The 144,179-nt window shown below is 39.7% G+C and overlaps 2 protein-coding genes and 1 pseudogene across 3 annotated transcripts; all 3 read right to left on the bottom strand.

Moving 5' to 3' along the window:
* Window positions 1–54,575: 54,575 nt before the first annotated feature.
* On the bottom strand, window positions 54,576–60,416 carry HHEX (hematopoietically expressed homeobox). The gene is made up of 4 exons (XM_082407857.1): window positions 59,947–60,416; window positions 57,671–57,849; window positions 57,425–57,475; window positions 54,576–55,699 (listed from the first exon to the last, which is right to left on the bottom strand). Exons 1-4 carry the CDS (start codon window positions 60,308–60,310, stop codon window positions 55,487–55,489), a joined length of 807 nt encoding a protein of 268 aa, XP_082263983.1. The 5' UTR covers window positions 60,311–60,416; the 3' UTR covers window positions 54,576–55,486.
* Window positions 60,417–85,999: 25,583 nt separating this feature from the next.
* On the bottom strand, window positions 86,000–143,272 carry KIF11 (kinesin family member 11). The gene is made up of 22 exons (XM_082339415.1): window positions 142,917–143,272; window positions 138,909–139,041; window positions 138,580–138,677; window positions 138,413–138,491; window positions 137,136–137,321; window positions 136,865–136,989; window positions 134,292–134,382; window positions 133,497–133,739; window positions 132,010–132,105; window positions 128,050–128,138; window positions 124,017–124,104; window positions 123,083–123,271; window positions 122,244–122,451; window positions 120,839–121,011; window positions 119,028–119,153; window positions 112,186–112,344; window positions 107,679–107,785; window positions 94,556–94,835; window positions 91,903–92,125; window positions 90,524–90,675; window positions 89,507–89,623; window positions 86,000–87,458 (listed from the first exon to the last, which is right to left on the bottom strand). Exons 1-22 carry the CDS (start codon window positions 142,988–142,990, stop codon window positions 87,327–87,329), a joined length of 3,168 nt encoding a protein of 1,055 aa, XP_082195541.1. The 5' UTR covers window positions 142,991–143,272; the 3' UTR covers window positions 86,000–87,326.
* LOC309604671 (heterogeneous nuclear ribonucleoprotein A1 pseudogene) lies at window positions 107,794–112,179 on the bottom strand (annotated as a pseudogene). The gene has a single exon. The product of its transcript is annotated as a heterogeneous nuclear ribonucleoprotein A1 pseudogene (transcript).
* Window positions 143,273–144,179: the final 907 nt, after the last annotated feature.

The following is a 144,179-nucleotide window of genomic DNA, read 5'->3' as shown; positions in this document are numbered from 1 at the left end:
TCTCTCTTAAGGATACTTTAGTCCAAACTTGAAATCTCAGGTATCTTCTTGGCCAGGAGAACTTCCCTGCAGTTTAGCAAGAACTCAGATTGAGAGAACTGAGGATACATTAACTGGCTTGATGGTGTTCCCACTGAGTCGTTAAAGAGGCCAATCCAGCTTGAATAGACACACATAGGAACAGTTGCCAACTTAGAAGGGCCAATAGCTAGTTCCACAATGCCAAAACAGGGTCAAAGTGACAGTTTCACTAAGTGTTCTCACAGTGTTGTCTGATACATAAACAACCATAAAGAGCTGACGGTGCTGGGAATTTTCTGTGAATGCATTCATTCATTCACTAATTTAGCAAGTATTTATTGAGTGCCTACTAGGTGCTAGGGAATACAATAGTGAACAACAACAAAAAAATAGTCCCTGCCTTCAAGGACTTTCCAGTCTAGTTAGGGAGGCAGATATTAAAGAAGACACACAGCCATATACAAGTCACAAATTATACTGAATGCTCTAAAGAAAAAAGGATAGGGCAGCCTGATTTCAGTTTAGATGAGGTGGTCAGCAAAGACTTCCCTGATGATGGGGTATTTAGTCCTGAATCATCCAAGCAGACCAAGAGTGAAGGAAGAGAGCTCGGTAGAGAAAACAGCCTATATGATGTTCCTGAGCTGGGAAGGAGGTTGGTGCCTTCAGGGAACACGGGAAAGGCCTGTGTGTCCAGAATAAATCAGATGAGGAGAGACAGAGTGTGAAACAAGGTTGGAAAGTAAAGAGGAGCCAGATAAGGTAGGGCATTGTAGGTCACATGAAGAACTTTGGCTTTATTCTGAGCCCATTGCGGAACATTCCAGTAACACTGCTGACCTCTAATAGTGGTCCACTTCTAGGTTGTTTTATAGGCAAGGATGTCAAAGAGAATGCAGCAGCCCTAACATCCTTTGGGAAAAAATCGTGAGATAAAATTCTTACGAGTAATTTGAGGCATCAAAGGTATTCTCCTAAGTTCATGTTGCTCACCAAGCCACAAACTGGGATGGGAAAAAAAATCAGGACAATAAAAAAATTAACGAGCTATTGAATCACATGTTACTTTTTATGATTTTAATATGATTGTAGAGTCACACGGCTCTTACATATAGATAGGACCTTGGCAGTCTTGTGGACCAATTCTCTTGTTTTAACAAGGGAAGAAGTTAAAGCCTAGAAACTGACTTTGGAGATTCCTTTGCTGAAGTCATTGGGATGGGAATGTGAATGCTGCGTGTTGAGAACCTCGCCAGTCTGTCACTAAGGATGGCGGATCTGGAATCCTGGGCTTCCAAAGTGTAAAACCAGTTTCAAGTTTTCCCTCTTGAAGTCTTCTTAATGTGTGGTTTTATTCCACAATCAAGTGACTTAAAGAGTTTTAAGGCACAGATTAATAAAAGTCCTGTTTCCTCCTCTTGTATTTCCAAGCCCTAATTCCTTGTGTCTCTAAGCCCTACTGGCTACCTGGCCCTCAGCACCAGGGCTTTTGAAGTGCTGGGTATGATTAGAGATTTTCTTTTCATTCTGAGCCTGTTAGTGAGGGATCCTGGCCTCCTTCAGGGGAAGCTGAAGAACTTGCTGATTTTAAGATTTAATTAAGTTATTAAAAAAGGATGACACCTCCAGAGCCAGGCAGACATTGCCTTTGCTCTTCTGACAGCCTTCCAAGTTGGGGATGACTGGACTCCTGCTATGCAGTAGTTTTCTGACCTTGGTAGTATTTCACTTAGTTGACCTCAGATAAAATCCTTTACCTCTCTGGGCCTCTACTTCCCTTCAGATGACCCCTAAGGCCCTTGTATTTTGAATATTCTGCATATCCAAGATAAATCAAAAAGAGTTTGGAATCTTGACAGAAAATGTCCTTAACACTTCACTTTCTATAACAGGATGGAAGGAAGGAAAGAAGGAAGGAAGGGAGGGGGAGGAGGGAGAGAAGAGAGGGAGGGAAGGGGGGGGAGGAGGAAAAAAGGAAGGAACAGAGGGAAGAAATCATTAGTGAACAAAGTAAGGAAGGAAAAGAGGAAAAAAGCTGTGATTTCCCCTCAATTTTCTGTGATAACCTATATGAGAAAAGAATCTAAAAAAGATTGAATATACATATATGTATAACTGAATCACTTTGCTGTACACCTGAAACTATTGGAAATCAACTATACTCAAATAAAATTAAAATTTAAAAAAAATTAAAAAATAAAAAAAGCTGTGCTTTCCAAACCTCTCTGCATCCTTAGTAGAAATATATTGGGCTTGAGTTGTGAATAGCTGTCAAAACATAGCCCAGTGGCATATACCTGGGAGTCTCTGGCAGACTTTGACTTTAGAAGTGGAGAATAGTTTGTGCATCAATAACTTCTGTTTAAGAAAGCAAATGAAGTTTCAAGAAAAAATATCATTAGAGAAGAATGATTTTTTTTCTTTTAAATTTGTAATACTTTACCCTGCAAAGATTCTGTGAATTGTTGACATTTACGAAAAGCACTTAGCCCAGAGCCTAGCACACAGCAAGTGCTCAGTAAATGTTGGCTATAATTCATACCAAAGAGAACTACTGGTCCAGACATCAGAAAGTCCAAGGAAGTGTCTCCACCTCTCTGAGTCTGTTTTCTAATTTGTGAGACAAGTGGATAGGATTGAATTCAATGGTATGTCGGGCTTCTGCACCTGATATTCTCCAATTCCATTTCTAATGCCTCCATGTCTGAATTGAGCATTGATAACATTTTAATGAAAAGAACTTCTCTCTCATATCATATTATAGAGTACTTACATAACTTCACAGAACACTTCTCTTTCCTTCCCTAAGTTGGTATTTTGGAGCATTAAAATTCGAGAAGTAAATGGGATTAACATTTGCCTAAGGGACCAATTTTGGGAGCAAATTTTGAGCAAATAATTAAAATGTAAATCCTCTTAAGAAATGTCAAGTTAGGGAGACTGGTCCTAATACTGCACTGTGATATTTGGAGGACTGTCAGTTTGCCCAAGCTCTGCTGGCTCTTAACCCAATCACAATGTTCATTAAAGACTTAGTACTTCCTAAAACTGGATTCAAACACCTCTGGGAGACTGTCATTTCCCTGAGGGCTTCTCTTCAAGTAAAATTGTTTTTGCCTTCCCAACTTGAGTCAACACATCTGTTCTTACCTATCTTAAAAGCTTCATCAACTCAACAATTGTCCAAGAGGAAGAGGGAAAAAAAAAACCTATTGTGTGATGAAAAATTTTGGCAAATATTATGAAAACACATTGTTAAAACATCTCTCATTTCTGAGAAACAAAGTAAAACATATGAATTTTTTTTTTGTTTCATGACTAACAAAATGATTCATTGCTACAATGAGGTATTTCAACCATCTCTACGTAAGATAAGTGCAAACATTCAATTGAAAAAATAAAAATAACTCAATTAGAAAAATAAACTTTGAGTACCTCCTCTCTAAAAGGCACTGAACTTGGCCTCCCAAAACTAGGCAAGTTGGTCACGTGCAATTTTAAGCTATTTGAGTGTTAGTTGTAGATGCCGCACGCTGGGAAGTGTCTTTACAACACTTACCTGTACTGTCTGATACAATAGTCACTAGCCATATGTGGCTAGTGAACTTAAAATGTGGCTAGTCAATTGAGATGTGCTGTAAGTGTAAAATACACACTGGATTCAAAAGACTTAAACAAAAAAAAAAGAATGTAAAATACCTCAATAATCTTATATTGATTACATATTGAAATAATACTATTTGCATACATTGGGTGAAAAAGATTATTGAATTAGTTTCATCTATTTCTTTTTACTTTTTAATGTGCCTATAAGAAAAATCTAAAGTTATGTATAGAGTATGCATTTTTGGTTTACATTTTATTTCTTTAGGGTGCTGCTGGCTTAGACTCTTGGCTTGTTGTTTATTCTAAGGCTTAGAATCCACTTAAGAATTCTTAGTCATCAACATTTTATTCTTATTCCAAGAAAGATTCTGTCTAGTGTGGTCTTATGGGTTTGAAACTAGAAGCTAAATGCCCAAAAGTACATCTGGAGTGATGAATATTTATTTAAATGAAAATATATTCATGTTAAATTAAGTAGGGGGGGGAAGGTTAAAAATAGTATATAATTTAAAAATTAATCATAATTAATGAAAAATTTACTGAAAAATTATATTACAATGAAAAATTAAATAATAATTAAAGAAATATATTATGACAAATACAGCAAATATTTTAAAGTTTTGTAATACCCATTACTGGGGCTGAGGAGGGGAAACGGGCATTTTCATATGCTATTTGTGGAAGTATAAACTGGCACAAGCTCTTTGGAGGGCAACCTAGCAACAGCTATCAAAATTTACATGTACATAACCTTCAATCAAGGGTTTCCACCTCAAGAAATTTACCCTGCACTTATATTGGCACATGTATGAAAAGATGTGTCACAAAGATTTTGTAATAGCAAAAGACTGCAAATGATCTAAAGGTTCATAAATAGGGAACTGGCTAAAATTTTAGTACATTCATATATTGGAATACTATGCGGCCAAAAAAATGATGTCAGTCTCAATAGTAGTAGTAGCAGTTGTAGTTGCAGTAAAACTTATAATATTAAGAAATAGTAAATGAAAAAGCACAGTGCAGGAATTACTTATTTACTCAGAATTATCTGAGATTATGTTTTCAGCCATCAGACAAAAATGAAAGTTTAAAATAATCATTAAGTTGAATTATAAGAAAAAAGTTATATTTTTCTTGATCATCTGAATTTGGGGGACTAAGCACTTATACCTGCTACATGTGTGTTTATAGCAGTCTTTCTGGAATCAGGATAGACTGAAAAGGGGTAAGACATAGAAGGCATCTTATGAAAGGGCCTGGCACATAGTAAGCACACAATAAATGCTTGTTATTGTCATCATTAGTCATAATAATTCAAGTTAGAAGAGATGCACACTGAACCAAGGAAGTGATAGCAGGGGGAAAAAAGAGAAAATGAGCCATGCAATGAGCTACTGAAGAAGTAGAATTGGCAGGACTTGGAGACTGAAAGTCTGTAAGCTAGAGCTAGCCTACCGGATACTTCCTAGGGTGGGCTGGAGGAGTCAGATGGATGATGGAACCCATCTCTGAGACAGGAAACTCAGGAGAAGGAGAAGCTTTGAGAAAAAGATACATTCAGTTTGGGACATTATAAATTTAAAGAGACTCGTAAACCTCCAAACATGTCCACTGTCCCTCCAGAACTCAGTGGGAGAGGATTATTTAAGAGAAATGCCTTTGGGTATCTATCCTCACTGTAAAGGTAGTGCAGTAGTTAAAGCCATGGGTTTGGATGAAGCTTTTCAGAGGGGAGCTAAGGATGAGACCAAGGGAAAACAATGCTTAGAAGGTGTGATGGGTTGAACTGTGTCCACTGCCCCCAAATTCATATATTGAAGTCCTAACCCCCAGTACCTCAGAATATGACTTTATTTGGAACTAGGATCATTATAAATGTAATTAGTTAAGATGAGGTCATTGGGGAGGAGAAGGCTAATCCAATATGACTGGTGTCCTTATAAAAAGGAGAGATTTGAAAACAGTGGCATGCACATAGGGAGAATGCCACAAGACAATGAAGGCAGAGATCAGGGTGATGTTTTCACAAACCAAGGAACCAACCTTGCCAACATATTGATCTATGACTGCAAGCCACCAGAACCCTGAGACGATAATTTTCTGTTCTTTAAGCCAGGGGTCCCCAACCCCTGGGCCACGGACAAATAGCGGTCCGCCGCCCGTTAGGAACCGGGGCGCACAGCAGGAGGTGAGCGACGGGCAAGTGAGTGAAGCTTCATCTGCCCATCCCCATTGCTCGCATTACCGCCTGAACCATACCCCCCAGTCAGTGGAAAAATTGTCTACCACGAAACCGGTCCCTGGTGCCAAAAAGGTCGGGGACCGCTGGCTTAAGCCACCTAGTTTGTGATACTTTGTTTGACAGCCCTAGAGAATAAATACAGAGGTAAACAGAGAATGAAAAGCCTACAAAGGATACCAAGATGGTGAAGTCCAAGTAAGGAGGAAATCCAGGAAAGTATGGCATCACCAAGCCAAGAACAGGAAAGAATTTCAAAGGGAGGTCATGGTCAACAAAATCACATGTTCCCAAGAAGTCAAGCAGGGGGACAGAAAAGGTGGCCCCCGGCAAGATAACACAGAGGTCATTGGCAACCTTGGAAAGAGAAGTTCCAGTGAAGTAAAAGAGATGGAAGCCAGATTGTAGCAGAGTGAATAAGAAGTGAGGAAGAAATACAGACTTGTTCAAAGTTTGGGAAAGCAAAGAAGAGGATAGAAAGGAAGTTAAAGAGAGATCATTGGGTCACATTTTTTCAAATAGATTTGGTACAGCTATTTGACAAGGACAATGAGCCAGTGGAGAGGGAAGAAATAGAAGGAGAGATAGAGATAGAGGTGATAGAGATGAGAGAGAGAGAGAGAGAAAATGAGAGAGAAGAAGAAGGAGGGGGAGGGGAGGGGGAGGAGGAAAAGGAAGGGGGATGGAGAGAAAGAGATGATGCAGTTGGAGATAAACATGAGAGAGAGACAGAGACACAGAAGTAAGAGGAGGAAGAGAAAAAGTTGGGGGGGCAAGGGAGAAGGAGAAGTAGAAAGGAAGAGAGAAGGAGAGGGGGGAAAGGAGAAAAGATCTTGAGGACCACATAGAGACCATTGTGATGGCTGGGCTGGTGCGGTTAGGGACAGCTACATCACATTTCCAGACAACAGTGGCAGCAAGGCCAGGGGGAAGGGTCTGGGGTCCACAACTGGGAATGGCAATGGCGGAGACAGTGGGACATGCCTTGGCATCCAGTGAGCACGAGTGGCAGCAGCAGTGTCCTTGTCAGGCTGATTTTGTAGCATGATTTTGACTACAGCCCTGGCTGCTGCCTTTGTTTCTGTTTTTCCGAGCTCCTTCCCCAGCCTCTCTGGGAATTCTGAGAGCTGCCCACTGTCTTTGGGATCAATTCTTTTCCTATTTCCATCAGCCTGAGTCAGCTTCTGTTGCTTACAACTAAGACCTCTGCCTGACTCAATCATGAATGATGCTGAGCACTTTATAAGAATGAACCTATTTAATCCTCCCAGCAAATCTCAGCGGTAGATTCATATTATCCTCTCCATCTGCCCAAAGGGGAAACTGAGAGATAAAGAGTTTGAGTTACTCGTCCAATATCACAAAGCTAGTAGATACCACAGCCAGGCTCAAACCCAGACCTGTTTGCCTCCAAAGCACTTAAACCACTGCACTCTGCTGTCCTTTACTTAAGCAAGCTCCATAATTACCATGACCACATGCCCGCTACGCCATCCCTACGGTGTCCATTCGGGTCCTCCAGGATGCTGAGAAGGAGTTACAAGTGCAAGAGGTTACTGGGGAGAGGGAGGCGCCTGTGGAAGATAAAGGAGGAGGCTGCGGAATTGGGCAGGGAGAGCCTCAGATCACAATGCACATCTGACGAAGTCTCAGCCACCTCCGTGAGGAGCTTTGGAGCACATTACACAGAAAGAGCTAGGCCTGCCCTCACCATGCTCTGTCATTGGCTGGGGGCCGCCGGAAGAGTGCAGCCTCAGCTCGAAACTACAAAACTAGGGTGGACGCCAGAGGTGCTGTACTAATCGCACTCTCCCCAGATGAAAGCCAGGCTCTTTCTTGAAGAGAGAGCTGAGCGGCACACCTCCATCACTGGTGCACCTACCACTCACCTCTTTTTCTCTTGGAAATTCTCAGGGATTTAAAAACCTGTATTAAAGAACCTCATTCTGCTCTCCCTCTGCTATGGTTTGTGTGGGGTCTGGGCTCCCGTAGCACCCACTCTGACCTCTACTTGATCTTTTTTTTTTTTTTTTTTTTTTTTTTTTTTTTTTTTTGGCTGTATTGGGTCTTTGTTGCTGTGCACGGGCTTTCTCTAGTTGTGGTGAGCGGGGGCTACTCTTTGTTGCGGTGTGCAGGCTTCCCATTGCGGTGGCCTCTCTTGTTGCGGAGCACGGGCTCTAGAGCGCAGGCTCAGTAGTTGTGGCACACAGGCTTAGTTGCTCCGCAGCATGTGGGATCCTCCCGGACCAGGGCTCGAACCCATGTCCCCCGCATTGGCAGGCGGATTCTTAACCACTGCGCCACCAGGGAAGCTCTGTACTTGATCTTAAGTATATCAGAGATCCCAAGTCTTTAAAGAAATATAAAGTAGCTGCTCCTCAAATAATAATAATAATTAATAATAATAATAATGGTCCCTATTATAAACATTCATTTACAATTCTAGTTCACTAACAAAACTTAACTTGCATGTACCTCTGAGACCTCATACTTCTTTTTCCAGTTTTGTACCAATTCTGGAAGGAATCCTAGCAGCTCACATGTTGTGTGAATGGCCAGACAACTTCTCAAAATGGCCCTTTGGCTGATGGGATAACATAGCAGAATACATTGATGCTGAATGAAGCCTCAAATGGCCATTCCTCAGTGTGACTGCCTGCCTTAGTGCTACTACTGTCTCAGTGCTGGTGACTCTAAGTTTAAAAGAGAGAATAATCATTCCTTTTACAAATCTTTATTAATCACCTATTATGTGTCAGGCACTGTACCAGGTGCTGAAGTTATAGTGGTTCCGGTGACTTCAAAATGTGTCTAAAATTTTTTTTACAATTCTCCCTTCTAATGATAGGGCTTAACTCTCCTTTCCTTGAGTGTGAGCCAGACTTAGTGACTCACTTCTAAGAAACATAACGCGGTAAAAGTGACAGTATGACTTCTGAGACTAGGCCATAAAAGGCAGTGGCTTCTCCTTGCTCTCCCTTGGATCACTCACTCTGGGGAAAACCAGCGGCTGTGTTGTGAGAACACTCAAGTAGCCCTATGGAAAGGTCCACGTGGTAAGGAACTGAGGCCTCCTGCCAACAGCCATGTGAGGGAGCCATCCGGCAAGTGGATCCTCCAGCTTCAGTCAAGTCTCAGATGATGCAGCCAAGCAACATCTTGACTGCAACTTCATGAGAGACCCCAAGCCACAGCCACCCAGTCAAGCTACTCTCAAATTCCTGACCCACAGAAAGTGTGAAATAATAAATATCTATTATTGTTCTAAGCCATCAAATTTTGGGGTGAATTGCTATATAGCAATAGACACAGTGGTGGACAAGACTAACATGGTCTCTGTTCCCACTCTGGGAGCAGTTGATAACCTACTATTACACAAATGTGGAAACACTGGGAGTCAAATCATGCCCAGCAAACCTGTACAGATGCTATGATTTCCCACCAACATGCAACATGGGAAGAAGATTTGTTATATTATTGTATTGATGGTGACTGGGATATCAATTTGGAGTCTACTTTGTCACCCAAAGGTATAGAATGTCTTCATGCCATGATCATTGTAGACACTGTAGCAAAAACTGGAGGGCTCTGGAGCTGTAAGATATACTGTGGATTCAGGTCAGAGTGAGTGCCATGGCAACCCAAACCCCACGCAAACCATGGTGCAGGGAGAGCAGAAGCCAAGAGCCTCACAGAGAAACCTTGTCGGAAAAGACTACGAGTTCTGAGAGAAGCAAAGAGAAACAAAAGACCACATGTCTCCAGGGAGAGGGAGGTACAGAAAGAGCCTGACAACTGTCCATCTCCTGGGAGCCAACTGGACTTCTGGATTGCCTTCCGTGAGATTTTCATATTTTTTTCAATAAATCTCCTTTAAAGCTAACTAGCTCTGTAGGTTCAGTCATTGCATTCAAACAATCTCCACACCAGCCTCCTATCTGGTGTCCCCTTTTCCAGTATCTGTCTTCTCCAGTGCACCCCACATGGAAAACCAGAGGCGTGATTACTGTTTCAGCACGTCACCCTCTCCTCCACATACACACAAACCTTAGCCAGGTCCCCACTCCTACAGTAAATCAGCCTGGCATTTACCACCCTCCTCAATCTGGCTCCAACTCACCTTTTCATGACTCCCCTACTTATACCCCATCTCTAGATAAACTGAAAACCCTGGAATTCCCTCCATGTGTCTTGCTTTTCAGCCTCCGAACTTTTGTTCAGTCTCCACCTGGAAGGAAGCCTATTCCTCCTCTCATCTACCTCCCTTTATGCTAGCTAGCTAGCAAAGATGTTCTTAAATGCTTCTCCGTGAAACAGTCTCATCCCTTCAGCTGATATAGTGTTTCCCTCCCTCCCCTGAATGCCTCATTTATGCCATTGGCAGGATACAAATCCTTTTCTATCTAAAATTATACATGCATGTAACTCAACACCTCTACCAAGTCATAAGCTTCCTGAGGATGAGAACAAGGTTATTCATCTATATATCAAATTGGTCCTGAGCCCCCTTCTCTTTTCACTCTGTCCTCTCTCTTCCAATGATCTCATGATCTATAACGTCATCCACCATCTACATGCCGATGCCTCCAGCCCAGACCTCTCCTCACACCTGCCTATGTGACATACCCACATGGGTGTCTCAAGGGCCCTCACACTCAACGTGTTTGGGGAAAACTCATGATAATGCACCCCTCCCAACTCAAGCCTCCTCCAGCTTTCCTTTCTCAGCAAATGCCACCTGCCCCCCACCCCGCACACCGCCGCCGCCACCCCGCAACCAGCCATCCAATTCTGCAAGTCAGAATCTAGGAGTCTTCCTTGGAAGACTCTCCCACCTGTCAACCTCTGTGTCTAATCCATCACCAGGTCTTATTGACTTTACTTTCTCAATGGTATTTAAATCCCACAACTCTCCTTCATCTCCACTGCCACCCCCTAAATCCAAGCTATCTCTTACCTTGCCCACCATCTTCCATCTGGTAACCTAACCAGACTCCCCACATTAACTACAGCCTCATATCACCAATCAGTTCTAGGTCATATGGATAGAACAGCATTTGGGTTTTTAAACTTGAATCTTGCCAGGTCATCCTTAAAGGCTTAGGATCTTCAATGACTTTCCATTGTTCTTAGGATAAAGACCCAAGTCTGTAATATAAATGACCACAGGGCCCTGCATTATCTGGCCCGTTTACCTCTCCAGCCAAATGTTGTGCTATTTTCTTCCTTCTTCTCAATATTTCAGTCACAGGGTACTACTTTCAGTTCCTCAAAAGTGCCTTGCTCTCTACAGCCCTGGGGCCTTTACACTTGCTGTTTCTTCTTTTCACTCTGTCTACCACCTTTGCCTAATAAACCCCTGTTCATCCTTCTCCCTCAGCTCAGGCCTCAGCTCCTCAGAGAAGCCTCCCCAGACCAGATGTAGTCTCTCATTTACATGTTCTCATTGTTCCCTGTATTTCCTTTCATTGTATTTATATTGTTTTACAATTATATATTTGCATGATTATTTGAGGGCAGAAATCATGCCTGTTCTGCTCACTGTGACATCTCCAGCACATAAATCATAGAGAAGCTAGTCAACAAAATTTGTTTAAAAAGGAAAGAAGGAAGGAAAAGATTCAAGTAATCACTGACAAAATCTGGATAGACCAAAGCTTGGCAAAATATATTTATGATCTGGTACATTTGATTGCCAATATCTTCAAGATATGTTAAGCTTTTCTTGAAGCCTAAAAACTTCATATTTTCCTCTATTTTATATTTGCATCAGTTAGGATTTCACGTAGCTGAAAATAACTGACCATAGTGCTTAACCAAACAGAGGTTTTCTCTTTCTCTCATAATAGACATTTTGAGGTAAGGCTGAGGCAGCTGTTTAAGGAAGTCAGCAAGGTCTCAGACTCCTTCTAGCTTCTTTCTCTGCCACTCTTAGTGCCTGACTTTATTCCTCAGAACTGAAAGCTGGGCTGTTTCCCCTCCAACATAGTATCCATACTCTATGCAGAAAGAAGGAGAAGAGTAAAAGGCAAAATGCCTCTGCCAATTGGACTCATCTCTTTTTATCAGGAAAACAATGGTTTCCTGAAAGCTCCACACAGGAAACTGCTACCTGCATCTCTTTGGCCAGACCTGGGTTGTGGCCACTCTAGCTTCAAAGTAGTCTTAAAGAAGGTGCATGTTCCTGAACGAGTGCATTGCTGCCCTAAACACAACAGGAGATCTGTTAGTGAAGAATCCAATTGGAGACTGGAGATCGTGAGGTCAGCCAGGAGTGTCTGCCACACTACTGCCACAGACAGCCAGATCACCTGGATTCCAAGGCTCTGACTCAATCTCAGAATCTTACATGAAAGCCATCTTTTTCAATTTAGAATTTTGAGCTGAGAGATTCAGGCTCTGCATATATGCTGCAAAGCCCTGTGGATGAAAGTGAAAAATGCCATTAAATACATGTTGTTTTATCTCTATAATCCTAAATATGGAATAATCTTTCCTCCTTGAAATGTTATTCCTATCACTGTATACATTTAATTTCAAAACTCAAATTTCAAGTTAATTCAGTCAAAATTTGAGCCTGCAATTAAAGCGTGCTACCACTAGGTGTTGTTCCTTCAATCATATGGTTTCGTTCACACCCTTCACGCAGATACTTGTTCAGCTACAGCAGGAGCAAATGAGACTCTCCACACGTCTATTTTTTTTTTTTTTTTTTTGGCTGCGTTGGGTCTTCGTTGCTGTGCACGGGCTTTCTCTAGTTGCGGCGAGCGGGGGTTACTCTTCGTTGCAGTGCGCGAGCTTCTCATTGCAGTGGCTTCTCTTGTTGCGGAGCACCGGCTCTAGGTGCATGGGCTTCAGTATTTGTGGCTCGCAGGCTCTAGAGCTCAGGCTCAGTAGTTGTGGCGCACGGGCTTAGTTGCTCCACAGCATGTGGGATCTTCCCAGTCCAGGGCTCGAACCCGTGTCCCCTGCATTGGTAGGCGGATTCTTAACCGCTGCACCACCAGGGAAGCCCTTCACACGTCTATTAAATGAAAAATGCAGAATATGCACAAAGCCAATTTAGCTATAGTTAAGAACTAGGAGATCAGAAGGCTACGTAAACAGAATTAAGAATACAAGGAATTCACAGAGTGATTGAGCCCATCCTAGACAGAGTTCAGAATGAAGGAACCAGAGTGATTTGTGGGTAGAGGTTTCCTCAACAAGGAAGTGACAAGTTTGATGACTCAGAGGCAAGAAGAGATGAAGTATGGAACATAGGCAACAAGAATATAGCAAACAAGACATGCCTACTATGTGGGGGAATGTGTTTTTCAATTAGTATCATTGCCTTTAATTAGTTAAATTCAACAAACATTTATTAACCATCATCTATGTGTCAGAAACTCTGGGAAAGGCTAATACTCTGCTCTGCAAGGGAACAGAAAGAATATTATTGCTCAATGGAAATTTGGAGGGCACATATTCTACTTCCCCATTTCAGAGATAAAGATATTAAGGTCTAGAAATGTTAAATGACTCCCTATTGTCACCAGTTAGTTAACAGAAAGCCATGGAAAGATCCGGGTCTTTAGAGCCTCACCGAAACAAAATTCTCAAGACCTGGAGGGAAGCCATCTCCTTGCCAGGGCTCTTCCTTACTTTCAGAGAGGATGGGGTTTTGTTATTGCTGCTGGGTTGTTTGGTTTCTTTTTTACAACTAACTTACCATGTACAAAGGCAGGCGATTCAAAAATTTTCCCTGATTCTCAAACTTATCATGTTATTTTTCTTCACCATCATCAAGCATGTATCAGCTGAAACCTAGCTGAAAAGTCCTCTCCATGAAGTCTGGGTGAACCTACCCAATGTCGATCCCTCTGCTCTGCCCTAACTTTCTCCCACATACCTCTTCCTCTGGCTTCCCTCCCTGCCCTTCAGCACCTCCATGCACATCCACCAGGTTGGTCTGCATTTGTTAATTAGTGATTTCAAGATGCTCTGGTGTCATTTCAGAGGCTATGTCTCCCATTTACCTTTGTAAGCTCCAGAAAAACTAAAGGCAGTTCTTCACGGGAGCTAAAGGTTTGGCACAAGAAGAACCTGGCTTACAGTTGGAGCTCTGCCATTCACTGTGTAGCCTTTGGAAAATTATTTAACATCACTGAACCTCAGGGTCCCTGTGTGTACAGTGAGGAAGTTGACACCTACTTTATAAGGATGATGCAAGAATTTAATGAGATAATGCACCACAAAGCACTGAGTGGTATAAAGCTACACACTGGTATAAAACCAGGGCTCAATATGTGTTTATTATCATTTTAAAAATGCGTTCCCACTCTCTCTTCTCTTCAAGGAATGCCTAACCTGTGTCACTGGTCAGATGTGGGTTCAAATCCTACCTCTTCCACTGACTAGCTATATAGCCTTGAGCAATTCCCATTACCTCTCTGAGACTCCTGGAACAAAGCCTGGCCTATGGGTCACACCCAATATTTATTGACTGAATAAGATACAGTTTCCTTATTGATAACACAGGGATAATAAATCTCACCTCACAAGATTGTTACAGGAGTTAAATGAGATCATGTAAGAAAAGTACCTGCTATGTTCCCCTTCTTTAGTTTAATTGATGAACTGGTTACCTTGGAAGGGGATGGATTCATTGGATGTTAGATCAAGAGTCTTTAGTTCATGTGATGTTTTATTACTTATCTATATTCTTAAATTTATTTCCCTCAATAGGTCTTGCGGGAGGGTGTAGTGATGATACATAATACCTCTCTTATCCATCTGAGTTCTAGACCAACTGAGAAAGAAGACAAAGGAATAATCAAATAGGGTTCCAAGTATCCTCTTTATTAAGCTGATATGGAGACTGATTATATGGAACAAGGGGCTTCCTCACACTGAAACCCAAAGTTAGGCAGACTTCCATACACTGGAGCACTGGACCACTGCAGGCCTCCCCACCCCACCCACAGGGAGCAGAGCAAAATGTGCAGTCTCCATAGGCAGATTGCACCCCAAGGAAGGAATGAGAGAAAGAAGATAGGCCATGCAGGTCCCTTCTCCCTCCTACTCACGTAACTCACTCCATCTCCCCAGGGGAGGAGTGAAGATGGAACAGATGCCAAGAGTATTTTGGGAAAACCCCTCACCTTGGAAACAAAAAGTAGGCCAGAAGCATTCTAAGCATTTGCTACCAACAATCTCTATATGCAAAATGGATTGTATCAGCATCCTTAATTCCCCAGAAAGAATTTACACGGTACATGAACAGTGGTTAAGAGCCCAGCCTGGAGGCAGGCTGCCTGGTTCTGAATCCAGGCTCTGCTGCTTACTAGCCCTGTGATCTTGAGCAAGTTATTTACCCTCCTGGACCTCTGTCTTGTCATCTATGAAATGCCAGCGATGATGGTACCTCCCTCACAGGATGGTTGTGAGGATTAAATGACAGAAAGTCTATAAAGTGCCTATAACAGTCAAGGGTAAATGCAAAATAAATGTGAGTTATTATTACTGGTGAGGTTGTCTTATGAAAACTATGGGCCCCTTAGATTAAAAGGTGAAATGAAATACCATGCTAGCCAATTGCAAACCAATTATCTTACTTGAACCCAAAGCAAAAAATAATTACAGTCAACTCCTGATCATACTTGTGATCTTAGGACCATGAAAACCATCTCTCAGTGCCACCACCTCCTGCCCCAACTTCCCACAGAAGTACATTCTTCATCCTTTTAAACTGAAGTTTCTTTGATCCCCCCAAATCCCATTACATACAACTTACTCCTTATAAATTACTGTCCTCTCTTATGAACAGCTATGAGGAGATTGTCAAAGAGAAAAATCCTTCTGAGATTTTGTACACTCTTATGTCAGTAGTTCTGCTAAGCAGTGAGGCTGGCAGAGATAAAAGGCCAGGGTCGATTCAGGGCTTGTGACATAAGTGTGAATTGTGGTTATAACAACTAAGGAGAGTAGTCATTGTGCTGCACTACCCAGGAAGGATTCCTGGTCATCAGTTATGCATTATGAGGGTAGCAAGTATAACGAAAGCTGAGAAAGATTCCAACTTGGAGGAGACTGGAAATATTCTATGAAGGTCTGAAATTTGTGCCGCGGGTACCCAGGTCAGGATAGAGACCTCAAAGCGGACTAAATAGATCTCTCCTTCCACAACAAAGGAGTATAAAAGATCGTAGTTATATGTGTATGTTTCGGAGTCAAATAGACCAGGGTTCAAGCCCCACTTTTACCACTTCTTTGTTATGTAACCTTGGGTAACTCAAGTGTCAGTATCCCTATGTATAAAACTGAGATAGTAACATCTACTTTCACCACTTCTTTGTTATGTAACCTTGGGTAACTCAAATGTCAGTGTCCCTATGTATAAAACTGAGATAGTAATACCTACCTTATGGAGCTATGAATAGAATTCAATAAAGCAACATATGTGAAATTCTCGGCACGATGCCCTGCAAATATCTGTGCTCACTAAATTTAAGTTTTTAATACTATTATACACAATAATAAACACAGATGGGGGTTAATATCCAACATATATAAAGAACTCATACAACTCAATAACAACAACAACAAAAACAACCCACAATTCGATTAAAAAAATTGGCAGAGGAACTAAATAGACATTTTTCGAAAGAAGACATCCAAATGGCCAACAGGTACATGAAAAATGTTCAACATCACTAATCATCAGGGAAATGCAAATTAAAACCACAATGAGATATCACCTCACACCTGTTAGAATGGTTATCATCAAGAAGACAAAAGATAAATGCCGATGAGGATGTAGAGAAAAGGAAACACTTGTGCACTGTTCGTGTGAATGTAAATAGGTGTAGCAAGTGAGGAAAACAGTGCTGGGAAAACTGGAGAGCTACATGTAAAAGAATGAAATTAGAACACTCCCTAACACCATACACAAAAATAAACTCAAAATGGATTAGAGACCTAAATGTAAGACCGGACACTGTAAAACTCTTAGAGGAAAACATAGGAAGAACACTCTTTGACATAAATCACAGCAAGATCTTTTTTGATCCACCTCCTAGAGTAATGGAAATAAAAACAAAAATAAACAAATGGGACCTAATGAAACTTAAAAGCTTTTGCACAGCAAAGAAAACCATAAACAAGACGAAAAGACAACCCTCAAAATGGGAGACGATATTTGCAAACGAATCAACGGACAAAGGATTAATCTCCAAAATATATAAACTGCTCATGCAGCTCAATACTAAAGAAACAAACAACCCAATCCAAAAATGGGCAGAAGACCTAAATAGACATTTCTCCAAAGAAGACATACAGATGGCCAAGAAGCACATGAAAAGCTGCTCAACATCACTAATTATTAGAGAAATGCAAATCAAAACTACAATGAGGTATCACCTCACACCAGTGACAATGGGCATCATCAGAAAATCTACAAACAACAAATGCTGGAGAGGGTGTGGAGAAAAGGGAACCCTCTTGCACTGTTGGTGGGAATGTAAATTGATACAGCCACTATGGAGAACAGTATGGAGGTTCCTTAAAAAACTAAAAATAGAATTACCATATGATCCAGCAATTCCACTACTGGACATATACCCAGAGAAAACCATAATTCAAAAAGACACATGCACCCCAATGTTCATTGCAGCACTATTTACAATAGCCAGGTCATAGAAGCAACCTAACTGCCCATCGACAGACAAATGGATAAAGAAGATGTGGTACATATATACAATGGAATATTACTCAGCCATAAAAAGGAACAAAATTGGGTCATTTGTTGAGACGTGGATGGATCTAGAGACTGTCATACAGAGTGAAGTAAGTCAGAAAGAGAAAAACAAATATCGCATATTAACGCATATGTGTGGAACCTGGAAAAATGGTACAGATGAACCGGTTTGCAGGACAGAAATTGAGACACAGATGTAGAGAACAAACATATGGACACCAAGGGGGGAAAGCAGAGTGGGGTGGGGGGGGTGGTGTGATGAACTGGGAGATTGGGATTGACATGTATACACTGATGTGTATAAAACGGATGACTAATAAGAACCTGCTGTATAAAAAAAATAAATAAAATTAAATTCAATTAAAAAAAGACAAAAGATAAATGCTGATGAGGATGTGGAGAAAAGGGAACACTTGTGCACTGTTCGTGTGAATGTAAATTGGTGTAGCAACTGAGGCAAACAGTACTGAGGTTCCTCAAAACATTGCAAATGGAATTACCATATTATCCAGCATTTCCTCTTCTGGGTATGTATCCAGAGGAAATGAAAACAGGATAGCGAAGAGAAATATGCACTCCTATGTGTACTGCAGCATTAATCACAGTAGTCAAGGTATGGAAACAACCCAAGTGTCTGTCAACAGATGAATGGATAAAGAAGATGTGATATATATACAATGTAATATTATTCAGCCATGAGAAAGAAGGAAATCCTGCTATCTGTGACAACTTGGATGGATCTTGAGGACATTATGCTAAGTGAGATAAGTCAGACAGAGAAAGACAAATACTGTAGAATATCACTTACATGTGGAATCTAAACAAGCCAAACTTATAGAAACAGAGAGTAACTGGTAGCTACCAGGGATTGGGGAGTGGGGGGATAGGAGAGATGTTGTTTAAGGGTAAAAACTTACAACTAGTAGATAAATAAGTCCTGCAGGTCTAATGTACAGTATAGTGATTATAGACAACAATACTGTATTATAAACATCAAACTTACTAAGGGACTAGATTTTAACTATTCCCACCACAAAAAAGGAATGATAATTATGTGATGTGATCAAGGTGTTTACTAACACTACAATGGCAATCATATTGCAATATATAGAGGTATCAAATCAACATGTTGTATTCCTTAACTTATATAATGTTACAGGTCAATTATACCTCAGTAAAAAAAAAAAAAGAAAACCAGGGTGAATGTGTTCCAAATGGGAAACCTCTGGGTTTATTCATAGAGGTCTATACAGTTGTTATTATTTTCTTCATCATTATGATGAGATGATCAACTTAACTGTAGAAATTAAGTATAAGGAATAAACCACCTAGGGAATTCCCTGGCGGTCCAGTGGTTAGGGCTCAGCAGTTTCATTGCGGTGGCCCAGGTTCAATCCCTGGTTGGGGATAAGGTCCCACAAGCCCTGCAGGGCACAGTCAAAAAAGAAGGAAGGAAAGAAGGAAGGAAGGAAGGAAGGAAGGAAGGGAGGGAGGGAGGAAGGAAGGAAGAGAGAGAGAGAGGGAGAGAGAAAGAAAGAAAGAAAGAAAGAAAGAAAGAAAGAAAGAAAGAAAGAAAGAAAGAAAGAAAGAAAGAAAGAGAGAGAGAGAGAGAGAGAGAGAAAGAAAGAAAGAAAGGAAGGAAGGAAGGAAGGAAGGAAGGAAGAAAGAGAAAGAAAGAAAGAAAAGAAGAAAGAAAGAGAAAGAAAGAGAGAGAGAAAGAAAGGGAGAGAGAGAGAAAGAAGGAAAGAAAAAGAAAGAAAGAAAGGAAGGGAGAGAGAGAGAGAAAGAAAGAAAGGGAGAGAGAGAGAGAAAGAAAGAAAGAGAGAGGGAGGGAGGGAGGGAAGGCAGGAGGGAGGGGGAGGGAGGAAGGAAGGAAGGAAGGAAGAAACCAGCTAAAAAGTATTACCAATTCTTCTCATTATTCCCAGTTACATGTTGGCAGGAAGTTTCTTAAGTCACAGTATGTACCCTGCTAAGCTTATGCTTTTAACCACCATGCATTTTTCCTATGTTGAACCAATACTTGCATTCTTACTGCCATCAAAACCTAAGGACTGTAAAATGGATGGCTAGTGGGAGGCTGCTGCATAGCACAGGGAGATCACCTCGATGCTTTGTGATGACGTAGAGGGGTGGGATAGGGAGGGTGGGAGGGAGGCTCATGAGGGGGGGATATGGGGATATATGTATACGTATAGCTGATTCACTTTGCTGTACAGCAGAAACTAACACAACATTGTAAAGCAATTATACTCCAATAAAGATGTGGAAAAACAAACAAACAAAAAAGATGTGGAAAAAAAAAACCCTAAGGACTTTGGGTGACAATGACACGGTCAATATAGGTTCATCACTTGCACCCCTCTGGTGGAGGATATTGACAATTCGGGAAGCTAGGCATGTGTGGGGTCAAAGGGTACACGGGAAATCTCTGTACCTTCTGCTCAATTTTGCTGTGAACCTGAAATTGCTCTGAAAAATAAAGGAAAAAAAAACTAAAAGCACTTTGAATTACATCAACTGAGTCAACAGAGACATGGAGAACACAAATGGTAAATTTCACACAACATGAATCTGACACAGCAGTTTCAACCATATCACTTTCCATTCTTTTTCCAGCTCTACCAAGAGAACCAACTCAAACTTATGTGATGCCTTTGTGTATCACAAAGCCTGGGGCAAGTCTGGGGGAAGAAGAAGACATCTCTTTCTCAGGGCTGTGCAGCCTCAGGCCAGGGCCACAGCTTGGCAAGTAGGGCTCAGGCTGGATGCAGCTCCAACTGGCCTCCTCAACCAGGCACCTAAACTGCGGTGCACCAACTGTGCAACCGTCCACAGCATCCCTGATAAGCTATCAGAGTCACTGTGAACTACGTATCTTTTCCCTTCCTCTGTCCAGTCAGAGTTGAAAGCAGTATTGCTTCAGGTAGTCATGGAGCAGAAGGAAAGACAAAAAGTAGCAGAGGATCCCAGAGCAGGAGCCTCTGAATAATGGAGTTGACTCTTTCGAACTCTCGGCATCGGCTGTTCCATCTTACTTCTCTCATTCTAAACCCACAGCCTCAGCTGAAAAACCAAGAGTATATTTACATAGGATGGATTTAACCACAAACTATCTGAATTAATGTTGAAGGACCTGACTTGGCTCTGCTCCATGAGACCAGGGACGGTATTTATTTTTTCTCACTACTGTTTTCCCAGCTTTTTTTTTTTTTGTTTTTGTTTTTGTTTTTTTGTTTTGTTTTGTTTTTTAAACATCTTTATTGAAGTATAATTGCCTTACAATGGTGTGTTAGCTTCTGCTTTATAACAAAGTGAATCAGCTATACATATACAATATGTTCCCATATCTCTTCCCTCCCGCATCTCCCTCCCTCCCACCCTCCCTCTCCCACCCCTCTAGGTGGTCACAAAGCACCGAGCTGATCTCCCTGTGCTATGCGGCTGCTTCCCACTAGCTAGCTATTTTACATTTGGTAGTGTATATATGTCCATGACACTCTCTCACCCTGTCACATCTCACCCCACCCCCTCCCCATATCCTCAAGTCCATTCTCCAGTAGGTCTGTGTCTTTATTCCCGTCTTGCCACTAGGTTCTTCATGGCTTTTTTTTCCCTTAGATTCCGTATATATGTGTTAGCATACTGTATTTGTTTTTCTCTTTCTGACTTACTTCACTCTGTATGACAGACTCTAACTCCATCCACCTCATTACAAATACCTCCATTTCATTTCTTTTTATGGCTGAGTAATATTCCATTGTATATATGTGCCACATCTTCTTTATCCATTCATCTGTCGATGGACATTTAGGTTGCTTCCATGTCCTGGCTATTGTAAATAGAGCTGCAATGAACATTTTGGTACATGACTCTTTTTGACCTATGGTTTTCTCAGGGTATATGCCCAGTAGTGGGATTGTTGGATCGTATGGTAGTTCTATTTGTAGTTTTTTAAGGAACCTCCATACTGTTCTCCATAGTGGCTGTATCAATTTACATTCCCACCAACAGTGCAAGAGAGTTCCCTTTCCTCCACACCCTCTCCAGCATTTATTGTTTCTAGATTTTTTGATGATGGCCATTCTGACCGGTGTGAGATGATATCTCATTGTAGTTTTGATTTGCATTTCTCTAATGATTAATGATGTTGAGCATTCTTTCATGTGTCTGTTGGCCATCTGTATATCTTCTTTGGAGAAATGTCTATTTAGGTCTTCTGCCCATTTTTGGATTGGGTTGTTCGTTTTTTTGTTATTGAGCTGCATGAGCTGCTTGTAAATCTTGGAGATTAATCCTTTGTCAGTTGCTTCATTTGCAAATATTTTCTCCCATTCTGATGGTTGTCTTTTGGTCTTGTTTATGGTTTCCTTTGCTGTGCAAAAGCTTTTAAGTTTCATTAGGTCCCATTTGTTTATTTGTGTTCTTATTTCCATTTCTCTGGGAGCTGGGTCAAAAAGAATCTTGCTGTGATGTATGTCATAGAATGTTTCCCAGCTTTTAACATGGTGCTTGGTAAATAAAAAGGGCTCAATAAATATTTATTGGCTGAATTGCTGTTTTTTTATAGAGGAATAATAAAGCCAATTGCTGCACTCCTTTCACATGCATGAGAGCATTTCCCTTACAGCTTAAGCACAATAAAAATGCTTTGAACATTTTTAAAGTCTATAGGTATGAAGAAGAATGGCAGGTGGGAGAGAAGTGCATTGATGAAGTCTGCATCAAGCAGTTTGGGAGTTGAGAACCTGGGCTTTGGAGTCAGGGAGACCTGGGTTTGAATCCCAGCTTTTCCACCTACTAAATGGGGGACCCTGCACAAAATGACTTAAACTGTCTCAGCTTCCTCATTTCTAAAATAATGGGGATAATGATGCCCACTAGCAGGGTTGTTGAGTGGATTAAATGTTGATGTATGTAAGAAACATCTAACACAGTTACTGGCACATAGTAAATACTCAATAAATGCCAGCTATCATTAATTTTTCTGTGCCTTCAAAAGGCTAGGGGAAAAAAGAAAGTAAAAGAGGGAAAAATTGTGCAAATGTGGCAAAAATCTTGACAGCTGGTGAATCTAGGTGATGTGTACATAGGGGTTCAATGTATCCGTCTTCCTACTTTTATGCATATTTGAAATTTTCCATAAAATTTTTTTAAGTTAAAAAGCAGAAAATAGGGAATTCCCTGGTGGTCCAGTGGTTAGGACACAGCACTTTCACTTCCGGGACCCGGGTTCAATCTCTGGTCAGGGAACTAAGACCCCGCAAGCTGCGCGGTGGGGCCCAAAAAATAAACAAATAAATAAAAAGGCAGAAAACACACAAAAGCACAATTGCCTCCAAACCAACCAAATATTTAGTCAGGACTTCATGCATTCCCTCAGTAACTGGAGCACTGTTGTGCGGGACATCGTGTGCCCTCGCTGTGCAGGACACTGGGGTCCCTGCCCTCAGGGAGCTCATGGTCTAGCAGGAGAGGGACATTAAACACATAGTCACACAAACAGATATATAAGCACAAGTTAAGAAAATGCTCCAAGGTGATCTGGCTGTGCTGAGAGGACAGTGAAGGACTCAGTTTAGAGACAGAGGTCAGGAAGGCCTCTCTGAGGAAGTGGTATGTAAATGAAGACCTGAAGGAGCTTGGTTGCTCAAAACAAGGGGAGAGAGCACCCAGGTGGAGTGGCCAGGTCCCAAAACCATGGGCAAGGGTCCCGAGGCAGGAACGGAGGGCAGGCCAGTGTGGCTGGAGCACAAAGGTCTCGGTCCTCTGTGTCCTGGGAAGACTCGAAAGGGAATGACAGACTCAGCTGTCCATTAAAAATATTCACTCTGACCACATGGAAAAGATCGAAGGGGCCACGTTTGCACATGCATGGAATCTCTCCAGACGAATACACAAGAAATTAGTTGTAGTGGTTGCTTCTGGGGAAGGGAACTGAGAGATTAGGTAAAAGAGGCTGGGGGAGACAATTTTCACTGTATGTGCCCTTTTGTACTATTGATGGATTTTCCATTCAAAGCAAATCACACTAGTCAGAATGGCCATCATCAAAAGGTCTACAAATAATAAATGTTGGAGGGGGTGTGGAGAAAAAGGAACCCTCCTCCACTGTTGGTGGGAATGTAAATTAGTGTAGACACTATGGAGAACAGTGTGGAGGTTCCTTAAAAAACTAAAAGTAGAGAGTTGCCATATGATCCTGCAATCCCACTCCTGGGCATATGTCCGGAGAAAACCATAATTCGAAAAGATACATGCACCCTAATGTTCACAGCAGCACTATTTACAATAGCCAAGACATGGAAGCAACCTAAATGTCCATCGACAGATGAATGGATAAAGAAAATGTAGTACATATATACAATGGACTATTCCTCAGCCATAAAAAAGAATGATATAATGCCATTTGCAGCAACATGGATGGACCTAGAGATTATCATACTAAGTGAAGTAAGTCAGATGGAGAAAGACAAATATCAAATGATATCACTTATACGTGGAATCTAAAAAAATGATACAAATGAGCTTATTTACAAAATAGACTCACAGACATAGAAAACAAGCTTATGGTTACCAAAGGGCAAAGGGGCAAGAGAGGGATAAATTAGGAGTTTGGGATTAACAGATACACACTACTATATATAAAATACATAAACAACAAGGACCTACTGTATAGCACAGGGAACTATATTCAGTATCTTGTAATAACCTATAATGGAAAAGAATCTGGATAAGAATATATGTATCTATGGGCTTCCCTGGTGGCGCAGTGGTTGAGGGTCTGCCTGCCAATGCAGGGGACACAGGTTCGAGCCCTGGTCTGGGAGGATCCCACATGCTGCAGAGCGACTGGGCCCGTGAGCCACAATTGCTGAGCCTGCGCGTCTGGAGCCTGTGCTCCGCAACAGGAGAGGCCACGATAGTGAGAGGCCCGTGCACCGCGATGAAGGGTGGCCCCCGCTTGCCACAACTAGAGAAGGCCCTCGCACAGAGACAAAGACCCAATGCAGCCAAAAATAAATAAATAAATTGGTTAATCAAAAAAAAAAAAAAAAGGAGGTAGGACCTTCAGATCTTAAAAAAAAAAAAAAAGAATATATGTATCTATAACTGAATCACTTTGCTGTACACCTGAAACTAACACAACATTGTATATCAACTATACTTCCATAAAAAAGTAATAATAATAAATAAAATGTTATGGGTTTAAAAAAAGCAAATCAAACAATCATTTTAGGAGAAAAACATCTCCCATCCTCAAAGGCAAAAAACATCTAAATCACATGTCATGGCACACAGACACACAACATTGGGTTACATAGCAATGGAGCAGAAGACAGGCTGACAGCAGATTTCAGCACAAAGAAGAGCTTTCCCAATGATGGTGTGACTTTATCTTTCCTCATGCCTTCCAGTGGTGCAGCCCTCCAGAAGGCCCAGGAGGGGTAGTTTCTAGAGAGAACCCTAGAGTTTAGAGAGTCTTTTAGGGCTGTGGTTCTTGAAGCACTACTCAGGAGAGATGGCCAGGAGAGCGTGTTCAGGAACGCATGCACGGATGGCTGGCTCCTGGAGGGTCCTCTAGGGGGGATGCAGGGTTATCAAAGGCCCTTGAGCGGCCTTGCTCCAGGCTTAAGGAGGGGGTTTAGAGCGAGGCAGAGATGATGCCTACGGTCAGTGGTAAAGGAGGGTCCCATCTTTACGAATTGACATTCTGCTCCCTGCAAAACGCGTAAGGCTTATTAAAGCAGGCCGAGAGCAGCTGATACAAGAGGGTTGATTTTGTTCACTCTGGCCTTTACCATGGCCTCCCTTTTCCTCCCTCCCTCCCATCTTGTTCATCCGATCATTTGATTACAACTCACTTGAAGACTTTCTTTGCGACCTGCAAGAGTATGGTTCGCAATATGTAAACAGTGGATTCTGCTATGTGATGGGATTGTTGGTTATTTTTAAATTTTTCTTTCTTGTTTCTAATTTTTCTCCAGTAAACACGTTTACTTCTGTAACATAGAAGGGAGTGGGGAAATCTTTTTCAGTGTTTGCATACAATTTTGCCACCAAGACATTGGAAACAACTACTTCTTTGTGCTTTTGTGTCAGAACTACAAAATGAGCAGAAACGGGCTTTTTAGGACAGGTCCAGGGATAGGTACTGCCAAGGCTCTGGACTTATGCCCATACTTTTTTTTTTCTTTTTTCTCACATTCTTCAAGGGTCAAAGGTTCAATTTATTTCTCGATTCTCCAGCCCTGCATTCCCTGCCCCCACCCTATTCCCCTAACACCTGCCAGCTGGGCACCCTCTTGAACCATATTCTTCACTTCAGCTGCATTTTTAAATTAACTTTCTAAACTGGGAAAGCAATACTCCACACCGCTAAGCAGAGACAGTTTCACTAAGACAGATGGAAACAAAGAAATGGGACCACTTTCACTTCAAGATTTGCATCAGCCGAGACACTGAAAGCTGGGGCCTCTAGAATTCAGCTGAGTTGTTCTTACAACTCCTGAAAAGTCACTCCTCCTGGTCCCCAGCCTCGTTCAGTGATCCTCCACCTGTTTAGGGCTGCAGCTGTATGACTAGGGGCTGACTGCCCACCCCTGAGGCACTCCTGTCTGCCGGTTCAGCTCCGGTTCAAGTAATTGAACAAATTACTTCACTTCACTAAACCTCTATTTCCTCATCTGTAAAATGGGGATAACATCTAGTTAAATAAGGTAGTGCGTGTGGTACCTAGTAAGTACTTAATAGTGGTGAAGTATGTTTAATTTCAGCAATTCTACCACTTCTTCCTGCTGCCTCTCACCCCATTTAAATTGCTATCATTTAGACATCTATTTTTAATTAAAGAATATTCATTTTAATCTCTGAATAATTGAGGGGATTTTTATCTAGACTGCCTCCGAGGTGTCTCAAACCTAAGGGAGAAAGAATCCTCCGGTTAATTGGCAAGCTGGTATTGAACAGTTGCTCAGTACAGGCTTCTGTGTATGAAAGAAGGAGGAGGAAGAAGAGAAAAAGGAACAGGAGGGGGAGACAGTGTAGACTGAAGGTCTTGATGTAGAGAGAACAGATGAAGGAACAGTCCGGGTGACAAAGGACCCCTGGAAGAATTAAATGTTCAGTTGTGTCTTAAATAATATGAAATGGGGTCAGCAGAGTCATAATAGGTTATTTGAAATTTTAGAACTGTACATCTAGGACAATGGCTCTTAACTGAGGGCAATTTTGTCCCCCAGGGGACATTGGGTGATGTCTAAAGATATTTTTGGTTGCCACAAAGGAATGAAGGGAGAGCTACTGGCATCTACTAGGTAGAGGCTAACCATCCCACAATACACAAGACAGCTCCCTACAACAAAGAATTACTCAACCCAAAGTGTCAGCAGTACCAAGGTGGGAAAACCCCGATCTAGATTTCCACTTCATGAGAGAAATGTAGACTTGCCTTCTTTTGCCTTTAAAAGATGAGTGCTCGTTGCAGTTCTTACTAGCGTTTTCAAATATTTTTATTCCTGACAATAAGACTATGTTTTCACGTTCAGCTCTTCACAGCATCCTCCTTTCCTTTCACTGCTTCTGGAGCTCATCCTTGCTTACCTAACGCCCTCACCCTACAAACACTTCATTTCAAGAAAGGAAGCAAAATGCAGGAAGGCAGTAGCCACATGCGTTAATGATTACATGATACCACAGTAAAATTCCAGGCCCGGTAGCCTTCTCATCAAGGCTTCTTTAGATAAGTCAAGACACTTCATCAGAATGGCTGCTGTCCAAGCAGATTAAATTAAAAAGCTAGTAGCACACAACAACAACAAAAAAACTTATCAACATAATTAATCAGAAAGAGTTTTACTGGCTGTTTGTTAATGCATTTCACCAATCAAACAACTGAGGAATGTGACTGCTGGCTGTTGACCCCAGTAACCCAACACCACTATGCTGTGTTAAATTGATAAATTAGTTTAAAAGAATGTTTACCTCCCTTTACTGTATGACTCTCTGCTCGGCGTCCCTTTATAAGAGGATGAGCCTGGCTTCCAAGAGTCTAGTGCGTAAGTCAAAGAAAGGCCCACACAAAGGAACTGCACTTACCATGAATGTATTGCCCAATCGGCAGGAGGACACAGCCACTCCAAAGCCCCTTGAGAGCTAAAGGCCATATCCCTCCTTAGAAGCTGCCCCTCTACACATGTCCACTAAGGGAGAAAAACAAAGGTCTCCCCAGGAAGCCATGAGCCTCTCAGTTGGGAAACAATGACATGCCCTCCAATCACACTCCTTTTCAAGCTACTTGACTTTGGTGGCTAATTCAGATCTGAGATGTACCACGCAAACACAAATGGCATTCCAGACAATCAACCGTCACTGACCAGGAGTTTAAGTAAACCGATCACTTGTTGGCATTTGTTAGAGTCAGTGAATGCGTGTAGCAAGGGCTAAGGGGGTGGCTTAAGAGCTGAGTGTTTGAAAGCAGCTGGCACTGGGGTCAGACTTAATGTCTTAATGGCTAACAAGAGTTGCTACTGCTTATCGAGCACTTATGCCCATGTGCAAGGCACTTTCTCTTCACTGGATCATTTAATCCTTGCAGCAAGTATTTTTATATTTCCTCGATTTGCAGATGACGAAATAGAGACTCTGAGAGGCTACACAGTCAACCCTCCCTGGAAATATTTGGAGGCAGGGGTTAGGAAGACTGATCCCTGGGCAAAATTTGCCTTGGCACAGACTCGAATAAGTGTCTCATGAGGCAAGGTGCAAAGGCCCGAGAGACTTGGAGAAGAGCCCTGGGAGAGAATGCAAGACATCTAAAGCTAACACTGGAGGGGCTGGCTTGGGTGGGTTAAGGCCAGGATAGAACCAGTAGTGTGATTAGAAGACCCTCTGCAAGGGTCCAGAGGTCCAAAGTATGGGATGTAGTCACCTGTTGTATAAGGGATCATTGTAAGAGTTAAATAACAGTAAATTACTTCAAGAGAAGGGTATTAGCTTTTCAGTTTAAGATCCATCATTTCGATTGAAATCAAATGGAAAAAAATCTGTTTGGTGCTCAGATCTGAGTTTGAGGGGCAGTGTGTGACCTCCGCCCCCCAACAAATCGTCCTCACCAGCCTCCCCACCCACAAGCATGGGTCTGACACGCATGCTGTTTGGTTTACGAATAGAAGCAGGAATTGAAATTAAGTCACATCAGCTGTTCATGACCTCAGGTCCAAGCAGTCCCACAACGAGATCGGGAGCCTTGGCAAAACAAGTCCTTGAGGAAGGGAGGCTTTGGATGGCTGAAGAACTTGAAAGGGAGTGCAGGGGGGAATCCCAAAGGGAAGGGGGGTGCAGTCACACAGCTGGAGGACCACTGAACGCCATTTTGCCTGCTTCCCCATTTCAATCAGGGTCATGCCAGCCGGGATTAACGTGAACGAATCAGCTGGCATTTGTAAATGATAGTTTGTTGTGGTTGTTAAATATTTCAAAAGTACAAGCAATTGAAGGAATATTCTAACAGCCATGTATGCGATTGAACAGATATTGACATATTTTTAGCCTAATTCCATAAGCCATCTTTGTAAAAAGTGTTGGAAGTGTGATTCCTCAGGGGGCTCTGGGGTAAATCATCTAGAGAACAAGACCTTAGATGTCATCCGAGGCAGTTGCGCTGTACAAACGAGGGGGGAGAAGGAGGCCAGGGGTGGTCATGTGACCACCCACCCAAGGTCTGACATGTGCTCGGAGCCAAGCCTAGACCCAGGTCTCCTGACTCCCACGCAGCACTCCTTCCCCTCCACCCACAGCCCGAAGTCCTCCAGCTGTCTGCCTGTACCTCCCTTTGCCTTTTCAGAAGCCTCAGGCCCCACCCAAAATCTAGCTACGCCTTTTTCCTTTTATTGATTTATTTACTTTTAAGTCAGTGTAAGATTTACTGGCCTCTCAGAAAGATTCTTTGGAATAGGGCGAGTTCCTGACACACTAGTCAGAGAAGAGTCAAACTGCTTTCAGCAGTCATAACAACAGTAACAATAACAATGACAACGGCTAACATTTCTTCAATGCTCACTCAGTGCCAAGCCCTCTGCCAGGTGTTCCGTGGACACTGTCTATCTAACCTGCACATTAGGACTCTGGGGTCATCACCATGATTCCCATTTTAGAGATGCGATAACTGAGGCTTTGAGATGTTAACACCCGTGGGCACAGCTAGAAGGAGCTGGGACACCAGAAACGGCCCACCCCACTGGGGCATGGGTGGAGCTGAAGTGTTTTGCCAACGAGACTCCTCTAATCTCCTCTATCACACTATGACCTAAACCAACGGGATTCCCAAGCCCGACTGTGCACAAGAACCCCCTGGGGAGTTTGTTAAAAATAAGATGCTCAGGCCCACCATTTACCTACTGAATCAGAGTGTTCTAGTCTATAGCCCACAAATCTGTCTTAGAACAACCTCCCCAGATGCTGCTGGTGTACACGGGGCTTGGGAACCTCTGTTTAAGGCTGTTGACTTTTCCGGCCGGCTGGAGCCAAAGAGTCTAGGCTGCAAGACCTCCTGCCCTTCTCTTCCCTTCACGGTGGGCTGCTTCTAGAGTTCCATGAGAGTGAGGCTGCTGTGTCAGGGCAAGGGTCCTGGAAGGTGCCTGTTTGCTTAAGAAAATGTAGACATCTGGGCCCTCCTGCCACTTGCTTGCTGCCCAAAGGGAGAATTGTTACATGCAAGCAGAGGCCAGGTGGCCAGGAAAGCGGGGGAGACATAGCCGTCCAGCTGCCCCACCCTTTCCTTTCTGAGGAGTCACTCAGGAGAAACCCCAGTCAGGCAGCTGTCCTCCTGCCAGGGGAGAAAGACAGTTTTTCCCTTTGTATCCATCAACTCTTCTGGTCGGTTGGTGTCTGGCAGAGCCAGGGGTCAGGAAGTCCAAAACAGCTTGGTCAATATTACCGAACTGACTTCACCGCATCCAAAGAAGGCAGAGCCATGGGAGGTTGGCCAGGGGAGGGGCTGAGAGGCTGCGTGGTCATTTGATGAATGGGAATCTGAGGCCCAGAGAGGGAAACAGAGGGGACGTATCTGTATTTTGACCCATATTTATCTATGAGAAGATTCAGCCTCAAAGAGACATTCAGAGGGTCACCCTGAGTCAAATTGTGTTAAATAGGCAAGCAGTTAGTCAGTTCATTTGTTAGCGATCCAGAACAGGGACAGAGTGGCCCCCTGGTTTACCAAACTAGCTCTCTGAACTGTGTGAGCATCTCTCTCTTTGTCTGTCCCTCTGGTATATAGTTATGAGGTAGGTTTGGAAAATATGACACCTGTGTCAGTGGAAAGTCATTGTCAGAAAGCATTATACATATTGCCTACACTTCTTCCTTACATAAATCTCATGCCCACATCCTGGACTGCAGCTGGAGTACACTGTTGGGTCCAAGCACGTGGTGAATCCAAGGCTTGCCAAAACCTGGGTCTTTGCAATCATTTCTCTTTCCATATCTTATCTGATTGGTCATCATCAAATGGTCCTTCAGGTTTGTCAGTTCCACCATAGCTCAATCCAATCCCCCTTCCTTTAGATTTTAAAATTGTAGACAAATCAAGGGCCACATAGTTTCTTGCTATGCTGTAGAATCTCCAGCTTTCAGAAGAATAACAGCCAACGTTTATTGAGCATTTTCTATGTACCAGGCACTGTTCCAAGCACTATGCATGCCTTATCTTATTGAAATTTTGCAACAACCTTTTGAGGTAGGTACCATTATTGTTCCTACTTTATATAGTAAGAAATCTGAAATTCAGAGAAGCTCTGTGACTTGCCTTAGGTCATTCGGCTGGGATTCAAATAGAGGGAGACTTCCTGCAGGACCTGCCCCTTCACCATGGAGTTCCTCATAATTCTGGAAATAGGATTTGAGATGTTAAGATCCATCTATTTTATAAAAATTTTAATGAACATTCATTATCTTTGATAGGGACAGTCCTACAGTGTTTACAAAGGTGATCTGAGAGATAACCCTTCCTCTCACAGGGAGTCAGACAGGTATTCAACTAATATAATCAAAGGTTGAAAGTCCTGAGGGCTACATTGGAGGCACAGATAAAGTGCAATAAAAATACAGTAAGAAGAGGCTTCCATGGTGGTGCAGTGGTTGAGAATCCGCCTGCCAGTGCAGGAGACACGGGTTTGAGCCCTGGTCCGGGAAGATCCCACATGCCACAGAGCAACTAACCCTGTGCGCCACAACTACTGAGCCTGCGCCCTAGAGCCCAAGAGCCACAACTACTGAAGCCCGGGCACCTAGAGCCCGTGCTCCACAGCAAGAGAAGCCACTGCAATGAGAAGCCTGTGCACCGCAACGAAGAGTAGTCCCCGCTCACCACAACTAGAGAAAGCCCATGTGCAGCAACGGAGACCCAACGCTGCCTAAAACAAATAAATTTATACAAAAAAAAAAAATTAACAAGGATAGTCAACAAGCAGGCAATCAGCAATGACTTCCTAGTGGAGGTGACACAGGTAACCTCCTTGAATGACAAATAGTGCACTACTGGTAGGGATGGGGGAGTGCAGTCCCTTGCTGCCAGGCAGCGTAATATAGTGAGTGGGTTCAAATCCACTTAACTAGCTGTTCAGCTTCACCTCTGAGCCCTGGTTTCCTCATCTGGGCAGGTGGAGGTAGTCACATGGATCTCTCGGGGTTGTGGTGATTGTTGTGGGACGAATGCATGTGAAAACCTAGAACAGCACACAGGAGGGGCTCACTGATGCTATGTTCCCTTTTGGGTTCATTGGGTCATTTCAGAGCCCATTACTCTGGGGCCACTGTCCAACAAAGCCGAGTCTGTGTTCCTCTGAGAAAGCACTCTTGCCAAGGCTCTGCTTCAGTCAAATGTTCAAAAGAGGCCACTTCAACTCACAACAGCGTTTGTAAAGGCAATGAGCACTGAAGCTTAACTCCAGTGGTGTGGATAGGAGCTCCTGTAATAGAACAAATGGATTGTTTATCAGCTTTCTAGCTGTCCCTAACAAAACCATGTGAAATGAGGCATTAAACTCCCAGTTTTTTAAAAAGATGACAAACACTGGCTAATTTACTGGAGTAGCACACACTGAGCTGTTTAGTTTTGCATTAAATCTGTATCTAGCATTTTCATTAACAGGGGCAAAATGTAGACTCTATTGATGCTTCAGTACCCATTTCCAATTAGTGCTTAACATTTAAAACTGTGCATGAAATTGTAAATGTATCAGCAAACACATAAGAAGGACCAGACTAAGTGCTGTGTGCGTATTCACAGCCAGCCATTTCTGAGGCTGCCAGTGGATTATTGCAGGGGTTATTTGCCCACACTTGCCTAGGCTGTGAATAGTTAATATCCCTGATTGCTTAGTTAAATACACTTTTAGACTGAGAGACAGGCATGGAAGAAATAGGGGATCATATAATTTTTGTGTAATGAACAATGAAGTCATGATAGACTTCTTGATTCATGGTTAACAGTTCTAGCTTAATTAGGCTAGTATCTTTCTGAAAAAGCTGTTCGCTTCCCTAATTATCACTCATGGCCACAGTGGCGCTGAAGTAGCTAAGGAATAAAAAGGACTAAAGACTTCAGAGCAAAAATAATTATTTTTCAAAAAGAACCTAATTTGTGCCATCACTAAAACTAATAAGATAAAATAATTTCCCCATTATGAAATGAGAACTTTTTTTTTATAATCTTAACTCTTGACTCAGATATGTCATATGTGGTTATCCAAATGGCTGGGGAGAAACTCTGTAATATAAGATAATTTCACTACTCAGATCGGGAATTCCCTGGCAGTCCAGTGGTTAGGACTTGGCACTTCCACTGCCAGGGCCCGGGTTCAATCCCTGGTCAGGGAACTAGGATCCCGCAAGCTGCCTGGCGCAGCCAAAAAAAAAGAAATTCACTACTCAGAGTAACAAAATGTAGTAAATGCTATATAAATGAAAAGTGATACCATTCAGAACAAGGAAGCAGGTTAGTGTAATTTTATGGAAGTAGATTTTGGAGTCAGACTACTCAGATTTGAATCCCAGCTCTGGTCCTTGCCAGCAATTACCAATTAGCAGACCCACCTGAATAAGAGATGGAGGAGGGTTAGTTCTTCAAAGGAAGTGAGGTGGTGTCCCAAGAGGAGAAACGAAAGGGATACAAGGAGATGGAAACAACAGATGTCTAGGCTACTTCAAAGGTTGATAATGTAACTGCGGGGTGGAGGGCAGAGACTCTCAAATCCATAGGACAGACCAGGGCCCAAAAGCTAAGGCGTATAAGTTGAGGCTGAAGATTCATTTCAAACTAGCATGAGGGTCCATAGAATAGGTTCACATCCAGCCCTACTATACAATAGCAGCTCCATATTCAAGGTGTAGCCCAAGCACAGCGGGTATGGTTACCACAAGCCAACAGAGCAAGTTGTATAAACATAGTCTAGAGGAAGAGATTTATGGTTGGTTTTAGAAAGTGTAGTGGGGTGTGTCAGACTCTCCAGGAGAGCCAGTGAAATGATCTATAGACTTTCAGATATTTGATTTTGACTTTGTGATTCATCATTTTGTTTCATTCATTCAGGTATCCTCTCTGAAGTCACAGCACACAAAATTAGACACGAACTGTGACGGAGGCCATTTCTGAGTGCTTCAGTACCACCCATCACCCCTACCCAATCTTCAGGATGGCATTTGGTTCTAGGAATACCCACAGGGATTCTGGTACTATCTTGAGGGATCTCTGCTTTCTGTTATGGTCCCAGGTTTCCAGGGAATAAAGTATGACTATCTAGGCCTCTATTTTCCAAGCTGTGTTCACAGAATAGTAATTCTAAGGGAAATAATGGGTGCTACACAAGCAAAGAGTTCTGGGACCAAACAAATGTTAAGGATACTTTGTTAAACAAAGTTAAATTTATTTCTCTTTTCTGCAGGACTTCTCAGAGCCTTTACGATGTTATTATGGCCATGTAAATATCCAAAAGAGAATAAGGTACGCCAAATTTTGCAAGCTTATTTGACCCCAGAATCTTTTCTTCCCCATATCCACACTCTGTGAGGCTGGTATTTTTCTAACAATTACTTTGGAAACTATTTTTCTAAGCTTGGAACTGAGAACTTCTACTTCCACCTAGAATGTAGAAAGCCTCAAGGGAATGCCGCTCCCACAATAATAAAATGGATAATCTACAAAACTAAAATTTTTGAGCCCATCAGAAAACTGAGGTGCAAAACAACCAAGGCAACTGAATTCCACAGGATGACAAGCCCTTCTGAGGAGAGAAAAGACATATCAACTGTTTCTCTCATGGCAAAGAGTGGGAAGAATAGGTAATCACCATAAAACTGGGTAAAATGAAAAAGTTTTAAAGGCTGAGCGTGGGCTAGCATGACAGTTGAAAATCCCTAAGCACTCCAGACGCAAGAGGAATCCCTACCTGCTTGCCATCTCTCTTCCATCAGCTTCTACTTGGTACCCATGAGAAAGATTGGAAGCCGACCGTAGACCTGAGAGATCCTTTCTCTTGGTGCTACAGTCCTACAGTGTCTGCCAAGGTTTGAGGGTGGAGCAGGAGTACCTGGAGAAGCCCATGCATACTGCGAGCCCTAGCCTGGAGGACAAGGTGATGCTTGTCTGCCCCGGGAGGAGGGGCAAGGGATACTCTTGTGCCGAGGATTCAGCTCTGATACAAAGCAGAGGTCTGCAACAGCTGGGTGAGGGACAGGAAACCCTCTTGGGCCCAAGATTCCCTACTAATACAAAGCAGAATTTAGTTGCTATGGGGGAAAGGGCAGGAAACCTGTCTGTGCTCTGAATCCAGAACTTAGTAGGAGGCAGAGTTTGCCTGTCACTGCGGGGGTGGGAGGGAAGGGCTGAAATACTGAAAAATCACCACCCTGGCGAATTTATTCATGTCAATGAAAGGGTCAAGTCAAGGTGGAAGAGGGAAGGCTGGCTGGTTGGGAGGCTGGGGAGAGATAACAGGATATCATAGTGGTTACTAGGGTGGGCACTGAGGTCAGACAAACCTGGCTTGGGGCCCATGGGCTACCACTGAATAGCTATGTGACCTTGGGCACGTTACCCAATGTCACTGAACTTTAGTTTCCTTATGTAATGTCAGGATGAGAGTAATAGTATCTTCCTCAGAGAATTGTTGGGAAAACAGGGCACAGTGCCTGGCACACAGAAAGCAATCAATGAAGGGTAGCTGTTGCTTTGATTACAGCAGGTGTTGGAAACTGATAAAGAACAGTTGAGTAATAGTCTGCTAGGGCTGCCATAATAAAATACCATAGACTGGGTGGCTTAAACAACAGATACTATTTTCTCACAATTCTGGAAGCCGGAAGTGTGAGATCAGGGTGCTGGCATGGCCAGGCTCTGGTGAGAGCCCTCTTCCTGATTTGCAGATGGCCACTTCTTGCTGTGTCCTCACATAGCAGAGAGAGCAGAGGGAGACAGAGAGAGCTAGCTCTCTGATGTCTCTTCTTACAAGGTCAGTAATCCCATCACAAGGGCCCTACTCCCTCATCTAAACCTATTTACCTCCCAAAGGCCCCATCTTCAAATACTATCACATTAGGGGTTAGGGCTTCAATAAAGAAATTTGGGGATATAGAAATTCAGTCCCTAGCAAGTTACAAAGGGCACTTTCCCAATTGTAGTGGAAAATTGTTGTTTTTACCTGACAATTATTTGGTTCCCCCTTTTCTGTTAACATATGCCTAGTTTTCTACTATGAATTCACTTACCCACTCCTAATTCATGGGATTCAGGTGGGTCTGACCCCTCTCCATCCCTCCCTTTAGGGGTGAGGACAAGACCAAGACATGGCCAACAGTCATATTCCATCTCCAGGCTATAGTAATCAGTTCAGAGATAAATGCATGTTCACCAAGGCAGTCCAATGAGAGAAAGTCCTGGGACTTTTGATGGAACTGTTGGGGAAGAGAACTACTTCTCTCTCCTGAAGTCGCTAAACCTGGAGTCACTGACCATAAAGAGAGACCCTGCCTGAGATGGAAGCCTCTGTGTTTAAGAGGAAAGAAGAGTTGAAAAATAATGATGGAGTCCTGAAGACATTGAATGCTAAACCATCAATTAATTTAACTGAATTAATCTCCTTCTAATATTGAGTGAACCCAAGCATTTTCTCTCAAATCAATTTGATATTTGACCAAATTAAATCTTTGTTGTTTCACTACCTAAATGTCAATCAACAGATGAATGGATAAAGAGGATGTGGTACATATATACAATGGGATATTGCTCAGCCATAAAAAAAAGAATGAAATGGCGCCATTTGCAGCAACATGGATGGACCTAGAGATTGTCATGCTAGGCTAAGTAAGTCAGAAACAGAAAGACAAATACCATATGATATCACTTATATGTGGAATCTGAAATACGACACAGGGACTTCCCTGGCGGTCCAGTGGTTAAGACTCCAAGCTTCTACTGCAGGGGGCACGGGTTTGATCTCTGGTCGGGGAACTCACATCCCGCATGCCACATGGCATGATCAAAAAATAAATAAATAAAAATTTAAAAAAAACCCAACACAAATGAACATTATCTACAAAGTGGAAACAGACTCACAGACATAGAGAAGAGACTTGTGGTTGCCAAGCGGGAGGTTGGGTGGGGAAAAGGAGGATTTGGGAGTTTGGGATTAGCAGATGCAAACTACTATGTATGGGATGGATAACACCAAGGTCCTACTGTGTAGCACAGGGAACTATACTCAATATCCTGTGATAAACCACAATGGAGAGGAGTATGAAAAGGAATGTGTATGTGTGTATAGCTGAGTGACTTTGCTGTGCAGCAGAAATTAGCACAGTGTTTTGGATCAACTATACTTCAATAAAATTTTTAAAAATCTTTATTGTTTCAAAAATACATCAAGAGAAAAGCTTTGTGACCCCAAATTAGGCAGAGTTCTTAGACACAACATCCAAAGCATGAGCCATAAAAGAAAAAATTGATAAATTGGACTTCATCGAAATTTTTAAATTCTGTTCTATGAAAAGCACTGTTAAGAGAATGAAAGGACAAGCCACAGACTGAGAGAAAATATTTGCAAATCACATATCTGATGAAGTGTTTATATCCAGAATATATAAAGAACTTTCAAAACTCAATAAAGAAAAAACAAATTATTTAAAATGGGGAAAAGATTTGAACAGACACTTCACCAAAGAAGACATACAATGGAAAATAAGTACATGAAAAGATGCTCAACATTATTAGTCACTACAGAAATGCATATTCAAACCTCAATGAGACAACACTATAAGACCTATTAGAATGGCTCTTAAATTTTTTTTGACAGTACTAACTGCTGGTAAGGATTGGGAGCAACTGGAATGCTCATATACTGCAGGTGGGACTCCACTGTGGCAGACTGAATAAGTGTCCCCCCCAAAATTCATGTCCACTCTGAACCTCAGAGTATTACCTTATTTGAGTAAGGTCTTTGCAGATATAATTAGCTAAGATGAGGTCAGAATTGATTAGGATGGGCCCTAAATTCTATGACTGGTGTCCTTGAAAAAAGAGGAGAGGACACAGAAAGACACATGAGAGAAGAAAATCATGTGAAGGCTGAGACAGAGATTGAAGTGACACAGCTGAAAGCCAGGGAATTCCCAGGATTGCCAGGAGCCATCAAAGCTAGGAAGAGGCAAAGAAGGATTCTCCCCTAGAGCCTTCAAATGGAGTATGGCCCTGCCAACCCCTTGATTTCAGACTTCTAGGCCCCAGAACCGTGAAAGAATAGACTTCTGTTGTTTTAAGCCATCAAGTTTGCGGTAATTTGTTACAGCAGCTCTAAGAAAGTGAAAAACAGTTTGGCAGTTTCTCATTAAGTTAAACCTGCATTTATTACGTAACTCAGGAATCCCATTTTCAGGTACCTACCCAAGAGAAATTCACACAAAAACCCTTACATGAACTGTTTATGAAGCTTTACTTGTAATCTCCAAAAACTGGAAACAATCCAAATGTCCTTCAAGTGGTGAATGGATAAACAAACTATGGCACATCCATACTATGGAATACTACTCAGCAGTAAGAGAACTAACTATTGCTAAAAGTAAGAACATAGATGAATAGAAAATGCACTATGGTAAGTGAAAAAAGCCACACTCAAAAGGCAACACACTGTATGATTCCATTTGTATGACATTCTAGAAAAGGAAACACTACAGAGACAGAGAGAAAATTAGTGGATACCAGGGATTGGGAGTGAGAAGAGGGGCAGGATGAGGAGGAAATTTCTTGGGGTGATGGAACCATTCTCTATCATGAATATGGTAGTGGTTATACAATGGTGCATTGTCAAAACTCACAGAAGTATACAGCAAAGAGTGAATTTTACTGAATGTAAATAATAAATAAATAAATACTACATCAAAGCTATAGAAACAGCTTGCCAATATAATAAGCACTGTGTATTTGCTTTCAATGTCATACACACAAATGATGGCAAAATCTTCATTTGTATATTTGCTTTGACACATCTAAGGAGGTTAAGATTTCTTTCAACAACAATTTAGTTCAAAACACATTATTGAGCATCACCCATACTCAGTAGTTTCCTGTCCTGTGAAGGAGAATGACAGAAGCATACAATATTGACAATGTGGAGGGTTTCAACAGGAACCACTTTTGAACTGTTGTGATAATAAATCAGATTTGTGTAATTTTCTCAAAATAGAAAATAACATCCATCTGAAAAAAATAAGATCACAAAAAAGAGGAAGGCAGAAGAAGATGCAAAACTGTCTGAGCAGTCACAAACCTTAAAAATTAAGTATTAAATGCAAAAAAAAAGGCGTTTCAGTATATCTATTTGGTGTAACCAGGTCATTTCTTACCAAGTAAGAAATGTTCACTATTACAAACAGATTTCTAGCCTTTTACCTAAAGAAAACAATGTTACTAAGCTCCAGTCATCTTTCATCTTTGACAGAGACAGTATGTGTAATTCTTAAGAAAGCAGGCTCTGGAGTTGGATAATCTTAGTTTTAATCCTATATCTACTACCAAGTCTGTAACCTTGGCCAAACCACTTAACCTGAAAAATGTGGATATTAATAGTTACATTACAAAGTTGTCACACAAATTATATAACATAATGTGTGCTAAGGTTTATAGTAGTATCTGGCATATAATAAATTCTCAGCCAAAACAGTCTTGAAAAAAAAAGTTGGAAAGGTCACATTTCCCAATTTCAAAACTTACCACAAAGCTACAGTAACCAACACAGTGTGGTACTAGCACAAGGTTAGACACATAGACCAATGGAATAGAATTGAGAGCCCAGAAATATATCCATACATTTATGGCCAATTGCTCTTCCATAGGGGTGCCAAGATCATTCAATGGGGAAAGAATGATCTGTTCAACAAGTGGTGCCGGGAAAACTGGATATCTGCCTGTAAAAGAATGAAGTTGAACCCCTACCTCACACAATATAAAAAAATTAACTCAAAATGTACCAGTGACTGAGATATTAGAGCAAAATACATAAAACTCTTAGAAGAAAACATAGAGGTAAATCTTTATAACCTTGGATTTGGCAATGGATTTTTTAGATATGACATCAAAAGCATGAGCAACAAAAGAAAAAAATAGATAGATTTGACTTCATCAAAATTTAAAACTTTTGTGTGTCCAAGGACATTATCAAGAAAATGAAAAGACAACCTAGAGAATGGGAGGAAATATCTGCAAATTATATATCTGATAAGGCTGTAGTAAATTGTATAATTAGTTTATCCAGAATATGTAAAGAACTCTTACAACTCAACAACAAAAAGACAAGCAACCCAATTTATGGGAAAATTACTTGAATAGACATTTTCTCCAAAGAAAATATATAAATTGCAAATAAGCATATGAAAATATGCTCAGCATCATCAGTCATTAGAGAAATGCAAATCAAAACCACAAGATACCACTTCACACCACAATGATGGCTATAATCAAAAAAAAAGGAAAATAACGGGTATCAGTGAAGATGGAGAAATTGGACTCCTCATACATTGCTGGTGGGAATGTAAAATGGTACAGCCACTACAGTAAACGTTTTGGCAGTTCCTCAAATAGTTATAGAATTACCATATGGCCTAGAAATTCCACTCCTAGGCATATACCCAAAAGAATTCAAAGCAGGTACTCAAATAAATATGTGAACACACACATTCATAGTAGCACTATTCACAATAGACAACAGGTGGAAACAACCCAAATATCTACTAACTGACAAACAGATAAACAAATTGTAGTATGTACATACAATGGAACATTATTTAGCCACAAAAAGGAATGAAGTATTGATACATGCTACAACATGGATGAACCTCAAAAACATTATGCTAATGTTTTAGAAGCTAGACAAAAAGACTACGTATTGTATTATTCTATTTATATGAAATATCTACAATCGGTAAACCCATAGAGACAGAAAGCAGATTAGTGGGTACCAGGGACTGGGGGCAAGGGAGAATGACAAGTGCTTGCTTAATGGGTACAGGGTTTTATTTTGCAGTAATGGAAATGTTTTGGAACAGAATAAAGATGGTGGTTGCATAACACTGTGAATGTACTAAGTGAATGTTCACTTTACAAAGGTTAACTTCATGTCATGTGTATTTTGCCTCAATAAATTCAAAATTTGAGTATCAGTTATATCTAGAAAATATTTAACTTTACTGAGAACATTAATGAAGATTTGAAGAAATGGAAAAAAATATAACCCTCCAGTAAGTGTTAGCTATTTTTTTTTTTAATCTAAGGTTTTGCCTAATACAACACTGAAATAGTATAATTTAAAATATGAGTGGACTGGACAGCAGGACATCCGCTCCTCCGTGTCAGATGATTCAGACAGTGAGACATATAAAGCTTCCTAAGTTCTGGGCTTCTTCAGTCTGGTGCTTTGTACGTCTGACAGTCCCTTCAGCTGAATAATGGTGTAAGAATAATGAGCAGGAAGACCTAGGTATGGTAGAACTGGATGCTAGATGTTGTCTATTCAAAAAGCTGGCCCACACCTTGCAAGAAGGAGAAAGCTGGTTATATCTAAGGATGAGTAGGAGATCTCTTCCTTCTGCTGCAAAACACAAGTTCTGGTCCTTAAGCCCAGCCACAAATATAGGAAGTACAGAAACCAAATTGTAAGAACATTGTAATTAGTCCAGAAACCAACATGTTTTTAGATATTTAATATAGGAAAAGGGCCAAAAAGCAAGGATTATTGAATGAATGACTATTGAATATTGGTTAGATATTTGAGGGAAATTTTTCATTTGGTTCCTCACCTCACACTGTAGGGCAAAATAAATTCCAGATAGATTAAGAATTAAATGTAGAGATAAAGGGAAGGGGCTGGGGGGAGAATGGAAGGGAGAGCCTTAGGGGGAATTTTTTTAATGTACATGGATGCTTATTAGCTCTCTAAATGAGGAAAGACTTTCTAAGCTTAAGTGAAATAAAAGAAATCATAAAGAATATACTGCTACATTTGACTACACAGAATTTTTCACGTCAAAATTACAAGCATGTATTTTAGAAACTGAGAAATATTTCTATAATAAATGAGACAAAAAGTCACATTCTCCAACATAAAGAGTTCAAGTAAATCCATAAGGAAAGGACTAAAACACAAAAGACAATATGCTAAAGAAGAAAAAGAAATAAAGAGCATATAAAATAATTCAATTTTTAATAATAATAAATAAACATAAAATTAATATATTATTCTCCTCCTGTATGATTAAGAAAGATTAAAAAAATAGCACTCCCCACTGGTGAAGGTGTGGTGAAGTGAGCCTTGTTCTCCACTGATGTAAATTAATAGAACTTTCCCAGGAAATAATTTCACAATATTTATCAAATATTCATCCCTCTGACTCACTATGAATGTGCTCTAGAATGAATTAAACTGAAATGGAGGTAAATTGAGCTCAATTTAGAAAATGTTATAGCAACAAACAATGTTACACAACCCAACAATTAGGAATTAAGAAATATGGCATTGCTACATAAACATATACTGTATTATGCAATCATTAAAATGACATCTATAAAAGAAAATATTCAGGGCTTCCCTGGTGGCGCAGTGGTTGAGAATCTGCCTGCCAGTGCACGGGACACGGGTTCGAGCCCTGGTCTGGGAAGATCCCACATGCCGTGGAGCAACTAGGCCCGTGAGCCACAATTACTGAGCCTGCGCGTCTGGACCCTGTGCTCCTCAACAAGAGAGGCCACGATAGTGAGAGGCCCGCGCACCGCGATGAAGAGTGGCCCCCACTTGCTGCAACTAGAGAAAGCCCTGGCACAGAAACGAAGACCCAACACAGCCATAAAATAAAAATAAATAAATAAATAAATAAGCAAATATGGTTAAGAAAAATATATTTAAAAAAAAAGAAAATATTCATATTTACATAAAATATTTTAAACACAGGAAATAAAATTGCACATTCAGTATAATCTCAATTATGGTAAAACATAGGGAGTGAATTGGCAGTATCTATCCAGATTTAAAATGCACATATCACTTGACCCAGCAAATGCAATTCTAGGAATTTGTCCTAGGTATTCTACAGCAGAAATGACACGTATGCAAGATATTTATTGTAGCATTGCATGTAATAGCAAAAGGCTTCAAACAACATAATTGTACATCAACTCTCCTCAACTTTACTTGAAGGATTTTTTGGTTCCAAGTAAAGCAAAAGAAAGAGAAGGGTGAGAAAAGGAAGGAAGGGCAGGATTAGAGGGGAAGGAGGAGGAAGGAAGAGAGCTGGCCAACCGTGGACCTGCCCGAGTGGGAGTCACCTGGATGAAGCCAGGGAAGATGGAAAGGAAATGGTGACAAAGAGACTACAGTTCTGGGTGTGGGATGCCAGATGATGTCATTTGTTAGGGATGCTTTGATTGTCGTTTGATCACACTATGTTGGGGGAAGAAGTGGGCACATAAGGCCCAGTATGAAAATGAGGAGAGAAGAGGACATTGGTGGGGCAGTTCTATAAACAGGACTGCCTCAGTTGGTTATTTAGAACTCTGGACTGCCCATGTGTCATTAAATGTTTTGCTATGGATTGTTTGGTTAAGAGCTTTTGTAATGGCAAACTCAAGAACTGAAATAGTATGGAATTGTTATATAGCAAGCAAATCATTATTATGCTTGGAATAGAAATATATTTGTCTTTATCGGAAATTCAAAGGATGTTTTCTCTGGTCTTCAAAGTCACACTACTTTGTCTTATTCAGGTTTATATCCCCAGTGCTTCTCATAGCCACTAGCACATAGTAGGTGCTCAATAAATGCTTGCTGAATGAATGGCTGAATTAATTTAATAATTTGATGGAAGAATTGTAATCAACATTATCATACTTAAATACTCTATTATTTTATGGCCAGTCTGGGAATTACTAGAAAGATTTTCCCTTAGAACACTTCCCTATGGTGAGCTGTCATAGGCCTTGAAAGAGACTGAGCCTTGAGTCAACCTTACTGAGTGCAAGTAAAAGCAGCAGCCCAGCACAGGAACTTAACACCAGAGAGCCAGTAAAATGAGAGATTCCTCCACCCCCTCAACACCTCAAATGTATAACCAGTGAAATACAGATTAACGTGTTCTTTAGAAAGATACAGAATAGAAAAACGTAGCATCTTAGTGTTAAATGCAACATTAAAAATGACCCAGGGAGTTCTCTGCTGGCCTAGTGGTAGGGATTCCGGGCTTTCACTGCTATGGCCCAGGTTCAATCCCTGGTCAGGGAACTGAGATCCCACAAGTTGTGCAGCACGACCAACAACAAAAATAATAAAATTTTAAATTTTTCTAAAAAAAAAAAAAGACCCAGTCCAAGACCCTCATTTTATTATGAAGAAACAGACTCAGAGAGGGTAAGGGATATGTCCAAAGTCACATCACTACTTAACAGCAAATCCAGGAGTCAAAACCAGGCCACCTTTTCATGGCACCTTCATAATCATTAACTGCAAAGTAAAAGGAACATAAAAGTAGAGTAGGATGCAAACAAAATTCCTAAAATTACTGCATAAAAATACTATAACTACTAGGAGACCCTATGTCCAGAATTAAAATAAATTTGAGGTTCTTCTTTGCTCATTTGACTTGTTATTACTTAGCTTTCTTACCATGAACAACCATGTGTAACATAAATTAACCTTGGAAAGTTGTTTTTAGAAAAAAATTGTTTTAACTTTCCTGAGTGGAAAAAAATAGGCAGTAGCTTAGTTACTAATATTCCCAACCCTCCTGGTATGCAAAGGGTTGCTGTCATTTGTTTCTTTTTTTAAAAAATAAATTTATTTATTTATTTTATTTTATTTATTTTTGGCTGTTTTGGGTCTTCGTTGCTGCACGTGGGCTTTCTCTAGTTGCAGCGAGCGGGGGCTACTCTTCATTGCTATGCTCAGGCTTCTCATTGCGGTGGCTTCTCTTGTTGCAGAGCACGGGCTCTAGGCGCGCAGGCTTCAGCAGTTGTGGCTCACGGGCTCTAGAGCACAGGCTCAGTAGTTGTGGCACACAGGCTTAGTTTCTCCATGGCATGTGGGATCTTCCTGGACAAGGGCTCGAACCCGTGCCCCCTGCATTGGCAGGTGGATTCTTAACCACTGTGCCACCAGGGAAGCCCTGTCATTTGCTTCTTGATGATGCCTGTGGTCTTCCTGCTTTCTTTCCTTCCAAGCACCTAGGAGTCTTGGAATTACAAATGGATCATGTCATTTGAAAAATAAATGTCTAGTTATAATATGTGAAGTGTTATTGTTTTTAAATATTTGTAAACTTTGTGGTACAGTTTTTAATTTCAGATGGATTATTTAAAGTAGCGTGAAAATTCATACAATGAACTACTACACAGCAGTTGGAATGAACAAACAACATCACACAATAATGTGGGTGAATTTTACAAATAAAAAAGTGAACTAAAGAAGCCAGAGACAAAAGAGGACTGTATGATTCTATTTATATAAAGTTCAAAAATCAACAAATGAGTCTACACTGTTCGGACTCAGGATAGTGGTTTCCTTTGGGGCAGAAGTGGGCACAGTGACCCAGAGTTGCTATAAAAGGAGCTTCTAGGGATCTAGTAGTTTTATGTCATCATAAGGATTCCAGTTACCTGGTGTCTACATTTTGTGAGCCATACACCTATGATTTGTGAACTTTTTTGTATGTAAATTATAGTTTACTAAGACATTTTCTTAAAAATTAAAATAAAATCAACATTAAAAATTTCATTTGTTTAAAAATATATATTTTATAAACATATACTTTAAAAAGATTTTGAAAAATAAAACACCATACAAATGTAGATATATTTTAGCGTCCCATGTTCAGATAGTACTCAATAATGGCTAAGATTCAGAACAATATATTCCAGAAATTGCAGGCTTAGATTCCCTGGTTACCATTAGTATTGTGTTTTTCTTAATGCCTGAAATAACATCTAAACAAGGGGCAGCTGCTTCAGGCAAAATCATATTTGGTGATTTTAAAGACCTTAATGAGATCAGGTAATTGCTTGGTAAAGCTAAAAATTTTACCTTCAATTAACTAATCAACAGCACCATACATCATCATAACTATCTCACTCCCTTCCACCTACATACCATCAACTCAATACATGGGAGGCAGGTGTCTAAGAAACCACTTCCTCTGGACGTCTGAACCTGCGCTCAGGGGCCATTTTTTAAACATTTATTGAATTAGTCTGCCTAATTTAAAATTAATGGAAAGTCCGTAGTAATAGAGACTCCATAAGCTGCTGAGGAAAGCTAAAACATGGAACCAGGGTGTGAAGCAAACACATTTAATGTTCCTTCTACATTTATTTCTTTGCAATTCATGTACTTTAAGAAATCATTTAAAAACATCTGGATTTCCTGCTTCCATTTGCTAAATGGATCATGCTGATAAAAATAGTAGTAATAACAGGCTACTCCAAATGGTGTCATTTTTCAGTAAACCAGGTATATTTTAAATGAAACTCTTGATTGAAATTGAGAAGTGTGAATTGGAAATTGAATGAAATTGCCAAATCTAAGGGAAAGATGGCCAATATAAACCCACAGAAGGACTTCCTCTTAAAATTCATGTCCGTCAAAGTGAGAGAGTGGCATGGACATATATACACTACCAAACGTAAAATAGATAGCTAGTGGGAAGCAGTCGCATAGCACAGGGAGATCAGCTCGGTGCTTTGTGACCACCTAGAGGGGTGGGATAGGGAGGGTGGTTGGGAGGGAGATGCAGGGGGGAGGAGATGTGGGGGGGACGAGATGTGGGGACATGTGTGTATGTATGGCTGATCAACTTTGTTATAGAGCAGAAGCTGACACACCATTGTAAAGCAATTATACTCTAATAAAGATGTTAAAAAATTTTTTTTAAAATTCATGTCCATAAAAAGAGGGGGGAGAACATCTTTTAGCACTTGTTTAAAGCACTAAACAGACCTAAACCTTTCCTCCTCCCACCCATGACCAAGCCTGGCATAGACTCTCCTGTACTTGCAGCCCTTACTACGCTTTCTACTGTGCTGTGGGAACCATCCAGAGAAGCTATATTTCTGATGGTCAAGGAAGAGGAAACATAATGAGAGTGAAAGGCTTGGAGAGGAGGGGAAATGTCTCTCCTTTCCGTTGGGGAGGGCACGTGGTTTTCATTTTCATTCTGCAGTACAATATTTATTAAAAGCTTACTGCAAGGGACTTCCCTGGCGGTGCAGTGGTTAAGACTTCACCTTCCAATGCAGGGGGTGTGGGTTCAATCCCTGGTCAGGGAGCTAAGATCTCACATGCCTCCTGGCCAAAAACCCAAAAATCATAAACAACAGAAGCAATATCGTAACAAATTCAATAAAGACTTTAAAAATGGTCCACATCGGGCTTCCCTGGTGGCGCAGTGGTTGAGAGTCTGCCTGCCAGTGCAGGGGACATGGGTTCGAGCCCTGGTCTGGGAAGATCCCACATGCCGCGGAGCGACTGGGCCCGTGAGCCACAACTGCTGAGCCTGCGCGTCTGGAGCCTGTGCTCCGCAACAAGAGAGGCCACAATAGTGAGAGGCCCGCGCACCGCGATGAAGAGTGGCCCCCGCTTGCCACAAATAGAGAAAGCCCTCGCACAGAAACGAAGACCCAACACAGCCATAAATAATTAAATAAATAAAAATTAAACTTAAAAAAAAAAAAAAAAAAAATGGTCCACATCAAAAAAAAAAAAAAAAGCTTACTGCATGCCAAACCCAGTGCTAGATGCTGGGGACCCCATAGTAAGCCACTGAGCTGCTCTGTGTTCAGAGGCCCTTGTGGAATATGCATTAGTGGATCAGATGAGGAAGAAATGTAATGATACTAGACAGTTTATATAATGGGAACACCAAATAACATAAGCCAGGGACAGATATTTTTTTAAACACTTTAACAGATATAAAGTGGTTTTTTTTTTTTTTTTGGCCGCACCTCACAGCTTGCGGGATCTTAGTTCCCCGACCAGGGATCGAACTCGGGCACCCTGCAGTGGACATGGTCCTAACCACTGGACTGCCAGGGAATTCCTAAAGTGTATTTTATAACGCTCATTTCCCCAGAAAACTGGAAATGGTGCTCCAGTCAGCTTATTAGTTTCTTGTGTAACAGAGTAATGTGCTATACACACAGAAGCTGCACAACCCCTATACTGTGTGGTAATCCCTTCCAGATTTAATGCCGGACTTGAATTAAAACAAAAAGATTACATAAAATGAACAAAAACCCTCAACTCTCTTCTTACAGCTAGAATTAGACTTGGCTTGATACCTTCTCAAGGGTACAAAAGATTAAATGAGGAACTTCACATTACAACATTGACTGGTACAGTAATTGAGGTCTTGGGCTTAACTTCTTGGTGACAGTTTCCTTATCAGGAAAACAGGGTGATAACAGTAGCCACCTCAGAAGATTTTTGTGAGAATTAAATGATATAAACTATGTGAAGGACTCATATAATATTTAATGCATAGTAAGTGCTCAATATATGTTCATTCATTCATTCATTCATTGAACACATACCAGGGAGCACCTATTATGTGTCAGGCTGGAGATACATAGCAGTAGACAAAACAGATAAAAATTCCTATGCTGCGGCAATAACATTTCATTGAGAGACAAATAAGTAATAAATAAATAAGCTGAAATATGATATCCAATTGTAATAAGGGAAATAGAGAACATTAAATTGTGGGAGGGGAATAGGGAAGAGGGAGTTGTGATCTTAAACAGGATGGCTAAGGAAGGCCAAGCCTGAGGGAGGCAAGGGAGCCAGCCAGGAGACTGTCTGGGGAAGGAGAGTTCCAGATGGAGGAAAGTGCAAAAGTAAAAGCAAAGAGATGTGTGTGACCGGAAGGGGAGGATGCAGTCCATAATCCCTTTTTCCAAAATGCTGGAACCCAAACACCTCTGAAGATTCTAGTCATACTTATTCCCTGCCCTCCTTCCCTTCCAGGTCTGTGAACATGATTATCTCTCTCTCTAGAACAGCACTCCATTTACTTTCCTCTGCGTTAGGACCTCTGGAAGGCTCTGCCAGGGCATCCTGAGCCTACCCCTTGCACCATCTCTTGGGCAGCTCCACTACCCCCCAGTGCACAAATGCTTGACCCCTGGGGACGCAAGTATTATTACTTTTTGATTATTATTATCACTATTATTGCTTATCCTGGTCCAAAAAGAAAATAAATAAATAAATAAAAAGCTAAACTAAAAGAACTGTCCTTGGAGGGATGGGGGCTGTGTATTAGGACTCCAGCAACATCGCCCTCAAACTTTAGAATTTTCACCTGAAAGCTGAAAATTTCTATATATTTGAAGAAAATCTTAGCCCTCATTGTGACGTCTAAAGAATTGAAACTAGTCATTTTCTATTCTTAATGGGGAAATAAACTGAATGAGGAAGAGGAATCTTGAGATGCAGGAAAGGGGGGAAGGTTGTAAAAAGGGAATAAATTTTTAAAACGTGGAGAGGTGAGGAGGGATAAAGGACATAAACTACAAAAGAAAAATATAAACAAGTTGAATGGAGACAAACTGAATAGGTATTTCTCTTCCTGCCAGTCTCTATGAATTGGGGGTCGGGCAGGGATGAGGTTACGTTAACCCTTTCTTGTCGTAGTGTTATGGAGTGATGAGATGGGTGATGAGATTTTTGAATTTTTAAGATTTTGAATGATACCAAACTCCCCTTCCAAATTAGAAAAAAAAAAAATTCTAACGCTTAAAAAATTTTTTTAAGTGAGAAGTTATCTCCTTAGCTTTCATCGAGAAAATCGCTTGAAATTGGCAGTGACTTTTTTAAGCAGCCACACGAGAAAGTTTTCGGCCGCCTCGAAAACCTCGCGGCTACCGCCGGATGCTCCAAAGTCAAGATCCTCCGCAGACAGGAAATGCCTTTTCCAGCCCCAAGGTCTCCTCCCCGCGGCCCTCTCTATTGTCTGGAGAGATTTGTGTACATCCAACTGAAGAGGTTTCCCGCCTGCAACTGCGAATCAAAGAGCTGCTTCAAAAGAAGGGACTCAGTGGGGGCTTTTTAGCTTTTCTGGCTGACACTTGGCGCCCACTGTGTGCCAGGTATTGATGCCTCCTCTCAGGTGAGCCGCCCACCTCTCGAGGAATTGAGGCTGAGAATTGAGCCCAAGGCCCCCAACCAGCAAGGGAGGTGGAGGGGACTCGTCTGCCTTACTTCCAGCCCTGCTCTTATCCACAACGGTAAGATTCCTGAGTAGGGTTCCCCACAGCCATATCTGAAGGGGTAGCTAATGTTCTGTAGACCTTGGACCTCAGGTACACTGGTGGGTGGGAGGAATCTCCAAAGTGCTTCTCATTCGGATTCAACAACAATACAAAAAAAAAAAAAAAAAGTATCAAGGGATAAAATCAGATTAGATAGAGATTCCAGCTGGAATTTCATGAAACCCAAAGGGATGAAAAGTAAATGTTAGTACAACATCTGATTATTTTTACTACGAGATACCAAACTCCTAATTAGAGGCATCGTGAGTGATTGTTTAGTTTTCCACATTTGTCCCATGCTGTCAGTATTCACATAAATATCACCTCCAATCACAGATTTAGAGGAGCATTAGATTTCAAAATCATTAGATTTTAAAGAAGAATCAAAAGGGTGAGATTTTGAGTTCCCGTTGTCTTCCACAAGGCAGTATAACTGGAATGGGGGTTTTTGGTAAGTGTGTTCTGTCCCCAGCTAAATGCATTTCCCCCAAGTCTAGATACATTTTCTTAAATCCCTGCCCTGCCCCCATTAACTAAAATGAATATTCACAACAATGAAACCACACACAGAAAAAAGGTTGTCAGAAATGTTGAAAGAGAATAGGTACTTTCACTATCAGAGATGGTTTCCTCTTTTCCCACAAGATGTCTTATCAGCCTTCACCCTGAGAAAACCATAAAAAGTAAGAAAAAGAAACCTTATGCAACAGTTCTCTAAATAAAATACTACACAGCGGCCTAGTCATTCCTAAAAGTGATGTTGTTTAAAGAGTCAAAGTACATCATCCAACAAAATCAATATCCTATTAAGTTAGAAAGGGTTCTGAATATCAAAGACTGACGAACTGAATAACTTAAAGTATAAGTACATGACCCAGGGGATTAATCACACACTGTCATGGTGAAATTAGGGCAATTCTTCCAATCATTAACGTTTTGCTTACAAAAATGTGCTTTTCTGTTTGTCTTTCTGCTAAATGATAACCGTTTTCAAGTTGAATCTCCTGATAAAAAGAGTTAAAAACAAGACAGGAGTTGTGCTGTAAAGGTCATACATGCTGCTTCAACATGAAATAGCCAAAAGACAAACAAATGAAAAATGCCTGGATTGTAGGAAGAATTTGTAAATATTCATTGGCAATCTGCAATGGGGCACTTTAGAAAACAGTTAATGCCAACCTGTGTCCTGAAAATACTGTACTTCCTCCAGGTAACGCTGTGGATTCTTAAGGACATGTTTAGATTCAGAACATGATCAACTTGAAGAGAATTGGGAATAGCTTTAAATTGGAAAACGGCCTGGTTTCAGGGATTGTCTACTTTAAAACAGGATTTCACTCCTCAGTTTTTCTAGTGCCAATCAATACATAAACCTGTATTCCTCTGCTTGATAGTCATGATACAGTTATTCTCAAGAATAAACATTAACCAGAGGTTATCTCCAGGAGCGAAACACACACACACACACACACACACACACACACACACACACACACACTGATTTCAGGATTGCTTTAATTCAATATTAGGCCCATAAGCCTCCTGTTCTCCCCAAACTCTGATACAGACAGTCCTCTTTTCAAATGAGACTGACTATGACCTTTGAAACCTTGATGAAACCTGTCAAGCAGGGACAGGGAGCCTGGAGCCTACAGTTGAGGGGAAAGGAGACCCTCCCACTGGATGTCTACTTTGGGCTCTGACATTGAGGAGAACTGAGCTGGGAATTGGGGTGCTAGTAAGGGTCATGTAGATCAACTAGACCATCTTCATTCAATAGATGAAAGAACTGAGGCAAAGAACTAAAACTCCAACCCAAATCTTTAAACTTCCAGGCCAATGCACACCTCTCTACTTCAGGACCCAGTACAAATTTTCTCAGAAATTAAAATTTACAGGTAGGGATTTCCCTGGTGGTCCAGTGGGTAAGACTCTGCGCTCCCAATGCAGGCGGCCTGGGTTCGATCCCTGGTTGGGAAACTAGATCCCACATGCATGCCGCAACTAAGAAGCCCGCTTGCCGCAGCTAAAAAATGATCCTGCATGCCGCAAGGAAGATCCCGCGTGCCGCAACTAAGACCCAGTGCAGCAAAAATAAATAAAATAAATAATAAATAAATAAATGTTTTTAAAAAAGGAGTCCCCTGTTGATTAAAAAAAAAATTATCTGAAAGTAGCAATATAGCAAGTTTGATGGAAAAAATTATTAAAATAAATAAATAAAATTCACAGGTAATTCCAGGGGCCTTCTTGGAATCTAAGGAGGCGGGGTGTGACAACCCTCTAAGTGCAACGACTTTTTCACTCTCTTCATCTGAGTGCTCATGTCTGGGAAGCCACAGCCCTGGTCAAGCCAGGCCAGGGGCAGAGGCATTCCTTCACAGGACCTCAGCCCAGAGGCACCCAACTCCACAATAACTAGAGGCCTCCATGGAGGCCCAGGCTAGAGGAAGGGATTTCTTTTTTTTTTTTTTTTTTCATTTTTACTGGAGTGTAGGTGATTTACGATGCTGTGTTAGTTTCAGGTGTACAGCAAAGTGAATCAGTTATACGTATATCCATTCTTTTTTAGATTCTTTCCCATATAGGCCATTACAGAGTATTGAGTAGAGTTCCCTGTACTACACAGGGTCCTTATTAGTTACCTTTTTTTTAAATTTTATGAATAATATTTATTTTTCTTGTGAAAATTTTCTTGTAATAGTATAGTTTCTGACTTGTGTCTTTTTTTTAAGTTTAATTTTTATTTATTTATTTATTTATTTATGGCGGTGTTGGGTCTTCGTTTCTGTGCGAGGCCTTTCTCTAGTTGTGGCAAGCGGGGGCCACTCTTCATCGCGGTGCGTGGGCCTCTCACTATCGAGGCCTCTCTTGTTGCGGAGCACAGGCTCCAAACGCGCAGGCTCAGTAGCTGTGGCTCACGGGCCTAGTCGCTCCGCGGCATGTGGGATCTTCCCAGACCAGGGCTCGAACCCGTGTCCCCTGCATTGGCAGGCAGATTCTCAACCACTGCGCCACCAGGGAAGCCCTAGTTACCTATTTTATATATAGTAGCGTGTATATGTCAATCCCAATCTGAGGAAGAGATTTCTGGACTCTCCCCTCACAGATCTCGCTCATCATTTTCCTGGAATGTCAGGAACCTGACGGCCCAAGTAGGCAAGCAGCTGGGCTGGCAATACTCGGCCCAGTCAGAAACCTCAGCCCACCCTTCCTCGCAGCTCCACACCCACCCCCAGCTCAGCACTTCATTCCTCCCCAGCTCACAATACCTCTTCCTCAACCCTGCTCCCTCCCCTCAACCGTGAACCCTGCTCCCACCTCCCCTCTTCCTCCTTCTCAAAGCTGCCAGCCTCCTGTTCCCACACTGGCAGGAATTGTCGGGAGGAGGAGAGCAGCTGAGGGAGTGAGGGGTGAACGCGGGTCCCACCTGCTTTTTCCACACAAGGAGCACCTTAGAGCCCCAGACCAGCAGCTTGGACAACACCTGGGCACTTGTCAGAAGTGTAAATTCCCTGGCCCACCCCAGACCTACCCAAATCAGAAACTCTGGGGATGGGTTGGGCAATGAGTTCCAAAAAGCTCTGCAGGTGATTCTGAAGCTCGCTGGAGAAGGAGAACCGCTGTCCTGGCACAAAGTACTCCCCTCCCCCTAAGCGGACCCCCAACCCGGGCTCGGCAGCCCAAGGATGACGCAGTGTTGACTCACGCGGGTCAAGGACGGCGGCCCGGGCTGCCCGGCCAGCCAAGGTGAATCGATGGCGTTCAGCGGCCCCCGCGCTCCGCCGCGGCGCAGCTGCTCTTCCCTTCCCGCCGCCTGGCGCGCCCGGGGCTCGGGGTCTGCTGGCCTCCTCCGCTGCTCCAGACACACACACCACTCCCCGCCCCCCACCCGCCAACCCCCAGCAAACGCCCGGGGAAAGGCTCACATCTACCTTTCAGGTGCCAGTCCCAGAACCGCGCCCCCAGGACGCCAGGAGCCACGAGCCGCAGGAGCGCCGGCGAGACGCACCGCCAGACGCTCCTGCGCAGGACCTCACGCCCCGGCCCCGGCCCGAGCGCCCAGCACCGCGCCAGTCAACCCAGGCGCTGGAAGAAAAGGTGTGGGTTTGTTTTAATCGAAGAATGAGAGGTCCAAAGAGGTCAGTCATCCCACCGACGGATTTATTTTATATACAAGTTACTCATTTTAAAAAAACAAACAAACCATTTTGGCCATGTCTTTTTTACAGTGAACAATTATATATACACACATTATAAACACTGTTTAATATAAAACACAGTATCTACAATCTACTTACATTTAATTAATCTGCTACTTCTAGTTCATCTGTGATTAATTTTAGTCACTGAATCAGAGTCAGTTTCTCTGCTTGAACTGGACTGTACTATCCCCTTAACACCTTGGTCAAACAGGTTCTAAGTGACAGTGCAAAACAAGCATTTAAGATTATCAACTTATACTGATTATATATCTCTCTGACAAAAAGAACACATGCATCCCCGAGACAAAAGCTCTGAGATGGTTTTGGATTTAAGGCAGCAGTGTAAGAATGTAACAAAAAAGTAAGGAATGTTTCCTTTAAAATATTACAAGGCTGCCTGAATTGTGGGCCCCCTTTCCAAGGCATACCTCTGGATTTGGGATGTCCCTTTACTTTTCCATTAAGTGGGATGTAGAAACAGGTTATAGAAAAATCATTCGAGAAATTCCTATTAAAATCTTTAAAGTTATAACTTAAAAATTTAACAAAAAAGTTCAAAATTACTTTTTATAAATAGAAAAAACAAGTTACTTTTTAAAAAGGGGGTGAATTTAATCAGTGAAGAGTCCCTTTATCATACACTCTAAAATCAGTTCATAAACTATTTAAGTCAAAATTAAGGTTTCAATGTGTTTGTTATTTAGCCAGTGCACCAAACATTTTAGGTTTCCAGAATACCCAAAATTGATTCCCTTTCTCATATAGTTTTCCAGTTCATCTATGGAGATTTTCTGTAGCAAATGTTATTCCAAAGCCCAGTTTTCTGAACATGCCAATGTCAGTGGTCATCATCCAGCATTAAAATAGCCTTTATCACCCTCGATGTCCACTTCCTGATCAGAATCCTCTGAAATCTCTGATTCAAGGTCTTCCTGGGAGACAGGGGAGGGCGAACATTGAGAGCTATCCAAAGCACCTTTATTCTGTTCACTGTCTTGCCTCTGGTCACAGGAATTGTCCAAACTTTCCAGTTCTTCTTTTTTATTGCTTTGAGGGTTCTCCTGAATGAAGAGGATGAAAATGGAGATTGGTGGGATCATGAGATATGAAGAAGTGAGAGACATAAATCAAATGTCTTTTCATCTTCTATCATCTTTTTAATTTTTAGTTTATCAACTGCTTTCAGGTATAATATTTTTATTCAGAAAATACATACTTGTGCTTCTTTCTCACTTTGGAAGAAATAAAGTTCCTGTCATAGCCAGAGAAAGATTATACTCTTGCCAGATAAGAACAACCAATCACAAATATAAATGTAAATGTGTTATGTCAAATGAAGGCTTAACTCCAGCCCAGACCCATGGTCTCAAGGTTCTTAAAAGTTTAGGGAGAAAAAGAAATTAGATCACTACAGATACACACTATCTTTATTCTTCAAATATTTAAACCTTGCCAATTAACAAAGTCTTCCGACATTTAAAAAATATGAATGCTAAATAGTGAATTAAGGATAAAGTTTCAAAATTATTAGATTGAATCCTTTTTTTATGCATTTTCTGGAGTAAGTTCACAAACATATACACACATAAATATGTGTAGCAAGTTACACAATCATGGCAAAGAAAAAAATGCAGAACTGGAAGAATGTTGCTAACTGGAAAGGGAGACAAATATCATTTACTTAAAAAATCTGGAGGAAATTCCTGGAAAATATTCCCATATTACATAGGAACCACTGTTTTTAAAGTCCCTGGTAAACTACCTTTGACCAAGAACCAAATAAGTTAGTAAATTTTTAATCCTGTTTTTGTCTAAAATGCGCATAGACACTATGAGGAAATATTATGATATACTGCTAAGGTTTTTTTTTCTAAAGCAAGACTATAGAATAATAGATTTACCAAGCTTACAACTATGTAACAAGTCACAAGTTCAGATATTGAGAGGGAATGTGAAATTTATCCCTAAATTTTAAAATGCACGCTGCTTTCAATTTCCCCACTCATTATTGTTTCAAAACTATTTCATTTATTATAAACCGTATATAGACTGGCAAATGAAAAATTAAGCATTTGTCAGATAACTTTGGAGAAGACATCCAGATTAGGACATCAAAAACAAATCTTTAGCTTTAAGTCAACAGAGCTTCTTTAAAAACTGAATTAGCCTTTACTTTTTATCACATATTGCGTAACAAGGTCATTGGAAGAAAGACTGTTAGAAAGTTTAAGCTGCCTTTCAAACAGGCTTGGATATCCTCTTACTGTTTTTATATTCATTTTAAGAGCTAGAATTAGAGGGAAAATAATTTTTAAACACTTTGATATTTAATTCTTCTAAAAAACAGTGCAAACAAGACTTAAAAGTGTTTATTTCCTTATATTTACCCTTGAGCTCTGCCTAGTTTTATTGTGGCTGTGTAAATAAAAGAAACAATTTTCTCCCAAAGATAACTGCTTAAGTCATTTACTGTCAATTACTTTATCTTTCCTGCGTTAATTAGATAAACAACATATGGGGTTTATAAAACAATTAGCTGGGAGTTTTACTAGCCAGTGTGTGAAAACCCAAGCATAATTGATATAGGAACCGCATTAGGTGCTTTTAGCATTACTGCCGCCTGAACAACTCATCCTGAATTTCAGCAGGACTATTTGCCTTTTTAATCAAGGTGAAGAGGTTAAATAGTCCCTCAAATGACTTTTGCATACAACCTGTAACAGGCCTCGCATTGAGATAACATGATAAAAATATTTATTTCCATAGAAACAGAACCATGTCAATACCTGTTTTAGTCTTCTCCATTTAGCGCGTCGATTCTGAAACCAGGTTTTGACCTACAGGAAAGAGAAAGAAAACTTGCCAGGAGCCCAGAATCCCGAGGGACCTGGGGAGGAGGGGAGAAGCCGTTCAGGAGCTGCTGAGCCAACCAGCGCTCCAGGCGCGCCAGAGCTCCCGGTGGCTCCACTGTCTCCCTTCTGCCCCGCGACCCCCGCCTCAGGAGCCCGCCTGCGCCCCGCGAGCGAGCTCACCTGCCTCTCACTAAGCTGCAGCATCTTGGCCAGACGCTTCCTCTCGGGCGGGGAGAGGTATTTCTGGGTCTCAAACTTCTTCTCCAGCTCGATGGTCTGGTCGTTGGAGAACCTCACCTGGCCGCCTTTCCTTTTATGCAGAGGCCTCTGCAGGAAAGGGCTCCAGAGCAGGGGTTTGCCTGCGGGCAAAAGAGACGGTTAGTGAGGGCCCTAAAGCGGCGTGGCCCACCCGGACCTGCCTGCACTGGGGATGACAAAGAAGGCGAGGGGAGGCTACGGGACACTCAAGCAGACACATTCACGTATACCCCCTGAGACGTGGACCCAACACGCTCCCACCAATACACATCATACCCAGAGACACAGGAACATCCAAAGTCACACACCTACACGGCATGTGCACAAAGATCACACGTGTATGCTCACAGACACACACCACCATCACACCCATGGCTAAGTACAATTATTTTGATCCCCAAAAGAACACCGACTCTAGGTTGAGCTTAAAATACCATGACCCTCTTTAATCAGTCGCTCTCAAAATTTATACACAACTTTTTTAGTCTAGAGGACCTGCAGAGAGGTCCTCTCCCTTGGTGAACCGCACTTTCCAAATACCCGTTAGGTTGGGGAAGAGTGGGTCTGTCACACTAGCCAAGGCGTTGCTACCAGGGGCCGGCGGCCTGGCTACAACGGAAGCCCTCCGGCCCGAGAGCAAGCTTCAGGGCGCGTGGAGCTTCCAATCCTGGCTGGAGGGCGCCGGGCCTCCTCTGATTTCACACCCGGCCGGTGGGGGCGGCCAGTTAGAGCCACCCCGTGGGCTATGGCAACATTTCCGTCAATGTGTTTCCTGTTGGTCTATCTCGAAAAACCCTTTGCTTCCTCCTGCGCAGTCCCAGCAGTAACCCAAGGAAACCCAGGGCGCACTCTGTGAAAACGTTTGCCCCCAGGCCCGGCCTGGCTGAGGGTCCCCCTCGGGGCCCAGAAGGCAAACAGAGCCGCACCGGGCCTGCGCCATCAAATCCTCAAGAATGGAATCAAAAACACAATATAATAACTTAAAAAAAAAAGAACTAAAATATAATCCCCCCCAAATCTCTAGCGACGAGAAAGGAAGGTGGAGAACTGAGTGAGGGGCCACACCATAATACTGATGACATTAAAATGTCAATTAATTAATATGTTAGTTGTCTCCAGGGTGCCTGCAGAAGCTGCCAATAACAGAGTAGATTTAAAACCCTGGCGGCCCAAGGCAAGGAGCCCCGTTTTATTTACCCGGGGGCACCAAGGGCCACCCGGAGCGCAGATCACGGGTGGCTTATTTCTTAGGCCACGCACTGAGGGGACAAGTCCCGCAAACTCTATGCGGCCGACGTGTCCGCGCTGCCCTTCCTATTCCAAAGACGTGTGGGTCAGTCCGTCCGTCCGTCCGTGGGTCTGCAGGCCTGCGCTAAATGCTTTGAAAGTTGGCAATGTTGTTTTTTCGAGATTTTGCTTACGTCAGGATTCAGACTGGGGCAAAACAGCCTCAAAAAAAAAAAAAAAAGGGAAGCAACTGGTTATTTTAGCTGCCATAAAGTCACATCCCACACAGAGGAAATGAACAATATCAGAAAAACGGATCCCGGCTATCAGAAGTCGAGTGTTTCCTGAATTTGTCTGTATTGAGGATGTCGATAAAATAATCAGCAGCGTGCACTACTCCGGGGGAAGGGTCTGCTTCATGCAGCCAGGAAAACACTTAACAGCTTCTGAAACCAGATTTACTCCTATCGAGAACTCAAGATTTCCTGTATGAACGGAAAGGGTCAGGCTCTTTCACTGCACAAGCTTGTTGAACCAGGTCCAGCCCCGTAACCACCCCGGCCCGGCAGCTATCCCTGCCCCGCAGGGGCGGCCCGGGGCGCTTTGGCTCTCCCTTCCCAGTCCCTCCAGCTAAGGGAGCCCCACCCGGGCGACACGCGCCCCCAGGACTCCTCCAGCCGCGGGCCCCAGCGGCAGCGCCCGAGGTCCGGCCCGGGCCCGCGCGCCCCGACGCCTGCAAGGTGCAGGAAAACCAATCTGAGTCATGGTGCGGGCAGACTGGGCTGCCCGCCGCCGGGGCCCGCGCCTGCCGTCCCCCGCGCGCGCCCGACAGCCGCTTTTCAATCTCTTTTGCCACAACTTTCTGTTGCCTCCCCTCCGCCCCCGCCGCCTCCTGGGCGCTGCCACCTGCCGGGTGGCGCCTTTCTCGCCGCCGCCCGGGCTCGGCCCCGCCATGACCCCGGCCGCCTTACCCAGGGGGTCGTGGCGGAGCAGGGCGTGCGTGTAGTCGTTCACCGACCGCGGGAAGGGGTACAGAGGGCCCCCGAAGCCGCCGGGTCCGTAGGCGGCGGCCAGCGCGGCGGCGGAGTGGTGCGAGAAGGCGGGGTGGATCGGCGTGGGCTCGTATACCGGGGTCCGGTAGGAGGACACGAGGCTGGTGAAGGAGGAGTTGGGGGACGGCAGCGTGGGCGTGGGGGTGGGCGCGGCGGGCCCGCGACCCAGGATGTCCTCGATGTAGAACGGCGTCGGGTGCGCTGGCTGCAGCAGCGGCGTGGGCGCGTACAGCGGCACCCCCAAGGCGCCCGCTGCCGCCGGTCCGGGGTGCGGGTACTGCATGGCTCCGCCGCGCTCCGGGCCCTCGGAGAGCTGCCGGCCCGCGCCGCGGCGCTACATTTATCCGCGCTCCGCGCTCCCGGCTATAGGCTCTGCCGGCCGCGGGGTGGGGCCGCGCTCTCTGGCCCCTTCCTGCCGCTGGGCCCTGCGGCCAATGGCGCGGAGCCCCCGGAGCCGTCTCCCGCCCCCACCCTTGGCCCGCCCCCGCCGGCCGAGGTCCCCGCCCCTGGGACGCGCTTGCTCCCAGGCTCTTAGGACCCTGCGCCCAGCTGTACCCTCGCCGCCGGCGCTCGGGGCTCCAGGCACCCTGCCCCGGGACGCCCTCGAAGGAAGCCCAGGGCCGCGTCTGTCAGGCGAGGCGCGAGGCAAGCAGCTGCCTGGAAGGCGGCCTCAAGCGGCCCTAGCCCCGGCGGCGAGGCATCTCCACCGAAACTCGGGGGCACTGGTCCAGGCCCGGGACCGGGGAGGCGGTAGCCGGCCCAGGCAAGGGGCGACTGGACTCGTGCCCCGCAGGCGTAGAGGCCCCTGGTCGGGCCGCGCCTTCGCAGGCCTGAGAGCACTCACCGTGGTCAGCGCGCTCCCTGGAGTAACGGTAGCATTGGCTGTTGCCCCGGGCGTCTCGGGAGTGTTCGTAGCGGGAGAGAGTGCCCTGGGTTCCTGGGGCAACTCCAAGGAGAGAGATCTACGGCCCTTGCCTGCGTCCCAGCGTGGTAAGGACGATTAGACTTTAGGTGCTGCGGACTCTTGCTCTCTAGCCCGTTTCATCTGTGGGCCCCGGGACTCAGCCACTTCCCCGGGGACGCTGGCAGAAGTCCCTTTGGGCAGGAATCAAGGGAAGGCAGAAGCTGTGCAGTCTTCTCTGACCCAGTGGGGGCTGCTCCCTGTCCCCTATCCCCGGGTCCTGGGGGATCGCAGCTGCGCGCAGCCCCGCTTTCCCTTTTTGCACGTGTTTGCTATTGAAGCTGTGACGCTACCCGGTGTGGCCTCAGCTCTGTGCGGCTCCACTGGCCTACGGGGCAAGGGGGCATTTTCTTGATTGACGCCCTCCTGCGGCTGTCACACCTCGCGGTGAGCGGTTTCTGCCAAGGTCCTCCATTAATCGTGGAAATGAAAAAACTTCCCGGCTTTTTCTATTGAGAGTTTTTGTTTACATCTTGGGATTATTTCTCTGACTGCAGTGGGAAGGCGGTAGGAAGAGTGGGCTGGAAGCCGGATGGCCTGAGTTCAAGTTTCAGTCCGCACTTTTTTTGTTGAGCAACTACTGTGTGCCAGCAGTGAACAGAACAGATGTAGTTCCTGTCCTCGCAGTGGCAGGAAACAAATTTTAATACAGTGACTTATATATGTGCTAGGAAGGAGAAGTACGTGATAACCCGAAACCTTATAACAAGTGGACACCACCTAGCTGGGTGAGGGAGATGTGTTAAGGAAGAGAAAGTGTTCCCCAAGGAAGTGATGTTTGAAAAATGAGTAGGTGTCTAGGAGCCTAGAGAGGAACTAACATTTCAAGTCCAGGGAATAACATGTGAGTGTCCTCAATACAACTTTTCAAGTCACCCTCCCGGAGCTTTTCTCATCTGAAACAATTAGGGCTTAACCTAAAGGTTTCTGATCTTTTTGGGTTGGGGTCATAGGCGTCTTTCAAAATCTGACGACAGACAAGAGCTACAGACAAACACAGCAAGTGTAATATGCTATCATTTCAGTTAAAACGTTGGGAGAAGGTAAGAATATTTGTGCCTTTATTATACAAACTATCTCTGGAAGGATACACAAAAACCTAATAACATTGGCTGTCTGTGAAGAGAGAGGTGGAGATGGAGGGAGAATGTACTGTACACTTTGTGACTCTTTGGAGAATTGAACTGTGTGGATGTGTGACCTATTCATCGTATAAGTAGGTCCTTGAAGCCGTGGCTGATTCTAGGTCTGGGGCAGGAAACGTACAAGGTGAGCTCCAGGTATCTTGTGCCAGAAACCACAGACAGAAAACAGGAACCGGCTTGAAGGGTTTTCCATTGGCCAAATTTGGGGTAATTTAAGCATCAAAACTATGGATTATAAGAGTTCATAGTATTACTGTTCATAGTGATACTCAGAGAGAGAAAGGGATGGTAGATGGTAAAGCTGGAAGAATGCTAGCTAACAAATGTGGAAACATTGATAAAATCAGAAAATGTATTAATTCATTCAAGAATCATCCAAAACCATCAAGTGAAACATCGTTGAGGATGAGGATTTTCACAAGATCTCATAGTATCACCACAATTGATTGGATTCTGGATTTTTTTTAAGCTCTAAAAGACATTTAGGGGGATAATAGGGGAAAATTGAATAGGAATTTTATGTTAGATGACATTATTATATTAATGTTCATTGTTTTAGGTGTGATATTGGTATTGTGGGTGAAGTGTCCTTATTCTGGGAGGTACAAGCTAAGGTATTTGGGTGTGAAGGGTCATGAAATCTGCAACTTACTTTCCAATTGATACACATACACAAATATATACATATGTGTATATGTATATACACAAAGAGGGAGATAAACCAAATTAGAAAATTTATTTATTTGTGAATTTAAGTGAAGAGTATACAGATGTTCATTGTACTAGTTTCAGCTTCTCTGTAGGTTTGAAATTTTTTAATATAAAAACTTTAAAAATAAGTATGAATCTATATGTTAAAAAATAAAAACACTGTTTCGGTTTTTTTAAAAGCTAAAAATTATTTGAATTATTTGTTAAGTCTGCATACAAGTTCAGGCAGTGCGTTCCTCCTGGAAACCATCTGTGGAGGGCCATTTGCGAATCATCGGTCTCTCTGGGGTCTGGTCTGATGTCGTGCCCCCTCCACCAGCCATAATTCTCCTCACATGGCCTGATGGAGAATTCAGGAAGGTGCTGGGAGACTGAAAGTGAAGTGTATTCTTCTGTGTATCAAGGACAGAGACGGGATTTGGGGACAAAGAAAGGACAGTTGTTATGTTAAAGGACTTCAGAAGTTATGTCTGTTTTAAACTAAGCAGGTTACTGTGATTATTATTTTCTCACAAAATGTTTCTCCCTCATCTTTTTCTCATTTTTCCTGCCCCTTCTTCCTAGCAAGTAATTGAGATGATTACTCCAACTCATTTAATGCCCTTACAGTAAATCACTGGCCAGCCTTCATTCTCCATCTTTATAAATAGTATGAGTTTATAGTTTATTCTGTGCATGACTCGGCCACCAGCCAAAAAGATCTAAGTCTACAAACATTCCAAAAGTATATATTAAAATACTAGGGAAATAATCAATATAGGAAAAGGAAGCATCATTCCTTTCTTTGATTTAGGCACAGACCCTGTGAGGTGATGGGGACCTAATAAGGCATTGGTATAACATTCCAACTCAGCTACATAATCCTAACCAGCAAATTGAAGCACTTAATTCTGTTAAGCTGTATAACACCATGTCTTCTAAATCGAATCGTCAGATCCGTGTTCATTTCGCTATAGTTAAAAAAAATTACAACCACATTTGTGAATGTCACATTCATTGAACTACATAATTTTTAATATCACTTGTGTAGGTTTTATAGTTTGTTTTATTGTTTTAAAAGTCATCTGGGGCTCTAAAAGAACTAGATTTTCCCAAAGTTGTCCTTAAAATTTTTTTTCACCCAGTCAGAACTAATAAAACAAAACTGTTGTAGCTATTTAATTCAGAATCTCTTGGAGTTTCAATATTTTTTCTCTGCTGGATACTAAAACCAATAAAGCTACATGAGATTTTAATTATATTCTGAATTAAAGAAGACTTTAAAAATTTGGCACCATTTATTTTAGTCACTTCTATTGTGCAAGATACCAAACTTTGTAAGAAGAGAATGTGGTTCTCACCTCTAGTTTATCTAGTAGGAGTTTAGGTAAATTTTTTGCAACTTATTTTCAGTAATTAAATGTACATAGAAGTAAAACTTCAAATGAGCTATAGCTTGAGAGCATGAATTGATTTTATTATAACATTTAATTCTATTTCACTGTATTGTATTTTATTTAAAATTTGACAAAATCTAATTAATTAGTGTTTCAGGGTTTTACTAACTTAAAAGATGCTACTGCGATCAAAGAAATATCTTGTCCATGTCATGAATGGGATCAGAGCTCTGGAAAACACAGGCAGTAGTCATCACGATGTTGATTCAGTGGTGTTCACATTTTACATACTGTAATGTACTTTACATAACACTGTAATGTGGGTAAATTTTAGCAACCACTGAGCTTTGGGTGGAGCTTATGATATTTATTTGCTCAATTTAAAAAAGTGATGAAGAACTCAATAACAAAAAGAGAACCCTATTTTTTAAATGAGCAAAAGATCTGAATAGACATTTCTCCAGAGACGATACACAAATGGTCAATAAGCATGTGAAAAACTGTTCAATACCATTAGACATCAGGGAAACAAAAATCAAAACCATAAGCAGATACCACTTTATACCTCCTAGGATAGCTATAATAATTTCTTTTTAAAAAAACAAAATAGGGACTTCCATGGCGGCCCAGTGGTTGGGTCTCTGCACTTCCACTGCAGGGGGGACAGGTTCGATCCCTGGTCGGTAAACTAAGATCCCACATGCTGTGCAGTGTGGCCAAAAAGAAAACAAAAAAAAGAAAAGAATGACTCTAAACGGGAATTCCCTGGCGGTCCAGTGGTGAGGACTCCACAGCCAACAATAAATAAAAAAACAAAATAATGAATGTTGGTAAGAATGTGTAGATTTAGAACCCTTGTACATTGCTGGTGGCAATGTAAAATGAAGCAGCTGCTTTGGAAAACACTCTGGCAGTTCCTAAAAAGGTTAAACATAGAGTTACCATATGACCCAGTAATTCCACTCCTAGGTGTATACCCAAGAAATGAAAACATTTATCCATACAAAAACTTGTACACAAATGTTCATAGTAGAAGTATTCATGATAGCCAAAAAGCGGTAACAGTTCAAATGTCCATCCACTGATAAATGAATAAATAAAATGTACATCCAAGCAATGGAATATTATTCGGTAATAAAAAGGTATGAAGTACTGACACGTGCTATAACATAGGTGAACTTAAACATTTTGCTAAGTGAAAGAAGCCAGACACAAAAGGCCACATATTAGATGATTCCATTTATATGAAATGTCCAGAAAAGGCAAATCTATAGAGACAGAAAGTAGATTAGTGGTTGCCTAGGGCTAAGGAAGTTGGGGATAAATGAAGGGTGGACTGCTAATGGGTACAGAGTTTCTTTTTGAGGTAATGAAAATGTTCTAGAAGTTATTGTAGTGATGGTTACACAACTTTGAGAGTATCCAGAAAAGAAAAATGTTTAATGGGTGAATTATATGGTATGTATTATATCTAAGTAGAGCTGTTATGTTATTTTTTAATGATGAAAGGACGTCACATGAATAATAATTTTAACAAAGGCTACAATGTCAGAAGTGATATTTTGACATGTAATCCAAATCTGTGGATATTCATCTAAGCTCCCAGGCAACAATCCTTGAGAAAGAACCAGAAATGATGAACCAGGACTCTTGCTGTGTGGACCATGGGCCCTTTCTATTCAGCACACCAACCTACTTCCCTGGAGTCTGTGTTCCCTCATTTGCATTTTTTCACCAGGCAGATGTCCTTCTTTCTAATCACCCCCTAGAAAGGAGAGGAAGAAGAAGTTTATTACCAAGGAACCAAATGTCAGAAGAAAAATTTAAAGCCAGTTTAGATTCTGGTCCTGATTTTTTAATTTTCATGAAATCATTTGAGATCTTATGGGCATAAAATTCCCCTGTCCTTAACTCTAAGGAGCACTCTAAAGATTCTATTCTGAAAACAAACATGGTTACCAAGGGGGAAAGGGGGGAGGGATGAACTGGGATTGACATATACACACTACTATATATAAAATAGATAACTAATAGGAACCTACTTTATAGCACAGGGAACTCTACTCAATACTCTGTAATGACCTATATGGGAAAAGAATCTAAAAAAAGTGGATATATGTATATGTGTAACTGATTCACTTTACAATACAGCAGAAACTAACAACATTTTAAAGCAACTCTACTCCAATAAAAATGTTTAAAAAATAGTTTAGCTGGAAAAAACAACATTCTATTCTGAGAAAAGGAAAAGGCAACAAATGTCATGATGCCCCGACCACAAAGAAGTCTCAGGTCTTATTCAGCAGGACTGTGGGGGTCATAAAGAAATCTTCAGTTCAGAGAGGTAGAGGGGAAACATTCTGGAAATCCTAAGTGTGGGAATCAATAAGAGCTGGAGATGATCACCTCCTAGAAAACTGAGTAAAGTGCTTCATGGTAAAGACACTGTGAGCTGCCTACAGGAACCCACTCTCTTGCTTGGCAATGACCTCAGATAAAACATAATCTGGCTTCCCGAGGACACATTTTTCCCCCAGCTGTGAAATGGGTCTGAAATACTGAATTGTTTCAGATAACTCATCAAAGATGTCTGAGACTATCAGGAGGGGTGGGAAATATTGATCATGCCAATGTTTGACCTAAAAGGGAAATTCCTACCTGAAGTTATAGGTCCCAAGAAACTGATAACATCAGTTGCTTAGAAGGGAATGGCATGGTGGCACCGATGTAGGGGAGGGGAGTGTGAATGAGATGGGAAGTGGCTTTATGCTGTATACCCTTTTGTACTTTTTGAATTTTGAACACCGTTCCTGAAACAGTGTCTGGCATGTAGTAGGTGCTCAATAGATATTTTTGAAAGGGTGAATGGAGTCAAACAAATGTGATTTTTTGCCATAGAGCAGAGATTGGCACAACATTGTAAATCAACTCTACTTCAATTAAAAAAAAAACAACGTGATTTTTTAATGCTAGCTCCACCATTTTTATTGCGAGCTTTGATTAGTTTCTTAACCATTCTGAGCTCCACAGTTTCCTCAAAAGCAGTATAGGGATTGTGATAATGTCTCTCTCATAATACTGTTATGAGGATTAAATGAGTTATTGCATGTAAATCACTGGCATACACTAAACAGTCGATAAAGAGTAGTTGCTGTGATGATAATCACGATGATGATGATGATGATGACAACTACAACAATGATGGTGGAAGAGAAGCAGACCAGAGGGATCTACTAATTCTTCTACGAAAATAGAGCATTGCTCTAGTCAATATTGCTTGAAATAAATGTGCATCATCTGGATTTGGGTATCTTTTATTTCTATTTTTATTTTTTTTTAACTTTTTTTTTTTTTTTTTTTTTTTCGCTGTGTTGGGTCTTCGTCTCTGTGCGAGGACTTTCTCTAGTTGCGGCAAGCGGGGGCCACTCTTCATCGCGGTGCGCGGGCCTCTCACTATCGCGGCCTCTCTTGTTGCGGAGCACAGGCTCCAGATGCGCAGGCTCAGTAGTTGTGGCTCACGGGCCTAGTTGCTCCGCGGCATGTGGGATCTTCCCAGACCAGGGCTCGAACCCGTGTCCCCCGCATTAGCAGGCAGATTCTCAACCACTGCGCCACCAGGGAAGCCCGGGAATCTTTTATTACAGGGAGGTTTTTCAATTAGAAATGTACTTGAGGTCTATTATTCTGTAGAGGATATAAAGATTAATAAGAAAAGGTCCCTGCCCTCAAGGAGCTTTGTTATAATAATATGGGTGAATGAATGTCTTAAAAACAAACTCTAGACTATCTGATTGCTGTTGTTGTAGTGAATTAATTAAAATGAACACACTGCATGAAGATTCAAGAGCTGGAAAGTTCAATGAAGCTAATACTCAAGATTCTGCAGTTATTACAGTTCTTAGTGTAGCAATGAACCAGATATCACATGGACGACATTCGAATCTTCTTCCCTCTTCTTTGCTTAGCATCTGGGCTTTTTGTATACTGTTTTTATATATGCATAGATATGAAAGGTAGTATTACCCACTGGTTAAAAACATGGACCTTTCTCTGACATTTCCTAACTCTATGACCTTGGCAAAGCATTTACTTTTCCTCGGCCTATGTTTTTTATTTTAGCCTAAAAAAAAAAAAGCTAATAATCACACCTATATCATACAGTTGTGAGGATTAAATGTACCACTGCCTTTAAAATTTTTAGCACTGTACCTGACCCGGTCAGTTCTCAATTTCCTTCTATTTGAAAGGAGTAGAATAAATTTTGCCTGGCGGCAAGCAATAAGCTATAAAGAAATTAGTTTAGCCCGTCTTTCCTTCTCCCAAGTTGAAAGGCAAACAATTTTTGGTTGTTTGATTTTTTAACCTCATAAATTATACAAAATACTATTTGCATGGCTTATGTTGAAGGAAAACAAAATTGATAAAAGGAGTGGGGCTGTACATTTCCTAAATCTTTGCTAGTTTAGGGAAGATGGTTCTGATTTGTTTCTCCTTCTGAGTTCATGATCTTGATTATTAGTCCCTCCAGCCACTCAGCCACCAAAGCTAAAAAGAGAAGAGCCGTGTTTGAGATGGGGAAGAGGGAAGCAGAGAGAAGAGAGATTGAATAGTTGAAGTGGGAGTAGTGGAAAAGAGGAAAAGAGAAGATGACTGCCCAGGTTGATTTGGGGAACTGAACTTAAGAGCGTACAGTCCCCAGGACGGGAGAGGCCTAATGGTTCCTGAAGAGCAGGAGCTGTGTCTTAGTCATCCCTGTCCTCCACCAGCACCCAGCACTGTCCCTGGCATCAGGATGGCATCATCAAATGTGGGTCACTGAGTATCACCCCAGCACTTCTCGGAGAAAGAGCAGGATTATATAGGCTGAAAGCCCAACCCTGAGTACAAAAGGGGCTTGCTGGGTTTCTAGGGAGAACGAGCCATTCTGTTTTTCTGAATCAGAAGGTGAACATCTGGATGGAGCAGAATATTTAAGAAGTCTCAGAGGGAATGAGGACAAGGAATATGGACAAGAGCAGCAGTCACAGGGGCAGTTGCTGTGGTGACAGCAGCTCCTAAACTGGGTGGCTCATGGCACTGAGCCACAGTTTGTGAGGCCTTTCTCTTTCTTGATCATCAGGAGCAATGATTGTGGAAGTAGAGCAGGAGGATGTTACACATGGAGTTCCAGCCTTCTAGTTGATGGAAAACTAGCCACAAAATGACTGTAGGCTCATTATTTTCCACCTTATTAACCCTCTAAGGCTGGAAACCCAAGAAACTTTTGCTCCCTTTTTGTAATCCAGCAGATAGGTAACAACTCCATGTTATAAATGAGGAAACACGCCCAGAGAAGTTAAACAACTTGTCCAAAGGCACAGAGCGAATAAATAGCAAAGCAAGGATTTAATCTTGGATATGATTCTTGAACAAGATCTTTCTGTGGTGCCATAAAGCCGTTGCTATTGGTTAAGCAATTGTAAGAGGTGCAAGTACTATTTTTAAACAAGAAGGCCATACCTATCACTTTATTCCCTGCGTATGCACCCATTCCTGGGTATTCTGGGACATTAAAGTGAAAAACAGGAAGTCTCCACGAAAGAAAACAAAAGGAGAGCAAAGGTTTTTTTTGTTTTTTTTGGCCATGCTGTGTAGCATGTAGGATCTTAGTTCCGCGACCAGGGATCAAACCCGTGCCCTCTGCAGTGGAAGCGTGGGGTCTTAGCCCCTGCACTGCCGGGGAAGTCTCTTTATTAATCTAAATGTATAAGCAAGCATATATTGTCTATTATGATCAGGTACATAAGTACATACATATATAGATACAGTGTATACAAAATTATTAATCAGCACCATGCTCAAAATAAATTAGATTTCTACCACCTTTTATTTTTAAAATTATAATAATTGCATTAGGTTATTGTTTTTTTCTTTTTAATTTTTGAATTTTATTTTTTTATACAGCAGGTTCTTATTAGTCATCAATTTTATACACATCAGTGTATACATGTCAATCCCAATCGCCCAGTTCAGCACACCACCATCCCCACCCACCGGCCGCTTTCCCCGCTTGCTGTCCATACGTTTGTTCTCTACATCTGTCTCAATTTCTGCCCTGCAAACCAGTTCATCTGTACCATTTTTCTAGGTTCCACATATATGCGTTAATATACGATATTTGTTTTTCTCTTTCTGACTTACTTCACTTTGTATGACAGTCTCTACATCCATGCACGTCTCCACAAACGACCCAATTTCGTTCCTTTTTATGGTTGAGTAATATTGCCTTGTATATTTGTACCACAATTTCTTTATCCATTCATGTGTTGATGGGCATTTAGGTTGCTTCCATGACCTGGCTATTGTAAATAGTGCTGCAATGAACATTCGGGGGCAGGTGTCTTTTTGAATTATGGTTTTCTCTGGATATATGCCCAGTAGTGGCATTGCTGGATCATATGGTAATTCTATTTTTAGTTTTTTAAGGAACTTCCATACTGTTCTCCATAGTGGCTGTATCAATTTACATTCCCACCAACAGTGCAAGAGGGTTCCCTTTTCTCCACACCCTCTCCAGCATTTGTTGTTTGTAGATTTTCTGATGATGCCCATTCTAACTGGGGTGAGGTGATACCTTATTGTAGTTTTGATTTGCATTTCTCTAATAATTAGTGATGTTGAGCAGCTTTTCATGTGCTTCTTGGCCATCTGTATGTCTTCTTTGGAGATATGTCTATTTAGATCTTCTGCCCATTTTTGTATTGGGTTGTTTGTTTCTTTAATATTGAGCTGCATGAGCTGTTTATATATTTTGCAGATTAATCCTCTGTCCATTGATTCGTTTGCATATATTTTCTCCCATTCTGAGGGTTGTCTTTTCGTCTTGTTTATGGTTTCCTTTGCTGTGCAAAAGCTTTGAAGTTTCATTAGGTCCCATTTGTTTATTTTTGTTTTTATTTCCATTACTCTAGGAGGTGGATCAAAAAAGATCTTGCTGTGATTTATGTCAAAGAGTGTTCTTCCTATGTTTTCCTCTAAGAGTTTTATAGTGTCTGGTCTTACATTTAGGTCTCGAATCCATTTTGAGTTTATTTTTCGAATAGATCTCGAATCCATTTTGAGTTTATTTTGTGTATGGTGTTAGGGAGTGTTCTAATTTCATTCTTTTACATGTAGCTGTCCAGTTTTCCCAGCACCACTTATTGAAGAGACTGTCTTTTCTCCATTGTATATCTTTGCCTCCTTTGTCATAGATTAGTTGACCATAGGTGCGTGGGTTTATCTCTGGGCTTTCTATCTTGTTCCATTGATCTATGTTTCTGTTTTTGTGCCAGTACCATATTGTCTTGATTACTGTAGCTTTGTAGTATAGTCTGAAGTCAGGGAGTCTGATTCCACCCGCTCCATTTTTTTCCCTCAAGACTGCTTTGGCTATTCGGGATGTTTTGTGTCTCCATACACATTTTAAGATTTTTGGTTCTAGGTCCGTAAGAAATGCCCTTGGTAATTTGATAGGGATTGCTTTTAATCTGTAGATTGCTTTGGGTAGTAGAGTCATTTTCACAATATTGATTCTTCCAATCCAAGAACATGGTATATCTCTCCATCTGTTGGTATCATCTTTAATTTCTTTCATCAGTGTCTTATAGTTTTCTTCATACAAGTCTTTTGTCTCCCTAGGTAGGTTTATTCCTAGGTATTTTATTCTTTTTGTTGCAGTGGTAAATGGGAGTGTTTCCTTAATTTCTCTTTCAGATTTTTCATCATTAGTGTATAGGAATGCAAGAGATTTCTGGGCATTAATTTTGTATCCTGCTACATTACCAAATTCATTGATTAGCTCTAGTAGTTTTCTGGTAGCATCTTTAGGATCCTCTATGTATAGTACCATGTCATCTGCAAACAGTGACAGTTTTACTTCTTCTTTTCCAATTTGTATTCCTTTTATTTCTTTTTCTTCTCTGATTGCCGTGGCTAGGACTTCCAAAACTATGTTGAATAATAGTGGTGAGAGTGGACATCCTTGCCTTGTTCCTGATCTCAGAGGAAATGCTTTCAGTTTTTCACCATTGAGAATGATGTTTGCTGTGGGTTTGTCGTATATGGCCTTTATTATGTTGAGGTAGGTTCCCTCTATGCCCACTTTCTGGAGAGTTTTTATCATAAACGGGTGTTGAATTTTGTCAAAAGCTTTTTCTGCATCTATCTAGATGACCATATGGTTTTTATTCTTCAATTTGTTAATATGGTGTATCACATTGATTGGTTTGCGTATATTGAAGAATCCTTGCATCCCTGGGATAAATCACACTTGATCATGGTGTATGATCCTTTTAATGTGTTGTTGGATTCTGTTTGCTAGGATTTTGTTGAGGATTTTTGCATCTATATTCATCAGTGATATTGGTCTGTAATTTTCTTTTTTTGTAGTATCTTTGTCTGGTTTTGATATCAGGGTGATGGTGGCCTCATAGAATGAGTTTGGGAGTGTTCCTTCCCCTGCAATTTTTTGGAAGAGTTTGAGAAGGATGGGTGTTAGCTCTTCTCTAATGTTTGATAGAATTCACCTGTGATGCCATCTGGTCCTGGACTTTTGTTTGTTGGAAGATTTTTAATCACAGTTTCAATTTCATTGCTTGTGATTGGTCTGTTCATATTTTCTATTTCTTCCTGGTTCAGTCTTGGAAGGTTATACCTTTCTAAGAATTTGTCCATTTCTTCCAGGTTGTCCATTTTATTGGCATGGAGTTGCTTGTAGTAGTCTCTTAGGATGCTTTGTATTTCTGTGGTGTCTGTTGTAACTTCTCCTTTTTCATTTCTAATTTTATTGATTTGAGTCCTCTCCCTCTTTTTCTTGATGAGTCTGGCTAGTAGTTTATCAATTTTGTTTATCTTCTCAAAGAACCAGCTTTTAGTTTTACTCATCTTTGCTATTGTTTTCTTTGTTTCTATTGCATTTATTTCTGCTCTGATCTTTATGATTTCTTTCCTTCTGCTAACTTTGGGTTTTGTTTGTTGTTCTTTTTCTAGGGCCTTTAGGTGTAAGGTTAGATTGTTTATTTGAGATTTTTCTTGTTTCTTGAGGTAGGCTTGTATAGCTATAAACTTCCCTCTTAGAACTGCTTTTGCTGCATCCCATAGGTTTTGGATCATCGTGTTTTCATTGTCATTTGTCTCTAGGTATTTTTTGATTTCCTCTTTGATTTTGATTTCCTCTTCAGTGATCTCTTGGTTATTTAGTAACATTGTTTAGCCTCCATGTGTTTGTGTTTTTTACGTTTTTTCCCCTGTAATTCATTTCTAATCTCATAACGTTGTGGTCAGAAAAGATGCTTGATATGATTTCAATTTTCTTAAATTTACTGAGGCTTGATTTGTGACCCAAGATGTGACCTATCCTGGAGAACGTTCTGTGCGCACTTGAGAAGAAAGTGTAATCTGCTGTTTTTGGATGGAATGTCCTATAAATATCAATTAAATCTATCTGGTCTATTGTGTCATTTAAAGCTTCTGTTTCCTTATTTATTTTCATTTTGGATGATCCGTCCATTGGTGTAAGTGAGGTGTTAAAGTACCCCACTATTATTGTGTTACTGTCGATTTCCTCTTTTATAGCTGTTAGCAGTTGCCTTACGTATCGAGGTGCTCCTATGTTGGGTGCATATATAATTATAATTGTTATATCTTCTTCTTGGATTGATACCTTGATCATTATGTAGTGTCCTTCCTTGTCTCCTGTAACATTCTTTATTTTAAAGTCTATTTTATCTGATATGAGTATTGCTACTCCAGCTTTCTTTTGATTTCCATTTGCATGGAATATCTTTTTCCATCCCTTCACTTTCAGTCTGTATCTTTGTCTGGTTTTGGTATCAGGGTGATAGTGGCCTCATAGAATGAGTTTGGGAGCTCCCACCAAGGAGTGCTTCCCAGAACTTCTGCTGCCAGTGTCCTTGTCCCCATGGTGAGCCACAGCCACACCCCACCTCTGCAGGAGACCCTCCAACACTAGCAGGTAGGTCTGGTTCAGTGTCCTCTGGGGTCACTGCTCCTTCCCCTGGGTCCCGATGCACACACTACTTTGTGTGTGCCCTCCAAGTGTGGATTCCCTGTTTCCCCCAGTCCTGTCAAAGTCCTGCAATCAAATCCCACTAGCCTTCAAAGTCTGATTCTCTAGGAATTCCTCCTCCTGTTGCCGGACCCCCAGGTTGGGAAGCCTGACATGGGGCTCACAACCTTCACTCCAGTGGGTGGACTTATGTGGTATAAGTGTTCTCCAGTCTGTGAGTCACCCACCCAGCATTTATGGGATTTGATTTTACTGTGATTGCGCCCCTCCTACCGTCTCATTGTGGCTTCTCCTTTGTCTTTGGATGTGGGGTATCTTTTTTGGTGAGTTCCAGTGTCTTCCTGTCAATGATTGTCCAGCAGCTAGTTGTGATTCTGGTGTTCTCGCAAGAGGGAGTGAGAGCACATCCTTCTACTCTGCCATCTTGGTTCAGGGCCTTGCAGTCTGAAGCATAAGGAGGGGCTGAATTTCCTAAAGCACAGGCTGGTGGAGGCTCTTTGGGCTGAGCAGGAGCTGGAGCTGGAGCTGCAGCAGGAGCGGGAGCCGGATCCCGTGCTGGAGCCTGTAGCCAGGGCGAGAATATCTGCTTCTGGTATTGCAGCTGCCCGGGAACTTCTCCAATTTTGCACTAGGTTATTTCAAACTCCATAAATTAAAACTGTTTTGATTACATTTTAATCATCCAATATTGTGTTTTAAATAAGTCTAAGACACTTTTTCATACAAAGGATAGACAATAAGCCCATTATTTATCTTTATAGAAACTTCAAGCAAGTATTATTAGGTTCATCAATTCATGGTCTATCCCCATTGATAAAAAGAAAAATCAGAGTGATTCTAAAAGTGTAGCCTGATTTTATTTTTGCTCTTCTAATTCTGAGTTATCCAACCAAGTGATCTATAATTCAGTGAGAAAGTAACAACAGCCATTTAAAATAATATTTTTAATAAAATATCTATGAAATGTTTTTTACCGGTTTCTCATCTTTCTCTTCCTCTTTGGGGGAACAAGTACCAAGTGAGATCCGCCACTGATGCTTCTGTTGAACCAAAGCCACTTGCTGCAGCAGATAATTTGCCATGCAAGGTACAGTAGCAAGGTTTTCAATTTCCTTCAAAACAAAAGCTTTTCAGTATGGAGATTAGGTTAAACCTAACAGGATATCAGATCACATTGTTTTTTTTTTTTTTGGCTGCTTTGGGTCTTCATTTCTGCACGTGAGCTTTCTCTAGTTGCGGTGAGCGGGGGCTACTCTTCATTGCAGTGCGCAGACTTCTCATTGCAGTGGCTTCTCTTGTTGCACAGCACGGGCTCTAGGCGTGCAGGCTTCAGTAGTTGTGGTACACGGGCTCAGTAGTTGTGGCTCACGGGCTCTAGAGCACAGGCTAAGTAGTTGTGGCTCACAGGCTTAGTTGCTCCGTGGCATGTGGGAACTTCCTGGACCAGGGATCAAATCCGTGTCCCCTGCATTGGCAGGCAAATTCTTAACCAGGAAAGTCCCAGATCAAATTCTTACATGCTCAGGACTTTTCAAGTACACATTGGGGAAGTATCTTTGAAGGCATAGGTGGTGACCATAAAAACTGCGAAAGACTCGGCTGCTAAGGAGCCGGAAGAAATAATAAGTCAACATATAACAATTTTGTTTAAGAAGAGTGAAATGGGAAAAAAACAGGCACACATCTAAAAGGAAACCTCTCTTGAAATCAGTCCCACTATTTATCTAACAAGTTAGAAGTTGTTAGCAGGAAAGTACACTGATTCTGCTCCCACCTAGGATGTAGAAAGCTGAAAAGACCATTGTTGCCATTCTAACAAGAAAAAACTAGACAAACCACACAATCATAGCTTTTCTGAACCAATCAGAGAGCTGTCTTAGGACAGCCAAGCAATCTGAGGAAAGAGAAGACTTCCCAGAGAGAGACAGGGATGAGCAGTAGCTGACCTGGAGGAGGAGACACCAGATATCGTGCAAGCAGGGAAGAATTCAGCTAAAATATTTAACAAATTGCCAAAGGTTTAATGTGAGCTAGCATGAAAGTATAGAACCCCTGGGAGCTGCAGACACAGTGGGAATTGGCACACACTAACAGGCTCTTCACAGACTTTACCAGGTGCTCAAGAAAAACAGAAGCCCAGGCAGGAGACCAGAGAAAGCCGCCATTTGTGATGCATGCTTGGAAAAGAGAGCAGCCACCACTACAAAAAAAGGCATGAAGCTCTGCCCAGACCCTTCTTCCTTACAGACCAAAGCCATAGGGAGAAGGGTAGAAAAACTTGTGGCTCCCAGGGAACAGGTGAAAACCACTGTGACTGAGATCAAGGTAAAAAAACTGACAAAAACCCTCTACTTCTAGGGGAGGAGCAGGAAACTCTCTCCTGCAAAGAACCTGCCAAAATTACTGGCAGAGTTTTGCTACCCCAGGGAGGGACAGGATCACTGAGAAAGCCCAAATCCCCTGAGACCCAGGACACAGGGCCTGCTAGGACTAAAGCTGGACCTGGGCAGCAGAAAACCCTCCCCAATCCCCAGCTCCAGGCCAACAAGACCCACGAATGAGGGAAGGGAACAGCAGCCTTCCCATGGCGGAAGGCCAAAAGTGTGCTCAGAGACCCTTCCCCAGTTCAGGCACACAGGGAAGGCTGAAAGCTGAGGATGGAGTAGGAACACTGAAAAAGCCCTCTAGCAACCTAGCTCCTACCCTAATCCAACTACTGAAAACCAAAAGAAAAATTAGAAGGCAGCCAGAGAAAGAAGACATTAAATGCAGAAGAACAAAGATAAGAATTACACACCAGGCTTCTCATTAGACACTGTGCAAACCAGAGGACAATGGAGCAACATTTTTAAAGTACTGAAAGAAAATAACTGTCAACCCAGGATTCTACACACAATGAAATATCTTTCAAAAATGAAGACAAAATAAAGAATTTTTTAGAAAACAAAAATGACAGAATTCATTACCAGTAGTCCTGTACTATAAGAAATATTAAAGGAAGCTCTACAAGCAAGAGGAGTATATCAGAGAATCTGGTATCATACACAAAGAAATAGATCTATAAAAATAAATGAAGATCTCTGGAAATGGTTAAAATAAAAATAATAGAAAGACATTCTTTCTCTTATTTTTAATCTCCAAAAGATCATTGTCTTTCAAAAAGAAATATAGTACTGGTGTATTGTGGTTTTATTGCAAATATGAAAGTAAAATGAAAACCACAGAGATGAGAGAGAATAATTAGAAGTGTGCTTTGTTAGGTTCTGAAGCTAAATATGACTCAGTATAATTTTTTTTTGAAGGCAGACTGTGATTAATTCAATATATATATTGTAAGCCTTTGGACAAAAACTAAACAAAAAACATTTTTTTATTTGGCTGCACTGGGCCTTTAGCTGCAGCATGCAGGATCTAATTCCCTGACCAGGGATTGAACCTGGGCCCCCTGCATTGGGAGCACGGAGTCTTAAATGCTGGACCACCAGATAAGTCCCTAAACAAAATTTTTAATGGAGATAAAATGGATTCATAAAAACATTCAATTAATTCTAAAGGAGGAAGAAAAAGAGAAAAAAAGAAACACAGAACAAAAGAAATGCAAATCAAAACTACAATGAGGTATCACCTCAGAGTGGTCAGAATGGCCATCATAAAAAGTCTACAAATAATAAATGCTGGAGAGGATGTGGAGAAAAAGGAACCTTCCTACACTGTTGGTGGGAATGTAAATTGGTAGAGTCACTATGGAGAACAGTATGGAGGTTCCTTTAAAGACTAAATATAGAGCTACCATATGATCCTGCAATCCCACTCCTGGGCATATATCCAGAGAAAACCATAATTTGAAAAGATACATGCACCCCAATGTTCACTGCAGCACTATTTACAATAGCCAGAACATGGAAGCAACCTAAATGTTTATCAACAGATGAATGAATAAAGATGTGGTATATTTATACAGTGAAATATTACTCAGCCCTAAAAAAGAATGATATAATGCCATTTGCAGCAACATGGATGGACCTAGAGATTATCATACTAAGTGAAGTAAGCCAGACAAAGACAAATATCATATGATATTGCTTATATGTGGAATCTAAAAAAAAAATGATAAAAATGAACTTATATACAAAACAGAAATAGACCCACAGACATAGAAAACAAACTTATGGTTACCAAAGGGGAAAGTGGGGAGGAATAAATTAGGAGTTTGGGATTAACATATACACACTACTATATATAAAATAGATAATGAACAAGGACCTACTGTATAACTCAGGGAACTATACTCAATATTTTGTAATAAGCTGTAAGGAAAATGAATCCAAAAGAAATATATATGTATGTATAACTGAATCACTTTGCTGTACACTTGAAACTAACACAACATTGTAAGTCAACTATACTTCAATCTTTAAAAAAAAGAAACCTTAAAAAAAGATAAGAAATAAAAAAATTAATTTGTACTGCTAAAAAAAGAAAAAGAAGAAACAAAGAACAGAGGGAACAAATAGAAAACAACTAGCAAGATTATATATTTAAACCCAATAATCACATTAAATATAAGTAGTCCAAATAAATGAATTAAAAGATTGTCAGACTGTATAAAGAGCAATTATCATCTATAAAAGGCTCACTTCAAATAGAAAAGATAGACAATTAAAAGGAAAAGAATGGGAAAAGATATATAGGCATACCTCATTTTATTACACTTCACAGATACTGCATTTTTTCCAAATTGAAAGTTTGTGGTAAACCCCACATCAAGCAAATCTATTAGCATCCTTTTTCCAACAGCATTTTCTCACTTCATGTCTCTGTCACATTTCGGTAATTCTCTCAGTATTTTAAGCTTTTTCATTATTATTGTTATATTTGTTATGGTGATCTGTGATCAGTGATCTTTGAAGTTGCTATTGTAATTGTTTTGCAGTGCCACAAAACATGTCCATGTAAGATGGCGAAATTAATTGATAAATGTTGCCTGTGTTCTGACTGCTCCACCCACCAGCCATTCCCTCATCTCTCTCCCTCTCCTTGGGCTCCCCTGTTCCCTGAGACACAACAATATTGAAATTGTTAGGCTGATTAATAATCCTACAATGACCTCTAAGTGTTCAAGTGAATAAAAGAGTTGCACATCTCTCACTTTAAATCAAAAGCTAGAAATGATTAAGCCTAGTGAGGAAGGCATGTCGAAAGCTGAGAGGCCAATAGCTGGGCCTCTTGCACCAAACGGCCAAATAGCCAAGTTGTGGGTGCAAAGTAAAAGTTCTTGAAGGAAATTGAAAGTGCTACTCCAGTGAACACACAAATGATAAGAAAGAGAAACAGCCTTATTGCTGATATGGAGAAAGTTTTAGTGATCTGGATAGAAGATCAAACCAGCCACAACAGTCACTTCAGCCAAACTTAATTCAGAGCAAGGGCCTAATTCTTTTCAATTCTATGAAGGTTGAGAGAGGTGAGGAAGCTGCAGACGAAAAGTTTGAAGCTAGCAGAGTTTAGTTCATGAGGTTTAAGAAAAGAAGCTGTCTCTACAACATAAACATGCATGGTGAAACAGCAAGTGCTGATGAAGAAGCTGCTGCAAGTTATCCAGAAGATCGAGCTAAGATAATGAATGAAGGTGGCGACACTAAACAGAGTCAATGTAGATGAAACAGCCTTCTGTTGGAAGAAGATGCCAGCTAGGACTTTCATAGCTAGAGAGGAGAAGTCAATGCCTGGCTTCAAAGCTTCAAAAGACAGGCTGATTCTCTTGTTTAGGGCTAATGCAGCTGGTGAAGATGTGAAGCCAATGCTCATTTACTATTCCAAAATCCCTAGGGCTTTTAAGAATTATGCTAAATCTATTCTGCCTGTGCTCTACAAATGAAACAACAAAGGCTGGATGACAGCGTGTCATCTTACAACATGATTTACTAAATATTTTAAGCCTACAGTTTGAGAGAATTGACTTCAATTTTGAAAGAAGTACTTCTGTGGGTAAAATGCTATCAAACAGCATTGCATGCTACAGAGAACTCGTTCCTGAAAGAGTCAATAGATGTGGCAAACTTCACTGTTGTCTTATTTTAAGAAATTGCGACAGCCACCCCAGCCTTCAGCAAAGACCACCCTGAACAGTCAGCATCCATCAACATCGAGGTGATACCCTCCACCAGCAAAAAGATTATAACTCTCTGAAGGCCCAGATAATGATTAGCATTTTTTAGCAATAAAGTATTTTTAAATTAAGGTTGTACATTATTATTATTATTTTATTTATTTATTTTTTGGCTGCATAGGGTCTTCATTGCTGCACACTGGCTATCTCTAGTTGCGGCGAGTGGGGGCTGCTCTTCACTGCGGTGCAGGGCCTTCTCATTTGCGGTGGCTTCTCTTGTTGCGAAGCATGAGCTCTAGGTGTGCAGGCTTCAGTAGTTGCAGCACACAGGCTCAGTAGTTGCGGAATGCAGGCTCTAGGGCACGTGGGCTTCAGTAGTTGTGGCACACGGGCTTAGCTGCTCCACGGCATGTGGGATCTTCCTGGATCAGGGATCGAACCCATGTCCCCTGCACTGGCAGGCGGATTCTTAACCACTGCGCCACCAGGGAAATCCCTATTTTTTTAGACATATGCTATTACACACTTAACTGACTACAGTCTATAGTGTAATCATAACTTTTATATGCACTGGGAAACCAAAATATTTGTGTGACTTGCTTTATTATATTCACTTTGTTGTGGTGGTCTGGAATTGATTCCGCAGGCTTTCCAAGGTATGCCTGTATCATGCAAACACTAAGAAAGAGAAAGCTGGAGTTGTAAATCAACTATACCTCAATTTTAAAATTAATTTTTTAAAAAGGAAATTTAAAAAAAAAAGAGAAAGCTGGGGTATCTACATTAATATAACAGTTAACATTAGAATAAGGAATGTCACAAAGGATAAAAAGGGACAATACTGATAAAGGGGTCGATTCATCAAGAAGTATAACAATTCTAAGGATGTATGTACGTCACAACACAGGTGCTAGAAATGGAAAGAACTGAAAGGAGAAATTTAAAAATTCACAGTTGTAGTTAGAGTCTTCAATTTTTTTTTTTTTTTTTTTTTGCCACACCGCATGGCTTGTGGGATCTTAGTTCCCCAACCAGGGATTAAACATGGGCCCTTGGCAATGGAAGTATGGAGTCTTAACCACCGGACTACCAGGGAATTCTCAAGACTTCAACATTTTAATTAATAGAACAACTACACAGAAAAATCAGTAAGGTTACAGAAGACCTGACCACCTTATCAATCAACTTCGTCTGACATTTACAGAAAAAGCCATCCAATGATAAAATACATTCTTTTCAAGTTTAATATTTTACTTAGACTTTGCTTATCAGTCTAATATTAATTAGAACCTTTACTACCTCCCAGATAATCAAAGAATCTTTGAATCCTTTAGCTCCTCTTAACCTTCTTCCATCTTGTTTTTTTTTAATATTTATTTTGGCTGCTCTGGGTCTTAGTTGCGGCACACGGGATCTTCGTTGTGGCATACAGATTTCTTAGTTGTGGCATGCAGGCTTCTTAGTTGAGGCACGTGAACTCTTAGTTGCAGCACGTGAACTCTTAGTTGCGGCATGAATATGGGATATAGTTCCCCAACCAGGGATCAAACCCCAGCCCCCGGAATTGGGAGCATGGAGTCTTACCCACTGGACCACCAGGGAAGTCCCATCCTTCTTCCATTTTATGTGCTATTCTTGAGGGTTTTAATTCCATATATATTTTAGACCCTATAAAACATTGTTATTGTTTTATAGTGATTATTTACCTTTCTGATGCATTTATATTTTCCATTGTTCTTTATTCTTTCCTGCATCTCTGAGATGCCATTTGGTATCATTTTCTTTTCACTTAAAGAACACTCTTTAGTGTTTCCTTTAGTGCCAGTTTGGTGATGACAAAAATCAATTTTCATTTCTTAGACACATAAGATGCCTTTAATGAACCATCATTTCTGAAAAATATTTTCATTAGGTATAGAGTTCTGTGATGGCAATCAGTTATTTTGTTTCAGCAGTTTAAGTATCTCTATTGTTTTTACTTTCTTATTTCATTTAACCTTTTAGCAGTTTGCCTATGGTGTACCTAGGTGTGATTTTGCGTTTATCCTGCTCAGGAATTACAGGGCTTCAGTCCCATTCTCTCTTTTTCCTTATGAGGCACTAATTATATGGATGTTAGATATCTTCACCACATCCTGTTTCTTTCATATTTCTCATCCTTTTGTCTTGCTATGCTTCAGTGTAACAATTTTCTTCTAACCTATCATCCACTTTTTGAAACTCTTTTTAACTGTCTATTCAGCAACTAAACGCATCCCCTGTATTCATAATTTATTGTATTTTTCAGTTCTAGAATTTCCATCTGATTCTTTTTTTTTTAATTTTAAAAGATCTTGTTTGGGAATTCCATAAAATTAAACATTTAAAGAATTTTGGTAATTCCCTGGCAGTCCAGTGGTTAAGACTCAGCACTTTCACTGCCATGGCCTGGGTTCAATCCCTGGTCGGGGAACTAAGATCCTGCAAGTTGCATGGTGTGGCAAAAAATAAATAAATAAAAGATCTTGTTTGGCAACTCAGTTAGCTGTAATTTCTGTAATTTGTTTCTGTTGTCTTTTCTGTGGGTTTTTGGTCTGTCTCTTGGTATACTAGGTTATTTTTTTTAATTAATTAATTTATTTATGGCTGCATTGGGTCTTTATTGCTGCGCGCGCTTTCTCTAGTTGCAGTGAGTGGGGGCTACTCTTCGTTGCGGTGCATGGGCTTCTCATTGCGGTGGCTTCTCTTGTTGCAGAGCATGGGCTCTAGGCGCTTGGGCTTCAGTAGTTGTGGCACACGGGCTCAGTATTTGTGGCATGCAGGCTTAGTTGTTCCACAGCATGTGGAATCTTCCTGGAGCAGGGATCGAACGCGTGTCCCCTAAGAATTGGCAGGCGAATTCTTAACCACTGTGCCACCAGGGAAGTCCCTAAAATAAATCATTTTAAAGTACATAATTCTGTGGCACTTCGTATACTCACAACGTTGTACAACCACCACATCTATCTAGTTCCAACACATTTCTAACATCCCAAAAGAGAACTCGATATTCATTAAGCAATCATGCCCTTTCCCTCAACTCAAAACAGCCTTGGCAACCACCAATCTGTTTCTATGAATTTACCTATTCTGGATATTTCATAAAAATGTAAACATACAATATATGAATTTTTACATCTGACTTTTTACACATAGCATTATATTTTCAAGATTTATCCACACAGTAGCATGTATCAGTGCTTCATTCTTTTTTATGGCTGAGTAATAATCCATTATATGTATATAACACATATCGTTTATCCATTCATATGTTGATGGACACTTGGATTGTTTATACCATTTAGCTCATAGTGCTAACACGAACATTTGTGTACAAATTTGTGTGGATAAATTTTTTCTTTTCTCTTGGGTAGATACCTAGGAGTAGAGCTGCTGGGTGAAATGGTAATTCTACATTTAACTTGTTTATGAACCACCAAACTTTTAAACAGTGGCTGAACCACTTTACATTCCCACAAGCAATATGTGAGAGTTCCCGTTGAACATCTTCACCAGGACTTGTTATTTTCTGTTTTTACTATAGCTATCCTTGTGGATGTAGGGTTATCTCGTTGTGGTTTTGATTTGCATTTTCCTGAAGACTACACTCTTGCTGCTTTCTAGATTCTGTCTTCAGTTTTAACAGTTTGATTGTCTTGTTGTGGATCTCTTTGAGTTTATCCTGTTTGGATTTATTGAGCATCTTGGATGTGTAGATTTGAGTGTTTTAACAAATCTAAGAAGTTTTCAGCCATTATTTATTCAAGTATTGTCTGCCTCTTTCTTTCTCTCCTATTCTTCTGATACTCTCTTTTTTGTAAATATTGGTATGCTTCATTGTGCTCCACATGTCTCTTAAGTTCTACTTTTTCCTTCATTCTTTTCCCTTTTTGCTTCTTCAACTGGACAATTTCAATTGACCTAGCTTCAAGTTCACTGGCTTTCTATTGCCTGATCATATCTACTATTGGAAGCCTCTAGTGATTTTTTTCATTTCAGTTATCTTACTTTTCAGCTCCAAATTTGTATGGTTCCTTTTTATGGTTTCTTCACGGATATCCTCTATTTGTTGAGACATTTTCATACTGGATTCCTTTAGCTCTTTGAGCATATATGAGACAGTTGATTTAAAGTCCAAAGTTTCTGCTCCCTCAGGGATGGTTTATGTTCATTTCTTCTGTGAATGAGCCATACTTTCTTTGCATAATTCCTAGTTTTTGTTGAAAACTGAACATTTGAATATTATAATAGGGTAACTTTGGAAATCAGATTCTTCATGCTTCGGGGTTTGTTTTTGTTCCTTGCTGTGGGCTGTAGCAATTTATTTAGTGACTTTTCTGAACTATTCTTTTGTAAAGTCTCAATTCTTTGACTTACGTAGTCTCTAAAGACTATATTTTTGCTTGTGTTCAGCTAGTGTGTTGACAGATTTCCTTGAATGCTAGTAGCCAAAAAATAAATACATAAAACAAGAATAAAAAGAAAAAAAAGGAAAAAAAAAATCCTCCCAGTCTTTGTAGGTTGGCTGTGTTGGAGCACTCCTTTAAGTGCTTAGCTAGGTCATTTTAAATCTGCTTAGCCTTCACTTCCTGCTTGTGCTGAGCCTAGAGTTCAGCCAGCAGTGAACACTTAGGTCTTCTCAGGTCTTTTCTAAGCATGCAACTTGGCCTAACTGATGGCTTTCTCAGTTCCCTAGTATACACTGTTGTTTGTGAGTAGCCTAATTTCCCTAGGAAATTCTCTCCCATTTTTTCCTCTCAGGCTTTAGGCACTCCTTTATTTACCTCAACTGTAATCCTTTGCCAAAGGTGGCAGCAGGTTGTTCATTTGCCTTACAATATTTTTGAGAAATACCTGCCATTTTTCCACCCTGAGTTCTGAGTTAGATGAAACAAAGGCAAGTGCCTTGCTTCAGTCCTTCAGGTTGGCTTAGACAGGTTTCAACAAACAACTTTCTGAGATTAAGATCTCCTCTGCTCCTTCAGGACCAGGGAACAGGGTCTCACTCTGAGAACGATGGGCTTCTGCATGTCTTCAAGACCACCACATAGCTGGGAAGGGGAATGGAACAAGGGCAAGTAAAACACCAAAAAGCTTTCCTAGTTTTTAAGTCACTTTGTTCTTGATTCAACATTTGCTTCCAAGTTCTGACAAAATTGCTTCTGAATGTTTTTGCCTCTGAGGAGGAATGGGTCCTTGAAGCTACCTACTCTGTTTTTGCTGAGGGTTATTTGTTGAGTCCTTGACATTGTATATTAAAATTTACAGAGCTAATTCAAGGCTCTGGATGTTAAAATTCTGCAGATTTATTTTTGCTTCTGTCAGGCAGTTCAACCAGTTGCATTAGCATTCCTAGATAACTTTAAAACTTAGGGAATGAGATGACTTAAAGCTGGACTTCATGCCCTGTGAGGCCCAATCTGTTTCTCATTAATCTTACACTAAATCATAGCCCCTTCAAGTGCAACTGAAAGCCGGGATGTTTACCAAGGCCCTTCTTCCTTGCTGGTACTTCTGTAGAAGTTTTATTTTAGGAATTTTAATATAACTGGCTTAACTCTGTAAACATACCCATTGCCAAATAAGAAATAATGAGACAACCAAAATTTAGAAACCAAATTTATTAATCATGGATTTACTGAGGGTAGCTTATTTTTTTAGATATTATCCATAGCTTATGTTGACATCTGATTTTGCAGAGAAATTATATGATCATTTTTATTAAGATAATTAGCACTCTGCAAGGCAAACTTAGTTCCTTGAAGTAGCACATTTTCTAATTCTCCAACAGGGTTTGGTTTTACTTAGCTATCAGAATCAAATCTGAATTTATACACTTAAACTTGATGTGTGCACTAAATTTATTCTTCACATATATTCCTTCTAAGTGCTCTGGTTCTTCATGCTCAAACATCCTAACTTCCAGAAATTTGGCTGCCAGATCAAAATTGTCAGGGCCCTTCTAATAAGGGTTAAGATTTCAATAGTGAAAAATATATACACACATATTTTATTATATACAAAGAACAACAAAAAGTTTCACCAGGTAAACAAAAGAATATAAATGATAGTCATAATTAATAGCTTCAAAAAGCGCTTAAACACTTTGAGCTTTTGCACAAGATACAGGCTTCAAAATAGGGTCACATAGCCATTAATCAGAACTCCAGGTAGTTCTCTCATAATAGCAATCTATATTCTGGAGAAGATGGCTTCTTATGAACTCTGTGGGGACTAATGTGTTAGGCCTCATAAAGGAATGAAATGCTTTCATATCTAGGGGGAAACAAATTAAAATATTGAAGGAAGGGATACTTCTAGGGTTGTGTTTACTGTTGACAGCAATTTTAGAGATAACCACAGAAAAGTGTAAAAGATTCCTAGGTAAAATTCTGGCTATCTCATAATAATAATGGATACCATTTTGTAGCTCTACAAATGGTTTGGTGACAAAAAAAGGGAGAAAGTTTGCTGAGAAGGCAGAATGAAAAAGTCTAGGGAAGGAGGCAAGCAAATATAAACATAATTCAATCATACCAAGAAAAGAAAGGATACGGTCCTTCCTAAAACCATGCGCTGGTGATATTTACGTATATAAGTTCAAGCCTAAAAGAACACTGCAGCTTCTATATATCTGCTATTTAGTAATATACTAGAAAAATATTTTTCATTTGTTATGAAAGAGCTATTTTATATCAAAAGCTAGAAATGCATATTTACTCAATGCAAATCCCAAATGAAACCCAACTTAATATACAGTAAACTACAGCAATGACAGAAAAAAATGGGTAGATAATAAATTCAACTAATTTACAGTACTGCCTTGATATTTTCTACTCGTTTTTAATCTATACACAAGGCTCAAGTTCTGGGGTTACAGGTTTTATTTTTCATTTTTCTTAGAAAGTAAAATTACCTGTCCTCAAGTTAACTAAAAATTGTTCTGGGCTCGTAGAGGTAATCTGCTCTTCATAACAGATTGCTCTGTAGTTTCTTCTACTTTAGACCTCTCCAGCGGATTAATGCCTCTGTTTTCTTTATCTTTTCCATGTGATTTTTTATGCTGTGGATTTAAGGGGGAAAATTAAGTCAATATAAAGTAACATCTAATACATATTAATCATATTCTATTTTCATAGTTCTCTGGTTTATAGGCAAGAAATTAGGTGTGGAAAACTTCAGAAAACACTCAGCACAAATTTGAGCCAACAATCTGGCAAGTAGAAATGAATGCCTTCTTCATTTTATCACCAAGAGGGGGTTGAAAGAAATATTAATTTTCTGTATGATTTTCCAAGGAATAATTACAGATTTTACTGTAGGGCAATGGTTCTCAGTAGGGAGATTTTGCACCCAAGGGGACATGTGGTACTGTCTGGAGACATTTTTGGTTGTTAAAACTAGGGGGTTGCTACTGGCTTCTAGTGGACAAAAGCCAGGGAAGCTGCTAAACATAATACATAGGACAGGTCACCACAACAAAGAATTATCCAGCTCAAAATGTCAATAATGTGGCTGCTAGAAATCTTGCTCTAGGGAAACAAAGATTTGTTATTGTACAAAAATGGCAATTCTGGGAATTCTCTGGTGGTCCAGTGGTTAGGAGTCCGTGCTTTCACTATTGAGGGCCTGGGTTCAATCCCTGGTAAGGGAACTAAGATCCTACAAGAGGTGCAGTGCGGGCAAAAAAAAAAAAAAAAAAAAGGCAATTCTATTTTAAGCACAGAATCTGATATACAGGCTATTTTAAACACAGAATCTGATATACAGGCTACCTCAAGACACTTTTTATTTAAATTGTATCTTATCTTTTAAAAAACTTATATTTCTCATTTGGAAATATTTCATTGGAATCCTTGTACTTGCCCTTAGAGAGGCTTTAAGTAACTGACGACTTTCATTGTAGACCCACTCAACAATTCTTAGACAAATCATAAACCAACTTTAAAGTTTTTAACCCAGAAAATTTCCCCATATCAGACTGCTATCAGAGTAAAAATAATTTCTGTACTTCAGCTAAAGGTCTAAAATCCAATCCCAAGTCTTTTCTGGTACTATAGGAACTTCTTTTCCATAGCTGAACCACTAAGCCTGGCCTTCAAAACATCATAAACTTTAATAACGAAAGGATTTCCAAACAGGGATTAAGTAGTCACTAAGGTTCTCTTCTCTTAACTTTCCCCCTTTTCTTAACTTTATAAGATAGAAGAGAGGGTCGATAAAGAGAAAGAAATATATCTAGAGTTTTCTAATAGTAAAGAATGAAGCAAAAGGTAGGAAGACTTTGGAGATAAAACTGCCTTGATGCAGACAGAGAGGAATTTAATAAAATCTGAGCTAGAAGTTTTAACAGCTTAAATCAGGGATGGAGAATCTTTAGATCTTGGTGGAAAGACCTGCAGGTCTATTAAAGACAGGTACAAGCATATACATATCAGAAGCAGCACTTCAACTATAAAATGTAGACATCAATGTCCTATGTAAGTAAGGAAATCCTTACCTCACAGACTGTCTAGGCTCATGACTTCAAATTAGAGGGAAAGATGTAGATAGTTTACAGTGCCATACTCCCAACAGTGATGAAAAAGTGATAGGAGAGGGCATGGGATTTAAACACACAAGATCAAGGCAGGAGGCTACGTGGGGGAATAGTGAATAGGAGAAAAGCCTCAAGTTGGAGAATCAGTCATTTAACAGAGAGGCATTCGGTCTCTCAATCTTTTAAACTTCTTAGCCTTCAAAGTCTGATCATAGACAGAGACAGGCTCCAGGACTTCCATGTCAAAGGTGAAGGAAGAGAGAAATGACTGTTTTTAGTATCACTCTTAGTATGTAGGAAGCAGATAAAGGGATAAATATAACAGCAGAAGATTACCAGCTAAGGATGGGATTAAGTCATATTTTGCCTTTATTTATCCTACCAAAAACCCCTAATCGATTATCATACTTGTGTAAATAATTTAAATCAGAAAAGTTAACAAGCCATCCCAAAGGAATGACTAAAATATTTTTTCTATTCCACCCACCAAGAGTAATGCCTTTATACTGAATCGCAAATGACTGACTTACATCAGATGTGGAAGGGTTATCTGATAGGATATAATGAGGTACCTGGAAAAATGGAACCCCACCACTTGATGAACAATCCAAACTAGTGTCTACAGATGGTTCTTGACTTAGAGGTTCTTCAACAGTGTGCACCAGAACCGCCTTTTCTTCATCCAAGTCCTAAAATAAGAAGCTGATAAGTGATTAAGTCCCAGGGCTTAAAAACCTTCACACAAGTAAAGGCAGTTTTCTTCTTTGAAAATAACACAATGTCCATTACATAAAAGTTAAACCTCAACAAAATCAGTAGGGAGTCTACAAAGTAATGAAAATAATTCCTATTATGTTTTCATATAGAGGAGTACCTATAATAAAATGTTAAATATGGTAATCTCAGAATAAAGAGATTACAGTTTATTTTTTATCTTCTTTGTTACTTTCCAATTTCCCAACTTTTCTATAATTACTATAGTTAAGGGCACAGATTGTGGAGCTAGGTTCTAATTCCAGCTCCATCCTTGTGACTTAGGACAAGGTAATTCTTAGTTTCCTCACCTGTTAAAATGGGGATAGTACTAGCATTCACCTTATAGAGTTATTGAGACAATTAACTGAGTAAATATATATGTAAAGTGTTTAGAACAGTGTCGGGCACATAATAAACACAACATAAACATTGTCTATTATAATTATCTATGAGTCTAATCATAAAAAATGGCCCAATTAAAACAAACAGGCTTAGCAGTCAACTATCCTTAATGAGACAGGGTAGGACTGAAGGGCAAAGAATAAAATTCTTCTCGTGAAGATGATGACATCAAGAGTTTATGGGAGGGACTTCCCTGGTGGTGCAGTGGATAAGACTCCATGCTCCCAATGCAGGGGGCCCGGGTTTGACCCCTGGTCAGGGAACTAGATCCCACATGCATGCCGCAACTAAGGAGCCCATGAGCCGCAACTAAGGAGGCTGCCTGCTGCAGCTAAGACCTGGCACAATCTAAATAAATAAATAACTATTTTTTTTTTAAAAAAGAGTTCATGGGAGAGTTCTAAAATTACGATGCCTAAAATAAATTTTACCTGACTGGTCTCTTCTTTGTTGTTTTCTGAACAGTTTAGTGTCATTAACAGCTCAGGCTGTTTCCTTTTCAACTGATCAAGGAGCTGTTCACGTGGCTGGGTTCTCACCAGTGTTGATGGGTATAAATAATTTTTCCTCTGTGGTGTCGTACCTTTAGTGGACATAATATAAGTGGTAAAAACTGAAGTGTGGGATATGAGTAAGGTATTTTTTTAAATGCTAGAACTTATACCTCCCAATAAGTCTTTGTCTTCCAAAAATAGAACCATTGCCACATATGAGAATCAGTCTTGCTATCTGTCAGGCATATGTTGCTTAAAATATTTCCTAACTTGACAACTGATCTTAAATAGACTCAACCATTTTCAAGATTCCACCTACACCAAAACATGAAATTTTCCATCTCTGAGCATGTATAGAAGATGTATTGTAGGATCTAAAAGGATTCAGAGTGTTCTGAGGAATGGCAGCATGATCAGTTTGACGGGGATAATCATTTCACTACATTTGGTGGCAGCTACATATTAACCAGTTACCTTTCTTTATAATAACTCATGCTCTCATAATTTACACAGGCACTTGCTTTTTCACTTAATGTTTATATTCCTTATTTCATTGAAAAGTGGACAATAAATATCAAGAGTCTTTGGGAAAAAATAAATTGACATCCTTTAGTGCCATCCTCTTTTATAATTGCTAAAAAAAAAAAAAGCTTTAAAGTGTAATTTACACACCACAAAATTCACTCAGTAATTTTTACTAAACTTACAGGGTGTGCTAGCCCTACCACAATCTAATGAATAACTCAATTACGCATCCTGTGTGAAACAGTTTGTTACACCTTCTTTCATGAAGGCGTCCCTGAATCATTATAGCCTACACTGATCCTTGCCATCTCTGACCTCCCAAAACGGTAATTCCTAAATGCCAATCTAACAGTCATGACAAAATGAGAGGTACACATAAGAAAATGCGCAATGTGGTAAGCTCTGCATTAAACTAGATTTATTTAATTACATTCCTCCACTATTTTTGGTATTAAAATGTCCTTTTATAAACAGTGCTAGATAGATGGTTGGTTTTCTTTTTATTTGCTTTTAAAATGTACGCTCTTAACCAAAGCCAGTTCCCTGAATGTTTGTAAACTTTTACTGAATTTATGATGCCCAAGTGTCTGGGAGTATATGTCATGTGCATCATTTAATGCTTGATCAAAGCTATTTTGGTGTTCTAATTTTTCCATATTTGAGTTGATCAGAGTGAGATGGTAAATTCCTATCAGACAATGGCAGGACCTGGTTTTTCTGAACATCTAGCACTGTATACAGTTGAATTCAACTTCAAAAAATTTAACAATTCCATTTCCCTTTTAAAGTACCTGTTGGGATATCCAGTTTCAGATCCTGTTGCAGAAAGCAATTAAGCTTAGTCAAACCAATTTTTACAGTTTTATTAAGTTCTTGACTTTGTGTCATTAATTCTTCTTCATCAATAGTTATCTGACCAAGAAGAATGTTATGCTGGTTCTCATTAGCTGCTTTATGCCCAATTAATTTTTCAGTAATCTCTGAACTTGAAGCCTCACAACCTTGTTGTACAACCTGTAAATGATGCAAATGAGACTTCATTATTAAAATCAAAGTTGTCGGTGCTTTATGCAATATTTAACTTCTCCTTACCTTGAAATTTTCCATAATAAAAGTTTTAGAAACTGCAAAAGTAGAAATAATAATAATAACCCCCTTATATTCACTCCCAGCCTCAACATTTATTACTACATGGGATATAGATCAAACAAGATTGGCCACTTACTCCTGCTCTCCACCAGGATTATTTTGAAGCAAATCCTATATCATTTCATCCATTTACTTCAGCATACTTCTCTAAGAGTTAAGAGCTTCTTAAGACCACTCTCACTTCTAAAAAATTTAACATTGGTTTCTTTTTATCAAATGTCTAGTCAGTGTTCAAATTTCACCAATTGTCTGTTTTTCAGAATTGTTTTGTTTGAATCAGAATTCATCATTATATTTGGCTGATATGTCTTAACTGACTATATAATTTATCATCCAAACAGATATTCTCAGAGTAAAAAGGGCCATTAATAATAATAACCCCAGTGCAATAGATATAAACAAGGACTATCTCAGGAAAACCGGGTCTTAAGGCCCTCTTGTCTTAACTCTCTCTTGATATAAGTTATCCTTCCTCATACTTTTCTCCTTGAAAAAAATTTTCATTGAAGAAACCAGGTCTTTGTGCTCTACTGAATATCTCTATTTCTGGATTTTGTCGATTGCACCTCTAAGCTGTTATTTTCACATGTTCATCTGTCCTCTGTATTTTCTACAAATTAGTTAGATCTAAAGCCTTGATCTAAATCAGGTTTTAACTTTTGGGCAAGCATATTTCATAGGTGGTACTGAAAGCACATAATGCCTGGTCGTGTCTCTCACGTTAGGATTAATCAGTGTGGGGAACTCCCTGGTGGTCCAGTGGTTATAGGACTCCACGCTTTCACTACTGAGGCCCTGGGTTCAATCCCTGATCGGGGAACTAAAATCCCACAAGCCACGTGGCACAGCCAAAAAAAAGATTAATCCATGTGTTAGAGTGTGGTCACCCTCTTAATTATAAAGATCTCCTTCAGCTTTTGATCAAATGGTGTAAGCAGTCATTAATGTCCACAGGGATTATTTCACTAAGGGTTGCAAAATTGTGATATCCTAATTCTGTCATTTCTTCTGCAATTTATTAGCTGGGATTCTTCTTTGAAACAGTTTTCTTCATCCATTACCCTGCTGAACCAAAATAGAGTTCTTTCAGGAAAGACAGATGGATGCTCAATTGTTTCCCTTTATTTACCACTTCTCAGAATCATTTCTTGCTTCCCTAGCGTGATCCAAAGGAGACTAATGAAATTTTTATGAATTCATCAATTTTAACATATTTGACGTATCTTAATCTATTGTAGCAATTACTCTTTTTGATGCTCAAATTATACCACCTTTAAACAGGGGAGTGTCATCAAGTTGGCTCCTAAGTCTTTTTGACACAGCCCCACTAACCCTTAACAGCTTCCTTACGTTCTGGTATGACAAGATCTGTAGGCTCATCTGGTACACTTCCTGCGCCAAACCTGAAATTACCTATTTTTCCACTAGTCATGGTTCCTTTTAGTGAAAATAGCTTATATAGCTTAAAATACTTAAGTTCTTTTACCTAATTCCTGAGAATATTAGTAAAATCCTTTTATTGCACAGAAGAAAAACCAAGCCACAAAGGGCTCATGCAAGTGTTAAGTTCAAGCAAACCCACAAATCTATCAGATATCTTCTGAGTAACCAGAACAATATCCTAAATAATTAAAGCAATAACAGGTTTGAATGTACCTGGAGAAAAGTAAAAAGCATACATAAGTGAAAAGTATTATATATCAAAAGACGGGGTGCTCTTAACTGAAGGAACTAACAAGTCAAAAACCACAGATAGATATAGGACAGATCAGATAAATGTTAAATAATTTGAAGATCTAGGAAACATATATGTGAAACAAGATCATATATAAGCATACCAACTGTTACACTTAAAATTTTAAGTCATTAATTATATTTTAAGGGCTTCCCTGGTGGCACAGTAGTTAAGAATCCGCCTGCCAATGCGGGGGACACGGGTTTGAGCCCCGGGCCGGGAAGATCCCACATGTCGTGGGAACTAAGCCCTTGAGCCACAACTACTGAGCCTGAGCTCTAGAGCCCGCGAGCCACAACTACTGAAGCCCGCGCTCCTCAACAAGAGATGCCACCACAATGAGAAGCCTGCGCAACGCAATGAAGAGTAGCCCCCGCTCGCCGCCACTAGAGAAAGCCCGCGCGCAGCATCGAAGACCCAATGCAGCCAAAAAAAAAAAAAAAAAAAAAAATTATACTTTAAAATATCATGTGTTTTGAAACCAATTCTTAGCCAAGAATATTTAATTTTCTGATTATCACTATTCTCCCCAAAGGAGGTTCCAGTTACAAAGTTATTACCTTCAATAAATTCTGAAGTTCCTCTTCCCTTTTATTTAAGCAAGATACCCACTGTTCAGAAAAACAAAGTGTGCTTGTGTTCAGAGCCTCACATCTCTGTTCATTCTCTTGAGATATTACTTCAAGGTTGCTACTGAGTTTATCACAGTGTTTCTCAGACTCTTCAACCAGTTTTGTACCTTCCTGGTTAAAATGTCTGAGTTCCGCTGACAAGTCATCAAAATCAGCACCAAATTTTTCACTGTGAGAAGTTGTTTTGCTGATTATATCTTTAGATTTCCTATAGGAAAAGAGAATAACACTGTTAACTTGAAAAACTAAGACTCAAAGGATACATAACTTGCCCAAGATCACACAGCTCAAAAATGGCACATTCAAACCTAAGCAGTCTAATTCCAGAGCACAAGCCCTTAATTGTCTTTTCACAGCAGACTGGCATCACATCTACGACTAAATGACCTTTGAAAATATCTCTTTTCTTATAAAACCTTTTCCAGATATGACACTTTACTTTGTACCTCTTAGAATATTAACTATATGGTAATTAAAATGAACTCTGCCAATGTGTTTTACTCCTCCTACTAGATTATGTTACTTAAGGACACCTCCTACAGCCTCTAGCCTCTAGTTTAGTCCCTAAACTGTCCACAATCAGTTAGTTATTATGTTCTTAGGCAGTTTTGCCTTGCCTATGATACAAAATAAATCATAAAAATTATAAATATTATAAAACAAAGTCAACTATAAAGCTATCTAACAATTAAAAGAAAATTATATTGGGGTGAGACAAACTATACATATAGCACACATAGTACAATGTAACATAACCCTGATATAAAACTAATATCAAAATATACATTTAAAATTCATTGATGGCTTCCTTCTCTTAGTAAAGTTCCCTATAATAGCATTCAAAGTCATCTCACAGGAGCAGAGTTAAACTTTGGGGAATGAAGGTTACCCTCTACTACCACTAGATGGTACACCATGTGAGCAAATCACATGAGGAAGCAAATGTGCTGAAAACCGAAGTTCAACTAAAAATTAAGTGAAAATAATTGAAAAAGGAAAAGAAAATTAAGTGGTAAGCTTGGAGACTATCAACACAAATCTATCCCCTCAAGGAATCAAAACCCACTAGGAATAAAAAGTGGGGAAACACTTTCTAGATTCAGAATCTAGAAAGAAGAATTCAGAGTGGAAACATGACATAATGAATAGACCAACAACAGGATTGAAAAACAGATGATAGGAGTTAGGTAGTAGGATAGGTGATAGCCAGAATTCTAGAGCAGAATCATTCAGTAGAAATATAATGTGAGCCACATATGTAATTTAAAAATTTCTAGAGGTCATACTGAAAAAGAAAATAGATAATCAGAGTAACACTGTATTGGGTAAATATAGCATATGTAGAAGTAAAATACATGAAAACAATGCATAAGAGACAGGAAGGAGGAATTGGGAATATACTGTTAAGGTCCTTTCATTACACATGAAACAGCAAATTACTTGAAGGTGGATTAAAATTATTTTAAAATATATATTATTAATCCTAGAAAAAACAGTTTAAAAAAGTAATTCTAGAAGTATAAATGATAAGTCAATGGGAGAGATAAAATGAAAACATAAAAATGCTCAACTTAAATTAGGAAAGGAAAAAAGGAAACAAAGCACAAACGATGCAACAAACAGAAAACAAAATGGTAGACTTTAACCCAACTATATCAATACTTTAAATGAGAATGGTCTAAACACACCAAATAAAAGCCATACATAGTGAAATTTGATAAAAGATCAAGACCCAATTATATGTTGTCTACAAGAAATCCACTTTAAATATAAAGAATAACGCCAAGGGACTTCCCTGGTGGCACAGTGGTTAAGAATCCACCTGCCAATGCAGGAGACATGGGTTTGAGCCCTGGTCTGGGAAGATCCCACATGCCACAGAGCAACTAAGCCCATGCACCACAACTACTAAGCCTGTGCTCTAGATCCAACAAGCCAAAACTACTGAAGCCCTTGCACCTAGAGCCCCTACTCCGCAACAAGAGAAGCCACCGCAATGAGAAGCCCGCGCACCACAACTAGAGAAAGCCTGTGTGCAGCAACAAAGAAGCAACACAGCCAAAAAAAAAAAAGACTCATGCCAAAAATAAAGGAATGGAGAAAGCTTTATTATGCAAATAACAATCAAGGGAAAACTGAAGTTTGTGTATTAATTTCAGACAAAGTAGACTTCAGAATAAGGAAAATTATCAAGGATAAAAAGGGACATTACATAATGATAAAAGGGTCAATTATCAGAGATGTATCAACCCTAATGTGTATACATCTAACAACAGAGCATCACTTATATGAGGCAAAAACTGACAGAACTGAGAAGAAAAATAGAGAAATCTACAATTACAGCTGGAGATCTCAACACCCCTCTATTAGTAATTGATAGAATAAGTAAACAGAAACTCAGTAAGGATACAGGTGACATGAACAGCACTACCAATTAACTTGACCTAACTGATGTGTTTAGAACACTTCATCCATCAAAAGCAGAATACAGATTTTTCACATATGCGTAGCATAGGAACGAAGCATGCCAGAATAAAACTACTAATGTTCTGAAAAATAAATTGTTATTGGAACCACAGCCCAAAAAAGTGGCCCAGGACCTGCCTACTTAAAAAAGAAGACTTAAATAGGATTCTGAACCTCCTAACATAATAGTCAAAATGTTCAAGATACAATTAAAAACCACTCTGGAAAATCACAACTTGAATGAATAAAGATAACAGGTACCAACACTGAGATACTTCAAATGTTGGAACAATTTGGCAAGGACTTTAAGTAGCCATCATAAAAATGTTTCAATGAGCAACTAAAACACACCTAAAGGGGAGGAACCAAGATGGCAGAGTAGAAGGACATGCTTTCACTCCCTCTTGTGAGAACACCAGAATCACAGCTAGCTGCTGGACAATCATCGACAGGAAGACACTGGAACTCACCAAAAAAGATACCCCACATCCAAAGACAAAGGAGAAGCCACAATGAGACGGTAGGAGGGGTGCAATCACAGTAAAATCAAATCCCATAACTGCTGGGTGGGTGACTCACAGACTGGAGAACACTTATACCACAGAAGTCCACCCACTGGAATGAAGGTTGTGAGCCCCACGTCAGGCTTCCCAACCTGGGGTTCCGGCAACGGGAGGAGGAATTCCTAGAGAATCAGACTTTGAAGGCTAGTGGGATTTGATTGCAGGACTTCGACAGGACTGGGGGAAACGGAGACTCCACTCTAGGAGGGCACACACAAAGTAGTGTGCACATCGGGACCCAGGGGAAGGAGCAGTGACTCCAGCGGAGATTGAACCAGACCCATCTGCTAGTGTTGGAGGGTCTCCTGCAGAGGCAGGGGGTGGCTGTGGCTCACAGTGGGGACAAGGACACTAACAGTAGAAATTCTGGGAAGCACTCCTTGGCGTGAGCCCTCCCAGAATCTGTCATTAGCCCCACCAAAGAGCCCAGGTAGGCTCCAGTGTTGGGTTGCCTCAGGCCAAACGACCAACAGGGAGGGAACCCAGCCCCACCCATCAGCAATCAAGAGGATTAAAGTTTTACTGAGCTCTGCCCACCAGAGCAACAGTCAGCTCCACCCATCACCAGTCCCTCCCATCAGCAAACTTGCACAAGCCTCTTAGATAGCCTCATCAACCACAGGGCAGACAGCAGAAGCAAGAAGAACTACAATCCTGCAGCCTGTGGAACAAAAACCACATTCACAGAAACATAGACAAGATGAAAAGGCAGAGGGCTATGTACCAGAAGAAGGAACAAGATAAAACTCCAGAAAAACAACTAAATGAAGTGGAGATAAGCAACTTTCCAGAAAAAGAATTCAGAATAATGATAGTGAAGATGATCCAGGACCTCAGAAAAAGAATGGAGGCAAAGATGGAGACGATGCAAGAAATGTTTAACAAAGACCTAGAAGAATTAAAGACCTAAAGAATTAAACAAACTGAGATGAACAATACAATAACTGAAATGAAAAATACACTAGAAGGAATCAATAGCAGAATAACTCAGGCAGAAGAACGGATAAGTGACCTGGAAGACAGAATGGTGGAATTCGCTGCTGAGGAACAGAATAAAGAAAAACTAATGAAAAGAAATGAAGACAGCCTAAGAGACCTCTGGGACAACATTAAATGCAACAACATTCGCATTATAGGGGTCCCAGGAGGAGAAGAGAGAGAGAATGGACCAGAGAAAATACTTGAAGAGATTATAGTCGAAAACTTCCCTAACATGGGAAAGGAAATAGCCACCCAAGTCCAGGAAGCGCAGAGAGTCCCATACAGGATAAACCCAAGGAGAAACACACCGAGGCACATAGTAATCAAATTGGCAAAAATTAAACACAAAGAAAAATTATTGAAAGCAGCAAGGGAAAAACGACAAATAACATACAAGGGAACTCCCATAAGGTTAACAGCTGATTTCTCAGCAGAAACTCTACAAGCCAGAAGGGAGTGGCATGATATACTTAAAGTGATGAAAGGGAAGAACCTACAACCAAGATTACTCTACCCGGCAAGGATCTCATTCAGATTCGATGGAGAAATCAAAAGCTTTACAGACAAGGAAAAGCTAAGAGAATTCAGCACCACCAAACCAGCTCTACAACAAGTGCTAAAGGAACTTCTCTAAGTGGGACACACAAGAGAAGAAAAGGACCTACAAAAACAAGCCCAAAACAATTAAGAAAATGGTCATAGGAACATACATATCTATAATTACCTTAAATGTGAATGGATTAAATGCTCCAACCAAAAGACACAGGCTTGCTGAATGGATACAAAAACAAGACCCACATATATGCTGTCTACAAGAGACCCACATCAGACCTCGGGACACATACAGACTGAAAGTGAGGGGATGGAAAAAGATATTCCATGCAAATGGAAATCAAAAGAAAGCTGGAGTAGCAATACTCATATCAGATAAAATAGACTTTAAAATAAAGAATGTTACAGGAGACAAGGAAGGACACTACATAATGATCAAGGGATCAATCCAAGAAGAAGATATAACAATTATAATTATAAATGCACCCAACATAGGAGCACCTCAATACATAAGGCAACTGCTAACAGCTCTAAAAGAGGAAATCGACAGTAACACAATAATAGTGGGGTACTTTAACACCTCACTTACACCAATGGACGGATCATCCAAAATGAAAATAAATAAGGAGACAGAAGCTTTAAATGACACAATAGACCAGATAGATTTAATTGATATTTATAGGACATTCCATCCAAAAACAGCAGATTACACTTCCTTCTCAAGTGCGCACGGAACATTCTCCAGGATAGATCCCACCTTGGGTCACAAATCAAGCCTCAGTAAATTTAAGAAAATTGAAATCATATCAAGCATCTTTTCTGACCACAACGTTATGAGATTAGAAATGAATTACAGGGGAAAAAATGTAAAAAACACAAACACATGGAGGCTAAATAAACAATGTTACTAAATAACCAAGAGATCACTGAAGAGGAAATCAAAATCAAAGAGGAAATCAAAAAATACCTAGAGACAAATGACAATGAAAACACGACGATCCAAAACCTATGGGATGCAGCAAAAGCAGTTCTAAGAGGGACGTTTATAGGTATACAAGCCTATCTCAAGAGACAAGAAAAATCTCAAATAAACAATCTAACCTTACACGTAAAGGAACTAGAGAAAGAAGAACAAACAAAACCCAAAGTTAGCAGAAGGAAAGAAATCATAAAGATCAGAGCAGAAATAAATGAAATAGAAACAAAGAAAACAATAGCAAAGATCAATAAAACTAAAAGCTGGTTCTTTGAGAGGATAAACCAAATTGATAAACCATTAGCCAGAGTCATCAAGAAAAAGAAGGAGAGGACTCAAATCAATAAAATTAGAAATGTAAGAAGAAGTTACAACAGACACTGCAGAAATACAAAGCATCCTAAGAGACTACTACAAGCAACTCTATGCCAATAAAATGGACTACCTGGAAGAAATGGACAAATTCTTAGAAAGGTATAACCTTCCAAGACTGAACCAGGAAGAAATAGAAAATATGAACAGACAAATCACAAGTAATGAAATTGAAACTGATTTAAAATCTTCCAACAAACAAAAGTCCAGGACCAGATGGCTTCACAGGTGAATTCTATCAAACATTTAGAGAAGAGATAACACCCATCCTTCTCAAACTCTTCCAAAAAATTGCAGGGGAAGGAACACTCCCAAACTCATTCTATGAGGCCACCATCACCCTGATACCAAAACCACACAGATACTACAAAAAAAGAAAATTACAGACCAATATCACTGATGAATATAGATGCAAAAATCCTCAACAAAATCCTAGCAAACAGAGTCCAACAACACATTAAAAGGATCATACACCACAATCAAGTGGGATTTATCCCAGGGATGCAAGGATTCTCCAATATACGCAAATCAATCAATGTGATACACCATATTAACAAATTGAAGAATAAAAACCATATGATCATCTCGATAGATGCAGAAAAAGCTTTTGACAAAATTCAACACCCATTTATGATAAAAACTCTCCAGAAAGTGGGCATAGAGGGAATCTACCTCAACATAATAAAGGCCATATACAACAAAACCACAGCAAACATCATTCTCAATGGTGAAAAACTGAAAGCATTTCCTCTAAGATCAGGAACAAGGCAAGGATGTCCACTCTCACTCAACATAGTTTTGGAAGCCCTAGCCACGGCAATCAGAGAATAAAAAGAAATAAAAGGAATACAAATTGGAAAAGAAGAAGTAAAACTGTCACTGTTTGCAGATGACATGATACTATACATAGAGAATCCTAAAGATGCCACCAGAAAACTACTACAGCTAATCAATGAATCTGGTAAAGTTCCAGGATACAAAATTAATGCCCAGAAATCTCTTGCATTCCTACACACTAATGATGAAAAATCTGAAAGAGAAATTAAGGAAACACTCCCATTTACCACTGCAACAAAAAGAATAAAATACCTAGGAATAAACCTACCTAAGGAGACAAAAAACCTGTATGTAGAAAACTGTAAGACACTGATGAAAGAAATTAAAGATGATACCAACAGATGGAGAGATATGCCATGTTCTTGGAATGGAAGAATCAACATTGTGAAAATGACTCTACTACCCAAAGCAATCTACAGATTCAATGCAATCCCTATCAAACTACCAATGGCATTTTTCACAGAACTAGAACAAAAAATTTCACAATTTGTATGGAAACACAAAAGATCCCGAATACCCAAAGCAATCTTCAGAAAGAAAAACGGAGCTGGAGGAATCAGGCTCCCTGACTTCTGACTATACTACAAAGCTACATTAATGAAGACAGTGTGGTACTGGCACAAAAACAGAAATATAGACCAATGGAACAGGATAGAAATCCCAGAGATAAACCCACGCACAAATGGTCACCTTATCTTTGATAAAGTAGGCAAGAATACACAATGGAGAAAAAACAGCCACTTCAATAAGTGGTGCTGGGAAAACTAGACAGCTACATGTAAAAGAATGAAATTAGAACACTCCCTAACACCATACACAAAAATAAACTCAAAATGGATTAAAGACCTAAATGTAAGACTGGACACCATAAAACTCTTAGAGGAAAACATAGGAAGAACACTCTTTGACATAAATCACAGCAAGATCTTTTTTGATCCACCTCCTAGAGTAATGGAAATAAAAACAAAAATAAACAAATGGGACCTAATAAAACTTCAAAGCTTTTGCACAGCAAAGGAAACCATAAAGAAGACGAAAAGGCAACCTCAGAATGGGAGAAAATATTTGCAAACGAATCAACGGACAAAGGATTAATCTCCAAAATATATAAACAGCTCATGCAGCTCAATATTAAAGAAACAATCAACCCAATCCAAAAATGGGCAGAAGACCTAAATAGACATTTCTCCAAAGAAGACATACAGATGGCCAAGAAGCACATGAAAAGCTGCTCAACATCACTAATTATTAGAGAAATGCAAATCAAAACTACAATGAGGTATCACCTCACCCCAGTTAGAATGGGCATCATCAGAAAATCTACAAACAACAAATGCTGGAGAGGGTGTGGAGAAAAGGGAACCCTCTTGCACTGTTGGTGGGAATGTAAATTGATACAGCTACTATGGAGAACAGTATGGAGGTTCCTTAAAAAACTAAAAATAGGGCTTCCCTGGTGGCGCAGTGGTTGGGAGTCTGCCTGCCGGTGCGGGGGAGACGGGCTCGAGCCCTGGTCTGGGAGGATCCCACGTGCCGCGGAGCCACTGGGCCCATGAGGCACGGCTGCTGAGCCTGTGCGTCTGGAGCCTGTGCTCCGCAGCAGGAGAGGCCGCAATGGTGGGAGGCCCGTGCACCGCGATGGTGAGTGGCCCCCGCTTGCCGGAACTGGAGAGAGCCCTCACACAGAAACGAAGACCCAACACAGCCAGAAATGAATAAATAAATAAATAAATTTATAAAAAAACAAAAAACAAAACTAAAAATAGAATTACCGTATGATCCAGCAATCCCACTACTGGGCATATACCCAGAGAAAACCATAATTCAAAAAGACGCATGCACCCCAATGTTCACTGCAGCACTATTTACAATAGCCAGTTCATGGAAGTAACCTAAATGCCCATCGACAGACGAATGGATAAAGACGTTGTGGTACATATATACAATGGAATATTACTCAGCCATAGAAAGGAACAATATTGGGTCATTTGTTGAGATGTGAGTGGATCTAGAGACTGTCATACAGAGTGTAGTAAGTCAGAAAGAGAAAAACAAATATCGTATATTAACGCATGTATGTGGAACCTAGAAAAATGGTACAGATGAACCGGTTTGCAGGGCAGAAGTTGAGACACAGTTGTAGAGAACAAACGTATGGACACCAAGGGGGGAAAGCCGTGGGGGGTTGGGGATGGTGGTGTGATGAATTGGGCGATTGGGATTGACATGTATACACTGATGTGTATAAGATTGATGACTAATAAGAACCTGCTGTATGAAAAAATAAATAAAATAAAAATTCAAAAAAAGAAAAAACCCCACATCTAAAGGAAATTCCCTGGCGGTCCAGTGGTTAAGACTCCATGCTCTCACTGCCAAGGGCCTGGGTTCAATCCGTGGTCGGGGAACTAAGATCCCACAGGCTGCGAGGTGCAGCCAAAAAAAAAAGAAAACACATCTAGAAAAAAAAAAAAGAGAGAATCTTAACAAAGAAATAGAAGAGAATTTTAAAAAAAGAAGCAAATGAAAATTATAAAACTGAAAAACATGGTAACTGAAATAAAACACCTCACTGAATGGGTTCAACCTAGGTTAGAGATGACAAAGGAAGGGTCAGTGGACATAAAGACAAAGACAGATTACAGGATTTATTCAATCAATCAACGAAGAGAAAATAGACTAGTATCTATAGCCTCAGAGACCTATGGGACCATAATAAAAGATCTAACATTTGTGTCATCATAGTTCTAGAAGCAGAGGAGAAAAATATAAGGCTGAAAAAATGTTCAAAGAAATAATGAACGGAATTCCCTGGTGGTCCAGTGGTTAGGACTCAGTGCTTTCACCACTGTGGCCTGGGTTAAATCCCTGGTTAGGGAACTAAGATCCCACAAGCCAAGCAGTGCCACCAAAAAACAAACAAACAGACAAACAATTCTTGGTTTAAAAAAAAAAAAGAAAAGAAAGAATGGATGAAAATTTCCAAGTTTGGTGAAAGGCATAAGTCTACAGATTCAAGAAGCTGAGCAAACCCAAATTGGATTAACTCAAAGAAATACATAAGAAGACACAATATAATCAAACTTCTAAAAACTAAGGACAAAGAAAAAACCTTGAAGGCAGCTACAGAGAAATTGCCTATAGGCGAACAATCATTTGAATACATGGATTCAAATGATGGGATTTCTCATCTCATGGAGACCAAAAGGAAATGAAACAACATATTCCAGGTGCTGAAAGAAAAGACCCGTCAACCCAGAATTCTATAGCCAGTGAAAATATTTTTCAGGAATGAAAGGAAAATCAAGATATTCTCAGACAAAGGAAAATAGCATTTGTGGCCAGCAGACCTGTTTGGAACTTCAGGAAGGAACAATTTAATGGGCAAAAATAGGGGTAAATATCAGAATACCCTGATCCTCATGAGTTTAGAATATCTATAGGCAAAAAACTGAATCTTGACAAACCCCACACCTTAAACAAAAAATTAAAAATAGACCATGGATTTAAATCTTACATAAAACTATAAAACTTCTAAAAGAAAACATAAAGCTGATTGGAATATATGATAAGGATGTGAGACTGGCAAGCAATGAGGCTATTTAGCAACACTAAACACTAGTGCAGGAATCAGCTTTTCTTAAAAACTTTTTCTTAGAAATCCAGATAGCAAATATTTTAGGTTTACAGGTATATAGTCTTTGATGTAACCTTTGCAGTGCAAAGGCAGTCAAAGATAGCTAAAGGCAACACATAAACAAATAGGCAGATTGAGTAAACCAACATGACTGTGTCCAATAAAATTACTTGAAGTAGCAGGCATCCGGCCCAGCAGCCATAGTTTGCCAAACCCTACTCTAATTAGTAAGTATATATTTCATCATGGATATGGGTTAGAAATTGTGAAATTACTTAATGTGTATTCTAAAATTGAGCAAATAGGTAGATATATTGTGGATGAAAGCCAGGTTTCTGTCTGAAAAGGGAGTACAAATACAGAATAGAAAGATATTTAAGTGCACATATATATACACATTCACATATGTATTTCTAGCTATGTCCACCTGGGGAGCCTTAGAAGAAATGACACCCCAGTAGCAATAAGAACACCTAGTGGGCTTCCCTGGTGGCGCAGTGGTTGAGAATCTGCCTGCCAATGCAGGGGACACGGGTTCGAGCCCTGGTCTGGGAAGATCCCACAGGCCGCGGAGCAACTAGGCCCGTGAGCCACAACTACTGAGACTGCGCGTCTGGAGCCTGTGCTCCGCAACAAGAGGCCCGCGCACCGCGATGAAGAGTGGCCCCCACTTGCCACAACTAGAGAAAGCCCTCGCACAAAAACGAAGACCCAACACAGCCATAAATAAATAAAATAAATAAATAAAGCATGACACAAATTAAAAAAAAAGAACATCTAGTGCCCAGATCTTGGTTTATATTAATATGATTTCAGAGCTAGGGCTGAGAAAGTACAAGATACCTGGAATATCTTGCTATATCAGAAAGTAAGAAAATGATCAAAAAGGACAGATCATATCAAAAGGACACAGGAGACAAGTTGAAGACGCTCTTACTAGTCAAAACTGGGATAATTTGAACATCAGAATAAATAATAGTGGACTATACCCAGAGGATAAAAGAATCCATGAGTACATGCTAACATAAATAAATGAATAAGAATAAATGGCAGGGGACTTCCCTGGTGGTTCAGTTGTTGAGAATCCGCCTGCCAATGCAGGGGACACAGGTTCGAGCCCTGGTCTGGGAAGATCCCACATGCCATGGAGCAACTAAGCCCATGCACCACAGCTACTGAGCCTGTGCTCTAGAGCCCGCGAGCTGTAGCTACTGAGCCCATGTGCCACAACTACTGAAGCGAGCACACCTGGAGCCTGTGCTCCGCAACAAGAGAAGCCACCACGATGAGAAGCCCACGCACTGCAAGGAAGAGTAGCCCCCGCTTGCTGCAACTAGAGAAAGCCTGCATGCAGCAACAAAGACCCAATGCTGTCAAAAATAAATAAATTTATTTTTTAAAAAAAGAATAAATGGCAGGACAAAGGGAAAATTCTTCCTCTCAGTAGAATGCCAACTAACAAATGTTGAAGGAATGATGGGATTAGAAAAAAAGATCATTTGACAACCACTATCATAATCGTTTCAGAAATACATATCAATAGATTCTAAGAGGAACGGGATACTTATATAGTTTCAAAGTATCTCCCCTTATGTTCTTTATCAATTGCAAAGGAAATCTAGAGGACAACATTACAACCAAATTATCAAAGTTAAACCTCTTGGGCTTCCCTGGTGGCGCAGTGGTTGAGAATCTGCCTGCCAATGCAGGGGACACGGTTTCGAGCCCTGGTCCGGGAAGATCCCACATGCTGCGGAGCAACTGGGCCCGTGAGCCACAACTACTGAGCCTGCGCGTCTGGAGCCTGTGCTCCGCAACGGGAGAGGCCGCGATAGTGAGAGGCCCACGCACCGCGATGAAGAGTGGCCCCCGCTTGCCACAACTAGAGAAAGCCCTCGCACAGAAACGAAGACCCAACACAGCCATAAATAAATAAAATTAAAAAAAAAAAAAAAAAAAGTTAAACCTCTTGATATCTGAGATGCACTAAGAACATACCATCTTTGTGGTTTTCTTGACAACTGCAACTAATCATGAAAGCCAACCCCAACTGAGGGACATTGTACTAAATAAATATTCTATGCTCTTCGAAAAAGAAAAGGCTATAAAAGACAAAAACTAAGGAACTGCTCCAGATTAAAGGAGACTCAAGAGACATGACAATTAAATGCAATGTGTGATCCTGAAGTAAATCCTGGACCAGGAGGAAAATCTTTTTCTTTTCTTATAAAGAACATTAGTGAGAGAATTGGCAAAATTTGAATTAGATCTGTATATTAGATAATAGTAGTTCTCAATATTAATTTTCTAATTTAAAATAACTGTTGTAACAGATAACTAAGAAGGACCTACTATATAGTACAGGGAACTCTATTCAATATTCTATAATAACCTGCATGGGAAAAGAATCTAAAAAAGAATAGATACATGCATATGTATAAGTGATTCACTTTGCTGTACACCTGAAGCTAACACAACATTGTAAATCAACTATACTCCAAAAAAGTTAAAAAATAAAAAAATTTTTTAAAAATAAAATAATTATTATATAAGACAGTAGCTTATGTTTTTAGGATACACACTGAAGTATTTGGGGGAAAGTGGAGATTATAAAGACTGTAACTTATTCAGAAAAGATATATTAAAAAGAATTTTAAAACATCTTACTGCTCTGTATTTTCTTGAACACTGCTAAGTGGTTTCCACATGTTTTCACACTTTTCCTCCAAAGCACAGAATCTCTCCTTCCAAAGATTGATTAACTGGCAAAGTTCCTGTAAGAAAGGTGTGGGGAAGGAAAAGACTGAAATTATAACAGTTAAACTTTTTTCTATACTGATATAAAGTATTTTCCCATAGGTGAGAATTATAAAAATTCCTGACAAGGGATCTTTAACTCCATCTCTCTCACATACAGGAGATTTGTGGAAGTAATATTAAAAGGATAATAATATTACAGGCATTTTTTAAAAAAGTAAATAATTCGCAAACTTTCTTATTTTAACTATAAGTAACAAGTTACTTTCCGTGTACCTCAAAACTAACCAGATACACCAAAATGTCACATTGTGTTTGAGAACCACTTTGACAGATATACATAGTTGCTTCTTAACTGATAACACTACTAGAAGACAAAGTAATGCTGAAAATCTAATGGGTCAAGAAGTCCAAAAATATTATCAGTTAATAGAGCTGAAACATTTTACAGAACTTAGTTGGATCATATTAATAAAATGTAAATAGAGGGAATTCCCTGACAGTTCAGTGCTTGGGACTCTGTGCTTTCACTGCCAAGGGTACGGGTTCAATCCCTGGTTGGGGAACTAAGATCCCGCAAGCCTCAAGGTGTGGCCAAATAAATAGAGCTTAACCTTTTCTCATACTTGGGATCTTTAAACACATTTCTGAACAACACATAAGCTGACAATACACATCTAACACTTTGATTATGAATAGAGTGTCAGTATTTTTACTTATCTCAAAGTAGAGGGAAATGCAGGTATTTTCAGATTTATCTACATGTAGCCAGGTGTTCAGAGTTTACATCATTGGTTTGTCAGCACTAACCTCAAGTTCTAGAATATCTCAGAAATAGCTCAGTTAGTAAACTTGCTTCCTGTAAGCCAGGGAAGTCAAACCACTCATGCTAAAATACTTTTCATGGCATAGGTGGGTTTTTTTTTTTAATTTTTTTTTAAATATTAGGATGTTTTTAAGAGCACTTTTTTTTTTTTGGCTGTGTCGGGTCTTAGTTGCAGCATGTAGAATCTTCATTGAGGTATGCGGGATCTTTCATTGCGGTGTGTGGACTCTTCCTTGCAGCGTGCAGGCTTCTCTCTAGTTGTGGTGCGACGGTTCCAGAGCATGTGGGCTCTGTAGTTTGCGGCACGCAGGCTCTCTAGTTAAGTTGCATTAGCTCAGTAGTTGCGGTGCACGGGCTTAGTTGCCCCACGGCATGCAGGATCCCAGGTCCCTGACCAGGGATTGAACCCACGTCCCCCGCATTGTAAGGTGGATTCTTTACCACTGGACCACCAGGGAAGTCCCGTTTTGTTTGTTGTTAAACAGTTGCTTGCCAATTTTAAACATTTCAAAACAGCTAATTAATAAAAAGCTGATCTACATACCTAAAAAGATCTAGGCAGGTTTAAGGTAAACTTGTTGCAATTTCAAACAGCAAGAATATGTTCTAGAAACATATAGAAGAGCCCCTCATAAATGGATGCCTTTCAGGCAGTATAATCACCACCACGGCTATAAGGGGAGCTAACTATTGTTAGATGCACTTGAGGCCTCAGTTCCCTCATTAGAAAACTAGGCTAGTAATAGAACCTGTATCTATATTGGTGGGAGGAATAAACACACAGTGAGTTGCTCAATAAATGTTAACTATCATTTGTACTAATTTCCAATATTAACCTTTTGTCTGAAAAGTTACATGCTTATCAATTAGGGAAACAAATAATCTTATTTTAAAGTTGCTTTCTTTTTTTTTTTCATTCCATTCAAGAGGGTTTTGTTTTGTTGTTTTTTCGGCCGTGCTGTGCAGCTTGCGGGATCTTAGTTTCCCCACCAGGGACTGAACCAGGCCACAGCAGTGAAAGCACCGAGTCCTAACCACTGGAATGCCAGGGAATTCCCTCAAGAGGTATTAAATCATTTATTGATTACACATGATAATGGATGATACACAAGCTTCATTCCCATCTAGAACTTTATCTGGTACCATAATTCAATTTAGATATATTGCATAGGATGTGCCAACAATCATATTAATAACCAAAAGCCTCCATGACTTTGCTTAGGTGACCCTTTTAAAACTGTGAACTCCAGGTCACAACACAGTAACTGTCAGTTCAACTACACCAAGGTTTCTGAAGACAATGTCTTCTCCACCCAAGCAGGTTGTAAATAAATTTGGAACCTGGCATCACCATGAAGAAATTCTAACTTCACATAGCACATTTTAAAAAAGACATGTTTATTCAGTGTCATGATCAGACTATTACATTTAGCAACCAACAGCATGGGTGCAAAAAAAAAATCTACATTAAAACCCTCTGTTGGAATGCCTTACACTTTCCACAGAACAGAAACTAAAACAGCCTGTTATACAATTATTCTCAAATGCAGTCCTTGAGGTTTTTTTGCCCATATACGAGTATTGTCTAAAACATGTCTTCTTTATAGCAGCTAGGACCTGCCACCACTGTGTTTGGCTGAGTTCACAAATCTGTTGACCCTGTAGCTTCCCTGTCACTTCCCTGGCTCTCCTCTCCTGCTAAGCTTTGTTTCCTGGCAGTAATCAAAACCTCCTGCCACTGCCATAGCTCCTGCTGCTGCTGGAACCACCATAGCCACCTTGGTTTCATGGTTTGGCAAAGTACTGACCACCACCACCACAGGGGCCAGCACTTCTGCCTCCAAAGTTTCCTCCTTTTATGGGTTCAAAATTTGAAGATTGATTGTTGTAATTGCCAAAATCATTGTAGCCTCCACCACCTCCAAAAGTGCTTCCATCATTACCAAATCCATTATAGCCATCCCCACTGCCACCATAGCCACCACCACCCTGGCTGTCACCAAAGCCAGCTCCACCACTGAAGCTTCCTCCATGAACAAAGTGGTCATTCCCACCAAAACCACCTCCACGACCACCACCAAAGTTTCCAGAACCAGTTTGACCTCTTTGGCTGGATGAAGCACTAGCCATCTCTTGCTGAGATAGGGCTTTCCTTACTTCACAGTTGTGGCCATTCACAGTGTGGTATTTCTGAATGACAATCCTGTCTACGGAGTCATGGTCATCAAAGGTTACAAAAGCAAAGCCTCCCTTTTTGCCACTGCCTTGGTCAGTCATGATTTCAATCACTTCCATACTGTTCAAAATAATCTTTTAGGTGATATTCTTCAGTGTCTTCTTTAATGCCACCAACAAAACTCTTTTTCACAGTTAAGTGGGCACCAGGTCTTTGAGAATCTTCTCTTGAGACGGCCCTCTTTGGTTCCCCAACTCTTCCATCCACCTCATGTGGCCTTGCCTTCAAGGCTGCATCCACCTCCTCCACAGTGGCATACGCAACAAACCAGAAGCCTCTGGAGCGCTTGGTGTTTGGATCCCTCATTACCACACAGTCTGTGAGTGCTCCCCATTGCTCACAATGGCTCCTCAGACTCTCATCAGTTGTTTCAAAGCTCAAACCTCCGATGAAGAGTTTCCGCAGCTGTTCGGGCTCTTTGGGAGACTCTGACTTAGACATGAGGGCCCTGGAGGGGGGGAGACTTTAACAATGCTCGCTCGGTGGCGTCCATGGGCAGAAAGCTAAAGTTGCTTTAATTCTTATCTAAAAACCTTAGATGTGTTTCCCTTCTCATTTCAGGTGACGTGGATATGAATTCCCTTTCCCTCACTTCCCAAAACAAAGAATTCTTTACTGGTCACTAAACCATGTCAACAGTTTCACTGACCAAAGAGTTCTGTCATGTAGTAATAGCCTCATTTAACAGAACTTCAGAATTCATTACTAAGGGCTTAAGAATACCAGAAATTATCTTCCATATATCTGATATTTATAGATTATGACTTGCCTGGCTTGAAGGTTTGGTTTTGATTTAGAGTGTCATATACTGAGGAATAGTTTACATGGAGCAAGTCATAAATTACATGTATCAATAAAAATTAAGAATTGTATCAATTTACTACAATGTAAATGCCTGATACTGATGAGACAAAAATAGTAAAAGAAAGCAGGGAATAATAGTTTGTGAAAGAGAATAACTATCCATGTTACATTAAAAACAAAAACAACAACAACAAAAATCATCAAGTTAAGATGTAGATACATGTTCATTTTAAATGCTACGACCATTTTCTTCTAATTGTACTCCTGATGGTATATTTCTGCAGTTCATCTTTCTTCTTGATGTGAGAAAAGGACTGTATGTCTTATCGTGCTTTAGCATAGGGCTCTACGTGTAGCAAATCATCAAATATTAACTGATCAAGAGAAGTACTCTCAATTATTTCACATTAATTACTGTCATAAGCAAAAGTGGCTACGGTATTTTCAGGATTCTAATTTAGTTATATAGCTTTCAGTCTGTAACAGGGATAATCAAGTTAAAGATCATAATACTTTCTTTTTACACTCCTTAAATCACCTAAATAAGATACCTGTGAATGGATTTTCTTTATTGTCTTCAGGTCTTCAGTTAAGTTTTCACATAGCTTCTGTGTTTCAGCCAAGGAAGAAATTGTATCTTCTTTTAGTTCATGTAGATTGTTACACAGTGTACTGAGAAATCCATCCATTTCCTTCTTCTGATCTTCTATCTTTGAAGAAAAAAAAAAATTAATTTCGAGGAGACCTTCCAGATGGTGGAGGAGTAAGATGTGGAGATCACCTTCCTCCCAACAAATACATCAGAAATATATCTACATGTGGAACAACTCCTACAGAACACCTACTCAACGCTGGCAGAAGACCTCAGACTTCCCAAAAGCCGTGTGGCTGACAGGGTCTTGGTGCTCCGGCCGGGTGTCAGGCCTGTGCCTCTGAGGTGGGAGAGCCGAGTTCAGGACATTGGTCCACCAGAGACCTCCCAGCTCCACGTAATACCAAATGGCTAAAGTTCTCCCAGAGATCTCCATCTCAACGCTAAGACCCAGCTCCACTCAACGACAAGCAAGCTACAGTGCTGGACTCCCCATGCCAAACAACTAGCAAGACAGGAACACAACCCCACCCATTAGCAGAGAGGCTGCCTAAAATCATAATAAGGTCACAGACACCCCAAAACACACCACCAGACGTGGTCCTACCCACCAGAAAGACAAGATCCAGCCGCATCCACCAGAACACAGGCACCAGTCCCCTCCACCAGGAAGCCTACACAACCCACTGAACCAATCTTAGCCACTGGGGGCAGACACCAAAAACAACGGGAACTACGAACTTGCAGCCTGCGAAAAGCAGACCCCAAACACAGTAAGTTAAGCAAAATGAGAAGACAGAGAAACACAGCAGATGAAGGAGCAAGGTAAAAACCCACCAGACCAAAAAAATGAAGAGGAAGTAGCCAATCTACCTGAAAAACAATTCAGAGTAATGATAGTAAAGAAGATCCAAAATTTTGGAAATAGAATGGAGAAAATACAAGAAACGTTTAACAAGGACCTAGAAGAACTAAAGAGCAAACAATGATAAACAATACAATAAATGAAATTTCACAATAAATGAAATTAAAAATTCTCTAGAAGGAATCAGTAGCAGAATAACTGAGACAGAAGAACAGATAAGTAACCCAGAAGATAAAATAGTGGAAATAACTACCGCAGAGCAGAATAAAGAAAAAAGAATGAAAAGAATTGAGGACAGTCTCAGAGACCTCTGGGACAACACTAAACACACCAACATTTGAATCATAGGGGTCCCAGAAGAAGAAGAGAAAAAGAAAGGGACTGAGAAAATGTTTGAAGAGGTTATAGTTGAAAACTTCCCTAATATGGGAAGGAAACAGTCAATGAAGTCCAGGAAGCACAGAGAGTCCCATACAGAATAAATCCAAGGAGAAACATGCCAAGACACATATTAATCAAATGATCAAAAATTAAATACAAAGAAAAAATATTAAAAGCAGCAAGGGAAAAACAACAAATAACATACAAGGGAACTCCCATAAGGTTAACAACTGATCTTTCAGCAGAAATTCTGCAAGCCAGAAGGGAGTACAGGACATATTTAAAGTGATGAAAAGGAAAAACCTACAACCAAGAATACTCTACCCAGCAAGGATCTCATTCAGATTCGACGGAGAAATTAAAACCTTTTCAGACAAGCAAAAGCTAAGAGAATTCAGCACCACCAAACCAGTTTTACAAAAAATGTTAAAGGAACTTCCCTAGGCAGGAAACACAAGAGAAGGAAAAGACCTACAATAACAAACCCAGAACAATTAAGAAAATGATAATAGGAACATACATATCCATAACTACCTTAAATGTAAATGGATTAAATGCTCCAACCAAAAGGCACAGACTGGCTGAATGGATACAAAAACAAGACCTGTATATATGCTGTCTACAAGAGACCCACTTCAGATCTAGGGACACATACAGAAAGTGAGGGGATGGAAAAAAGATATTCCATGCATATGGAAATCAAATGAAAGCTGGAGTAGCAATTCTCATATCAGACAAAATAGACTTTAAAATAAAGACTATTACAAGAGACAAAGAAGGACACTACATAATGATCAAGGGATCAATCCAAGAAGAAGATATAACAATTGTAAATATTTATGCACCCCAAATAGGAGCACCTCAATACATAAGACAAATGCTAACAATCATAAAAGGGGAAATCAACAGTAACACAATCATAGTAGGGGACTTTAACACCCCACTTTCACCAATGGACAGATCATCCAAAATGAAAATAAATAAGGAAACACAAGCTTAAAATGATACATTAAACAAGATGGACTTAATTGATATTTATAGGACATTCCATCCAAAAACAACAGAATACATTTTCTTCTCAAGTGCTCATGGAACATTCTCCAGGATAGATCATATCTTGGGTCACAAATCAAGCCTTGGTAAATTTACGAAAATCGAAATCGTATCAGGTATCTTTTCTGACCACAATGCTATGAGACTAGATATCAATTACAGGAAAAAATCTGTAAAAAATACAAACATGTGGAGGCTAAACAATACACTACTAAATAACCAAGAGATCACTGAAGAAATCAAAGAGGAAATCAAAAAATACCTAGAAACAAATGACAATGAAAACACGATGACCCAAAACCTATGGGATGCAGCAAAAGCAGTTTTAAGAGGGAAGTTTATAGCGATACAAGCCTACCTCAAGAAACAAGAAACATCTCAAATAAACAAGCTAACCTTACACCTAAAGCAATTAGAGAAAGAAGAACAAAAAAACCCCAAAGTTAGCAGAAGGAAAGAAATCATAAAGATCAGATCAGAAATAAATGAAAAAGAAATGAAGGAAACAATAACAAAGATCAATAAAACTAAAAGCTGGTTCTTTGAGAAGATAAACAAAATTGATAAACCATTAGCCAGACTCATCAAGAAAAAAAGGGAGAAGACTCAAATCAATAGAATTAGAAATGAAAACGTAGAAGTAACAACTGACACTGCAGAAATACAAAGGATCATGTGAGATTGCTACGAGCAACTCTATGCCAATAAAATGGACAACCTGGAAGAAATGGACAAATTCTTAGAAAAGCACAACCTTCCGAGACTGAACCAGGAAGAAATAGAAAATATAAACAGACCAATCACAAGCACTGATATTGAGACTGTGATTAAAAATCTTCCAAAACTCCAATAAAGATGTTAAAAAAAAAAAATCTTCCAACAGAGAAAAAGCCCAGGGTAAGATAGCCTCACAGGCGAATTCTATCAAACATTTAGAGAAGAGCTAACACCTATCCTTCTCAAACTCTTCCAAAATATAGCAGAGGGAGGAACACTCCCAAACACATTCTACGAGGCCACCATCACCCTGATACCAAAACCAGACAAAGATGTCACAAAGAAAGAAAACTACAAGCCAATATCACTCATGAACATAGATATAAAAATCTTTAGCAAAATATTAGCAAACAGAATCCAGCAGCACATTAAAAGGATCATACACCATGATCAAGTGGGCTTTATCCCAGGAATGCAAGGATTCTTCAGTATACGCAAATCAATCAATGTGATAAACCATATTAACATATTGAAGGAGAAAGACCATATGATCATCTCAATAGATGCAGAAAAAGCTTTTGACAAAATTCAACACCCATTTATGATAAAAACCCTCCAGAAGGTGGCCTAGAGGGAATTACTTCAACATCTAAAGGCCATATATGACAAACCCACAGCAAACATCATTCTCAGTGGTGAAAAACTGAAACCACTTCCTCTAAGATCAGGAAAAAGACAAGGTTGTCCACTCTCACCACTATTATTCAACATAGTTTTGGAAGTTTTAGCCACAGCAATCAGAGAAGAAAAAGAAATAAAAGGAATCCATATCGGAAAAGAAGAAGTAAAGCTGTCACTCTTTGCAGAGACATGACACTACATAAAGAATCCTAAAGATGCTACCAGAAAACTACTACAGCTAATCAATGAATCTGGTAAAGTTGCAGGATACAAAATTATTGCACAGAAATCTCTTGCATTCCTATACACTAATGATGAAAAATCTGAAAGAGAAATTAAGGAAACACTCCCATTTACCACTGCAACAAAAAGAATAAAATACCTAGGAATAAACCTTAAGGAGACAAAAGACAGGTACGCAGAAAACTATAAGACACTGATGAAAGAAATTAAAGATGATACAAATAGATGGAGAGATATACCATGTTCTTGGATTGGATGAATCAACATTGTGAAAATGACTCAACTGCCCAAAGCAATCTACAGATTCAATGCAATCCCTATCAAACTACCAATGGCATTTTTCACAGAACTAGAACAAAAAATTTCACAGTTTGTATGGAAACACAAAAGACCCCGAATAGCCAAAGCAATCTTGAGAACGAAAAACGGAGCTGGAGGAATCAGGCTCCCAGACTTCAGACTATACTACAAAGCTACAGCAATCAAGACAATATGGTACTGGCTTAAAAACAGAAATATAGATCAATGGAACAGGATAGAAAGCCCAGAGATAAAGCCACACACATATGGTCACCTTATCTTTGATAAAGGAGGCAAGAGTATACAATGGAGAAAAGACAGCCTCTTCACTAAGTGGTGCTGGGAAAACTGGACAGCTACATGTAAAAGAATGAAATTAGAACACTCCCTGACACCATACACAAAAATAAACTCAAAATGGATCAAAGATCTAAATGTAAGACTGGACACTATAAGACTGTTAGAGGAAAATATAGGAAGAACACCCTATGATATAAATCACAGCAAGATCCTTTTTGACCCACCTCCTAGAGAAATGGAAATAAAAACAAAAATAAACAAATGGGACCTAATGAAACTTAAAAGCTTTTGCACAGCAAAGGAAACCATAAACAAGACGAAAAGACAACCCTCAGAATGGGAGAAAATATTTGCAAACGAAGCAACTGACAAAGGATTAATCTCCGAAATTTACAAGCAGCTCATGCAGCTCAATATGAAAAAAACAAACAACCCAATCCAAAAATGTGCAGAAGACCTAAATAGACATTTCTCCAAAGAAGATATACAGATTGTCAATAAACACATGAAAGGATGCTCAACATCACTAATCATTAGAGAAATGCAAATCAAAACTACAATGAGGTATCACCTCACCCCAGTCAGAATGGCCATCATCAAAAATCTACAGACAACAAATGCTGGAGAGGGTGTGGAGAAAAGGGAACCCTCTTGCACTGTTGGTGGGAATGTAAATTGATACAGCCACTATGGAGAATGGTATGGAGGTTCCTTAAAAAAGTAAAAATAGAACTACCATATGACCCAGCAATCCCACTACTGGGCATATAACCTGAGATAACCATAATTCAAAAAGATACATGTACCACAATGTTCATTGCAGCTCTATTTACAATAGCCAGGACATGGAAGCAACCTAAGTGTCCATCAACAGATGAATGGATAAAGAAGATGTGGCACATATATACAATGGAATATTACTCAGCCATAAAAAGAAATGAAATTGAGTTATTTGTAGTGAGGTGGATGGACCTAGAGTCTGTCATACAGAGCAAAGTAAGTCAGAAAGAGAAAAACAAATACCATATGCTAACACATATATATGGAATCTAAAAAAAAAAAAAAAAGGTTCTGAAGAACCTAGGGGCAGGACAGGAATAAAGACACAGACATAGAGAATGGACTTGAGGACACGGGGAGGGGGAAGGGTAAGCTGGGATGAAGTAAGAGAGTGGCATGGACATATATACACTACCAAATGTAAAGAGATAGCTAGCAGGAAGCAACCACATAGCACAGGGAAATCAGCTTGGTGCTTTGTGTCCACCTAGAGGGGTGGGTTAGGGAGGGTGGGAGGGAGATGCAAGAGGGAGGAGGTATGGGGATATATGTTTATGTATAGCAGATTCACTTTGTTATACAGCAGAAACTAACACACCATTGTAAAGCAATTATACTCCAATAAAGATGTTAAAAAAAATTAATTTCTTTTCTTAAATTAAAAATGTTTTGGGCTTCCCTGGTGGTGCAGTGGTTGAGAATCTGCCTGCCAATGCAGGGGACACGGGTTCGAGCCCTGGTCTGGGAGGATCCCACATGCCGCGGAGTAGCTAGCCCCGTGAGCCACGACTACTGAGCCTGCGCGTCTGGAGCCTGTGCTCCGCAACAAGAGAGGCCGCGACAGTGAGAGTCCCGCACACCATGATGAAGAGTGGCCCCCGCTTGCCGCAACTGGAGAAAGCCCTCGCACAGAAACGAAGACCCAACACAGCCAAAAATAAATAAATAAATAAATAAATAAATAAATAAATAAAAATTTTAGAAAAAGGTCTTCAGTTTATTTATTTATTTATTTTTATTTTTTTGAATACATACAAAATAGAAAAGGTAGAAAACAGTATGCAGAGAAAAGTCCCTTTCCCCTTCAGCCCCTAGAACCTCACCCAGTCCCACTCCCACCTCTGAGATGATTGTTACTATTTCTAAACACTTTCAGAGATTTTTTATTATCCATGTTGAGGCATTTATGCATACATATATGGGTATACGTTCATATATATATCTTCCTCCCCCACCATATGATAGACCGCTATATATGCTACTATGTGAAGTTAAATATTTATCTTGAAGATCATTCCCTCTTATTTTTCTTCACCATGATTCTGCTGACCACATCAATGGCAGAGAGCATCCTATCTCCTCCCTCTTCCAGATTCCTTCTCACAACCCATGGGTTTTGCATGTAGACATCTCTCTAGATGTGGCCACAGATAGAGTTTCTTTCTTAAACAACAATTTGAGATAATAAGAATATTTGTTACCTTATTAGCCAGTATCAATGAAGTCTTGAAAATATGCTTTAGTTGACTATTGATTTCCAGTATAGATACCACAGTGGGGGATAAAACTGTGTCCAGTGAACTGAGGAGGTCACTCTTAAGTACATTCTGGTTTTGAAAATAAACAAACAACTCTTTAAAAAGAATATTTTCACTTCCATAAATCTGGCTGGTTAAATAAATGATAATATCTTAAATACTGTGTTAACTGAACACATGCATATTAAAATCCTACGTATCCATTCTCTATTCTGTATACCCTACAGAGCCTATTTATTACTAGAGTTTATATTCATCATAAATTACTTAATCCTGCATACAGTAATTACGAAAATGGTTGCTTCATGTACAATAGATTTTTAACAGTCTAATGCAACAGAAGTCAGAAGAATTCAGATGAAAGGAAAATGACAGTCATTTGATAAGATTTCAGCATTGCAAACAAAGGAAGAAAAAAAAACACCTACAACTATATTTTAACGAAATAAATTTCAAACAAGTTTAGGTTACTAAGTCAAAAAGGCTGAAACCAAATAGTCTTCAAGAGTAGGCCTTGGGCTGGAGGTATTTAAATTTGAAGACCTGGCAACTTATATCCTATTGTATCAGAAGAACTTGTCAAGGTTCTTCTTGTTCTTGTCAAGTTACATAGAAGAGTTGAGAAAGTACTGTAGATTGGGAATTTTTATAAAAAGAAGAAAACAATTCTGAACCAAGCTCCTTTTACTAGGGCAAGCATGAGGAACTATAACAGAAATAATTAGTAAATACTTAAAAGGGTACTGGTTTTCTTTTGAAAGAAGAGCGAGCATACTAATTTCAACTCATTCTGTGGGAGCAGCAATCATCTCCTCAGACTCAAGCTTGCTTATAGCTTGATAGAAAGACATCAATAAATACAGACTACCATTTAGTGAATGAATCAATTTCCAAAAAGTTAGTACCAACAGAGTATCTTTTAACTTTGTTAAATTTGGGTGACTGAAGAAATCTACCAAATAATGTCATACAGCACTGAATTTAGGCAGTGTCAGTGAACATTGGCAGTATTCACTTGGAAAGTGTTCAACAAATATTGTTAAACTCAAAAAGGGAGGCAGAGAGCCTGTACAAAGAAAAAAAAGTGAGATGACCAAGAACTTCCTAGACAAATGATACAATTACAAAATAAAGGGTATATACAAATCAAGTATGGAAAAGGTAAACAACATTGTGTAATTAGATGGCTGGCTTCTACAGAATGATGAAAAACAACCTCACAGTTAAAGTCCAGAAGGGCTTGACCACACATACCTGACACCACAAATTATTATATACATTCTCCAAATTCTATAAGTCATTTTTCTTGTATATTTTTCTGTATTTCTGTAGTTTTAAAATTAACTACCTAATATCTCCTGGTTGGGTCAGTGTAACATTAGCATGACTATTCCAGAACCCTTGAGGAAAAGATGAATGACCAATTTCTGAGCCAGCTAACAAGTCATGGGTCCCTTGAATTCATGTGGAGCTAAACCTACTCTTTCTAGTTATTAAAAGGCTTACTAACTCCTACTCTTTATGTTACAGGATTTAAGTGAAAAGTTTCAAAAGTTGTATATATGCATTTGGAAATTAATCTTTCTGGGAGAAAAAAACAATGAAGAGATTTGCCTTTAAAAATATAAACCTACTCTCTTAAAGTGATATGTTTACCATTGTGTCTAGTAAAGCTTAAGATGAAAGAATAGCAGTTAACATTGTTTTTGAAGACTTATCAAATGTAACCCTTCAAAAATAAGAGATTTACTAACAATCAATTTCTGAAGTACGGTTTTACTTTCTGCTGCTAATGACTGTTCTTTTAATATCATATTAGAAATCTGAGAAACAAGTGTAGACACATTTTCTGGAACAGATGTGAGAGATCCAAGTGCTGTTGTAGTAATCGTGTCTAGTGCAGAGACACTGGAAGACAGCAGGTTACCTATACCAAAAAGAAAAAAGAAAAAGAAGATTTAAACTCGGCAATAAATATATTTAAATACAAATACAACCTTCAAAGAGGTTGGCAAAATTATATCCTTGTTGTGGAAATTTGTAATAACAAATAAGCTTAAAATAATTGGCTCACTACATAAGCATGGAATTATTGTAAATATAAATTAAATACGTTCCTGCAGTACTCAGTAAGCACTTGGCACATCTGTAGATGTATCAGACCCAAAACTGTAACTCAGTGTAAATCAAGAGTTAGAATATTCTAAAAACTAATCTCTAACTGAAGGTAATACACAGTATTACTGTAGATAAAAGAGGCTAAAGAAGAGAAACTAGAAATCAATAAACAAAATTTTTAGTGGTTAGCTTAGAGTGACTAGACTCTAGGTGATTTTTACAATTTTTTACATTTCTGCATCTTCCAACTTTTCTATAGTGAAGACAATACTTTAATAATAAACAAATGGGGGACTTCCCTGGTGGCGCAGTGGTTAAGAATCCGCCTGCCAATGCAGGGGACACAGGTTCGAGCCCTGGTCGGGAAGATCCCACATGCCAGGGAGCAACTCAGCCTGTGCACCACAACTACTGAGCCTGCACTCTAGAGCCCACGAGCCACAACTACTGAGCCCGTGTGCCACAACTACTGAAGCCCAGGAGCCTAGAGCCCATGCTCCGCAATAAGAAAAGCCACCGCAATGAGAGGCCCGCACACGGCAATGAAGAGTAGCCCCGGCTCGCCGCAACTAGAGTAAGCCCGCGTGCAGCAATGAAAACCCAACGTAGCCATATGTACATACATACATACATAAATAAATTTAAAATAATAATAATAATAAACGAATGGATACTTACTTTCCTAAATGAAGATAACAACAATGGTTATGGTTAAAAATAATACCCACATATTCTGACAATATAGCAAACATTCAAAATACACATTCTCAAAAGAAAAAAAAGTTGGACAATGTTTATGCACAGAAAATTTCAATAAGGAAACACAAGATATGTAACAAGATATGTAATATGAGTTTTATAGAAAAAACTCAACTAACATTTGTTTTAATTCAAAGGCATTAATCCCTAGTCTGAATAGTGTGTGCATTGGAGGGGACTAGTGACACTGTCACCTGAGTTTTTATGATATTTAATTATCAGTTTTTAAATTAGTCTCACACTAAACACACAAAGATTAGAATTAGAAATGCCTGAACTTACCAAACAAGGTTTTATGAACTTCTAGCATGGCCTTTTGTTTTGTGCTGCCATCCTTAATTAATTCTTCCATACTATTAAACAGACTATTCAGGTTTTTGCCAAAAATATCCTGAGCTTCTGCATTGTGCTGATCAACTGCCTTCTTACGATCCAGTTTAGAATGGAGACCAGATACATCTTTTGTAGTTTCTTCAACTGTGTTAAGCAACTATATATGATTTTTAAAAATAAGTGTTGATAAGATGGATATGACAAAAGCAGTCTAATGAAAATATCTGTGCTTCATAAGGATTTCTCCTGATAAGAACTAGTAAATTTTATATATTGTATCAGAAGAAAAATTTAAACTTATGCTAATTTATCCAGGAATGTTTATTTCCCCTCCCCTAGCCATCTAGACAAGGAAAACTGATTTTGCCAATCTATTTTAGTAATTATGCTCCCTCACAAATTTTTTTCCCCATTATGTGTTACTAATTCCTAGGAAGAGTACACCTAATAAAAAAATTGAATACTCATTAGAAGATACTAAATTCTTGAAAACTGATTAATCTCAACCATGACCACAGGTAAAGCATTACAACACCATTATTCTAAACATCCACAAAGTATATTAAAGTCATGTTCTATTTTCAAAACTTTAGGAATAGTTTTTTCTTAACTTAGCATCTCCAGTGAAGAAAATTCATACAAAATAGTAAAATAATGTTTCTTAAATGGGTGGAAGTATCATTTGGGGTGGATAAATAGAATTTCACAATTAACGCTTAAGCTAAGAGTTACTTCTACCCATTCTTTAATTTCTTTAATGCAAGTACAAATTAAAACAAAGGACAAACCCTGCTGGCAGTATCATGAAGTTTCTCCTCAGTACTTTCCAAAGCTGACGTGAAATATTCTTCTTCAACAAGCTGTAATTTAGTTTCTTGTAAATGTCTTTGAGTGGTTTCAAGTTCCTGTGTCTTATTTTGCAGGTCAGATTTACACTGGTCAAGTTCATTTTTATTATCCATAAACAATTCTGTAACCTATATATAACACATTAAACATTTTTTTTTTAAGAATTAGAAAATGCTGAACTGGTTGTTGAGATACCTGGCTAGTTCATAATATAATATCAGAAGAACCAAACAAATTATTTCCATGTAAAAGTTGTAACAAGTTACCAGGTAGGTTAGAACATTTTATACGGCATCTGGTTTCTTCCTATAAATTCATTAAAAACAAGTAACAGGGTAGCTCCCTGGCGGTCCAGTGGTTAGGACTCTGCGTTTCCAGTGCAGGGGGCACAGGTTCGATCCCTGGTTAGGGAACTAAGATCCCACAAGCCATGCAACAAACAAACAAACAAAAAACAAGTAATAGGTCTAATGGAGTGGTGTTAATTCTTCAGATTCCTTCCAACACTGCCAGTGTGAGGGTGGCACTGAAGGGTCAGGTCTTTCTACCTTAGTTATTTAACATCTGGTTTCTCCCAACATCTGCATTTCCTCAGCTGATAAACATGTTGATGAAAATGTCTCAGCATTCACTATTTAGCTTTAACATTAAATTGTACAATTCAGTTAATTTCTTAAAATATTGCATTAATATGTGTCAAAATAGCTTCTTCATTATCATTGATGATAGTAAAAAAATTGTGATATAACTTACTTGTTTAAAGGTCAGCAAGAAAAAAAATCTTAAAGAAAAAATATCAGGTTCCTCACCTTCTGAAATTGTCTTTTAATATTTGCTTTTTGCATGACATTCAATACAGTTTTGAATGCTTACCCTACTTAGCTCTTCCTCAACAGCAGCAATTTTTTCAAGCAATTCTACAATTTGTTCTTCTTGAACAGTTAGTTTTCCACTCATGGCTCTAAAATAAAATTTGAAAGGAGTTTGACAGTTAATATTTTTTCCTAATTCTTATAAAATTTATTCTAACACAATTGAGGCAGTTACATGTAATCTCTACCATTTATCACTATCATGACAATGATGCCTAAGTGTTAAGCGATAGATACTAAGTGCAGAAAACAAATGTATTCTTTGTCCTTGGTTTATAAATAGACTTTTTCTTGTTTTCTCCATTTTGAAACTGAGAATTCCTACCTATGAGGGGGGAAAAAGATGTGTGTATATATAATTTAAGAAGCTACAAAGATGACAGAAGATTATAACCCACATAAAAAAAGTAGAGGTGGGACATACAGCTAGGTGTCTATCAGGAATCAGGAATATAAAGTATAAACCAGACACAAAGAATCCAGGAGAGGCTTGTGATGTGAAGGCATGAGGTGTCACAGGAGGAAGGGTGGAGGTAAGGGGCTAAAACCTGGGAAACTAAAGTATGTATATAGAGCAATTACACCCCCTGCCCCCAGCACCCATACCCCCGTACACACACATACCACTGTCACACCACCGCAAAAATCCTCATGAGATAAACGATTATTCTCTAAAGCACAGTTCCTCAGCCTTAGCACTACTGACATTTTGGACCAGATAATTCTGGTCTGCTTTAACGGGGCTCTCTGATTTTTTGAGCATTAGCAAGTTTCAGAATTCAGTGCTATCTTTTGCATTCTTCTAGTTCCCTCGTAACTACCAATCATTTTCTATTCCACACTGTGCTTAAATGGCAAAGAATTTTAAGAATGTAGATTTCTTCAAATTATTAGCTAGAGATATTGTTAATTAAAGGAAAAGACAGAACTGAAGTATAAGAGGAGAGTTAATTCTAACAGTCTTTTGATAACTATATTAGTTCTTTATTGGAAATAGCTCTTTAAAGTAGAATGGGATATTTGAAATGCTTTTCCTATACTGAATATACAAGAGGGATGCAACATTGTTATTTAATGAATGATATAGTTTTGATAAATAATTTTTAATTGAAGTATAATTGACTTACAATATTATATTAGTTTCAGGTGTACAACATAGTGATTTGATATTTTTATACATCACAAAATGGTCACCACAATAAGTCTAGTTACCATCCGTCATCATATAAAGTTATTACAATATTATTGACTATATTCCCTATGCTTTACATTACATCCCTGTGACTTACTTATATAACTGGAATTTTGTACCCCTTAATCCCCTTCACCTCTTTTGCCCACTCCCTCACCACCCTCCTCACTGGGAACCACCAATTTGTCCTCTGTATCTATGAGTCTGTTTCTGTTTTATTATGTTTATTCATTTGTTTGGTTTTTTAGATTCGACATACAAGTAAAATCATAAATTTGTTTTTATCTGACTCATTTCACTTAGCATAATACACTCTAGATCTATCCATGTTGTCATTAATGGCAAGATTTCATTCTTTTTCATGCTGTGTAGTATTTCATTATTTATGTATCACATCTTCTTTATTCATCTGTCAATGGACACTTAGGTTGGTTCCACATCTTAACTATTATAAATGGTGCTGCAATGAACATATGGGAACATATATTTTTTCCAATTAGTATACTACCTCTCCCAGTCTTAAAGGCATGGATGTCCTTGTATAGACACATCCCCTGTGCAGACAGCATGTGCTGGGTTGCTATGGCAGGCCAGCTGGAGTAGGCAGAGGCTGGAGGGAATGATATAGTTTTAATATAGTTTTAAAAGGTCTATTAAACTTGGGATAAATGTTTAAATGTTGGCTGCAGCTTTTGTGATCCTTCTCTGACTTACAGTATAATAATTCTAAGAGCTTTTTCAGAATGAACTTTATTTCAGATCATGCCTCATGCCTATTATGAGTACACACTGTCCTTAAAATAATGGGATGGACAAACTAAAGTTATTTCTTAATCTAAACTACATCAAAGAGATGAACAGAAGATAAGAAAATTAGTCTGCAGTGTCCAACGTTTGACAATTAACAGCAGAAGATACCATATTAGCAAATCAAGAGACAAAACCACTTGTAGATATCCACTGGTTGCCTACTAAGCACCTATTTCCAGCATCCAGATTTCCTCTGGGGAATTACTCTCCCCTGACTGTACAGCAGCCAACCTGTATGGGGGCCGGGGTGGTGGGGGAGCTAAATCCATCCCTAAATCCAGGGAATAAGCCTGACTGGCTCAAGACAATCAGGGAAATTCAACTCCTTTGCCTTTGTATGGGTTCATACAAGGACATAACTGAGGACTAAACTAATCAACAAGTGATGTTCCCCTGGCCAGTCTTGATGGTTAAAGGACAGGCAGCCTCTCATCCACACGAGACATGAACGAGAGAAGGTAGCTGTTCTGCTGCTGACCGTCTTCCTTGATGAACAGCTAGCCCTAGAAGAAAGTTACCACTCAGGACAGGAAACAGGATCCTTCAGTTACTGGACTAAATATCCTTGCTGTTTTAAGTCAGTTTAAGTTGGGTTTTCTAGCATTCTGATACCAAACTTAAAATACAAAATGTTTTTATTGAGTAAGATATAACATATAAAAAATATTAAAATGATAGAAATAGGGACACCTGTAAAGTGAACACTTGAAAAAAAATAATGCAGCACTAGTGTGTATGGTAGAGGAGTATATCTGAAAACCAGAGAAACAGAAAAAAGAAAACATTTTAAAATACCAAGTTTAAGAATTAAGTACAAATTTACAAAAGATTTTTGTAAAAATGTTTTTGCCAACTGGGTATGGGCCATGAAAGGAACAAACAAAACTAAAGTCACATAGGAAGAATAAAAGGAGAATTATTGTTTAATACCCTACACAATATAAATACACAATATAAATTGGAGCATTTGGAAAACTAACATATGAACAACGATCAGGAGGATATAGCACATTATGGTAATTGAAAATAAATGGAAAAAATGAGTTTATTAAATGATTTATACACCATTAGAATGATCATGTAATGTAACATCTATAAAAGAGTAAAAGGTTATATTAAAATGCTTTTGGTTATTATCAGAAATGCCCTGTGAAAGTCACCCTCCTTAGTATCTTCAAGGATAAACGCATTCAGGAATTTTCAAGTTATAATCCTTAGCATCCCACTTGCCTTCTGCCTCTGTTATTATTGTTGTTTCTACATGAAGCTTCAGTAGAAGCTTTCCTTAAAACAAACTACTCCAGGGTTAAAAAGTGAACAGAGGGAATTCCCTGGTGGTCCAGTGGTTAAGAATCCGCCTTCCAATGCAGGGGATGCGGGTTCGATCCCTGGTCGGGGAACTAAGATCCCACATGCTGCGGGGCAACTAAGCTCACATGCCACAACTACTGAGCCTGCATGCCACAATTAGAGAGAAGCCCATGTGCCGCAACTAAGATCCTGCATGCCGCAACGAAGACCCGACACAGCCAAATAAATAAATAAATAAATAAATATTAAAAAAAAAAAAAAAGTGAACAGATTAGTGGTTGCCAGGGGTTAGGGATCATTGGGGAAGAAGGGTGAATGAATATGACTACAGAGGGGTAGCAGGAGCAAGATGTTTGTAATGATAGGATAAATCTGCATCTTAACTGTAGAACTATAGCAAATCTACAAATGTGATAAAATGAGGTATAATTATACACACACATTGTACTAGTGTCAATTTCCCAGTTTTGATACTGTACAAACAGTGACTTAAGATGTGGGAAACTGGGTGAAAAATACATAGAACCTCTGTGCTCTTCTTGCAACTTCATATGAATCTATCATTATCTAAAAATAAAGTTACATAAAAAGAGTTTTAAACTGTTTCATAACTACTTGTTAATGTCAAAACGAAAAGAAGCATCTATAGGAGGCACTTCAAATAGCCTATTACCAGAAAATGCTTATTCTTAGAAATTAATTTCCATAGCCAAGGGCTTACCTGAAATTTTCTTCAGAAATGTACACTCCATTTTTTTCACGGGCTGCAGCAAGATCTCGTTTCAGACGCTCTATCTCTTCTGTATACTCCTATGCAAGAAGAATGTCATGTCAATTTAGCACTTCAGTTTGGGGAGGATATGCTATAAATAAAACAAAGTTAGCCCTCCTATGTTTTTTAAAGCATAAAAATGTATGGTAAAAAGTCATAACCATACTTTTCATTCAATATTACTCTGTTTAGAATAAAGTGTTTCAACAGCTTCCAAAACTCCTTTAAATGCACTCATTATAAAAATACAGGCTTCTGAAGAAAAAACACAACCTCCAGTACCCAGGTTGGTCTCTAAATAGCATCTCGCATTAAGAGGAACCAGGATTTCTTAGAGAAGTGTCTGACTCTAGGACTGGAGCAAGAAACATTCAGGATGAACCTGCAACATCTTGTCAAAGAAAATAGGAAGAAAGCCAAAGAAGCCTAGGCTAGTGAAAAGGACTCAAGAACCCACTTAAGAGGTACCCACTGATCAAAGACGGGACAGTTTGAACATCAGCGAGGATATTAACTACAATTGGTAAGCACAAATGTTTTAAGTCCATGAGTTTATAATGATATTAAGAAAGCTGGGAAACCAACTCATTATTCTCAAAACTGTCAAAGGAAATGAATCAAGCATTTGTCCTGCCTTTCCTATAAGAATTATACACTTGGGTAGCTGAGGGAAAGTTCCTCTTTATAGAGGTAGCCCAGCAATCAACTAAGAAAGAATAATTGAATTAGAAAATTATCATTTTGCGATCGTTAAAGAACTAATGGATCAAGTCACTTGAATATAATCAATTCCCCTCAAAAAGAGAAAGAACCACACATTATGTGCTTCCTAGTGGGAGAATATACCACCACCTATGAAGTAGTTTGGCCAAAAATATATAAATAAATAAAACCTGCATCTATCAAGCCTCAAAATCCAACTACCAATTTATAGAAAATACGAAGAATAGAACATGTCAAGATAGTATAGGAAACTTCTACAGGACAATAATACAGATACTTCCACAAATACATTATAAGAGAGAAAGTAGATGGAAGAAGAACCAATGTATTGAAACCTAAAGATAGATCCAAAAGTTGCAAAGGGTAAACCTTAATTGGATCCTAAAACAAACTATTAAAAATATACACTGAAACAACTGAAATTTTTAAAATGACCGAATATTTTATCATCTTAAAGAATTACTGTTAAATATTTTAGATTTAATAATAACATTAGGGTTCAAATATTCAAGTGTCTAAATAAAATTAATGCTTATAAAGGAGCCTGGCATTTTAAAAACAATGACTATAAAATCACTGTAGTTTTCCTCAGGTCCTGACAATTTTGAGGCTCTTTATGAAAAAAGAGGTTTTTCTCAAATAAACTTCCTTTAAACTGTCTACCTGATTCCAAGAGGTATTACACTTTGCTGTACACCTGGAATTAACACAACATTGTAAATCAACTATACTCCAATAAAAATTTTTTTTAAAAAGCTACAGTAATTAAAACTGTATATAAAAAAATTAAAAAAATAAAAAAATAAAACTGTATATTAGTGGAGGGACAGACATAAATCAATGGAACAGAATAGAAAGCCCAGACATGTGCCCACACAAATATACCCAACTGATTTTTCACAATGGTGCAAAATCAGTTTAATGGAGAAAACATAGCTTTTTCAACAAAGAATGCTAAAGCCATCCAGACACCTCATAGGTGAAAAAAATGTACCTTGATCTAAGTCTTACGCCTTATACAAAAATCAACTCAAAATGGATCATGAAATTAAATGTGAGATGTAGAAATACAAAACCTTCATTTAAAAAAAAAAAAGGAAAAAATCTTCAGGATCTAGAGGTAGGCAAAGAGTTCTTGCAATTGACACCAAAAACACAATGCATAAAAGAAAAAAATTGACAAATTAGACCACATCGAAATCATAAACACTTGCTCTGCAAAAGCCCATAAGAAGAGGATGAGAAGACAAGTACAGCCTGGGGGATAATAATTGCAAACCATGTTTGTGACAAAGGACTAGTATGTAGAATATATTCAAAACTTTCAAACCACCACCACAACAACAAACAATCCAATTAGAAAATGGGCCTAAAAACATGAACAGGCATTTCACCAAAGAGGGTAACAAACAGCAAATAAGAACATGAAAAGACGTTCAACATCATTAGCCAGTACAGAAATGTAAGTTAAAACCACAGTGAGATATTATTTATTACCTATCATACTCATCAGAATGATTAAAATAAAAAATAGTTACAACACCAAATGCTGGTAAGGATGTGGAGAAACTAGATGACTCATACATTGCTAGTGGGAATGTAAAATGGTACAGCCGCTCTGGAAAACAGCTTGGCAGTTCCTTAAAAACTTATCATTCAATTACCATACAACAATTATACTCTTGGGCAATCATCCCAGAAAAATGAAAATTTATGTGTACACAAATTACTGTAAACAAATGATCAAAGCAGTTTTATTTATAATTGTGAAAAATTGAAATCAGCCCATATGTGTTTCAACAGGTGAATGTGACAACAAACTGTATGTATGGTATACACATACCATGGAATATTCCTCAGCACTAAAAAGGAAAATCTATTGATATGCACAAGTCAGGTGAACCTCCAGGGAATTATGCTGAGTGAAAAAAAGGCAATTCCAGGGCTTCCCTGGTGGCGCAGAGGTTAAGAATCCGCCTGCCAACGCAGGGGACACGGGTTCGAGCCCTGGTCCGGGAAGATCCCACATGCCGCGGAGCAACTAAGCCCGTGCACCACAACTACTGAGCCTGCGCTCTAGAGCCCGCGAGCCACAACCACTGAAGCCTGTGCGCCTAGAGCCCGTGCTCCGCAACAAGAGAAGCCACTGCAATGGGAAGCCCACGCACCTCAACAAAGAGTAGCCCCCGCTCGCCGCAACTAGAGAAAGCCCGCGCGCAGCAACGAAGACCCAATGCAGACAAAAGTAAATAAATAAATATTTAAAAAAAAAAAAAAAAAGGCAATTCCAAAAGTTTGCATACTATATGATTCCATTCAATAACACTTTTGAAATGGCAAAGGTTTAGAAATAGAGTACAGATAGTGGATAGCAGAGATTAGGGAGGGGAGGTGAAAGTGGGAAGGAAAAGATTATAAAAGGGCAATGAGGAATCCTTATTGTGATGGAACTGTTCAGTATCTTGACTGTGGTGGTGGCTCCATGAACCTACACATGTGACAAAATTGTATAGCATTAACTAAACACACACACGTGAATACAAGGAAAACTGGGGTATAAGATCAGTGAGTTGTTATTAATGTCAATATCCCTGTGGTGATTTTTTACTATTTTGTTTGATAAAATGTACAAAGGATCTCTCTGTATTATTTCTTTCAACTGCATGTGAATCTACAGTTACCTCAATAAAATCTTCAATTAAAAAAAAAAAAACCAATACCAAGAAAAGGAAAAGACAAGCCAGACTGGGAGGAAATATTTACAAACAATCTCATAAAGGGCTTGTATCAAGAAGATATGAAAAACTCTTTACAACTTAATAAAAAGACAATCCAATTAAAAATTGGGCAAAGGATTTAGTAGATATTTCACAAAAAAAGATATACAAATGGATAATAAACATGTGAAAAGATGCTCAATATCATTATTCATTAGGGAACTACTAATTAAAACTCCCTTGAAGCACCATTATACACTTAAATTTTGCTGACTTGATAGAGCTGGTAAAGTCAACATATTAGCATTAGGAAAAACATTTTAACACATAGGGTATTTAGTTCAAATCATTAGATGAAAAGCCTTACCATAGGCAATTTAATAAATTTTTTTAACAATTATCTATTTCAGTTCCTCATTTTCACATTTGTCAAACAAGATTACATTACTCCACAAAAATTCACAAATACCTTAATCAGAGCTTTTTTGGTGAGTTTCTGGTTAACTTCAGGCTTATTGAGTATGTTCTTTGCTCTGTGAGCATATTCCAATGTACTCAGAGTTTCCTGTGATGAAAAGAAAAGGCCAATTACTGAAAATATTAATTTTCAACAAAAGAAGCCACCACAATGAGAAGCCCACGCACCGCAACAAAGAGTAGCCCTGGCTCGCCGCAACTAGAGAAAGCGTGCGTGCAGCAACAAAGACCCAACCCAGCCAAAAATAAATAAATAAAATTAATTAATTAATTTTAAAAAAATGTTTAGACTTAGATTTTGGTGATAGTTGCACAGCTCTGTGAATACAGTAAAATCACTGAATTATATACTTTTAATGGGTGAATTTTATGGTATGTGAATTATATCCCAATAAAGATATTTTTTTAAATGAAAGGGGAGTTAGAGACCTTTCCTAATTCCATTTAAAGCACATAACCCAATAAAAGATTTTACCATCTTTGTTGTTTCTCTTGGTTTTCCTACCTGTTCCCACACATCCAACCCCATCTTCAGTGCTCTCTAAGCAGCCTCTAAAACAGTAGCATTCACTTAACCCACTTCTAAGTCCTCAATCAGACCATCCACTGCTAATGACCACAGCAATTTTCTTTGAAGACTGTGTGGAAAAATGCAATTAAGTAACTAGTTTGGTTTTTTTTTAATTGGGGTATAATTGCTTTACAAAGTTGTGTTAGTTTCTGCTGTACAGCAAAGTGAATCAGCTATATGTATACATATATCCCCTCTTTTTTGGATTTCTTTCCCATTTAGGTCACCAGAGAGCACTGAGTGGAGTTCCCTGTGCTATACAGTAGGTTCTCATTAGTTATCTATTTTATACACAGTAGTGTATATATGTCATTCCCAATCTCCCAATTCATCCCACCCCCCTTAAGTAACTATTTATTTATTTTTTATTTTTTAATTTTTGGCTGCATTGGGTCTTTGTTGCTGCACACTGGCTTTCTCTAGTTGCGGCGAGTGGGGGCTACTCTTCGTTGCAGTGTGTGAGGTTCTCATTGCGGTGGCTTCCCTTGTTGTGGAGCACGGGCTCTAGGGTGCATAGGCTTCATTAGTTGTGGCACGCAGGCTCAGTAGTTGTGGCTCGCAGGCTGTAGAGCACAGGTTCAGTAGTTGTGGCGCATAGGCTTAGTTGCTCCGCGACATGTGGGATCTTCCCGGACAGGGCTCAAACTCATGTCCCCTGTATTGGCAGGCGGATTCTTAACCACCGTGCCCAGGAAGTCCCAGTAAGTAGTTTTTTAGGATTAAAAACTGTCAGAAAGGAGAAAGACAATTTTTTCAGTGGTGTCCTCCTCTACATGTCCACATGCAATGTCCAGATTCTTTTTACTGTAGTATAGAATGAATGAAGCCAATTGATGAACTTTAAAAATATGTGATATTAAATAAGAATTATAGCTACTACACTTCCGGATACCTTTCAAAGAGCTTACCTCAAGATTGAGAGATGCAGGAGAAATTGTTGCAATTATAGATGTTCTTGTACGCCCCCCAAGAGAGTCCTGGAGAATTCTAGTTAGTTTAGATTCTCGATAAGGAACATGAGGTGTTCTTTCTACAAGAGCAGTAATAACCCTTCCCAAAGTCAACAGGGATTGATTGATATTTCCAGCTTCCCGAGCTCTCTTGTCAACTGCTCCAGAACGTCCAATGTTTTCACTTCCTGCAAGATCAACCTTAAATTTTAAAAATAAAAGTAAGTTCTCAGTCTATTGGATTTGGAATAGAAGACTTTCATTCTCGTATTGTACATAAATATATTAAATAGCCAGTAATTTTTCTATAATTAACAATCCACTACAAACCTAATAACCCAGTGACTACAAAAATATTGTCTATAAATACAAACCTTCAAGCTGCTTTATGAGGTGATAAAGAATTAAACATTGGAATAGAACTACCATCTGACCTAGCAATCCCACTTCTGGGTATGTATCCCAAGGAACTGAAATCACTATCTCAAAGAAATATCTGCACTCCCACATTCATTGCATTATTCACAATAACCAAGGTATGAAACAGCCTAAGTACCCATTGATGAATGAACAGATAAAGAAGATGTGATGTGATACACACATACACACTTGAATATTATTCAGCCATGAGAAAGGATATCCTGCCACACTGTACATTTTAAATACATAATTTTATTTGGCAATTATGCCTCAATAAAACCAGAAAAAAAAAAACAGAAAGAATGAAACAGTGGTATTAAGGTTGATGCTTACCAAGTTCAACTTTCCAATTTTAACAAGCTCCTCTCCATCAATTGTAGTTTCTTTCATATGTATGGTAACAGAGAAAACTGAGTGGGAACGACTAGAAAACAAGACCAAGTTGCCCAGTCATTATAATACAAAACATTATTTGCTTTCTATAAAATATTGAAAACAGCAAAGAAAGATCTAAATCCACCAGGGTAGAAAAAGATAGTATCAGAGAAGATACTAATAAGATTTTGGAAGACAGTGGATGAATAGAATGCTAGGTTTTTGTTTTTTTGTACCTGCTGCCCGCAGGGGAGATCCCAAAAGGGAAGGCTTGCAATCGATCTTTCTACTTATAAGAACCACTTGAGGGGCTTCCATGGTGGCACAGTGGTTAAGAATCCGCCTGCCAATGCAGGGGACATGGGTTCAAGCCCTGGTCCAGGAAGATCCCACATGCCGCAGAGCAACTAAGCCCGTGCACCACAACTACTGAGCCTGCGCTCTAGAGCCCACGAGCCACAACTACTGAAGCCTGCATGCCTAGGGCCCGTGCTCTGCAACAAGAGAAGCCACCGCAATGAGAAGCCCGTGCACCGCAACGAAGAGCAGCCCGCCCCCAACTAGAGAAAAGCCCGTGCACAGCAATGAAGACCCAACACAGCCAAAAATTTAAAAATTTAAAAAAAAGAACCACTTGAAATGTCATTACCATAAATTCAAACAGCACCAGGCAAGCCATCTGATTACTCCCCTTCAAAGTCAATTGTTCTAAAAGTACATTGCTCTGCTTTGAGAATGTCATCAGAGATAGGTAGCTCCTTCCACTGAACAGCAGAAATTAGTAAACAGCAGTGTTTACCAAAACACTACAAGATAATCACTGCTAGACTATAAAGTTTTCCAAAGTCTGTCTTATGCTGTATACTGACATTCAACTTTTATCTGAGAGATATCAAAATCATATAGACAACCAAAGACATCATTCCTTTCTGCATCAGTGACATTTGGTAAATGACATTATGTTTGTTAATGTCATTGATGGTTGGCATATGGTAATTTTTAATTTCCTCATTTGTACTTTTCACGTTACTTGGAAAATTTTACAATAAGTATCATTTTTACAAAATTATTTGAATTATTTTATATAACAAAAGAGGAAGGGCACATGGAAAAATATAAACTATAGATTTGAATTATAACATGCATCTCATGTTTTCCTACCATAATTTATCCATTCTTAATTGAAGATTATGGAATTAATGTAATTAAGCACAAAAGTTAACTCTGATTTTGGAAAAATGAATTACGTTTTCCTTCTCTTTATCACATACATTCATAAGAAGAGATCTTTATTCCAGTCTATGTACAAAAAAGGGAATCCCTAATTATTCAAATTTACAGAATAAGAATTTCATATTTCAGAGAAAAGTATTTAGAGAAAAGAAATTTTCTTAAGTTCATTCCTCAAATTCTAAATAAAGTTATAAACCAATCATTTAATGAAAATGGAAATTTCATTCTATGATTGGTTTATAACTTAATTTTTTAAATGGAAAGCTATTATAGGAAAATTTAATTAAAATTGTAAAAGCACCCATAATTCCATGATCTTAATTACTTTCATGTTATGCTATTTTTCTTCTTTCTTTAAATGCATACATATTTTTACAGAGTTGCAATTATAATCGTTATAGCATATTGTAGAAATGTCCAACTATAAGAGAGCAAAGAAATGAGAGTTAGCCCTAAAAGTCATTTTGTAGCTCAGGGAAAATGATATTCAGATAAGTTTAACTACCTGAAGTAACATATTTAGTTAACTGCAGAACTGGAACTAAACACAAATATCTAACTCCTAATCCATAGCTCTTTCAATTACATTCTGATGTTTCCTTCAAAGACTAGCAGAAAAAAAAATCACCTCTGACTTGGTGAACTGCATTTGGAGGGTTTGGGATGCATCCTATAAGGGGTACTATCAAATATGCCCCTTTCTCCTCTTGAAAGCCAGTGTTAGTGACCATTTGTCTTCCTACATTAAAATGAAGCCATTTGGGAAAAAAAAAAAAAATCACGTTGCACAACCTAAATATATACAATTTTTGTCATTTATACCTCAATAAAGCTGGAAAAAAATAAAATAAAGTCATTTGATTTTCTTCTAATCCTTACTCAAATCAGGGGTTTTCAAACTGTGTTCTCAGTACACTGAGAGGCTCCAGAAAAGTGCTCAGGGCAAACCTTCCTAAGGCTGAGGAGGTTAGCCTCTGAGCATCCCACTGCCAAATCAACTACAGCAGCCACATTTTAATCTGGGCTCCCATGTATAATTTCATTTGGGAAAAGAAATCTTCTCCTTAAAAAGACTTAATACTTCTGCTCAAGTTCAACTTGTCTTTGTTCTCCTTTCAACATTCTCCCAACATTGGTGCTCTCCCTATAAATCTCAAGCCAATTACTAAGGCATGCAATCTAGCATACAATCTAGACGTGTGACTCACATACCTTGACTCACCCCACTTTGATTCCCCAAGTTCATAATTCTTCTTAAAAAGGAAATGGAGCTGTGGGGGAAACAATGGCTTTCTCACCTAGAGTAGGCATTCATCAAAGTTGCTGCAGTTGTCCTTTTTGCTGCCCCCTTCTCCAAAATTTGATAGACTTCATCTTTGTTGTGTACTGTAATTTCTTCTAAACCTTTGATTATCACTCCCCTCTGACAAAATATCAAAAAAGCATCCATTAGATTGGTTTAAAATATATATATATATATATATATATATATATATATATATATATAGACTTCCCAAAGTATCACACATTAACATTTGGAGACATTTCATTCTCAAAGACTGAAGTTACCTTGTTACGGGGATCATCAAACATCTGTAGTCTCTCAGAAACATCAGAAGATGGATTAAGGAGATCAAAAAGCTCTTCATTATAGATTTCCAACAGTGACACTTTGACTGAAAATTCAGTACCGTTATCAGTAAGTTTCTCAAAAATTTGATGAAGAGTACGTGGAATTATACCAGCCAAAGGATCCTGAAATTGTAATGTTAATAAAGACCTTAAAGAATGCCGTTTACTGCAATAGTTAAAACACATATAACAAGGGCCTCCTTTATAGTATATTTAAACATAAGTATGTCAAAACAGGTTTAAAAACAAAACAAAAACTAACCTGTTGGAGAAGCCAAGCCATTTACAACAGTCTGTTTAATAGTAATTATTCTTCCTTACACCTTCCACAAATCTGTCATTCCTGTCAGCCACTTTATGCCTGAGCATTACACAGAAACCAATTGAACCAAGCTACTTATAAAGCCAATTTCAATAATCCTTTCCAAGTTTTCTCATGAGAACATAACACCATCATGTTAATCAGAAGTGGTTCATCTAACAGTATATTCTCTAATTCTGACATAAAACAAAGTTGTTTCTCAAATGTCTAAGCATCCTTAATAAAACTGTTACGACTCTCTAAATTTTGAAACTGTGCTTTAATCCTGTTCCATATCTCCTATGATTACAATTCCATAACTTTATTATCCATGCATAAAGTAAGTTAATACCTCAGGTATGTAACCACTAGAAAAAAGGATCTACCTAAATGTTGATAATACGGAAAATTAACTTAGTCATTAAACTCATTTAAACACATTTGATAGAAATCTTTGTGAAACGTACTATGTGCTTTCTATAATATCCAACAATACAGCTATCTTAATTTCTTGAACACTCAAAGCCATCATTAATAAAGTACCATACCGCTTCCCCCGTATGCTAACTTTATGATACTAACTCCCGCACTGCAAGGTTTTCCCCTTCAAGCCCTACTCACATTCCACTTTCCCACAATAGTCTGCTCCAACTATTCTCTCCGAAACAGACCCTTCTCTTATCACGTAACTGTGCCATATGTATTGCTCCTCTCTCTCCCAATAAGAATGTACGTTTCTTAAACAAAAGCCATACCATATACTTTAATTTTACTGTAGTAGTAGTTTATCCTAAATTCATGTTTGACATGGGCACTGTGATCTTTTCCATTTCAAGACAGGCCTTCAACCAAGTTTTATTTGGCTATTCTTCAGCCACTTTAGAGACAGAAGTCTGTTATAAACAATAAATACCTCCTCCCAAGTATATTCTTCATTAGGGGACCTTTCACCTTCCATTGTAAAGGTTTTTCCAGTGCCAGTTTGGCCATATCTGTCAAAATTAACAAAAGTGTTAAACAAAAAAATGAATACACTCATCTAAACCTTTTCATCAATTTGAAAAATAGTGTTTCACTCACGCAAAAATAGTGCAGTTATAGCCCATAATAACTTCATCCAGAATTGGACAAACGACACTTCGATAAACGTCAATTTGTTTAGTAGATGCTCCAAAAACCTATCCAAAAAAAAAAAAGGCATTTCTTAAAAAAAAAAAAAACTTCAGAATAACTTTAATAATTTTGTTTTTAATATATTAACTTATTCAGCCCACTAGAAACCATTTGACAACTTAAAGGATTAACTGAAATTTGTAACTGTACACTAGAACCTACAGAAAATATGTGTACTAGGATAACTTTACATTAGTGAATAATAAAGAAGTAGAAGCATTTTAGGAAGTAAGTACCATATCAAAAGTATATGTTTTCCTTGAGCTTTTGTCGGCCAATCCTCCAGTTCGTACACTAACTTCTTTCCGTATGTGATCACATTCTACTACAGAATGGGCATTAGCTTTCCGCTCTGCCAAATTAAATGGTCTGTAAAAAGAAACACACAAGGTTATTCAAGAACTCTTAGTTATCTGGTTACTGATGACATTTTTGTTAATACCTCAGACAAGAACAATGTGAAGTTTTAACTACATTGTTAGTGATAGAGATTAAATGAGGAGTAAATGACACTGCTAAGGCAGACAGCAGAATTTTAAGGTTTCAATTCCCAGAAATAAAATTAGTTTCTTAAAAAGTTTTGAAAGACATGTACAACTTTGACAGTTTCTTGGAGTAGATGCTAACAGAATTAACTTGTAAAAAATGCCAAACTTATTTTTTAGAATTCTATTTCCACTGTTCTTAGAATCCGGTCAAGTTAGGTTATGATGTAGTAGAAATAACATGCCAGATTTGCGTTCAAAATATTAACCTGCCAGTGGATAAATGGCACAAAATAAAAAACAGATTAAAATAATGACTAATACGTTGAGGGCTTACTAGGTGTCAGGTACTCACTGTTCCAAGTGCTTCACATGTATTAACTCAGTTTGTCCTCACAGCACTGTGAGGTCTAGTGGGGAACAGTGACATAAAACAAGTGATTATAAGAGAGGTGATGTTTAGAAAGGGTACGTAAAAGGTAGGAACATACAGCAAAAGTTTAATGTGGCCTTAATTGGGACAGGGTGGGAGAGGGGAGAGGCATGGGTGACGGGAAAGACTCCCTGTGAAGTAATCTAAGATAATAAATGCCTCCTTAGGCATTTCAGTAGAGTGAGGACTCTCCATCCAGTCTGCTTGGGAAATGTAGCCCTTTGTGCCTGTCTCCTCATTTGAAAATTAAGGTTGGTAATAGTACCAACCTCACAGTGTAGGGAAAGAAATCCTGTTTAATTTATTGTTTCCCCAGTGTCTACTATGCTTAGCACACAGTAGGCACTCAAATATCTGTTATACTACACTGCTTAATAAATGTCATCCTAAGGGGAATGATCGGAAAGCTAAAAAGAACCATAGTCCACAGAATAGCATCTATAAGATATTGATATATTTAACGCACGTCTGGGCCAAAGGGAAAGGTGTACTCTTGACCTGAGTTCATTTTTCCCATTCATTATCACATACTGTGACAGGAAACACCAAATAGGAAATTATCTTTCCCCTCATTACTAGACGAACCTAGGTGCTATTTATTTTAAGAAGGATACCTCAATGTCCTCTGGCATGCCCCACCCCCTAGCATGTTTGACTGGTCAGAAGACCAAATTTGTGATCCTGGGAAATTTAACTCAGTAACTTCCAAGTAATATTTGGTCATGCTGTCATTTGTCAAATGTACTGAAACCTACACAATGCACATAAGTCACAGTATGCAGTATTATTAAAAGTTCAACAAAATTAAGTCAATACCAACTTGTACTGAGGTAGGACAAAAGTATCAAGTGGAATGAATTCCTCTCATGTGGTTAAACCTTTTCCAATTGGTCTAATCTCTTGCCTGGATGTGTGATTAAGTTACCAAATGAATACCATTCAAGCTGTCAGGGCAGAGTAGTAGAAATTCACACAAATCACACATTCCTAAGAGCTATCAAAGCTCCCAGAGAGAAGCTTAAGGGACTGTTTGCACTACAATAAAGAGTGCTGCTAAGCAACTATTTTCCTATCCAGACTTCTTTAATTAGATATTGCAAGGTTTCTGCTGATGACACTAGCAAACCCATCAATTTTAGTTGGCCTCACTACAGTATATTAAAATTCAAACAACCAAAATGGTAAAGAAAGACAGAGGATTTTAAAAAAAAAAGTCGTGTCCAGCGGACTTTTTGAATGAAGTGCTAAATCCATTCATTCATTCCATAAATATTCATATAGCTGTTGTACAAGTAAAGAACATCGTAAAGACTGTATTCATTGTAATCAAGTAATGAAGTCATCTCTTCAAATTTTGCTGATCTCTTAGGCTACAAAAAACTGTGCCAATTAAAAGTTTAAAACTGGGGGAAAAGGGCTTCCCTGGTGGCACAGTGGTTAAGAATCTGCCTCCCAATGTAAGAGACACAGGTTCGAACCCTGGTCCAGGAAGATCCCACATGACACGGAGCAACTAAGCCCGTGAGCCACAACTACTGAAGCCTGCGCGCCTACAGTCCGTGCTCCACAACAAGAGAAGCCATCGCAATAAGAAGCCCACACACTGCAATGAAGTGTAGCCCCCGCTCACCGCAACTAGAGAAAGCCCGTGGGCGCAGCAGCGAAGACCCAATGCAGCCAAAAATAAATAAATTTAATAAATTAAAAAAAAAACCGGGGGAAAAAATCAGATAAGAGTATGTGACAGAAACCACATATGACCTGCAAAGCCTAAAATATTTACTATCTGGGCCCTTTACAGAAAAGATTTGACAACCTCCGAGGGCCTCATAAGTTGTTTATTTAGTAAAGTTTAAGGACATATTTGCATTAGGAAGGCTATTTGAAAAAGAAAAGGCTAACTTGAAAAGAAAAACATCTCTTTATACTGAAATTATTGTAAACATTAGACACAACCTAAGCAATTTTCATTAGTGATAAAGTAAAAGAAATCTTTTTTAAGTTAAGCCTTGAAATGTATGGAGATAATAAACATGAAGTTCAGGATAATGTTTAACTCTTGGGGTAGAGAAAAGGGATGCGGAGGGATACTCCGGGACTCTAGATGTAATGATTGTTCTGTTTCTAATCTGGGTGATGGATACGCAGATGTCTGTTTCATTGTTCTCTATAACTTTTTAAAGGTCTGACATATTCTGTAACTAACAATAAAAATGAAATTAAAGAAAATAAAGCCACACAGAAAAGGTAATACCACTTGACTTTACTAAACAATCAAAAATCATCTAAAAATTTGCATTTGAATATAGGCTGTTTTTTTTAATCTTGAAAACAAGTAACTATTAGCAGAAGCCCTAGAGTGCAACTAGAATGTAATTGGCTAGACTTAAGGTTACCACCAAATGTCTTCTCTGGCATCTACTTTAGAAAGTTAGCTATTACCTTTGATATCTACAACTCAAGTCACCAAAGCTGTGTAGGCAATAACCTAAGAAAGTTTGTTAATACACTTTTTAAATAACCTTTTAATTTTAGAATACGTTTGGACTTACAGAAAAGTTTCTGATAGTTGGTAGTTTTTAAAACAACAGCAGCAAAAACAGACATAAAAAACACACAAATACCAGTAAACTGTGGAGGGCCTCAAGTATGTTCAAGTATGTTCTTCCTCTCCTAGCTCATTTTAAAATTGGGAAGTGATATGGAAACAAATCAGGGGAGAGTTGAACCCCTTCACCCACTCACTGGGAAATGTAGCAGAACTTAAGTTTTCTCCTTGATCTTAAAAACATAAACTCACTCTACAACTTAATTTTTAAATTTTAAATACAGTGATGTTTACTTGTTTAGTAGGGATTAAGGAAATATTGCATCTAGAATAAAGAGAAGAGGGGACTGATTACGTTTTTAGAGGTGATGGAGAGGATGGTAATCCCAACATAAGTGCTAAAACATCTGTAAAGTAGGTGTGCAGTCATCTCCAAACGGACCAACTGCAAGGACTGACACCTAAAATCTTTGTCGACAGTAGTTTTTTAGAAAAGAACACATTTCACTAAAGAACGGCGACCAAATTCTCCTTCTCAATAGCAGTTTAAACTATAAACTCAGATATAAATGTCCTTTCTTCTGAAAAAAAAAGAAAAAATACTAATTTACTCCTCACAGCAACCTGCTGTCATTTTATCAAACAGAACGCAGATAACTATCAAACAGGAAGGTCTGGTCCCTTCAGAAATTGCAAACAAAAGCCCTCTCCTCGGACCTCGCAGGAAGGAGCCCTGCAGCAAAGCCCGGGACTCGGAATCATGCCAAGCTCGGCCTACCTGCATCTCACCACCACTTGGATGTTCTTCCCCTTCTCATCTTTCTTCTTCGCAGATGAATTCTGAGACGCCATGACGGTCCCCGCCGAAAATTCAAGGCCTGGTCGCGGACTCGGGCGCCGTGGGGCGTGGAGCGGCTCGGCGGCCGGCGTGGACCCGGGTGCCCTCCTCCCCTGTCGGGTATTGGCGTGGCCGGGGAAATCGCTCTCCACCAGGGACTGTGACTGGCCCCGGCGTCTGTCCTGCACCCGCCCGAGCCTTCGAATCACCGACCTAGTCTCCGCCCGAAGCCCAGGAAACCAAGCAACGACTCGGCGCCTCAATTTGAAAAAGGAGCCGAGTCTCCGGGCCAATTGCAGCGCAGGCGCGCAAGGCACCATGGGACGCGGTGTCGTCACCAGATCCCGCCCCCGGGGCGTGGCCCGCGGGAAAGTAAATAGCAGATCCGACCATGCCCACCCGGAACTCGTAGTCTAGTGGGAGAGACGCCGGGCTTATAGTGTTACACTTCAACTTGCTCAACTTGGTCAAATTACATCGCGTCTCTAAACCAAAATTTTCTCATCTGCAGAATGGGAATAATAGCAACCGTCTCAGAGAACTGTGTGAGAATTAATGAGGTGGTGCGGGTAAATAGCTTAGACTAGAGCATGGAAGCGCTCAGGAAGGCTGGCCGTGATTATAATTGTTATTAGAGAATTGTAAGAGAGTGCTGTGGAAGCACAGAAGAGAGGTGCAAAGCAAGCCCCTTTCTCGGAGGAAACGTCCAGACTAGTCTTGAAGAATAATTAGGAAGTGTTAAGGCTACCACGGGTACGAAATCGTGATGAAAAGGACACTGAATGTCACTTTAGGACTAGGAATTTATCCTTCAACTGATGAGAAATCGTCATCCCCAAATGATTCGAAGAAAGAAAGCAAGATCAGTTTTGCGCTTTCCGACAGCCGTCCTGCAGTAACTGCTGCAGGCTCAGGGAGCACTTCCCTCTGTCTACGTGGCGCAGCGTCCGGCAGAGTCTCAAGGAGGTTGCGCAAACGCCCGCCCCAGTCAGCCTACAAATCCCGGCAGCCCGCGCACCCTGGCCCGGCTCGCCCTCAGTGACCGCTGGCTTCCGTAAGGGTACTCTGGGCGTTTGGGCAGTGCTTGGGGTGACTCGACGAGCTTAGATGTGGGTTGTGGACCCAGGAAATAATGAATCATGGGCCTGTGCCATAGTCGGCGCTGGGAACTGCGCCTCTGGGCCACACTTAGCCCACGGGAAC

Source organism: Balaenoptera borealis (genome assembly GCF_965194805.1).
Source record: "Balaenoptera borealis genome assembly, chromosome: 10".
Lineage (NCBI taxonomy): Eukaryota > Metazoa > Chordata > Mammalia > Artiodactyla > Balaenopteridae > Balaenoptera > Balaenoptera borealis.
This window is presented reverse-complemented; position numbering and strand designations above follow the sequence as displayed.

Bases quoted from the DNA above. Each gene is read 5' to 3' on its own strand.
- HHEX (XM_082407857.1), bottom strand. From the start codon at position 60,310: ATGCAGTACCCGCACCCCGGACCGGCGGCAGCGGGCGCCTTGGGGGTG. The intron at 57,850-59,946 runs GTAAGGCGGCCG...TTTTGCCCGCAG, and splicing joins GCTCCGCCACGACCCCCTGG to GCAAACCCCTGCTCTGGAGC. The intron at 55,700-57,424 runs GTATTGACATGG...CTCTTCATTCAG, and splicing joins AATGGAGAAGACTAAAACAG to GAGAACCCTCAAAGCAATAA.
- KIF11 (XM_082339415.1), bottom strand. From the start codon at position 142,990: ATGGCGTCTCAGAATTCATCTGCGAAGAAGAAAGATGAGAAGGGGAAG. The intron at 119,154-120,838 runs GTTAGTAAATCT...TTTCAAAACCAG, and splicing joins CCGTACTTCAGAAATTGATT to AATGTACTTAAGAGTGACCT. The intron at 87,459-89,506 runs GTACCTCATTAT...TTAAATCCACAG, and splicing joins GTGGGGTTCCATTTTTCCAG to CATAAAAAATCACATGGAAA.